Source organism: Gordionus sp. m RMFG-2023, chromosome 1, assembly GCF_954871325.1.
Source record: "Gordionus sp. m RMFG-2023 chromosome 1, tfGorSpeb1-WG-v2, whole genome shotgun sequence".
Taxonomy (NCBI): domain Eukaryota; kingdom Metazoa; phylum Nematomorpha; class Gordioida; order Chordodea; family Parachordodidae; genus Gordionus; species Gordionus sp. m RMFG-2023.
Genome location: NC_088775.1, coordinates 61679462 through 61816734, shown reverse-complemented (window position 1 = coordinate 61816734; position 137273 = coordinate 61679462). Strand labels below are relative to the sequence as shown.

Below are 137273 nucleotides of genomic sequence, written 5' to 3'. Positions count from 1 at the left end.
GTTTTGAATCTGTGGTGATGTATACTGGGCATTTTGGGGTATAAATTTCATAATTTTATTTAATTCAGGGTCTTTTTGGATGGTGTAGGAAAACATTGCTATAAATAGCCCAGAAGAATAAATTATTTTTCTTTTGCAGTAATATTTGTTGAACCAGTCCCACGGAAAGGTAGCTCTTGTATGCTAAGAAATAGCATCAAATCAAATATTGATTTAATATAATATTGATTACGATTAATTTGATCACCTCCCAACATTTTAGTTATTTCTGTACCTTTGTTTATATTTTGATTTTTATCATGCCATATTGTAATTGAATTTAAATGAGCTTTTGAGCTCTCGTGTTTTAGCAGTCCCTTCTTGGCAGCTAACGCATTTTTCCAATTTCTGAATCCCGTTTGTCCAAATTCATCACTTGGATTACACAAGTATTTCCTACATGGAAAACAAAAGGCAGCGTCAGCTTCTACACTATACTCCAACCAGTCTCGGCCTCTATACCATGATTTTTGAAATGATCTTTGCCTTCCATGGATATCTTTTTTCGCGTAATTGTTTGATTTGATTTGATTTGGTTTATTCTGGCTAAGGTCACCTGGGATTTGAATTGAACCATTAGAGGACTTTTTTGACACTAAAAATATTATAATTAATAAATTGTAATGAGGGAAAGGGTCATAAATAATAATGGTCATCAGGATAGGCGAAGGAAGGGCATGCTGAAAATGAACAAACACAAAATTTATCTTGTATTTAAGATACAAGTATTTGCTATATTGTAGTGCCCAACCCTGATGAAGATTATCAGTAAAGTTGATCAGTAAAATTATAGATATTCAGTATTAAAAACTAGAAAAAGGTCATAAACATTATATCTTTAAAGATTAATAAAAAAAATATAATATTTTTATATTTATAAATCATTTACTAGTTGCCTCCTGATAATGAGAGACAGAGCTGCTAGATGAAGATGATTGAGTCTCTTCTTCGTCTTTATTTGTTTTAAAATCAAAATGTAATAATGAAACACCATAATCTCCTACTCCTATTGATATTGTCAAAAATATATAAATAGAAAAATTTGGGTTAAATTTTAAACTATTTACCATCTTCCTCCTCCTGAGTGTAGTGAGGATCATTTTCTAGATTATTAGTTCCATTCATATCGTGAAATATGAGTGAATATATTTATTTTAATAATTAAAATTATTATACAAAAATGATAATATTAATAATAAATGTCTGTCTCTTATCTTATATAAAATAAATATATATGAAATAATAATATATAGGTATTGCCCTATATCAATATCATATAAGTCATGAAATAATAATATAAATTTATACTAACTATGAGAAGAATCAGTTTCTGAAATTTCTGATATAGTATTAATAGTAGTTTGTATAGGTGATGTTGCTTGACATTTGTTTAACTTTAACTTAAAATAAGAGTTAATAACTGATTGTTTCTTCATGATTTTAAAATAAACGCTGTAAAATAAAATAACTGGTTATATATTATAATAAAAATGTGATATCTATAGAGAATGTTATACACAACAAAAACAAATAAAAAAAATGAATGAATGATAATTTAATATTGAGTAAAAATAAAAATATAACAGGATAGAAAAAAATTTACAAACTAGACATGTTTGTAGAATAAATATTCAAAATTTATATTAAAAATATAAAAATAATCAATTCTAAATGTAAATAGACATGTTTTTTGAATATTTTTGAATAAATATTCAAAATTTTTATTCAAAATTTATATTAAAAATATAAAAATAATCAATTCTAAAAAAAAATTTCAAATTTGGAGGGGGGGGGCAGAAAAATTTTTGAGGGCCACTTTAGGGGGCGAAAGATTTTTCCTGGGGGCCAGGTTTGGGGGCCAACAATTTTTGGGGGGGTCGGGCTATTTTTTAAAATTTTTACATATATGCATAAAATATAATTTATAAAATAAATAGATACCATTATATTAAATTTAAAAATAATTCTTGCGAAAGTATATAAAGTAAATTATATATTTTATTTTCATTGTTATTATTTATAAAATTTTAAAGAGTAATAATTAGAATTATTTATAAACAAGACAATAGTTTTTTTCATAAATATTTTAATATAAATACATTCTATCTAATTAGAATTTTTACAGAAAAAATAGGGCTATGCAAAATATGACCATTTGATCGCAAATTTACTAAATAAATCTCTAATATAAAATATATTATTTTTTGTTTCACTGATAGAGACATCATCTGGAATCATATAAAAATTATATGAACAATTATAAAATATTACATTAACAGAAAGAACAAAAAGAAATTGTGAAAATTGCAATATCATTAACTCAAAAACGCTAGAATTTTCAAATGATGAAAAGAAAAAATCTCAAGAAAAATTTAATAAATTATTAACTTCATTTGTTGTTAAAGGAATGCATACATTATCTATATTGAGCAAATAGAATTTGTTAATGACGGAAGGTAAATTTAATTTTTTTTTCTCTTATCCTTATCTTTTCTACTTGCCAATTTATTAGAAATATTATCTTGTATTGGATTACCATTACCAATTAAAAAATTTTCTCGAAGATCTTAAAATTGATGTGAAAGTTTCAAATATGAAACTGATAATTTAAAACAGTTAATGAAAATCAGATATATATCTGCACTACTGCAAATATTTGGTCTACTAAGATTAGAAGCTTTCTTGGAATGATTTGTCACTGGAATTCATATGCTATATATTGAAATGCTATATTTAGAAGAATATTGCCATATTATGTCCCCATTGGCTGTATCAATTAACAAAATACAAAGTGAAATCAACTGCTATTATGGAGATCAGCTCCAATATTAAATGTCGTTAAAAAAAACCACAAATTTAATTCAAATTGTTCTACATTTTTGCAAACCATTAGCTATTGCAGTAAAAAATTCTTTAAATAAAAGATTTTAAAATATATATTAATTTGATATTAACTTTAAAAGCGCATTTTTGGCCACTATTTCTCCCCTTCTTAAAAAATTTTGGATTGATGGTGAAAAAGAAAAAGAAAAAAACCTTTAGGATTTATTAATACATGAAGCTTTAATTATTTTTAAAAATAATATTGAAATTAATATGTTAACAATATCTTCAATATTTGAAGATGATGATTAATTTTGTTTTAAAAGTACCACATCCAATTCTAATAATTCACTAAATGATTTTGAATTAGAGGTCCTAAATTATATGAAAGATGAGGCGCAATATAAATATTTTAAATAGTTATAAATAAATAAAAGAAATATTTATTAAAAAAAAATAATGCTGATTTATGATGTTGATTTATTGATATTTACTAATTTTTTTGTTCTGATTGTTTTCATCATTATAAGATACAATTTTTAAAAAAATTATCTTTATATCGCTTAATTTATATAGCAAATTTGATATTTTCTACAATCAATTTTCTTATTTTTTATAAATTTATATTATAGTTTAAAAAAATAAAGCTTGATAAATTTTGATTTTGACTATTTAAATTTTTTTTTAACTTAGATACTTTTTTTAAAAATGGATACAAGTATCTTGTATCCTATTGAAGTTTTTCCAAAGTATCTAGTATCTTGTATCTTAAATAAAGATTTTTATAAAGTATCTGTATCTGAATACAATTTTTCTGAAAATTTGCCCAACCCTGCCAGCCTTTTATTTCTTAATATAAAAAAATTATATTTTTTTTTGAAAAAGAAGACTATTTCACATTGATTTATTCTTTAATTAATCATATTCGTTTAAATAGCCATATATAATTTATCCATATTTTAATATCGTATAAAAATGTAAGGGTTCACCATAATAAATTTTAAAAAATAAATTTTTTTAAACGTAACCTATAAATGATAAGTAAATTTTATGTGAAGAGTAACATTTAAATAACCAGAATTTGCAATTTCATTACAATATTTTATTTTTTTTCAATTTTAAAATTATATATTTTTAATCCTATCCTCTTCCATTTTATTTATAGGTTTTTTTTATAAAAAAAGTATAACAATTTTAACATAATTATGTGACAAATTGCAAAGTTTCTTAACCTTTTTATTTTTAAAAGTGGTTTATTATTTAACGATCATGTAAGAAATCCTCAATTTTTCCGTTAATTCACACCTAAATAAAAAAAAAAGAATTAAAATGAAATAACATTCAATAATCTATCTAATGTAAAATATTAAAATATCAGGATATTTTGATTTTGTGTTTAACATAAATTTTCCAATATTTATTTTTAAAAATTAAGTTATATTTACCTGTATATATTAAATATCATAGTTACATATAAAAAGTTATACATATGTAAAAATTTCTCTTAAATAATAAATTATCTAGATAAAAGTGAACTTATAAATAATTATATTGTATATTATAATAAAATTTATTATATTATATCTATCTTACATTATTATCTTCAACTGTTATCGACCTTTGGTTACCTCTTTTCAAAAAAAAGTATGTTAAAAGTAATGACATTTACGGTTTCTTACATTTTCTAAACATTCATATAAAAATAAAGTTGGGAAATTCAGTCAAGGGTTCAGTAAAATTATAATTATAAAATATTACTGCTATTTCTTTTGCATCAAAGTTTTTCATATAAAATAATATATGTTTAATTTATAAAAAATTTTCAAAAAAAACATTAATTTTCATTTTTGATTTGAAGATTAAATTTTTTGATAATATAAAATTATGTATTCATGTTAGCATCATAATTATTCTTTAAAAAGAAATGTGGAACTGCTTTGTATTGGTATAATCAATAATTATTTTTAAAAACATTATATTTGGGGGTTTTAATATATCTTTGGGTTTATTCCTCTTTTTTTTTTTTTGGGGGGGGGGGGGGGGGTAATATTTTGATATGCTTATCATTAATTATTTTTTAGATATATTCTTTTATAATGCCCATTCTAACTTCCAAATCAAATAACAACAAACGTGTTTTCAGCGTAGAGTTAAAAAATCAACGAAGACTTGCTCAATATTTGTCGCAAAAAACCAACAATTACTACCATGATAATTTATACGATGATTTATATTTAAAACAATTTGAAAATCCAAATTTTGCGACTAAATCAAAATCAAAACAGGATAATAGCCATAACGTATATAACGGGTATCTGTATTCGAGTGGACCTTACATTGGCCTAAATTTTATGAGTAAAAGTACCGAAATATCTAATAGTCAGTTGGGACCAAATAATTTAATCGAATCTAATTTGCAAGGCGATATTGATGTGTTGAATTCGCACATTAATGAATCTATTACAAACGTGATACCTACTTTGGAAATAGGGGCTCAGAATTCGGATAGCGCCGTAAAGGATCATGATTATAAAGAAGAAATTATCAACAAGGATGCATTCGTTCCGCAATATTTTGATGATACCAATGCTAATATATCGAATAATGAGGATTCCCCTGTTTCTAGTCTCAATTTACAGAATCATAGCTCATCATCTGAATCACAAAAACAAATATCAAATGAGTCAGAGATTAGGAATAAACCCACTACAGAAAGTGTAATATTTTCTTCCATCATTTTAACTATAACTAATCAATTAAACGATACTATTGTGGCAATAAATAAGATTCAAGAAAACGATAAAAATATATTCTCAGGTGATGATCCTCATTTAAATATTACCAATAGGACTATTATATTGTTATCAAATAAATACGATCTTTCATTATTGCCGAATGTTAGGCTAAATGAGATCCCAGAATTTTATCGTGCTAATTTCGAAATTAAAAATATATCAACTTTAAGCATATTGGATCCTCCTTTAAAATACAATAAAAAAAGGCATTTTTCTAATAATCCTTCTGATAAAACTCTGGGTATTACAAAAGAAATTGAAAACAGTCAATATGAAAACCTATCACAAACGATTTTACAAAACACTGATATTTCATTGTTATCAGAATCTAATGAATTGCTAAAGAATATTGATGAATCTTTGAATCTTACCTCTATTAGCGTCTCAAAAAATATAAATAAAAATGCGAGTAGAGAAATATTGACTGCTAGAGGTGAAAAGGTAGATTTGGCTGATTTTTATGGAGAATCTCGAATGACTACATATAGTCCTCCAGGATTAAGAGTCGGCAAAAGAACTAAAATTTTAAGTGAGTGTATATATAACTCTTTAAAATCATAAAATTATTATATGATTAGGTATTTAAATAATCGTTCTTTTTTGCTATCATCGTACTGTTTTATTAGTTATCAAATAACAGAATTTAAAATTTTAGAAATGAGAACATTTTAGCTTTCTTGTTCAGGTCAAGTTCTGGCCCAAAAAATGGTTCGTTCCTATTTCGTTTTATTTTTCATAAGGTTTTGGAAAACTAATAAAATCATTTTATACCCAAGGCATTATTATATTCCTTAAAAGATTATCATCTTTTTTATACGTTGTTGTACTGTTAGTAAAAATTTAAGTTTTGAAAAACACATTCATAATTAAAGTACCAATAAGATTTCCATTGAATTTAATTTTTATTATAGTTTGTTTAAAAAACAGTTAAAATTTTTCGAAATTCGATTTTTTTTTGTATAATCATTCATATAAATAATATATTAATAATAGGATTATTTTTAAAGCATTGTTTGTTATGTGAAACTAGAGTTGCTAAATCACTTAATTTTGGCCAACTTGAATAGGACTTAACCAATCCTAAAATTCATCATAATTTTTAAGTTGAAAGTTGAGACTCAACTTATAGTTCAAGTTATTTTTTTAGGCTAAAAGTTTAACTAAGCCTTATAGTTAGAGAATTTAACTACGCTATGTGTAACAAACTGTAATTTAAAAAAATAAAAATAAAATAGACCCGAATATTTACAACGATAAATACAGTAGTGCAACATATTTATTCAATTAACTCGAAGGGAACAGGAAATTAATTTAATCACTAAAGCGTTGCCACTAAATCCGATATATAATGTTAATACAAATAATATGACAACATTTAAAGTTATTGAAGAAAGCATACTCGTTATTAAAAATCAACCCCCATCCATGAGAATTTTTAAAGAGGTTAGACCTACCAAAAATTATTTGGCCTGACATGTAAAATAATTTTTACAAGTTGCCTTACGGGGCAAAACTTATTCGATACTTGTAGTGAGATATTTTTATTAAAAAATATTATAAATATTTTAAAAAAACATAATTGTTCTAAAAGGAACATTAGGAAATAGGCTAATTTTTTTTTTAATCCTATATTTTTAACAATATGGGAATAATATCTTTGGCCTTAGAATAGTTCACAAAACATTGAGGTTGCGTAATTTCCCGATTTTTTACTTTAGTTTACGCCAAAACTCGTCGTCTATTGATTTAAGCTTTCTCCCGATTTTTCTAAAGAAAATTCTGTTGTTTTTTTTATAAATCTATCTCCAAAACTTATCAATTTAAAATCAGATAATAATATTTAAGATCTTTTAATTTTAAAATAAATTGTTATGATAAATCATATAATGATTACTTATTCTAATTCTGATGATGAAAATGATTCTTATGTAAATGTGAAGTAAGTATTTTATATAATTTTTAAAAATCTAACTGTATAAAATGATATTTAGAAGTAATTTATTATTTAAAATTTCAACAGGGCTTAATAATTTTTAATTAATTAAATAAAGTTTTCTCCTGATATTTCATTTCTTCCAATTTTATTCCATTAATTTAAATTATATAAAAATTAACTTTGAGGCAATTTTTAACCCGCATCTAAAACCTGAAATTCCATTTATTCAAATATGCAATACAATATTTAATAATAAGCAATGGAAGAGTTTATGATGTAAATAAAACAATCAACAAGACAAAATATATATAATTTTAAAATAAGGATCATAAAATAATATCCAACCATACTTCAAAATCAATCAATTATGTAATGATAATTGCAATAGCCAAAACAGCATTCATCTATCACACGATAAAACCATTCACTTAGTTATTTATCTACAGATACTACAAATTTATTAACTATCCTCTTTCCTATTCAAATATAACCAGAAGTATAAAACGTAAATGAAAAAAAGTCTCAAAAATAATGTTAAATATCTTAGGTCCTGAAACTAAGAAACACATCTTAGAGGATTTGAAGGAAAATCATTTAGTTGATGCATTAAATAATGAAAAATAATGCTGGGCTTTTTTAATAAAGAAAGGGGAAGTAAACTTCTAGAAAAATTTTATCGGACCTGGAAAAATCAAAGGATTACGTTCTATACTTGTGTAGAGCCTTGAAAATTGCAAACCTTTCAATATCAAATATAACTGCCTTTTTAAGCCGATAACGCAAGTGAGAATTTCGGAAAAAGGCAAAGTGTTATGAGATGAAATTATTAGCTTTGTGGTTGCCTTGCCATAAAATTCACAATGCAGGAAGAAAAGGGCATGCTTCATTATCAGATATAGAAATAATTGCTATGAAATTTTATGCCAAATTCAGTAGATCCACAAACAGAGTATATGTTTTAAGAAAAATTATGGATTCTCATTATTGAATGGTCCGAACTTCTACGAATTGTTCCAACAAGATAGCTATCATTAATACCAGCTCTCGAAAGACTTAATTAATAATTATTTAGCTATTAAATCTTATTTTTTATCTCAAAAAAATCCCAATTCAATATTAAAATTATTTTTTGAAAATGTATTGGCCGAGGCTTATTTAGGTCCAGTCACTAATAACGTGGTAAAAAAATTGCAATCCAATTGCAGTGACGTTTTCAGTAGTGAATAAATTAGTTATAACTTTAAAAGTCCAAGTTATCAATTACTTGGTTGTAAGACAAAATTTTATAAAATGAGATGATCAATCGCATCATTTCAAAATGAAGGTAATAAATTCATTAAAACGATCATTTCGTACTTAGAAAAAAAATATGAAATTTACAAATAATAAATGGAAATGCTTGATAATAAATTTAAAATCCCCCCCCCCCCCCAAAGCCAAAAAATGCAGATGCCGGATATATTTTTCAAAAATATTATTGTTTATATTAATTTATATTTGTTAATATTTATTCGTATTTCATATTAAATATATATTTAATTACATTTACTATCACATTCATAAGTTATTTTATCAATTAATTTCGATTTCAAGTTTTCCGGCGTAATATTTACTTATTATTTCAAATTTTTAGCGACGTAATATTTATCTACCATTTTCAAATTTCTAGTAAAATAATAATTATTTCTGAAACTTCTGGTCCAACAGGGAAAAAGAAATTGCAACCTTGTTCAACGAGATAGAGTCTCTGCCATCAAGCAGTAATAGCTTTTAAGGAGTTAAGCCAATTATTTGCTATTACTGAAATATCACAATGGCCTGAAAGAAATATTTCCTCAGAAGCAAGAAAATTATTGGATTCAATGCTTATTCCAAATTATTTCTCATTAGAATGTATTATTTAATTATACAACTATTTTAAGTATTAAACATGACATTGACGATTAGGAAGATGAGAATAGCGGAGAGCATTTTATCAGAACTCCAGGAAATTAGGGCTAATGTTGATGAAGAATTTCATATTATATTGTTGAGTCAAAAGCAGAGCTATACGTGTTTAATATTTGTCTCCCTCGACTTGTAGCAAGGCAAGCTCATCGTTATAACATTAATATAGGATCAGTAGAAGAGTATATCTTAGATACAGATACATTTATTATCCAAATAAATGAATTTTTAATTCATCATGCAGCACTTACTAATCTGCAAATATTACTTCCACAAAAGCCTTCCCAACCTTTTTCTGATGGTGATAGAAAAAAAAATATTTGTTAGATTTTTATTATTAAGATATTAAAGTATTGATGCCTTACTAGCTGAATAACTATGTTTATAAGATTAACTATGGTTGATATAGTCCCAAAAAATGCTATGGATGCTCTGCATTATTTCAAACACATTTTAGATTAAATTCCCAATGTATTATAAGGGTTTATAAACTCTTCCCATTAGTAAACTAATGAAAGAACAATTTCGTTTTTAAGAAGAATAACAGAGGCCTGCAGAAGTACCATTTGCAGGGCACGGCCCGGATTTTTTTCAAAGATTTTTTACGGCCCGGCCTTGGTTTTTTTTTAAATTTTCAGCCCGGCCCGGCTTTTTTTTAAATAAAATTTTCAGGCCCGGCTCAGATTTTTTAAAAATAAATTATATTTATTTTTTATTTTTATAGCTAATAATAACGATTTCAAATATAGCTGTTTTAAAAAATTCAGGCCCGGCCGGGGTATTTTTTAAAAAATATTTCGGCCCCGGCCCTGGTATATTTAAAAAAAATAAAATAATATCCGGCCCAGGGGCCGGGCCTGCAGGTCTCTGAAAAACATACCAAGAAGTACAACATCTGAAAGTAGATTGAAAGGTTTGGATCTTTTGAATATTCATAGGCATTTGACGACAAGCTAGGATGAGATAATTGAAAAATTAGCTCAATCCCAACGAAGATTGGATTTTACATTGTAAATATATAACATACAAAATACAATTATTCCTAAGAAACTGTAAAGGCTCAAAAAATTCAAATTTCTATTTTGGGTCATTTAAGTGATTCTTTACATATAATTTTTTTATAATTCACATTAATTTAAAATTGTGTATTAGGAATAGTTATTAGTCCTAATAAATTTATGCTTGATATTTTTAAAAAACAATAATATTTATTAAAAAAATTTATTATCCCCCCCCCCAGACCAAATTCCTGCGTACGCGCCTGTCGAAATAATATTCAATTTTTATATAAAATATCGAATTCGATAAATTATTCCAGGAATTGTTGCATTATATATTATAGAACACAATAATAATATGTTGAATAGGGTTCATGAAAACAAATGGGTACTTTTTTTAAAGAACATTGCGCCAAATTTTGTAAAAATATGCAATATAATATTCCCATAACCATATTCAAAGGCTAGGGCCTATTAAGTTTAAAAAAATCTGGCAGAAAGATGGTAATCGGTTATCTTTATCAGCTTTATAAGTGGAATTAATGATCAAACATAATTTTAATAATATTTGTAAACAGAATTGTTAAGAAAAGACAAGCGGGAGCTAGCTCCTTTTAGGACTGGAGTGGAGAAGAGCCGCACCGCTCTTTTAAATTTAATGTATAAATTAAATAATTTTTTAAATATTAATAAATCTATTTATTTGTTAATTAAAATTCAATAAAAATGAAATTTTATTTTATTTAAATTTATGCAATATTAAATGTTGAGCCGAGTTTTATATTGGTTTTTCATCTAATCAGTTAAAATATTAAACATCTAGTTTTTCTTTCTTTTTATTTGAATATTTGTTATAAAATCTTGTAAGTCATATTAATATTCATTTTATAGATATATGATAAAAATAGTTTTTGATATTGTCGATCCAGATATCATAGAAGAAGAAATCGAAATAAAAAATACATTATCTATTTAAATAACTTTTTTGCAGATTTTCAAATGTTTATAATGATGAAAACATCATTGCGGCTATTATCCATCCTGCATTCAAGGTATATTTGGAATGTATAAAAAATACACAAAATATGGAACTAAAATACAAATTAATTAATTTTTAAAGAAAACAAATTCCTGATACAAAAATATAGTTAACGAGAACCCTGCAATGATTTGGAAGATTTTTTTGGATTCCATGAAAATGATAATCAGGAAGATAATATATTGGACAAATATTTTTTAAATTATAATATCAAAATTACTATTTTTGATAAATTTCCGTAATTAAAAAATATTTTTATAAAATACAATACCCTACTTTCCTCTAGTACTCCTGTTGAGCGCCTGTTTAGTATTGCTAAACAGGTTTTAGGGGAAGGTGTGGATGTTTGTTAGATTCAAATACTTTGGATTTGATATATCATTTAATATAAATAAAAAAAATTTGTTAAAAAAATATGATTTTGTTTCGTGTACTTTCTAAAAAAATGAAATTCAAAGGAGCGGCTATGGAGTGGCACACTCTATTACTTGGAGCGGGAGATAGCTCCTTTTAAAATTTAGTAGCGGGAGCTAACTCCTTTTAAAAAGGAGCGTTAACAACTCTGTTTGTAAAGATTTTAAGATTTATTTAACAATAAATTTAATTAATAACATAAAATGAAAATCTTCTGAAAAATATGATTAAAAATATTTACTGATTTTTCAAATATAAATATCTATCAATTTAATATTCAAAAAAATAATATATTTTCTTTCTTTATTTTACTGTTGCGTATTAGATGTTCATTTAAATAAAGAAATAATCACAGGTAAAAAATTTAATATTATTTGTTATAAAAATTCTTTTTTTAAAATTCTCCCGCTTTTTATTTGAATGAATCTCGCAACCCTGATTATAATGTATAAATGAACATTCGAATTTGTTTTCCAGAATGTTACTAATAAAAGTTTTGGAATAATTTTATTGTTCTCTTTTCATGATTTGATACCATTTCCAGATCCCTGCTATGATGAATTACAGACCGACACAAGATTTTTTTAAAATAAAATATATTTCTCTTATAGAACAAAGTATAATGTGAATTTGCATAACAATATTTGAAATCGATTGTTAAAATATTAAATTTTGTAATAAACCAAACACATTGCACGATTTTTAAATCTTTTTAATTTTCTGAACCCTAAGCTAGAAACAATCTGTTATATAAAACTAAACTCCATATTTGAGACTTACTCACAAGCACATTAATAGATAAATGAACTTTATCGGCCTATTTAATATAGTCAAGAGGTTTGCATTAAGTGAGATTTCCAAATATTATTTACTATAATATATCACAATATACGATGTCATATATTTTTAATTTATTGATAATGGCTAGTCAAAGTCGTTTATAATAAATTTAATTATTTTTGAAAAATATTTTAAAAAAATTGATGGATCATTGACGCTGAGGAAATGAAATTGATTATTTGTATATTCCGTTTTTTATTTATATTTTTAAACTTTTGTGTTTTCATATAGTGATTCATATTTTCTCCTAAAATCAATTATTAATTGGAATATAAAAACAATGTGATTTGCTTTTTTATTCTTAAATATCGCAATTGCACAATTGGTAAATAAAGATTTAAGTATAAAGAATTGAGTCTTTGTTATTGTTGCATCCTTCTTCACTATAGGTACTTGAACAGCACGAAACAGGAAGGATATTGTCATAGTTACATTATTTTGGCAATCGGTTATTTTTATTATATGACTATGAGCCAGAAATCGGGAGAGATCGCCGACAAGCGAATATGGCATGGACATGTCGACAATGGAATTGTGAGCCCTAGTTATAGTGGCCACTTTTAATATGATCTGAAGAAATTTAGGTGTCAGAATTACGATTAGAATCTACAATGATGAAATGGGCTCAGTAATATTCTGAGGTTAGTTTAGAGTCTGAGGTTTAGTTTAGATATCGCCCAGAGATTAAGTAAGACGTCAATAAGGTATATGGATTCATTATGTTAGGCTCCATATAGTAGTTAAGTATTAGGCACATGCCACTAAGGTATGCGGATTTATTTTATCTTTATTTAATAATATATATGAGTAAAATTCATTTATACGGTAATCAATATTTACGAACATAAAAGTCTTTGGTATAAAATAAAATAGTGTAATCAAAGTAATATAAAATTTCAGTTTTGGAAATTATAATAAAAGAAAATTGTTTCTCGAACTAGAAAAATCACAGTCTTTATATACCATTTAGAAATTAACTATGTGTGTGTTTAAAACAATTTCACATAACTTAATTATAATACACTCAGAATTAGTGTTGTTAATTGTTTGGTTGTGTAAAACCCAGACCTGGGGTTTGGGTCTAAAAAATCGACCAAACCAGCTCTGAGCACAAACCCCGAGCACAGACCAGGGGTTAAGATCAGGAATTCAGATGAATAATGTTATTCCAAATAGTTTAAATAAAAAATATTTACCAAAAATATAAACAACAAAATGCAATTGCATTTTCTATGGTTAGATAGTAAAATCCTGCAAGCAACTCAGCTTAGGGTTAACAAATTTTTCATCGGGACCACTTAGGGCTTAAAAATACCAAAAAAATATGATTAAAATGAATTATTATGTTTGTTAGCCGAGAATTTCAGCTATACCCATCCTAGTTCAGAATGAGATGCAAACTTTCTGGCCGGATTTGTTTAATAATTTTTCCCGGGCGTGATCGGGCGTGATCGGGCGTGAACATGAATTTCCCGTGAATCACGGAAATTGTAATTTTTTTTTATAAATATAAATTTGCAATTTTATAATTATAATACATATTTTCTAATTTAATTTAGTTCTTTTTTAAAAAAGAAAAAATTTTGATAACAAAATATATTCAGGCATTTTATAAACAACATCTGGTGTCACGCTCCTAGTTCTATTTTCTTTTTATGTTTGGTGTTTTGTGGCGAGATTATTTACTTAAACCATAAATTTATTCTCAAGCACTTAAGATAGGCTTTATTCCAGATCCTAATTTCAAAAGCCTAGTTTTAAATAGACGAAGAAAAGGAAGATATTTACAAAACAATCTTAAAAATGTGAAATGATATAAAATTAGATGATGTGCATAGTCAATGCCAGCTGTCATTTATAACTTTCCTAATTAATCTTACATTCATAAAAAACCATATATTCTAAATGAAACATATTTTTAGATGTTTCTGATGAAACATCAACATTTACCGATGAAAGCTGTGTAATTTAAAAGATTCATCCCATAAAACAAATAACAATGGCAATATTTTGAAAGCAGGAAAATTTATTTCCTTTTTTGAGAAAATTAGAGAGTAAAATTTTGTCAGCCCTGGGGCTTCTAGTGAAAGGTTATTTACTTTAGCCAATCGCCTATTAGAGGAAAGGCGTACACAATTGAAATAAAAAAAAATAGACATTCTTCTTTTTCTAAGTAAAAATTTGGATTTTATGTTATTATGGATTATGGAATTAAAGAAATAAATAGAATAAATTCAAAGTGTAAAAAATTATAGTATTAAAGTTAAAAACACCGTGAATTTTCGGGCGTGACGGGCGTGAACAAAATATTGCCTTTCGTGAGCGGGTAGGTCGGGTCGAAATTTTTTTAATGGTAAGCGTGAATGGGCGTGAATATTTTTTATTGCCACCGTGAGAGGGGGCCATGAATAAATAATTAGTCCCGCGCCCATCTCTAATGATGATATTATAAATTTTTCTCTTTCTCTAATTTGTCTAAATTATTAATCTAAAAATAATATTTATTTGTTTAGATTTAATTTATATTTAAACCATTTTTTCGAGTATTTAATGATTTAAAGCATAAAAGTAATATTAAATATCTCTAAAAAATAAAATTTTCTGGTGCCAGCCAGGCGGCAAAAAAATATAATTTAATTGTTTTTAAAAAAAAAGATTTCGAATCCCCTTAAATATTTTTTTTTAAATATTATATTTTTATAATAACCACATATACTCCTCAAATAAATTCATGTACATGAAATATATTAATTTTCCATTTAAAGTGCTAAAAGCATGAATAAAAGTTGCGAGTGTTTCAAGAACAACCTTAAATGTTCAACGAAATGCCATATTGCATTGAATAATTGTTGCAATAATTGGGATTTTTTATAAATATATATTTTAATATTTTTTAAAACAAAAATGTCTTAACCTCATCCCTTTTCATTCATTATATGCCTTAATTTTATACTAGTTACTATTTATTAAATTCTCTTTTTAAATCCCTTATTTTGGCCTTTTAATTATGTGGTGCCAACCGCAAAAAAAGAGAAGAAAAGTAATTATATTATTTTATTTTTTTTCATTGGGATTCGGAATTTTTTTCATGGTGATTCGGAATATTTTTTATATATTTTTAAATTAAAAAAAAAGATTCCGAATAAAACATGGGGATTTAAGATCTTGAATCCCACATGATTCCATATCCCAATACGACATATATATTATTAAAAAAAGAAAGAAAAGTTACTGTAGAATTTATATTTTGATTTAATAATTTCAAATAAAGAAAATGACAACTTATTAAGCTTGGTATAAGATTTAAAGGCTGGGCCTATTTTTTTAAAAAAATTTTGGCCAGGTCAAGTCGAGCCTTGAAAATTTTTTAAATTTTTTTATTTAAAATAAAAATATTTGATTTATTTATAGAAACTAGAGACTCCACGCTATATAACATATCTTTTATTTTGAGTAATTATAAAAATTAATTACTATATTTAGATAGATTCTGGCCGTGCCGGTAAATTTTCTTTAAAAAAAATTGGGTTCAGGCCGAAAAACATTTTAATCAAAAGCACTCCAAATTTAAACAAATATTTAAATAAGAAAATGAGATTATTAATGTATAATAAAATAATAAACAAAGCTTTAATTATTATTTAGAATGTATAAGATTTAATTTAAGATTAGTAAATGAGTTTTTTTCTTTCTTACTATTTCATTTATCCGAACCGGGTCTGGATCTCGGGTCTGGACCCCGGGTCAGCTTGAGCATAATTAGGCCGTAAATTTTACGACCAAGCAAATTAACAACACTACTCAGGATACATTTGTGTTTATATTTTATACAGACGTTTTAAAAACAAACGGGACATAAATAACTATAATTTTTTCACCATGTGCTATTATGTTTTACCTATTCCTAAACACTTCAACTATGTTAATTTTAATAACAACTTGGTATAAACATTTATAAGTGTTCATTTACACATATGTGCTTTTATTATCAAAAATAAAAATATGCTAAATACTAAAAGAGTTATGTCCAACTCAAATTCTTATATTTCCCCAAAATTTAGCCATTTATGTAGAATTGTAATCGCCACTGTCATAATTATACCCTTTCCTTCTCACGTTTTATAGTTTTTTTAAAAATTTACCATAAAATGGCTCACCAGAGAGAACTACAACAATTCCTCAATAAGTTAACCCTCATTTCCTCTTAGGTCATTCTAGCGGGGAGAGTTGTTGACACATAGTTTTGCTTTTGATAATAAATAAGCAAATATATGTAAACATTATATTAATGAGTTTGCCAAGTTGTTTTTAAAATTAATATAGTTGAAGTGTTTACTAACAGATAAGACATAATAACAGGGCTGAGAACACGAACCCTCTAGATTTTATTAAACCCAGAACCATTTTTTAACTTTTATTAAGAATTGTTTTCCTATTCATTCTCCCAAAAATTATATTTTGGTAGATATCAGGATACTTCTATATAACATTTTTAAAATACAAATAATGTTATTTTTTATATTGAATTGTATTAAATTAATTATAATATGAAAATAAATTTTTTTTATGGTAAATACTAAATATAATAAAATAAATTTTAAAAAAGTTATTCTAACTAAATTTTATAAGCCCTTTTTTCTGGACTCCTAACCCGAACCTGGTTAAGGGATTTTTCACTGAACCTCTTCTTTCAATTCATATCCCTGCATAACAGCACATTGTGAATATAATTACGGTTTATGCCCCGCCTGTTTTTAATTAAAAGGATTGGCTTTATAAAATATGCACATAAATGTATCCCGCATGTTTTTATTATAATTATGTTATATGATTGATTGTTCAAATCATACAAATAAATAATTGTTAAATGGTATGCTGTGATTTTTATATTTCTAGTCACTATTTTTTTTATATAATTTCCAAAACTACAATTTATTTTACTTTTTTACACTTTTTATTTTATACCAACTACTTTTACTTTTTTATTACTGTGCATATGTATTTTTGTGTACTCAAATCTATTAAATAGCGATAAAATATAGTCTTAGGATGCAGGCGCGTACGCAGGAATTTGGTCTGGGGGGGGGATAATAAATTTTTTTAAGAAATAATATTTTTAATTAAAAATACTAAGCATAAATTTATTAGGATTAATAACTTTTCTAATACACAATTTTAAACTAATGTGAATTAAAAAAATTATATATATAAACCGGCATTTAAATGTGAATCATAAAATATAAAGTGAATATAACCCACGATATGAATCACTTAAATGACCCAAAATTGAAATTTGAATTTTTTTAAAATATATAAAGTATAAAAAATTTAAATGTTGTAAATATAAATTAATACACAAAACGTTTCTTAGGAATAATTGTATTTTGTATGTTTTGAGCTAATTTTTCAATTATCAATCCTTGCTTGGAGTTAAATGTCTATGAATATTCAAAAGATCCAAATCATTCAATCTACTTTCAGATGTTGTATTTCATAGGTATGTTTTTCACAGACTTGCAGGCCCGGCCCCTGAGCCGGACCGTATTTTAATTTTTTTAAATATACCCGGGCCGGGCTCGTAATTTTTTTTTTAAAAACACCCGGGCTGGGCCTGAAAATTTTTTAAGAAAAAATATCCGAGCCGAGTTGTATATTTTAAAACCAAATATTTGAAATCGCCATTATTAGCTATAAATATCAAAAATAAATATAATTTATTTTAAAAAATTCGGGCAAAGCCAGCCGGGCCGGGCCTGAAAATTTTTTTAGAAAAAACCCGGGCCGGAAAAAATTTTAAAATAAAATCTAGGCCTGGTCCTGCAAATGGTACCTCTGCAAGGCTCTGTTATTCTTCTTAAAAAAGTGAATGTTCTCTCATTAGTTTACTAAAGAGCTGCTAATATATATATAACCATTTTAATAATTGGGAGTATAATCTAAAATGTGTTTGAAATAAAAAGCATCCATAGCATTTTTTGGGACTTTATCAACCATAGTTAATCTTTTAATCATAGTTATTCAGTTAATAAGGCATCATAAGATATTTTAACATCTTCATGATAAAAATATAACAAATATTTATATTTTTTTTCTATCACCATATGAAAAAGGTTGGGACATTTGTTTTATAACACTCTTCTACTGATCCTATATTAATGTTTTGATGATGAGCTTGCTTGCTGCAAGTCGAGGGGGACAAATATTTAACACGTATAGCTCTGCTTTTGACTCAACAATAACATATAAAATATGAAATTCTTCAACAACAATAGCTCTATTTCCTTGAGTTCTAATAAAATGCTCTCCGCTATTCTCATCTTCTTAATCAAGTCAATGTTATGTTTTTGAAAAGTATTACATAAAATAGTTGTATAATTAAATAATACATTCTAATGAGAAAAAAAATTTGGAATAAGTATTGAATCCAATAATTTTCTTGCTTCTGAGGAAATATTTCTTTCAAGCCATTGTGATATTTCAGTAATAGCATTAATAATCAGCTCTTCTAACTCCAAAATAGCTGTTACTGTGGCGAAGACTCGATCTCGTTGGACAAGCTTGCAATTTTTTTCTCCCTGTTGGACAAGGAGTTTCAGAGATAATTATTATTTTATTAGAAATTTAGATAAATATTACGCCACTAAAATTTGAAAATAATAGGTAAATTACGCCAAGGAAAACTTGAAATCGAAATTGATTGATAAAATAACTTAGTAGATGAATGTGATAAATAAAATATACATCTGCATTTTTTGGCTTTGGGGGGGGGGGGGGTTTGTCCCCCTGTCCCCCCCCCGCTGCGTACGAGCCTGTTAGGATGTATCCTGGTCTAATATAAAATAGCCGACTATTTAGCCGACTTTTAAGTATTGGCTAAATAGCCAAGAAGGTAAGAAGAAATTAAGATTTTAAGCATGCTACTCATTTATATTCTAAATAACGATTGTACATATATATTATATTTATATGAGCAAACGTGCAAATTTACCGTAGAGTAATAGCCAATCTTTCTTGATTGAATATTGTATATCTTATAGATATATATTGCAAAATGATGAAATCATATAGAATATAATTAATCACCGGGGTGGCATAATGGGTAAGATGTACGCTTGGAAACACGAGTATGAACAAGGACGCAGGTTCAATCCTGGTAAGAACCATAAAAACTTTCAACTTTCTTCGATGACTGATATGTAAAGACATATGGTATGATGAATTTCGGAGCTTAGAGATGACACCCCGGTCACCGACAGACCTGGACAGCCGGGTGCTAAGGATGTCCAATAAACAAAATGAAGGACACAAATGAAAATATGAATATGAAAGCTAGGGCGTTCCCTCCATGCGACGCGCAGGGTGTAGACCTCCATCCTGTGAAAAGTAAAGTAAAGGTCAAAGCAAAGAAAACAAGATTTAAAGTAAGACGAGAGAATTGGCATCAATGTTGAACAAGAGAAAAGTTGAGCGTGCATACAAGAGACGAAATGGAAAGGACAGAAGACTTTGATGATTAGAGATGGGTATAAATTGTACTATAATGGACTTGTTAGCAATAGGAACGGTGTCGGCATCATCCTCAGTCAAGATCTAACCTCCTCAGTTGTAGAAGTCAACAGGATCTCTGATAGGCTAATGAAGATAAAACTCTGCATTGGTCAATCAATACTACACATCCTTTCAGTATATACTCCTCAAACGGGTTGCAAGGAAGAAGAGAAAGATGATTTTAGAGCTATCCTCGATGAAGCTGTAATGGAAATCCCTAAGGATGACCTAGTCATAATTGGTGGTGACTTAAATGCGCATGTGGGGAAAGCAAGAGATAGCTACAAAAGGCATCATGGTGGTTTTGGATATGGAGAAAGAAATGATGAAGGAGAGCATATACTGAAATTTGCGCAAGCCTTCGACCTTGCCTTAACCAACACCTACAGGAAAAAAGATAGTCATTTAATAACATACGAAAGTGGTACAAGGAAAACACAGATAGATTACATATTAATCTCTCGCAGAAGATTAAAAGATGTAATAGACTGCAAAGTCATCCCAGGATAAGATATCGCCGCACAACACAAGCTACTCATGGATTTACACATCTCAAATAAATCCACTCAAAACAATATAAAACTGAAACCATGCATCAAATGGGACAAATTAAGTGAAAAAATGTGGACAGACCTTTCATCCAGATTAATAGACACTGCCAAATCGACACTAGGCTTGACAAGAGGAGGCAACAAGAGGTACAAACCCAGGAGAAAAAAGCCCTTTTATGGTACAAATCCAAAAACGAAAAATCCAAGAGATTAGCTACACAGGCGGTGGCTAGGGCCAAATCTATGGCATACGATGACATGTAAGAAAATCTACATCAAAGAAGGGCAAAATAAAATATACAGATTAGCCAAACAGCGATAAAAGAACTCTAGGGATATAAACGGAGCTCCGAAAGTAATCAAAAATAAAGATGGGAAATTGATAATAAAGGAAAAAGAGATAATGAGTAGATGGAGAGAATATTTTCAGGAGCTTCTCAACTTTAATCCGCACATACTGCATCTAGACGAACACTCCCCTTGTCAAAACCTTGTACAACCTATAACACAACAAAAAATAATCACATGCCTCAAGCATATGAAAAACAAAAAATCTAGGGGTCCAGACGATATTCCAATAGAAAGCCTTAAAGCACTAGGAGATGATGGAATACATCTCCTCACAAATCTATACAATAAGATACTTGGAAATGAAGAGGTTCCCCAAAAATGGAGGCAGAGCTATCTAGTTCCTATCTTCAAAAATAAAGGGAATCCACATAATTGTCAAAATTACAGGGGCATAAAACTAATGTCACACTGTCTAAAACTATACAAAAAAATAATAGAAAAAAGATTAAGAGATATAATCGAAATAGGAGAGACTCAGTTTGGCTTTATACCTGGAAGATCAACAACCGATGCTATCCACGCAATTAGGCAAATGAGTGAAAAATACAGGGAAAAGAACAAAAAACTACACATGGTCTTTCTCGATCTAGAAAAGGCCTTTGATAGAATCCCAAGAAAACTTATCTGGTGGGCGCTACGCCACAAAAATGTTCCCGAAAAATATATAAGAATAATACAGGATATGTATATGGGCCATACAACAATGGTCCGTAGCACAACAGGTACTTCAGCAGGCTTCACAATAGCCGAAGGAGTTCATCAAGGGTCGGCTCTCAGCCCACTTCTCTTCATTACAGTAATAGATGTATTAGCACAGTCTATACCTCAAACAGTCCCGTGGAATATGATATTTGCAGATGATATTGTGATACTTGCCGAATCTAAGGATGAAATGAAAGAAAGACTAGTGAGTTGGATAAATATCTAAGAAACACACGGATTAAAAGTAAATAGAGAAAAGACGGAGTATATGGTGATAGGAGAAGATGAAACAGAGAGTATTGATATAAATGAATGGCAGATATCGGCAATTGAAAGCTGCAAATATTTGGGCTCCACTATACAAACAAACGGTACAATAGAAAAAGAGATAAAGAGTAAGATTAATCAAGGGTGGCTAAAGTGGAGATCTTTATCTGGAGTGCTATTTGATAAAAGAATCCCACATAAATTAAAGGGAAAAATTTACAGTTCCATAATACAACCAACTATTCTATATAGTTCGGAAACATGGCCAACCAAAGAATCAGACGAGAGAAGTCTACAAACCATGGAGATGAGAATGCTGAGGATGATTTCTGGGGTAACAAGAAAGGATAAAGTGCGCAGTACAAGAATACTAAGTAGTTTAAAGGTAGTGCCCATTAAGACTAAGTTAATGGTAAACAGACTTAGGTGGTATGGGCACACAATGAGAAGGCCTGTGAACTACATAGGAAATAAAGTTAAGAGTTTGGAAGTGATGGGCAAACGTAAAAGAGGAAGGCCAAAACTTCAATGGGGCCATAAAGTTAGAGCCAATATAAAGAAGTATAAATTAGATAAAAGAGATTGTATTAATAACATAAAGTGGAGAGAGATGTTGAAGGAGCTTACCACCAGAAAAGGTGAAAGCTAAAGAGAAAAAAAAATATAGAATATAATTAAAGATTGAAATATTCACCCTATATTTATAGAATTGTGTCATCATATAATAATTCCTCAAATTAATTTTGTAACCATTCTTTATCATACCGATTCCAATATATTTCATTTATTTGAGATTTTTCTTATGAATCAGCATAGGCAGCTTGAGCATAGATTAGCGGTAATAGTTCCATTAATATTATTTCCTCTACTTTAAGTCATAAAAAAAGGCTTCCCTGAGAGAGAAATTAACAGTATTTGTTATTAAAAACAAAAAAAAGCAGACTATAAAATTACAAATAAATTTTTAATTGGGGATATCTTATAAATATAATGAATAAAATATATTTAATAATTAACTTAAAAAATAACTAGTTAATTCGGTATTTGTTTTTTTAAAAAAATCCCACTCGTTATATGTCATTGCGCATTTAATCAAATTCAAAATCGAAAGTAACTTGTGATTTATTTACAAAATTATATCTCCAATAAATTATAGCATTAACAACATTAATTAATAAAAAATTATACGATTCCCGTATTATTATAAAATTTTGTGTATTTTATAAAAAAAACGTGAAAAAATTGCACCATGCAAGATATGAACCCCAATAGAACTTCTAGACAGACATTAACAGTCTGGACTGGGTGAGCTATTAGGATAAAATGTTTTTAAATTGTAAATATTATATTTTAATTAAATATGATTGGTTACTACTCTACTTATTATACAATTATTATATCAGGATGTGGTAATGTATACACTTTTATATTAAAATGAACAAAATTAGGTTTATTTGAAAATTTATTACAAATATATATTTCATATGACTAATCAGAATCATCTTTATTCTATCATTATATTATTCACTAATCAATTTTCTCTGTATTTAGATTTAAAACATAAATTTTGAACAATTAAGACATATTAAAAATTGACTTTTTATGGCTTTTAAGTATACTCATTTAAAAAATGACGAACTTATTCGTACTTTAAAAAAGTCAAATTAGGGTGTCCTCGTTCAAATATTTTTTATCCTGTATTAAAAAATTAAGTATCCAAATTAAGCCAACCTAGGACACAACTTTATACCTTATTGACATGTGCCTTACCTCATTCCTGTATGAAACTTAACCTAATCCCACTCTAAAAGAACCTCAGGGTACTATAGAATCCTTTTCTTTCTTGTAGATTCTAATTGTAATTCCGATGCCTAAATTGACTTATGATGGCAAAAGCGACTACTACTACTAGGGCTCACTGGCATATTCGTCGGTGATTCCCTATCTCTAGCCCATTTTCATATAGCATCGGAGCAAGCCGGTACCCAAAATAATGTAACTAAGATAGTCCTACTCCATCTCGTACTATTCAAGCATCTATAATGACGAGGGATGTAACAGTTATGCTTGTAAAATGTCTAAGAATTAAGGAAGTTCAAACTATATCATTGATTTTGTGTGGTTGGAGCTAATCGAATTCAAATATATTTTTGAAATAATATTAAATTCTCATTAGTATTACAATCAAAAACTTATTTCTTGTTTGTGAAAAAAAATAAACTCGGTATATATTTTTAACACAAAATTATTAAATAATTTAAAATGAGAAACAAAAAATGAAACGGTATCGAATCGAAACTACAACAATATAACTATATATAAGAAAAATAGTTATTCTGTCTGCCAAAAATATTTCTAGATATTTTATAAACTCGTAATACATGTTCAAAATAGTATAGACAATTGCTATATATAAATAAATAGTAGATAACTTCCTATTTTTTATCTCTTACGGTATAAGTCTAGATAAATTTTTATCCAAAAATAAGACATGTTATTCAAAATGGATAATGGTAATACTAAGTCTATGTAGTTGATTTATTTGATCAAATTGCAATTTTTTTTTATATAAGTCAAATTTTATAATAAAATATATGCCCTGGAAAATAGTCTTGAGACAAAATTATTAATGAAACATGAATCATCTGTTTTCCTGTGAAATTTATAAATAAAATATGTTATTAGCAATATTGAATTTGCCCATTTATGTTAATTTAATAGATAATATAAATTATAATATATAATTTAACTTTAATGTAAACAATGTTAAATTATTTTAATTAAATCAATATTTTTATATAAACTAGAATTCATATTTATAAACTGCATCTGAATTAGTATAAACAACATAAAATAAATATTTATTAAATGGGGTAGAATATCCTATAGAGATTTTTTATATTATATCGAAAATTTATCGCTGATATTAATTGAATCAGAATACTTTTTAGAGTATATCCGTATTTATATGCTAGGCAAATGTATCAATGAAAATCTATATATTTAAGAAAGTATCCCTAAAACTTTGGACATAAGCTATAAATTATCATCTGGTAAATTATATTTTTTTCATAAGCATAGCAATATTTTATTCTCAGATCAGTTTGAGCTTTGATTCTATTTTAAATCAAATATCCTTTCCAATTTTCTTTTAAACGGCTTCATAATTTATTATTTATATTTGAAAAATATTTTTTTTATCATAATTTTTTATTAAATGGATAATTTGTAAATTGTACTTTAAGCTAATTAATCTTCTTTTTTTTAAAGTAGACCTTTTTTAGTTTGATTATGTCATTTATAACGATTTAGGTTAAAAAGAGTAAGTATATTAAAAATAACATTAGTTTAATGTAGAAAAACACTAATTGGAATATATTATGATTTATATAATAGATGTAAACGTTTTGTGCGACGAGAGAAGCAACGAAATGAATATGAGTATGCTATTTGATGAAGGGTTTAAGGGACTGATATACGCGGAAGGACATTTTGAGGAAGATGCCTGTAAAATAAGGGGCACTGGAGAGTTTCAGGAGATCTATTTTATACTGCCTTTGAATGGTTGTGGAACCTTGTCTAAAACGAATGTAACACCAATAATTTATATAACATATATCATTATGTCATATTTTACAGCTTATAGGCATTGATATGTGTAATATAACAAATTAGATTTGATAAATTATAGTCATAAGATCATTATTTAAAAAAAAATTGCTTCTTTTTTTTAAAGTTGATAAAATTAATAATTTACAGAATCAATTACTTAATTATCCGATATATAATTCATTTAAATATAAAACTCAAAATAAATACTGGAAACTCTATTGACAATATCATAAAACCATATTTTTATTATAAATTGTATTAGACTAGGGCTCTTTATAAAACATTTAATGTATAAAAAGGTTACCTCCGTGCGGCGATTTTATATGCGTACTTTTTTTTATTCGGTCGTTATTATTGGAATTCAAATATTTCCATTTTATTCACGGATAATATTTGCATAGTAAAAAATATTTGAAATAAAAAGAATAATATTTTCATAATTTTGTGTTAATAAATTATTTATTATTTTTAATAAAACCCCCTTTCTCCTTATACTATCTTGCTTTTATTTTTTTGTGAATATATAGATTAGCTTAATAAACTAAAAAATTTAGCATATAATTAAATTGTTATAATTAATTATTATTAATGTTTATTTGTTTTTATTTTAGTGATAGCTTTAATTATATATAATATACAATATATATGTCGTATAGGGATATGGAATCGTTGCGATTCGATTCGAGATCTTGAATCCCCACGTTTTTTTCAGAATCTTTTTTTAAAATTTTTTTTTAAATATATTTTTTTTTAAATATTTAAAACCTATGGGGATTCGGAATATATTTATTTAAAACAATTAAATAATATTTCTTTTCTTCCTTTTTGGCCGCCTAGCTGGCACCAGAAAATTTTATTTTTTAGAGATAATTTGTTATAATAAATAAATTATATAAATTATCAAAAAGGATAAGAGAATGTTTAAAAAAACAAATAGTATAAAATTAAGGAATAAGGTTAAAACTAAAAGACATATTTTGTAAATTTATATAAAATCATAAATATTTTCACATGAATATATATTTTTAAAAAAATCCGAACTAAAAAAAAATTATTTACTTCAACAATTATTCAATGCAATATGACATTTCGTTGAATATTTGATGTTGATCTTGAAACCGCACCTTTTATTCATGCAACCCATTTTGCAGCATAACGATGTTTTCCCATATATTATGACATTTGGGGAAGCTCCTAAATATTTTTAGCAGTTTAGATATAAATTTATATATTTTATGTACATGAATTTATTTGAGGAGTATATGTGGGTACTATAAAAATAGCTTAAATTACCTATGATTGATATATCTTTGTTGGTAACTTCAACATCATTTAATTTTATAGTTTATATAACTAGAGGCAATAAATGGTGCTGAAATATTTTGTTCAATTTTTAATACTTTCCCTTCTAAATTTTTAGGAGAGATATTTGTTCTATCTGTCCTATGGATAGGTTATAACAAGTCATGACCTAAAATAAAGTTATTTTGTCCAATTATTTGAGAATAAATTATGTTTTGACACCAACGATCATTTAAATATGAAATAAAAGAAGGGGTCCTTTTTAAAATATTAGAAATACTATTCCCAATATTAATGGTAGATCAACTATTTTTCTATGTAATTTTATGGCCAACATTTTTTTTAACAAGGACTATTAATATTATGGACAATTTAAAAGCGCGAATCTTTGATTGAAATCTTTGATATTTTAGAAGTAATGTAAATAGCTTTCACATAATTTTACTCATTGGTAAACAATAAAAAAAAGTGACGGAATCGTTAAGAATATTATCTACATTTCCTTCCGTATATTTTGAATAGATGTGTATTTGGTTGTTTTTAATGTGGTTTTATATAAATTATATTTTGTAACTTTTTTGGGTAAAAAATTTTAAGGCATTAAAAAGAATTTTAAACTAATATTAAAAATAAAATAATTGTATTAATATAAATTTTCAAAATGTAATAATTTAGATATTCCATGAAAAAAAATCTCGCCCAATAAGATTCTTAATTCATATTAAATAAATTTTTACTTCAAAATGTAATAATTTAGAAATTCTATGAAAAAAAATATCGCCCAATACAATTACTAATTTATATTAAAATTTATTGATAATTCTTATCAGTTATTTCAGAGACCTGCAGGTCCGGCCCTAAGCCCGGTCCGGGAATACACGGGTCATGTCATATTATAATTTTTTTAATATAAATACCCATGCTGGCCGTATATTTTAAAACCAAATATTTTAAATCGCATTAAAAATAAATATAATAATTTTTTTTTAAATTCGGGCCGGGCCGTGCAAATGGTACCTCTGCAGATCTCTGAGTTATTTTATTCCTAAAAATTTAAAAAGTATTAAAAATTGAACAAAATATGGGTAGGAACGTGTGCTGGAAGAATTTCAGCACCATTTATTGCCTCTAGTCTATATAAAACTATAAAATTAAATGATTTTGAAGTTCCCAACAAAGATATATCAATCATTGGTAATTTAAGCTATTTTTATAGTAACCGCATATACTCCTCAAATTAATTCATGTACATAAAATATATTAATTTATATCTAAACTGCTAAAAATATTTAGGAGCTTCCCCGAATGTCACAAAATATTGGAAAACATCGTTATGCAATTGCAAAATGGGTTGCATGAATAAAAGGTACGAGTGTTTCAAGAACAACCTTAAATTTTAACGAAATGTCATATAGTATTGAAGAATTGTTGCAATAAATAGAATTTTTTTAATTCTGATTTTTTTAAAATATATATTCATGTGAAAATATTTAATATTTCATATAAATTTTCAAAAACAAAAATGTTTAACCTTATTTTTCATTCATTATATGCCTTAATTTTGGTATCGCGTCATTACAGAGAAACCATTACAGAGAAAACAATTATAGTGAAACTTTTACATAGAAAACAATTATAGAGAATGTTGATTATAGAGAATAATTTTATAGAGAATTATTTTATAGAGAATGTATTTTACAGAGAATTTTTTATAGAGAAAACAATTATAGAGAATGTCGTATATAGAGAATGATTTTACAAAGAATTATTTTATAGAGAATGATTTTATAGAGAATGATTTTATAGAGAATGATTTTATAGAGAATGATTTTATAGAGAATAATTTTATAGAGAATGATTTTACAGAGAATGATTTAATAGAGAATGATTTTATAGAGAATAATTTTATAGAGAATGATTTTACAGAGAATGATTTTATAGAGAATTATTTTATAAAGAATGTATTTTATAAAGAATTATTTTATAAAGAATGTATTTTATAGAGAATTAATTTAAAGAATGTATTTTATAGAGAATTATTTTATAAAGAATTTTACTTCATTGCCAAAGTAACTTTTAACAACACTATATATTTTATTTTGTATTCTTATCTTTAAAAATAAATTTCGTAAAATTCCTTACAAATCATGTCAAAATTTGTTTATCTCTTTTAAGAATGAATTATCGGTGTGTCCCATCTATAATTGAAAATTTTTCGGAAGAATAATAATATAAGTAAGAACTAAATAAATTTTGCTGAAAATAAAAAAAGCTTATAAATGAAAATCTCTACATTAGTTTTGTCAAATTAAGTGGTTACCATTAACTAGCTACACTTTAGCTAAAAAATATTTATAACTATTTACAAAATCGTAACTGTAGCTGGCTACATTTTTTAGAAAGTAACTAGTTACTTAATTTAAATAAATATAATTAATTATAAATTTAAATTTGTAAAAATTTTTATATGCTTTTACTATATGATTTTCTTACAAATCATGTCAAAATTTTATTCAACCATTAATTCATCAAATAATCGAAAAACCTTGTGCAAAGATAAACAAATAATTTTCTGTACCGATTAATAATTAAAAAACTACCCAATTATTCTCTTATATAAGGTAATTCTAATATATAATATTATGTCAAATATTGTAATTTTTTTTCCTATGACTATAAATAACATTTTTTATAAAATAATCATATTCTTAAATAAAATAATTCTCTATAAAATAATATTCTTTATAAAATAATTCTATAAAATACTATAAAATAATTCTCTATAAAATAATTCTCTATAAAATACATTCTCTATAAAATCATTCTCTGTAAAATCATTCTCTGTAAAATCATTCTCTATAAAATCATTCTCTGTAAAATCATTCTCAATAAAATCATTCTCTGTAAAATCATTCTCTGTAAAATTATTCTCTATAAACGACATTCTCTATAATTGTCTTCTCTATAAGTGCATTCTCTATAAACGTCATTCTCTATATAAAACTTTCTCTATAAAATTTCCTCTATAAACGACAGTGCATTCTCTATTTTTGTTTTCTACATAAAAGTTTCTCCGTGGAACCCTTAATTTTATACTATTTACATTTTTTTAAATTTTCTTTCTAAATCCCTTATTTTGGCCTTATAATTTATATGATGTCAGCCAGACGGCAAAAGAGGGAAGAAAAAGTAATTAAATTATTTATTTTTTTTCATGGGGATTATTTTATTCGTAATAAAACGTAGGGATTCAAGATGTCGGATCCCCACATTCCATATCCCAATACGACATATATATTACAGTTTGGGTGCAATTAATTTTTATATCAAACTTTATGTTTTTATTTTTTTTTTTCATTTATAACTTTTGAGAGAAAAAAAATGACTCAATAGTAGGGAGACTGGGGCTAGTCGAACGATTTTTGCAGAATCAGCTATAACTCTTATGTTTTTCTAGATATTATGAAAACAATATATGAATCGATACCTAGATTTGCCTAACTTTGTTCATAAAGTCATTTGATTGTAAATTGGTCCATTTTTCTGATTGGCTTATTTAATAGCTGTAAATTAATATTATATCTTAAATATTGTTAAAAAATTACTTATAATTATCTGATATATTAAATAAATACATAAATTGAATAATTACTTGCATATAAATTCATATTAATAAAAAAATGATATCGTATTCTGACTTAAAATGGATCAAATGACTATACTCTATAATTCCTTATAAATATTTTTAAGAATGTAATCATATTTTTGAAATTAAGTTGAAATTTTGCCCAAATAAGCTCCAATAGCGAGGTTAGGCAACCCACATAAGGGGCTTCCTAAACGACTAGTTTTTAGGTTATATGAATTGAAATTCATTTTTATTTAAAATATAATTTCATTTTTTATTGTTCAAAATATCATAATACTTTTGAATTTAAGCTATTACATGTAAAACTTGAAACTTAATTTTGGTAAATAATAAACATTTCGGACCTATAATAATAAGGATCTTAAAGTGGGATTATGATTTCTTATCATAATCCCTAAATACCAATCATACAGGCCATGAAATTTTCTTTCCAAGATTTTGAAATATTTTTCCTTAATTGACATGTATGGTTTAAGAATCCTCGCTGCTCTAAATTGACTAATTATGATTGAAATATACAAAATAAATACTCATAAAACTTTCTCAAATTATAAAAGAGGGTTAAAACTCTGTTATAAAATTTAATTTATATATAAAATGACTTTTGAATTAGACATCAAAATTTTATTTCTTAAATTATTTCAATTTTGCCTATAGATGCTTAAAAGCTATAGGATATAATTCAAACCTTCTAGTCAATTTAATTTTAAAATGAGATTAAGAGGTTTGCCAAGCCCCGGGTTTACCTACACTAGTCACTCCTATATGTGGAGTGAGTATGGACTCAATTTTAAACTATTATATTTCAATCATCAATTTTTTTTTCATTGTAATATGTGTAGAATTTATTTTAAAACATTCATCTATCTAATATAATAATTATATTAAAACTTCGCAATTTTATAAGAGTTATATTATGTCAAAGTAATTGAAAAAAATATTTTCTATATTAAGAAATTATTTTAACATAAGTTTTATTTTTATCATTAATAAGAATAACTAATTAAAATGCCAGCCCAAAATACCCATGTATATTGAAATTATAGAACTAAATTTTGAGCTGAATAAAATCGATTAAAAACCCTTGATATCTCAAAAGGCACTTATAAAAGTTAACTCAATTTTACCTTCATGTTGTTTAGCCAAAATTATCGAATTATTAAAGAATCCATAGCTTCATACTTACATGATTTTTAATAATAACGTTTCTTAAGATGTTAGATTCTGTATGAACCCCGCGAATTCTCTTTATTAAAAAATGTTTATGAATTTAAAGTTGCCAAAAAATTTATTGGCACTTATTACAAAACAAAAAAAAATCATTAACATTTTTATGAACATTCATAATTAGAAAGAGCTTTTAAGCACCTATATAAAATTTCTAATGCTGTTATTATTTTTAAAATAGACAATATAATAGTTTTCAGCATATTATGTTCATTATAGTAGTAATCCTAAATTCTTAGCATTATGGAAATCCAATTTTTATAATATATATATAGGATTAAAAGTTTTTCAAATTATTCTAATAATATTCGAATATGAATAATTTATTGCAATAATCCGAATTGATTGATATTCAAAAAAATATTCGATTTGTAAAATTAATTGCATAAAAAAATAAATTTTGTCAGAAATTAATGTAGAATATTTTTCAATTTATTTAATTTGATAAAAATAAGAGTTAATTAACTCTTAATATTTTTTATTTCTGCATAGAACGAGATAGCTTGGTACGAAAATAGAATAATACTTTTATTTGGACAGGATCAAGATCTTTTAACTGATCTAGATCGAATCTATAACCTTCGATGCCTTTTCAGAGAAATACCTGCTTACAATGTTTCGAGTTTCATCATGGTGAAGTAAATCATAGATAATATATTTATTAATTGAAAATTATTGATTACAATATTAACCGTGTTTTACCTCTAATATATCTATTATTCAAGAAAACCAATGGCAAACATTGTTTCTGGAATCACAGAGAGAAGATCCAAAGCTCAGATGAAAATTATACTTGGAGAAGATCCACAAGATAATGCAATCGATACGCTAAGAATCGGCGCTAGAGCTACGATGGTCATTTATCTTGATAATGAGAGCGCTAGTTAATAAACTTATTTATAACAGTTTAAACCTATTGAATGTTATCACCAGTTGCTTTTAAAACTATAAAAAAGCAAAGAAGTGGATGTAATAATAGGGTTACAGATTTTTATAGTAGATGTATTGAAGACACGAATTAAGTTGTCCTAAATAAAGTGGATACTATATGATATATTATTTATTAAAAATTTTAGATTTATAAATAAAAAATTAATTGTTAATTATAGGAGGGTATAACTTCTTCATAACCGACTGTTATGCTCACGATGGGCGAAAGATAAAAACAATACCGCTTTTCGACATCTATGGGTAAAATATTAAAACAATATTTTCATTTCTTTTTTGAAGTCAAAGCTTGATTTAATTATCTTTTGCATACTTTGACATAATGTCGATCATTCGTTACAAAAAGTTAAAATTTAATTTTGCTTGTGATCGAAAGGGTGGATCTCAACGGAGTAAGAAAAACACATGTAAAATTTTACTCCTAAGAGTTATATACATCTACAAATTGTCAAAATATGTTATCATATCGGTCATCTATAATTAATATTTGAAAAGTGGGGATGAGTTTTTACTAGTGGGAGTTTCACATTCAAAGGATATTAATTAAAAGGGTTTTTTAGCCTTTTTTTAACCAGGTTTTTTTTTATTTGGTAATATTTGTTTTGAAGCAAAAGTACTCATGTATTTTATTTAATATATAGGATATATTTCTCCATCTCCAATATGCCCATTTGCCTGAGGGTTTTTGTTTATTTATATTAATTGCTAGAGCAATTTAAGATAACTTGCTGCCCCTGCAGTTAGCAAAATGGCAAATTTGTTAAGCAAGAATTTCCCAAGGCAACGATAAAATATTATTTTAAATGGGTTTTCTGCCTGCGAAATCTACCCTCTAAACATTAATATTTTTATAGATTATATTTGTAATGATCGTTCTAAAGATAAACACATTTTAGATGACGTTAATCCTGGTGATGCTTAAAACCAGGGGCGGACTGCCCATAAGTCCCGGTGGGCATTTTGCCTATGAGACCGTGAGAAAAAGGTCGGTTTTTGAGGCCGATCAGAGGAAAATATTAAAATAGAGGCCGATTAGAAAAAAGTTATTATTATGTTCACATTATTTTCTCTTATCATTTATTTTTTAATGATATCTCTATGATTGAATATCACATTCCTGTCATGTCGTTTACTATATTTTAATGCATAATATATCAATAACGTCGCTTGACGCTACACATCATTACCACGTTCTTTTCTTTGTTTTTTTCAAAAGAAGTGAAAACGCTTCCGTTTGAGTAGAGTGAAAGCTAAGTTTTGGTTAATTTATTATATTAAATTTTTATACATTGATTTATTATAGAAATAATATAGCCTAATTTCTTGTTCTTAATTCATTGAAATCAAATAAAATCCAGGTCGGTAAATCTGATAAAAGGATGGATATTTGGGTGAAACAGAATAATTCATCTGGCCAAAATAAGTTGAGAAGGCTGCAAAAAATAGGTGAGATAAGGTAATGGACACGTGAAAAAGCCCTTAGATGGATATATGGTAAAGAGAGTTTGCTCCCAATAACGGTAAAGGCACTTCAATTTATAATAGATAATAAATAATTTGAGACAAAAACTTGATAATTTATGTAAATTTAAGACTCTAAGTACAGCTATTATATATTTGGAAATTTTAAAATAATGGGGTTACTGTCATATCTTCAAACTAAAAAATTAGGTACTTTGTCAACATGGAAAATGAAAGAAGATGTTAAATCTTCTGTATCATCGATTATTACATCGATTCAAAATAAAGCAATAAAATGGCTGCTAATTTAAATGAAACATTTCCATATATTTATAGCTCCCGGAGAGTATCTGAGTACAAAATTCTCTGTAAAAAGATCAAATAGGACAAGCGAAGAGAATATATAGTGGCAAATGCCAAGATGAACGTCCTCAAGAATCGATTGACCTTTATAGGTTCGAACTATTTCGTCCTATAATTGATCAAATTATAAACAGCTTGTCAGAATTACTTTCTGCGAATTGAGAGCTTAGAATGTGCAATATTTACATCCAAGACATTTTGATGAAATAAATAGTAAAGGTATTTCTGAAAAGGCCTTGGAAACACTGTCACAATTGGCATATATATTGAGTGTTAAATTTCATAACGAATTATGTTCATTTTGCCAGTATATTCTATGATTTGGTAGCAGAATTAAATGAAACGGACAATGATATCGCATGTATAAGTGAGGAATCAAATGAAGAAAATGGAATATTACAATATGATAATAAATCAGAGTGTGATAATAAATGTAACAAGTGTTTAATATGCGTGTATGGAATTCTTAAAAGATACATATGCATACAAGTGACACTAATATTTTTTTGGCATATGAATACATTTTATTTATCATTTACGCAGGTTAATTGCGAGAAAGCATTTAGTAAATTAAAAATTATAAAAATAAGCTGAGAGCTAATATTTACCAAGAAAAAATTAGAAGCGTTTTTAATGATGTCAGTTGAACGAGAACTATTAGCGTAGATTGAACTAGAAGATATTCCTGTATATTTGCGCAGAGGTTCAAAGTTAATGAGAGATTTATTAAAGTAAAAATTATATATTTTCTTAATTCTTTTAGTAGAATCTTATTAACATTATTTAATATGATCGGTGCCTGATTTTATATAAGCGCAGCAATTTTATTCTCTGTAATATTATATAACTGCAATAATTTTATATTTATAATTAATTGATTTAATATATTGAGTATGCATTTTTTTTTATATTTAACATGTGATGTATGATTTGATTTTATAGTGCAATATCGTTGTAAATCTAAAATAAAATTAATATTTTCATTTAAGAATATTATTTTATATAGGTAATGAATGTGATTTTAGATGTGCATTTTTTTAAAATAAAATATATGATTATCGTATAATATTATTCCTTTTTTCACTAAAAATATAAAATATTTGAACTTATTTTCAAAAAATAAGAAGTAATAAAAATCATGTAAATCAAAGAAGCCATTTAAGGAAACCCGGTCGAAGACCGGGCAAAAGCAAGCCGAAGGCCCGCAAAATGGGAGTATGGGGGCGAAGCCCCCTTATAAATGAGGCCGCTATAAAAAAGGCCCACGAGGCCGTAGCGTCGCTAGTCCGCCCCTGCCCAAAACGCTGATGTAAACCTCAGAACAGCTCATGAGTCTATAGCCGACTCAATATCTAATCATGATAGTAGCTACTTTTACTAAAGGGAAGGTGGGTGACGCAATATCGTCCCTTTAATTATAATAAGAATGGAAGGGAAAAAAAGAGGAGAGGAAAAAATAGGGGTGGAAGGAGGATAGGAGGTATAGCATTTCAAAGCTAATTAAATTTTGATCCTATTTATTCAAAAAATGTAGTTATTTTTTTTTTTTTGGGGGGGGGAGGTAAATTGTTAGGGAGGTAAGTAAAAGGTGAATTATTTTTTAAATTTTTTCGCAAAAGTACAAAACACTTGCCATATCCCGATCTCCCCACTTACATTATTTTATTCAAAAGTGCACTTTAATCTTATAAATATTTTTCGCAGTTTTTGTATAATAATTTTTTTAAACAATTATTGATCTATTATTTAATAATTTTTATCACTGATACAGTTTGCCTGATTATTTTAGTCGTGAGTAAAAAGTGAATAGATCAATTGTTTAGGAACAGGCATCTTACACCTTTACTAGAATACATTTTAAGCAAAATCATGTTTTAAAATTTAACATGTGTTCAAGAAATAAAAATCATGCATTTTTAACGTTTGCGCATATAGGATTTGAGGGATATTATAAAAAAGATTAAAGTGGAAAAAGGCTTTATGATAGGTGTAGGGAAAACTAATCCACCATCTCAGAGTCTAAGAGTGGTATAGGAAGGAAGAAATTGCAGTAATACCACAAACAGGGGAGCATATATGGCGAGTCCCTCTTGGGTAAGTTAAAGTTGTGTATATTTGTATAGAGAAGTGAATGAATTTTCCTGGTAGATAATAAATCCAATAAAATATTCTACCCCCTAGGAATCTACTGCTTCCCCCTAAAAGTTATATGGAAGCAAATGGTATATGCATCCCCTAGATCATGTAGACACTGCAATCCGTAAAAAACTGTAGAATACTTTAAGGGGGGGGGGGATAAAAATTTGATAATAAGGTTCTAGACCCGAATTTGGGTTCAGGAATTTTAAACTCTATTTACGCAAATTTTGATAACATGAACTTAATCGAAAACCGATTTTCTAAATGAGGTCCTATCCTTTCCCGGATCATATTACTCCGGTTATAATGGGTTGTTCATAAATCGGTCTCTGTTTGGTCTGTGGTCTCAAAATGCCAAACCAAACAATCTTAAATTTCTTAACATTCCTTGTTATATCTTGCACGATTATATCTTTTGATGACAATAGGAAAAACTTCTAACAAAAAAAATAAACACACAAGAGTTAATTTATAAAAACCAATTTATTATTTTCTTAATATAATGCAAATATTGACTGAGCTTTTTCCAAAACCTGGTAAATTATTAATGGGTTCTGACTACCGTTTGAAGGGTTCCGGCTCTTATATTTGGCTAGGAACTTAAATTAGAAGTTACTAACATTTCGCTATATGCCTATTTTTTTTTAAAAATATACTTTAATAATAGTTTGTTAGCTTTTTTAAAAAATGAAAAAGATTAAAGCCATTTCAAAATTAATTGCTTGATTTAATCTTTTAGAATGATTACATTTGAATAATATTATAACCTATATTGGTTCATAAAATTTTAATAAAATTAAAATATAATTATTTCTTTTCTGTAGATTTAAAAATAAATTTAATTTTAAGTGATATGAAACTCAGGGCTGATAATCACCTCTAAAATAGATATGTTTCTTTGTATTAAAATAGTTAGTATTCATTCTTTTTGGCAGTATTTAATTTAATAGGGCAGTAAAAAAATAATCTAGTAAATTCTATATTGATTTAGTAAATTTTCAGCCAGTTTTAAATTCTTATAGTAGGTATTAAATATTTCAGTATTCAATGGAATAATTTTTTTATCAAGTAAAGGAGACCGGCCTGGAATGCACATTTAGCTATTTCGCCACAGAATTTATATATATCATTAAAAAGTGTGTTATATTATTTGTTATAAAGGTTATCTTATATTTGTAATAAGATATTATTTGAATATTATAGTTTCAAAATTATATAAACATAAAGGCCAATTGTAATTAAATAATTATATTGTAGCTTACAAAGTGTATATAGAAAATATTTTGTTATAAAAATTACCTTTTTTATCATATACATTTTAAAATATAGAACTTAAAATTGGCGACGGTTAAAGTATAGCCTTATATATATATTATTTTTAAAAATATATATAAATTTAAAAATAATGGGTGACATCGCAAAGATTTCCAAACGAATTTCGAAAATAAGAAATATCTATCTTAAACCTTAAATCTTAGATTATGAAAATATATTGCTTAGTATCAATGAAACTAGGTATCCAACAGGTAATAAGGTTTGGTACATGATATAATTTTGCAGTTTATTTTATAAAAATTTTTTTACTTAATTTGCACTAAAGCTGAGTTCGGGATAAGGACATAACATTACACATTATATATTAGTGTTGTTAAACAACACAGCCAGTCGGTTTAACCTCTACTCAAGCTCGATTTGATTCGATTAGACGACTTGTTTTTACAACTCAAGTCATGAACTGAAGTCGCGACTCGAGCTTTTAATTTTAATCATGAACTCAAGTCACTACTCGGGTTTTGAGTTTGAGTCTTGAACTCAATAGGTTATCCCAAATTTTATGTAACTCGATTAAGTGTTATTTTTGGTTGGTTGTGTAAAACCCAAACGCGGAGCTTGGGTCTAAGAATCGACTAAACCAGCTATGAGCACAAACCCCGAGCCCAGACCCAGTGTTCAGATCAATATATTTAAGATGTTTTTTATTGACCTTATTTAAAGTATATAAATATATGGTTATTAGAGGCATCAATCGATAACTAATTAGATCTATTAAATAGGTAGCAAGCCAAGCGCCACTTCTCAATAGGTAAAGCTATTACTATATGAGGATGGGTATCAAATAAGCCTAGTTTTACCTTAATATGGCATATATGAGTATTGCTTAAGGGGAGGGGAGGGGGGGGGGGGGGTAAAAATAAATATTTGATATGGTTACTCATATTGATCGTGAAAAATATTTTTGAGCATCGCATGGATCTACATGGGAGGGTCTAGATCTTTATATTTTATTTTAAACTTTTGTACAATATTAAGAGAAGAATATCTGCAAGATTGCCAAATTAGATCTGGACCCGAATTTGGGTTCAAGAATTTTAAAATTTTTCAAACGGAAATTCTGATAATATAAACTTAATCAAAAACCGATTTTCTGAAAGTGGTCGGAACCCCCCCTCCCGATCCATATTACTCCCGATTTTATGGATTGTTCATAAATCGGTCTTTGTTTGGTATGTGGTCTCAAAATGCCCAACCAAACAGTTTTAAATTTCTGACCCGAATTTGGGTCCAGAACCCTAAAGGACTATTTAACCTACCTTGTAATATCTTGCACAATTATATCTTTTGATGACAATATGATCTAACTCAAAAAAAAATGAACTCACAAAAGTATATTACAAAACCAATTTATTTTATTTTCATAATGTAATGCAAATATCAACTGAGCTTTTAACAAAACCTTGTAAATTATACAGATTCGGATGATCTTAATATATATATTCTTATTTATCAAATTATATTATTTAAAATATAATAATTAGCTGATTTAGAAAACAGTAGGAATTTACTTCTAGTCTAGTTCATTACAGAATCCTAATACATATTTATGTTTATTAAGGTGCATTGTTAAAATAAAAGATCTATTTTATAGCTGATTTGGATAACACTAATTTATCAAAAAGTTTGATTTTTATACGATTTGATATTTACTTACATAAAATTGTGGAAAAAAATATTTTTGGGATACTTTTTGTCCATGACATTTCTTGGAATTCCATCAGTTTTATCCCTTCTGTACCAAATATTTAAAATATTTTATTCAATATCTAAATTCGAATTTTAATATTTAAAGATTAAATTTAAAAAAGCAACGCGATTTGTTCTATGGCATTTTTGATTATTTAAAAAAAATATATTTAGGAAATTTTTTTCTGGTTTTTTCTTCCTTGGATTTATTTTGTGCTGTATAGAATTTTTTTTTTCCCGATAATTATTTAAGGGGAATTATTATCAGGGCTTTTTTTCTGGAATAATTTACCGCGTACCGCAAATAAAACATGTTGAACCATAAAAGTAAGAAGTCTTGATAAATTGATCAACTGTCTAAGTTGGGCAAAAATCTTAGTCTCAACAAGGCCCAATATTTACACTTTAAACACCATTTTTTAAACTTATTATTTAAGAATAAAATGGATATGGATCTAATTTGGATTGAAAAAAGTTAAAGTCTAGTTTTGACTTTACAAATCAAGTTTTGTCTTTGAAAAGTCATATTAATACGCAAAAATTTATAATGGAATTATTCCTAATTTAAAAATATAAGCGAATAAAAACATATTTGTTATATAAAAATATTTAATCTTTAAACTTAATATTTATATTTTAACATTTTATTATTTATGTATTTTAAGCTGTCCCGCCAGCAATATAATGAGCACTCAAAGTAGAGTCGTTTTAGGACCTTTGGGAGAAAAGGCAGTGTATTCTCATTTCTCTGTTTTTAAATTTCCGGACGAAAATAATGTTTATTTTGATTGTAAAGTTGCGATATGTGGATACGATTGCGCATTGGTAATACAAAATTTTTTAAATTTATTCTAAAATAATACATTATTATAAAAATGTCATTATGATTTTATATAAACTAATACTTAAATCCAGGTGAGTAGCCAAATTGGAAATTTTTCTGATCGTAAATATCATTTTAAGCTTATAAAAAATTTTCCTCTACACACTCCACACTCCCTTTCACTCAAAGAATAAAAAATATATCACTATAAACAATAATTTGAAAGAAAAATAAGTAAAAGTTAATATTTTTTTAGAATAACGGTTAAAATTTAAAATTAAAAAATTAAATAAGAATATAACATAACCAAAAGTCTGCAATAAGTGGACCTAAAGACCTTTAATAAAATTTATCAGGTATGCGACCTTCCACAAAAAAAAAGGACCGGGTTTGGGTCTGGGTCCAGGTTTGAAATAAAATTTTAAAAAGTTTGGGTCCAGGGTCGTTGATGGTTTTGTCCCTCCCTAAATTATATCCGGCTGGGTAGGGCAAATCGTGCATTAAAAATTTTGGATAAAGTTATATGTCCTCTGATTTTTGCGTAAAATTTTAATAGCCCATCTCGGGCATTAAATTTGGATATATATTTTCGAATCTCAAGCTAATTTTTTGATTAAAACTATCTTATAATAAATTACAATATTTCTTCGTATTTTAAGAGCTGTCTAACTAAAATACTGAATCTAAAAATAAATAGTATTCATCTATTCCTAAAAATTTTACGTCGGGCCGGGCAAATTTTAAAAAAAAACCATACTAGTCGAGTCTAAACAGAAATATTTTTGGGTAGGTCAACTTGTGCAAAAATTTTTAACCGGTCGAAGAGGGCCTGGTTTTGCAGACCACCAATAGCAAGCATGGGTATTAACACGAAAACCTGTATCTAATTATTTCTTTATTATTTAATTTGATTAGTTTTTTCTATCATTAAAATCTAAAAAAATATTATTATCAAATATAATACATGTAATCAGTCAATACGTGTATTGAGTGATTTAAATCATATTCAATTCACGTATTGCCAATATACAGGAGAGTCTAAAAACAAGTGACGAGGTAACAATGTTAGCGCATAACCTTTTAACCCTTGGCATGAAGATTTTTTTTATTTGTTGTGAAAATTCATTTTTATATATAATTTCTTTCATGTTCATCTTTTGGAAAATCTTTCTGATTTGACATTTTTTGCAAAACACAATTTTTTGCCCAAAAAATATAGAAATCACCTTCTAGTATATTTTGTTAAATTTATAATTTCAAAATATTTATACAATGTTCCTTAAAGTCATATTTATAAAATAAAATTTATCTGCAATTATGATTTGCAATTTTATATCACTGGGGTAAAACTGTTTTAGGTATAAATAACGGTTAAAGTATTCCGTCTGATAAAATCTGTGAAACAAGAATTTGAAATGATCGTCCACACCATAAAAAAAGACACTTTTGAGCAAAAAAGGAACATTAATATATAGTTTGTGTTTTATATGGAAAATTATTAGTCGCAAAGGTGAAGAATAATGGATTAATACGATATGCCTAAAATGAGCATACTCAAGTGTGCTATTTTCGCTAATTAATTTACATTCCCTTATTTTATTGATTAGTTTATACCTAATAGTTAATAGTAATAAATAGAAGTCAAAATTGCTAATATTTTCTTCAAAAAAGCAATAAAGTGGTTTTAAATTTATTTTAATTATTTTGGTGTTTAGCCATTTTAAGGAGGTAAAATTTCGAAAATGGTACGCTTCACTAAATAATCTAGCTTTTAAAGTATCATAGATAGAGAATTACATTTTTTCTATTATGTAGGTGGGGAGATTGGGCTATTTTTTGTTCTGTTTTGCTTTTGTTTTAGATTTTTATGGTAAACATGTAATACTAGTCGTTTTACCCCGGTTTCCCTTAAATTAAAATTTAAAAGTTAATGATAAATTAGCTGAAATGGATAGGTATTCTATACATACTCATTTTTGGTAAAATCAGATTACTAAAATGTAATAAATTAAACAATTGATAATGTTATTTACAAACTTTAAATCAAGTACATTTTTTAAATTTTATCCTTTCAATTTCAGACAATTTTTTTAAGATATTACGCAACTTGACTAATTTATTATACAGACAGTGGCAAACTGAGAGCCAAGAACCTCATGTATCGTATTTATGGGAGCTAACAAACAGGGGGGGGGGGGGGCTATTCCCAAACTTCCCTTTGCAAGTAATATTTATTTGTTCGAAAGATTGTTCAGTTTGCAGTTATGTATATCTTACAAATAAGCATTAATTAACATAGGGATATAGCTATAGGTATATTATTTCTTAATATTTTGTTCACTGAATTCAGAAATTTTTACCAATAAAATTAACTTGGGTAATATAATATGATAATAATTCATATACAGTGTAAAGAGTACATGTTATGGCGCTATCGAACGCACTTGAGTATCATCCTAGTTTTCACTAGATGTGATATCATTATTCATAAATATATATTTTTACTTTTTTAAACTAAATATCAAATCATTATAAATTCTGAAAAGGAATGATTTATTCATCTTACTTATAACAGTCGCGAGTCAGGAATTTGCTGTGTAGGGTAAGTAATGTTGGGAGGGTGGTAATCAAAATTTATTTTCGAATTATTCTTGGAGTTATATATTTAATATCTTATGGAAATTTATTAGGATTAATGAAAATATTGACAATTTCTAAAACAGAATTATTAATATATTAATAACGCCTAAGTTCTTTATGCGGGATTCTTATCAAATAAGACTTCGAGGAAAAGCATAGGAGACAGCATAGCAAAAAAATTATATTCGAATAAAAAGTTTTATAAACCAAATCTAAGTAAATTTATCATTATATAAATATATTAAAGTTAAATGAAAATTTAAAATCTATCATTGAATCAATCTTGTACCTATTATTTTTCAAAATAAATGTTTCAAAATAAAATAGTCACTATTAGAAATTATCGCTTCGCTATAAAATCCATTCGCGAAAAATGTTTCACGATAAGAGTTTTGCTGAATTGATATGAAACCGGCCCGTCAGCCCCGGGCGGCGGTTATATCATCAATAAAATATAAACCCGACTCTTGGTCCTGGAAAATATTAATGTTAAATTTCCTTAAAATTCTATGTTTTTAGCCTGAATATCAGTATTATAAAATTGAATTTAAGAAATAAGAAGAGGGTTAAAAAATGGAAAAAATTTTATATTTATTTACATATCATATTTTGTAACAAATAAATCATCAAAAAAAGTGAAATTAATCTTCTAGGTTCACCTTTAAGCAGTTTTTCCAACTGTGAGGTGTTCGTGGAAAAATTTTTCGAAGGCTTATCAGGACTTGAAACTATTTTAAACGAAATTCCTACACACCAGAGCTTTTTTCTTTTAAAAAAATATTTATTTTTACCAAAGATTGTACATATTTTTAGATCTTCTTCCTTTTTTTTAAATAATGAAATTATTAATCGTGTTCATGAATTTTTTAGAAGTTTATTAGAAAATATTCTAAATATTAAATTGGAAGATTTTAATTGGGGTTTCTCACAATTACCCTCGAAAATGGGTGGTTTAGATTTATATCCTTTAAACCTTCTATCTCTTTCCTCATTTTTGGCATCGCGTTTGATGAATAACGCCATGATATTTTCTTTTATCTCTCCTAAAGATAACCTTTTAAACTCAACCTTGACAGCCTGGGTATCTTTAGCTCCACCTGAAGCTGTCTTACCCACGATCTTAACACACCAATCTATTTTCGAACCTTTAATTAAAAAATTTTTAAAATAATCTCATCAAACCCCCTTTGGAGTATATTCAACTATTACAGAATGCTGACTGTACTAGTGGTTATGAATGGTTGGAAGCATTACCAAGTCGTAACCTAGGTAACCTCTTATCAGATGAACAATTAAGAGTTGCCATAGGCCATCGACTTGGATGTAACATTGTTCAACCACATACATGCATCAAATGTAAAACATTAGTTGACTCCAAAGGGAGACATGGTCTAAATTGTATATATAGTCAAGGCAGGCATGCAAGGCATCAGCAATTAATTTAGCTATTAGCCGTTCTCTTACCAGGGCCCGAATACCAAACATCCTGGAGCCTACAAATTTATCGTTAGATGATGGCTTAAGACCAGATGGCTTAACTTCCGTGCCTTGGTCTTTAGGGAAATCCTTAATTTGGGACTTCACATGCGTATCTTCTTTCCCAAAAAATTTAAATTCTAATCCGATTGATATAGCCGAGAAAAAAAAACAATGAAATATTCCAAATTCACAAATTATATTTTTACACTGATTGTTATCTCTTCCCTTGGACATATGCCAAGTGGAACTTTAAAGTTTTTAAAAAATATAGTAAGATAAGAGCCCTTACATCAGAACCTAAAGAATTTTATTTTTTAAAACAAAACCTTCAAATCACAATTTTAAAATATAATTACGCATGTTTTTTGGGTACTTGTAGTCCCACCTCGGTTTTTATATAATATTGTTTTATTTTATTTTATATTTGATGTGAGAAAACTATATATTTTTAATAAATTGAAGTCATTTAAAAAATAACGTTGATTAATATCATTAAATTTTATTGAATATTTAATTTATGAATAGTAGTAAAATTTTAATATGACAGTTTAAGTACAATTTATTAAGTACGTAAACAGTTAGAGCCACCAATTTTTTAGTCAATAGTAAGTAATTTAGAATTTTTAAAAAGTTACTCGGGAAAATAAATTTTTCTGAGTTTTTTCTTGGAAGGGCAAATTCATAAATTAACTAAGAAACAATTGTTTCGACTATGAGCACGCTACACAACCCCGAAAAAAAATTTCCAACATATTTTTTAATGCAAGAAGAATAACCCTTGACTGAGACACAAACTTTATCTAAATATTGTAAAGATTTAATTATTTTGACGAACAAAGATATATCTGACATTACAAGAAATTACCGTTAACATGACAATAAGTTTGAGAATTATACTAACAATATTAGTGAACGTATAAGCGCTGAAATGAACTTTTTGAGGTTAACATTAATAAAAACCAATATAGGTCAACTCAACCATAACCGATAAATTGAGCGGTTTCGGTGTTATGTATTGAATCCGAAATAACATATATATCTTAAGATAAAATTAAATCACCAAGATTTTGCAACAAAAAAAACAAAAACCATATTTTTTTATTAAATGATTTTTATATATATTTTGGGAGTTTGTAAAAGGCGGCAAAAATACTTGTAAAAGGACGACAGGGTATTAATAATGATGGCAAATCTTTTTGTTTTTATATTTTAATTTAAAAAAAAAACTATATCGATAACTATGATGCAAATATTTTTTAATAAATTGCAATCTAATTAAGAAACATATTTTAAGTAAATATTTATTATTTTATATTAGTTAATTATGTCATTATATTTACTCACAAATAACATTTTGGAATAATTTATCGTATCTGACAGTGAAATATTCCTTCGAATTGTTGAAAACATAATTTCCATATACAGTGTTGTGATGATTTAATGAAACATATTGACGATTAAATTAAAAATCATCCATTAAAATTTTAAACTTTGCAAAAATAATTAAAATATAGACAAAGCATTATTGAAATTTCTTTTATTATTCCTTTTGTTATTTTAATTATTTTTGCAAAGATTATAATTTTATATGGATGGGTTTTAATTTAATCGTCAATACGTTTCATCAAATCATCACAATACTGTATCTTTTAAATCTTATTTCAACATTTATTTTATCTTTGATATATTAATTTTTTCATATTCATTATATGATCCATTTAGCCACAATGTCAACTTAATGGAACTCTTGGAAATGATAATTTGATAAGAAGAAAACGCTATGCTCAAGATGAACGTCCCATGGAAATTAATAAATATGCTTATAGGGGAATCGAAGTTACCGTGGATAAAAATGAAAAAATTAATCACATTTCAAGTGGGTTCCATTTGTTACTAATTATATATGTAATATAATTCAAATCCTTGAGACCTGGATTCGGCTCAAAGCCAGCTCAGCTCGTCAAAAAAAATTTTGAAATCCGGGCTGGGCCAGTCTTAAAAAAGGGCATTATTTATTTACTGCTCAAAATGCAAAATATAGTCAAAATTATTCAATAACGATTTTAAGAATTTCAGACCGTACATCAAAATAAAAATCCGAGCTGAGCCAAAAAAAATTTGAAAATCCCTATCCGGAATCAAAATATTTTTAAAAAAAACCCTGACTAGGTTTGAAAATTCAAAAAAAAATCTAAATCCGGGTCGGTTCTACATTTTGACTTCTGCAGGTCTTTGCTATATATCTTATAATTTATATCAGGTTCTAATCTTAATAACGTTTACGACAAAAAGAAGAGGAGCGAAATACAAAAAAATGAACAAACAACTATTTTAAAAGATAAAAAAATGGAATCAGTATCTTCCAATGGTCGAACCCCATTTTTAGAAGCCATCGGTGATGAATTTTGTCTAAATAAAACTAACTTTATTCGCACTATCACCATGTTAGTAGTTATGTTAGCTTTATTAATCGGTTTGTTTACGTGGTTTTACTTTAAAAACTATTACTTATGCAAGTCAAACGATGATAAATTGATGATCTTGGGATTGAACAACGACATTACAAAGACGGAAAAATACAAGCACTATTTTATATCAATGCAAGAGGCTGTCACACCCTCAAAAAATGAACGAGGCATGACTGTATGTAACAATATCAACAATCCGAATGCTTCTAACAAAAATAATACTCATAAAAATGAACCATTTTCGTTACATACTAACCATTCTAAGTTTGTGAAACAAATAATACAAAACAATAGTCTACAACACGATAATAAACGTGAAATAGATTACACTGATTTAAACGATGCGATTCCTTTAGGAGTAGGAAAGAGTTTAAAAATTGTGGCTAACAGATTTATTACTTAAAAAGTCGTTTTAGAATTATTCTAAGGGCAGTAACGTTTATTTTTTATATATTTTGAATTAATTATTGAATCTGTTGGTGTATTTAATCAAAAAAATTATATTAGGGTGTATATTATTATAAAACAGAATATATAAATTAAAAAAATTAAATGGCTTCTATAGTTTTTATAAAACCTTTTTATTAGCCCCGTAATTTGTTGTGTTTATATTTCAGATCAATTTATTTGTTTTATTTAAATATAAATTATAAAATTAATTGTTTATACTATTATTTTATTTTTTACAGTTTAGATAAAATTTAAATGTTATTAAATTATTCTTTTATAAAAGATATATATATTTGGTAATTGTGATATACTTTTACTTTGATTTTTTACGAAAATAAATAAATATTCACTATTAATTCTAATCAACCAGTATTCAGTAAAATTTAATTTTTAAAATTCCTTTAGAAAACTGTTATGTCTATGTCATTAATTTCCTCATTTACACTTATAAACTTAATGCATGAATACCAGAAAAATGATATAAAAAACTATAAACTTGGTTATATAAAAAAGGCTTAGAAGATGGTTGAAGAACCTAATCGTATATTAACTATTTTTCATGCATACATTCAGAAGCTGTAGTAATATTATTAGAATTTAATGAAAAATTGTGTGGAATTCTATCAGATAACATTTGCATAGGAAGTGAAATATCTCACCAAAGGATAGGTCGCTAGAAGTATTTTGATGAATGTTCAGATGAGCATCCAATTTGTAGATATAAATTATAATATAAAATGTATACAAGCAAAATACATAATGGAGTCTTATCAAATAGCACGTATATATTTTATAGTCATATCTATCACATTAACAGCCAACTCTCGTATTAATAAAAAAAATTAGGAAGTACACGTATTTACTTATTCACAGTCAACTCGCGTGTCGACTGAAAAAATTAGGCAATAAGCATATTGTATAAATACTTAGAAATATCCGTGAATTAAGTGAGATAGTTTTTAGAAGGAACTCTGAATGAACATTAATTTTTTTTCGCTCTTTCTTAGAATATGAAAATATATACAATCAAACCATAATTTATTGATATTACTGATTTAATCAAAAATATTTCCAACCCTCATCCCGACCCACCTGAAAAAATTTTTTTCGACCCAATCAAAAAAATTGACAATAACTTGATCCAACCAACGGGCCAGGTCTGTGGGTTTTTGGGCTGGGTCTGGTTTTGCTGACCTTTACTCGTTATTGCTTAATATTTAAGCTAAAATGTGAATCAACTGAAATTTTATTTTTAGAATATATTTTTAACAAAAATTACTTTTCCTTCTTTCATTCAATACGTATAAACGTATAGCCCATATCTATTACCTGATTTTTTTCAAAATTAAATGAATGACTCTCATTACATAATGGAAATGATGTCTATAGAGTTGTAGTTCGGCAAAGTTTGCCAACAGACAAATATTTATAAAATAAATAGCCTTTTGTTAAATTCCACTTTAATGTACTCGTATTACTATCAGATTTATTCAGCATATTGAGAGTAGAAAATATTGCCTTAAAAAATGAGAATTTAAATTTTAATTCATTTTCATATATCTAAAAATTAATCTTAATAAACTATTATAGATTTTATTGATGATCTCTGAATTATGTTATTAAAAATATTATAATCAATATCAAGGGTGTACTGCAAGGGGGGGGGGGGGGGGGGGGTTAAGCCCCCGCTATTTTCATTTTTAGTCCCCTTTTCAAATTTTGAGGAGGGGTTCAGCCCCTCGTCAGTTAAAAAATCTAATATAAATAGCGCCATTTTTAGAAGGTTTTGAGAACTTTAAAAGGCTAACCCAATTTTTAAGCGACAATCGAGGTTTAAACTTAAAGGGTTTATTAATCTTTAAGAAAATATACTCTTGCCTGAAGGCTTAGCCAATTGCCGACTTAATAACACTACAGGCAAGAAATACTAAAAATTTAACAAATTCTTTCAAATGTTTAAATATGAATTTGAAATTTCAAATAAGTAGTTTGTTAGGATTAATTTTATTAAAGAAATAATAAAATTTTAATTTTATAAGGTTCTTCGGTCTCTTTTATGAACCATTTTTTTTTATTGATTGACTGATATTTAAAAAAAATAAATTCATGTTGGCAATAATTAATATTATGTAGGCAGCGTCTACATGACAGAAAATTTATTTTGGCTGCGACATTTACCCACACATTATGTTATAACAACCTATAATATTAATAAAATAAATCTTATAATGAGCCACCATTTATAACCTACAGACAATTCTAATTAAACTCTTACAGTCTTTTTAATTATTTAGGCTAGCAATAACAAATATAGTTGGTGATTATCAACTAGTTGTTATTAAGCATATTTTAAACATTAGTACAAGAGTATATAACTGTTGTAGCAGTTAGAAAAAAGAAGAAATAAATTTAATATAATATAATATATTAAATGTCAGTCATTTTTATGAAATGAACAATTAATTTTCCTTGGGGAAAGAGAAGAGAATGAGGAGATCATGGGATGCCACCTGGGGAAGAACAAAGAGCATATTGGATGACTTGGAACTGATTTTGAAGATTTTGCAATGTAATGGGATATTGGTTATTTGTTTATATATTTTTATATGTTGTTATTTTATCATTGTGAATAAAGAATTTGAAAGGACTTTTGGGATATTTGTGACTCAATTTAAGTGTAGATTAAGTTAAAGGGAAGGGTTGAGAGCAAGTGGTGTTTTTTACAGTTGTTGACCGTAATTTAGGATTGACAACATAAGGGTTTCAGTACATAATGCAATTATTAACTACTATACAGGTTGTCAGGAAGAAGTGAGATTAAGGGATTTTAGAATTTTGTTTTAGATGTTTAGCAAATAAGGAAAAGAATAGAAAGTATGTAATGAGTATTAGGACTGAAAATGAAAATAAAATGAAATTATTGGTTAATGATATTTGATTCATTTTGGCCCATTTAAGACAATAATATTTGTGGTATTAGATTTCATTTTGGCCATTTAAGACAATAATATTTGTGGTATTATATGTCTAGATGTATATTTTACATCCAATGTTTGACAATAAGTATTGTCTTATTATTTGGTAGGCCTTAAGACTCATTGAATGGCGAATAGGTTTCCATCATTAGGAAAACAGACCTCACGTAATGCAAGACAGAAAAGATTGCTGTATTTAAATGTTGAAGATTATAATGAGTAAAGATATGTATGTATATATAGGGTTAGAAAAATATTAGACTGGTGATTTTAAGTGTGATTAAGATATAAATTTATATAATTGAGTGTTTATGGAAATATATATTGAAGTGGATTTAATATTTGTTATATAATTATGCATTTTGGGTTTATAAAGGGATGGACATGTGTGGGATGGTTTATTATTAATTAATGTTACTATATTGTGGTAATCCAGTTTCAATTAAGGTTTGGATATATTATGAAGGGATCTATTGGGAGTGTGTTAATGTTATTTATTTTGAAGTAATTAACCATTTTTATGAAATATGGTGTAATGTGAATTACACATATGATATATTTAATTATTTTTGATTTATGTATGAATTTGATATATATATAAATTTGGCATGGATTATATGATATATGAGTAAAATATGAATTTAATATATATATAAATTTGGTATGGGTTTATATGATAAATGGGCAAAATATGAATTTGATATATATATATATTTGGCATGGATTTATATGATATATGGGTTAAATATGAATTTAATATATATATATATAAATTTGGTATGGATTTATATGATATATTAGTATAAGTTTGATATATATATAAATTTGGCATGGATTTATATGATATATTGGTAGAAATTATGGTACTGAATATTTTTTTAAAAAATTATGAAATCTTTATATTTAATATATTTTTTTTTAAATTATAAAATTTTTATTTGCATGTATTATATTGTGTTTATTGTAATTTTTATTAAAGGAAAAATAATTTTATGGATAAGATCAGTCATGTCATGATGGGTATGCCTTAAGATGGAAATATTGTTTAGTTTAAATACTTGAGAAAGTTTTTTTTTTAATTTTTTTTTTGTAAATTTATTTTGTGTATTACATTTTTTTTTATCTTTGTAATAATTTTATAGCACATCACACTTTACTATGTATATTATGAAAATGTATTTTTCTTAAAAAAAAACTCAGATTATTTTATATTGTGAATGTTATATTAAAAATTCTCTACATATATACCAAATAGCCCATTATATTCTCAATTTTTATAATTTTGCATTCTACATTTCTGTGAATCCGTGCTAATTGTGATGGCAGGGTTAAGTAGAAATGGTATATTTTTCTTAGGATACTGAGTAATTCCTAGGAGAAAAATATTTAATTTTCTACGTATTATATATTTTTCCTCCATATAAAATATTAAGTTTATGTCTATACATATTCCTTGTAATTTTATTTAAAATCTTTGTTCGGCAAATTTTCGCAATTATTTCCAATACCTAAAAATGGATTTTTTTATCTATTTTAGGGGATATTTATAAAAATGTAGCTTTGTTTTTTTTACATGACAGAAGGAAAATTACATGTGTTGAAATTGCATTTCACACATAAACCATTTGTTCACATTACAGTATTGTATGTAAAATCATTATTTCCTAATTCTCATTAATCAGACCCTGAATAATGTATATTATAACTCATATTTTCCAAATGTATTAAAAGGAATTAATTAGTATGTTTTGCTTGTATATTATATTGTCAATATTATTGTTCTATAGATTACAAATATGGATACCACGATGTAAATGTCATTATTGTTAACATTTATTTTCAGCGATTATATATTGAAATGTATCGGAGATATTATACTATAAATCATCATAAAAGGAGGCGATTCGATAAATTCCCTGAACGTTTTCAAGGCGTACCGAAAGTTGATACAATTCAAATGGGCGATTGGATAAAATGCCAAAAGAGAGAGAGACGCTGGGCCTGTGAAGGGTGGGCGTGTTGTAGCAGTTAAAAAAAAGAAGAAATAAATTTAATATAATATACTAAATGTCAGTCATTTTTATAAACAATTAATTTTCCTTGGGGAAAGAGGAGAGAATGGGGAGATCATGAGATGCCAGCATGGGAAGAACAAAGAGCATATATTGGATGACTTGGAACTGATTTTGAAGATTTTGCAATGTAATGGGATAGTTTTTGGTTATTTATTTATATATTTTTATATTAGTTGTTATTTTATCATTGTGAATAAAAAATTTGAAAGGACTTTTGGGATATTTGTGACTCAATTTAAGTGTAGATTAAGCTAAAGGGAATGGTTGAGTAAGGGGTTTTTTTACAATAACTTCAACTGAACTAAAATCTTATCTAAGAATGAATGAGAAATAAATATCTGTTAATAGATTTAAATTTTTCTACCAGTTATTTTTATCTTTAATCTACTCAGTACTTTTAAAAATGGCTAGCTATCGTTACCTCTATTTTACAAAAAAAAATAGTGCACAATTTTTTTTAAAATATTTCTTTTACATATCTCTATTTCCACAAATAAAGAATTTTGATATAAAAATATGACTATAATTTCATATATATATTTTTTTATTGCATTTCAATAATAATAAAATTTCTATATTATCATCCTTAAATCTAAAACGAAATCAGATATAACCTTTGCCGTTCTAAATAATCGTTTAATACTAGCACTCGAGGGCGTGCAGTATTAAATTTAATATACATATTTAGTATATAAGAAAAATCATCAAAGATTTCTATTTGAGTATTTTTAGATTTATAAATGCATCTAGAGAATTTTAAGTAGTTATTTATTTAAAAAAAATCATATATATCGTTTTTTATCTGGCTAGGATATCCTAGTTTGTTATATTATTATTTAACGTTATCATTAGCCTCTCAAGTGGCCCTTAGGATTTATTCAAATTAGTCAACTTGAAACTAGAGTGAACAATAGCATTTGTTTAACATACAGAATTAAATAAATGAGTCTGATGATAAAATGGCATGTTGATATTAATTATTTATTGCAATCTTTAATTTATAATACAATTCTTAAATAATATCTTATGACCAGTCATCAGGGTTTTACAAAAATCTTCAAATAAAAATTTGAAGATTTTTTTCGCCCAAAATTTTGAGGAAAAAATCTTTGAAGATCAATTTTTTGCGAAGATTTTTTCGCTAAAAAAAATTTTGAGCTTGCTCAAAGAAGATTTTTGAGCAAAATAAAAAATATTTTTTGTAAAAAAATCTTCTATAATTTTGAGAAAATATTTTGAGAATTTTATAATAAAATAAAATCTTTTGTAAGGAAATCTTTATTAAAATATTTTTGAAATTTTGATCTTAAAATTTTTTGGTAAATTCTTTAAAAATAAAATTTTTGATATATATTTTTTTTTATTTTATTATGTTAATGAAAATATTTTTTTTGAATAGGTTGTAAATGTGAGAATTGGTCATAATACCGACTGCATTTTTTTTAATATTTGGAATAAGTAATAATGATTATTTTAAAAATGTAATGTCATAATTTTAATGTTTTATATTTAATGTAAACTATAAAAGTGACAATTGTCATAATACTCATCTCATAACCTTTAAAAATAATTATAATTAAAAAAGGCTAGTTGAGCCTGTTTTGAGATGGTTTCAGTGATTGTAAAGCATATAAAGGTGACAATTGTCATAATACTTATTTCACATATGTTTTAATTGGAAATAGAGAAAAATGATTATTTCAAACATGAATTAATATAATGTGTAAACTATAAAAGTGACAATTGTCATAATATTCATAACAGAACCTATAAAAATAATTTTATTTTTAGGTATTAAATAGGCGAGAAAAAATTTTTTGAGCATGTTTCGAGATGGTTTTAATGATTGTAAAAATTGTCACAATCGTTATTTTTGAACTTTTTTAAAGCAAGTAGATAAAAATTTATTAAATATAAATAAATGTGGATGTACCATAGAGCAGTGACAATTGTCATAATCGTTATTTTTGAACTTTTTTGAATTTTTTTGAAGCAACAGAGTAAAATAATAAATTGTAAACATGTTAAATTGAAATTTAAATGTGGATGTACCATAGAAAAGTGACAATTGTCATAATCTTTATTTTTAATCTTTTTTGAATTTTTTTGAAGCAAAAGGGTAAAATTATATATTGTAAACATGTTAAATAAAAATTTCAGTGAAGATGTACCATAGAAATGTGACAATTATCATAATTGTTATCTTTGAACTTTTTTGAATTTTTTTAAAGCAAATAGGTAAAAATATATATTGTAAACCTGTTAAATTAAAATTTCAGTGAATATGTACCATAGAAAAGTAACAATTGTCATAATCGTTATTTTTAATCTTTTTTGATTTTTTTTGAAGAAATTATATATTGTAAACTTATTAAATTAAAATTTCACTGAAGATCTACCATAGAAAAGTAAAATTGTCTTAATCGTCATTTTTAATCTTTTTTAAATTTTTTTGAACTTACAGGGTAAAATAATAAATTGTAAACTTGTTAAATTTAAATGTGGATGTACCATAGATAAGTGACAATTGTCATAATGGCCTTTTTTAATCTTTTTGGAATTTTTTTGAAGCAAAAGGGTAAAATAATAAATTATAAACATGTAAAATTAAAATTTAAATGTGGATGTACTATAGAAATGTGACAATTGTCATAAACGTTTATTTTAATCTTTTTTGAATTTTTTTTAAGCAAAAGGGTAAAATTATATATTGTAAACATGTTAAATTAAATTTTCAGTGGAGATCTACCATAGAAAAGTGACAATTGTCATAATCGTTATTTTTAATCTTTTTTAAATTATTTTGAAGCAAAAATATAAAATTATATATTGTAAACATGTTAAATTAAAATTTAAATGAGGATGTACCATAGAAAAATGACAATTGTCATAATCATTATGATCATTTTAGAATTTATTTGCTGAAACGAGCAGGTTTTTAGCTGAAGCCCGTCCATGGGCGGCCTAGCTTAATAATTTTAAAAAGTGCGAGCGAATCGGTTACAAAATTTTAACAATTAGCGGGCTAAAAAATTTTAACTTTAGTTTATTATTTAAAATCTATTAGGTAAACATTAAAAAGAATCTATGAATATAATTCCCAGGAAATAAAATTCCCACTTTTTAAGATATTAAAAATTACAAAATTAGTAAAATAGTCACTATCTCCAGGTCTCTTAAATCTTTCTACATCTACATGTTGGTACCAATTAACATTATATTGTTTATTATATATAATCTTTTAGATTTTTCCTCACAGGAAGAACCATCTTATTCTCAAAATATTTCAAATTCAGTTTTATTTGGTATAACAAATAATTCTTAACCCAATCAAATAAATTTTTCTACAATAAACTCTGATAACAAAAGAAATATAGCAATTGGAGTCAGGAAAAAATTGCAATAGCCATAAACAGAATAAGAGGCCATCCGTCAAACTCGCTCCTTCAAGGGGGAAAACGTATCGGTTTTGGGTACCATTACATTACAGCAATGAAAATTAAAAAAAAATTTGAATTCAATTTTATAAAAAAAAAATTATATAATACTTTTTTTCAATCTGGTGCCGCCTCGCTGGCACCAGCAAATTTCATTTTTTTTAGATTTTTATTTTCTTTAATTCATAAGGCAAAACATTAAATAAAAATAAATAAAGGAGGGAGAGAGAGACAATGGGAAAAACGAAAAGAAAAGAAAATGCATTTTTTATATTTTCATTTAACATTCGATTTTTTATAAATATAAATAAAAAAAACATTAAATAAATGTATCCCATCCAAATTTATAAATGGGGGTTTTATTTGGCCTCAATAAAACAATTATTTTATTCATTTTTTTTATTTTATATAACATTAATTCCTGATTTTTTATTTCAAAATATAATAAACAAGTGAAAATAAAAATAAAAGGAAAAAACAAGAAAGTTAAAATTAAAAATTACAAAATTTTTTTTTTATATATAATGCAAAATAAAAAAAATCTTAAAGATATTCTAAAGGAGCATTTTTTAATCGATTCTTCTGAAAATTTAGCGACGTGCAGCATGTGTGACAAAAAGATGAAGTCAATACCATGTAAAATAAATTATTTAATGTATTTTTCAATATATTTTTCTAGCAAATCTTAAAAGACACATAACCTCTCAACACCCAAACATAATGAAAGCAGATGAATCTAATAGTGATTCGTCCTTCAATGCTAGAAATACAGCAAAAGAAAAATTCCCAAAAATTAAGATCGATAAATCTAAAGTAATTAATATTTAAATAAAGAATAAATAATTATTTTTTAGGTTTTTGAATGTATAGTATGGTTGATTACAGTCCATAATTTACCCATAAATTTAGTAAATTATGAGGGTTTCCGTATTTTACTAGACCCTATATGTCATTCTCTTCAAATGAAAATAAATACTCGGTCAGTGGTCGACAAAATAAAATATACCGCATCCGAAATTAGACTTCAAATTATACATGAATTAAAAAACAAGCTCATTTCTTTAAAAATTGATACTGCTACTAGATATAATAAATCAATATTAGGTATTAATGTTCAGTATATAAAAGATGGCCAGATACAAGTACGAACACTAGGAATGATAGAACTAATAAAAATTCATACAGGTATAAACCTAAAAGAAGAAATCCAAACAATTTTAAAAAAATACCAGATAGATTTAAAACAAATATATAGCATTACTGTGGATAACGGCGCCAATATGCTTAAAATGGTTGACACTATGGCTAGAGATCAATTAAATAATGATAATGATCTATCTAATTCTAATGAAAACAATTTAAGCCAGATATTATTTAATACAAGTGTAAGTTATCAGGAAAATGTATGTATTGATGATGAAAATGTCTCCGTTTATTCTGATGAAGAAACACCAGAGGGTATTGACGAGGAAAATATATCAGATGATATAAGCAAAAGCTTTGGCTTAAGTTGCATTAGATGTTCTGCACATACTATACAACTTGCTGTAAACATGTTTATCAAAAAATATTTAAAACTAGACTTAGAGAAAATTCGTATTATAATTAAATTGATAAAATCTCACAAATATAAAAGATTATTTATAATGGACAAAGTTTCGAAACCCACGCTAGATATTATTACTAGGTGGAATAGTACTTATCTAATGATGAAAAATCTAATGGATAATAAAACCTTTTATACTAAAATGGGTGAATTATACCCAGAAACTTTTATTAGTTTCGATTTATGGGATATTATCCTATTAGGTACATCAGTCCTTTTCCCATTATACAAATTCACAATGAAATTACAAAAAAGTAATATTGTAATAGGTGATTTTTTTGCTTCATGGCTAGAATGCAAAATGGAGCTGGAGGAAATGGATAATAATTTATCTAAAAGTATGTTGGAATGTTTAAACATTAGAGAAAGCTATCTTTTTCAAAATGACGCATTTCGTAGTGCGATATATATGGATCCTAGATTCCATTATGAAAATGGAAAATATCCTTTGGAAGAAGATAAAATATTAGCCAGGGTAAATTAATAAATTTATAATATACATCTTTTTATTTTAGGAACATATATTTGCAACTTGGAAACAATTGCAAGCTATTGACCCTCATGAAGAAAATACAACTCTAGTTATGCCTTCCACTAGTGATTATAAAAAAACAAAACTTGACCTTTACATTGAGCGTGATTGCAAGAAGGGACCTATATTTTATGAATTATGTAATAGCGATATCAAGCTAAAAATAAAATCGTTATTATACAACAAAAGATTGCCATCCTCACAAGATATTTTGCAATATTGGGTTTCAAGAAAACACCAAGATGCAGAATTATTTAAATTATCTCAAATAATTCTTGCTGCTCCTTGCACCCAGGTCTCAGTTGAGAGAGCATTTAGTGCATTGGCACTAACTGTAACCTCTCTAAGGACAAGATTAGACAAAGATATACTTGATGATATTTTAATTATAAAGCTTAATAGTACATTGTTAAATAATGTGATATTTTAAATAATTAATTATATAACCTATTTCATTATAAAGTTATTGTTTACATTGAAATTTTAATAAATAAAAATTCATATATTTGACTGATTTAGATTTTTTGTATGAATAGTATAATCAGAGGGGGGCGTATTTTACTAGATATATCCAAATAGTAGTTTCTAAGATCTAAAATTGATTTAAAAGATTAAAGAAAAAATATTTTTAAATTTGTTGTTCCCAAAAATATCATGTTTATATTGATGCATCTTTCTAGTTCAACTCCGTTCCGGTTGGCTCTAAAAATTTAACATATATGATACTATTATCATCTGCCCAGAGGTTTAAGTGTTTCCCAACAAGATCATATTAACCTAATTTAAAAATAATGGATATGACTATGAGTAATGTGATAATTTCAAAATATATATATTAAAATAATTTCAAAAGGGAGTTGAGAATTAGATATGTCACTTATCTATGGTACATATTCACTGAAATTTTAATTTAACATGTGTACAATTTATTATTTTACCCTTTAAGTTCAAAAAAATTAAAAATGATAATTGTCACTTTTCTATGGTAGATCTCCACTGAAATTTTAATTTAACATGTTTACAATATATAATTTTACCCTTTTGCTTAAAAAAAATTCAAAAAAGATTAAAATAAACGTTTATGACAATTGTCACATTTCTATGGTACATCCTCATTTAAATTTTAATTTATCATGTTTATAATTTATTATTTTACCCTTTTGCTTCAAAAAAATTCCAAAAAGATTAAAAATGGCCATTATGACAATTGTCACTTATCTATGGTACATCCACATTTAAATTTAACAAGTTTACAATTTATTATTTTACCCTGTAAGTTCAAAAAAATTTAAAAAAGATTAAAAATGACGATTAAGACAATTTTACTTTTCTATGGTAGATCTTCAGTGAAATTTTAATTTAATAAGTTTACAATATATAATTTCTTCAAAAAAAATCAAAAAAGATTAAAAATAACGATTATGACAATCACTTTTCTATGGTACATATTCACTGAAATTTTAATTTAACATTACAATATATATTTTTACCTATTTGCTTTAAAAAAATTCAAAAAAGTTCAAAGATAACAATTATGATAATTGTCACATTTCTATGGTACATCTTCACTGAAATTTTTATTTAACATGTTTACAATATATAATTTTACCCTTTTGCTTCAAAAAAATTCAAAAAAGATTAAAAATAACGATTATGACAATTGTCACTTTTCTATGGTACATCCACATTTAAATTTCAATTTAACATGTTTACAATTTATTATTTTACTCTGTTGCTTCAAAAAAATTCAAAAAAAGTTCAAAAATAACGATTATGACAATTGTCACTGCTCTATGGTACATCCACATTTATTTATATTTAATAAATTTTTATCTACTTGCTTTAAAAAAGTTCAAAAATAACGATTGTGACAATTTTTACAATCATTAAAACCATCTCGAAACATGCTCAAAAAATTTTTTCTCGCCTATTTAATACCTAAAAATAAAATTATTTTTATAGGTTCTGTTATGAATATTATGACAATTGTCACTTTTATAGTTTACACATTATATTAATTCATGTTTGAAATAATCATTTTTCTCTATTTCCAATTAAAACATATGTGAAATAAGTATTATGACAATTGTCACCTTTATATGCTTTACAATCACTGAAACCATCTCAAAACATGCTCAACTAGCCTTTTTTAATTATAATTATTTTTAAAGGTTCTGAGATGAGTATTATGACAATTGTCACTTTTATAGTTTACATTAAATATAAAACATTAAAATTATGACATTACATTTTTAAAATAATCATTATTACTTATTCCAAATATTAAAAAAAATGCAGTCGGTATTATGACCAATTCTCACATTTACAACCTATTCAAAAAAAATATTTTCATTAACATAATAAAATAAAAAAAAATATATATCAAAAATTTTATTTTTAAAGAATTTACCAAAAAATTTTAAGATCAAAATTTCAAAAATATTTTAATAAAGATTTCCTTACAAAAGATTTTATTTTATTATAAAATTCTCAAAATATTTTCTCAAAATTATAGAAGATTTTTTTACAAAAAATATTTTTTATTTTGCTCAAAAATCTTCTTTGAGCAAGCTCAAAATTTTTTTTAGCGAAAAAATCTTCGCATTTTTTGATCTTCAAAAGAGCAACGATCTGTGAAGATTTTTGAATTTTGAGCAAATGTTAAACCCTGCCAGTCATATCATATTTGGACTGGGCCAGAAAATAAACTTTCACATAAACTCATCTAGCTCAAAAACTATTATTGATACCGCTTTGATTCAAATTAATATTAATTTAGTTTTATATATTATCTTTAAATGTTTTCTCTGATACTAGTCATGTTTTATGATAAAACCTTCTGGGACATCTTACAATGTATTTATATCCTGCGTTAATTTTTTTTATCGAGATTAAAATATTTTGCAAATTTAAAAGGAACTTCCAAATTATCATTATTTTCCAGGGAAATTACTCTTTCGATGTGATCTATACCAAAATATCTTCAATATTGATTCTATTATCGATATTTAAATTTTTGATTATTTTGAAAACTAGATTTATAATGCATATATTAAAATATAAATTTAAATTATATAAAAAGATTATGATTTTAGAATTAATTATAAAATTATAAATAAATTTTAATAATTTTTATGTATATTTATTATAAAAAATTAAAAGCTAAGTAGAATGCTATTTCGTTACTTTCTAAATTAGTAGCGAACTACCGCTATCGGTATTTCTCTTTAAATATAGCGCGATAAGATACCGCTAAAAAAATAACGCGCTACTTTAACAACACTGTAATCTACAAATAGTGATTGTTTTTACCTTACCCTACTCCCTACCTACACCCCTTCAAAAAAATTGGAGACAAATCGCTCATACCAACCTCTCATGTAGTTGCTCTATGTAAATAAATATTTACAGATGTTTTTCAATTCAGAAATAACCATTTAATTTTAATGCTTAAATATGGGATTTTGCGATTCACAAATCAAATATATCTAAGTTTATTTTCCCCCGATTCAAATTATTTTTGAGTGATTTTATGATTTTTATAGATATAATTTATTCTTTTTGGTTTATTTAATAGATAAAGAAATAAAATAGTTAAAATCTTATATTTTTAAGCGAGTTATATTTTCAAAAATTTGATATGAATCTGAATTTCATATCAAGACGCAATCTTATTGATACTGATTGTTGTTTAGCCTAGGCTAAACAACTTTTTGAACTATAACACCCTATTTTGATTTGTTTTATTTGGTGGCATTATTTTTTGTATTTTTTTTCTCTTTATTTATATAGCCAGCTAAATAGCAGGTGTTCCGTAATAAGTCGAATCAGGACACACCTGTCAAATAGGTTTAATGAAAAGAAAAGTTATATATAATTTTAAAAATAAACAGTTAGTTTGAATTTAAAATTTGTTAAGATAATTGGAGTGTTTAAATTGTAAAGGTAATTGGAAGTTTTAAATTGTAATCAAATTAAATGACACGGTGATATGTAAATTTTAGGAGTATAAATAGTGAAGTCGAAAATGTAATAATTCAAGAAAAAAGAAAAGAGAAAGATATATAATTTTTACTTTATATTTTGATTTCGTTTTAGTTTATTTATATTATTTAAAATAATTTTGATTAACTATATATTTTAATAAATTATTTTGTTATCTTCAATTTTGATCATAATAATTTCTAATGTTATAAACATTTGGTACCTTAATATGTACTATGGACCTAAAACTTTAGTATAATTATCTCAGAAAAGAAATTCTAAAAAAAGCGGAAGAGGAGTATGAAATAATGATAGACCTTAAAGAATAAGATTATTTTGATTAACTATATATTTTAATAATCATCTTCAATTTTGATCATAATAATCTCTAATGTTTTAAACATTTGGTGCCTTAATATGTACTATGGACCTAAAACTTCAGTATAATTATCTCAAAAAAGTAGTTCTAAAAAAATGGGGAGAAGAGATTTATGAAATGATCATATACCTTAAAGAATAAGATCAATCAAGATAAAGAAACAATTGTATCAATATCCAAACAGAAACGGAAGAACAAATTTTAGTCTAGTTAGTAGTAACATGTTAAGAATATAGAATTAGTCGTTTTAGTTAAGAGAGATCGTTATAGCTAAAAGAAATTCGTTAGAAGTGATCAATCAGTACAAGAGATTATAGCTAAAAAAAATTCGTTACAAGCAATCGTTATCAATACAAGAAATCGTTATCGTTACAAGAGATCGTTAAGATACAAGAAGTAGTTATCTAAGAGATCTTTATTACAAGAAATCGTTATCGTTACAAGAGGTAGTTAAGATACAAGAAGTAGTTATCGTATAAGAGATCTTTATAACAAGAAATCGTTATCTTAACAAGAAATTCGTTACAAGCAGTGGCGTAGCTACGGGGGTGGTTTTCGGGTTTGGACCCCTCCCAGAGCAAATTTTTTTTTGAGATTATACGTTCAAAAGACTTAAAAGTGATTTTATATGAATTATATTTTTCTGGTTTTGATGTTTGTGGAAGGATATTATATTACTATTGAAATTATTCTGGATAGTATTATTATAAAGTCATTGAGAATAATCTACTAAATTATAATAACAAATTATTGATGCATTTAAAAAATATATTTATTATATATTATCGAAGATATGGTTATGATTTGTAAGATAAACCCGGCCGAAGGCCGGGCAAAAGGGCCGAAGGCCCGTTTGCCGTACAACATAGGTCTAAGGAAAATTTCTAGCTACGCCATTGGTTACAAGTGATCAATCAGTATAAGAGATTATAGCTAAAAGAAATTCGTTACAAGAAATCGTTATTAATACAAGAAATCGTTATTAATACAAGAAATCGTTATTAATACAAGAAATCGTCATCGTTACAAAAGGTAGTTAAGATACAAGAAGTAGTTATCGTATAAGAGATCTATATAAAAGAAATCGTTATCTTAACAAGAAATTCGTTACAAGTGATCAATCAGTACAAGAGATTATAGCTAAAAGAAATTCGTTACAAAAATCATTATTAATACAAGAAATCGTCATCGTTACAAGAGGTAGTTAAGATGCAAGAAGTAGTTATCGTATAAGAGATCTTTATAACAAGAAATCGTTATCTTAACAAGAAATTATTATTGTTACAAGAGATTGGTACCGTTAGTATAGTGACAAGAGGTCAGTATCGTTGCAAGAGAGCGTTAGTTATAAGAGATCTTTATCGTAGACATTATGGGACAAAAGAAGTATTTAAAGCGAAATTGGGATAACTCAATGTCTTAGAATCAGTCATCACGTATAGCTAGTTATCCTGTATTGACAGTTCAGAAGGGATTTAGGCGATTTAAAGAAAGGGGTGTCAAATGCGTGTATTGAAAAAGAAAAGTTATTTTTAATTTTAAAAATTAACAGTTAATTTGAATATAAAATTTGTAAAGGTAATTGGAAAGTTTAAATTGTAATCAAATTAAATGACAATTATATGAAATTATAGATGATATGTAAATTTTAGTAGTATAAATAGTGAGATCGAGAATGTAATAATTTAAGAAAAAGAAAAGATAAAGATATATTATTTTTACCTTATTTTGATTTTATATTTTTATGTTTTAGTTTTATTTATGTTATTTAGAATTATTTTGATTGACTATATTTAGCAAATTAATTTGCCATCTTTAATTTTGATCATAATAATCTCTAATATATTAAACTTTGACTAAAATATAATGCCAACTAGTATGCTTTTAGTTTATTACTTCAATCCGTTTGTTAACAAAGTATATAAAAAATAAATAAATTATTAACATAATAAGAACATTTCAATTATAATAATAATAAAAATTAAACAAGCAAAATATATTTAAAAAATATTACAAATTATAAAAAATAACTGTTTATCGTATTTTAAAATGTAAGACTTGATGTCTCAATCAGTAACTTTGATGCGTAAAAAAGCATTTAAATAGACTTAGGCCGTGTCCTAGGTTTGGCTTAATCTTAGTACCCAAAAAAACAAAAAAATTACGGAAAAACGAGAATAAAATATGAAAAATAGAAATGACACCAAATACTTAAAATAAACCAAAATAAGATATCCACTAGTGATGTTAAAAAGCCCGATTTTAAAAAATGACCCGATTAAGATTTTAGCCAAAATTATATTATGTAAGCATTGAGATTTGGCAAATAGATGTCCAAGCTTTCTACCAGCTGTGCAAAATCTTTAGGCTGTTGATTTTATAGAAACCGATATTAAGGGGGGGGGTTATCATTTTAAAAGAAATGAAGGCAAATTTATTCTATATTAATATAAAAGTAATATGAAAAAGCACAATTTTACCAATCACATCTTCTATGGAAGAAAGGACGGTAGGTATCAACTCTAAAACTCCCCTAATCCTACGCCATTGCAAATACAATTTTATCATTAACAAAACAAAGGTATGATAAATTCTATTAAAAAAAATTATAATTTATAAAAATATTAATTCATTCATCTGTTGATTAAAAAAAATTATCAAATAAATAAGCTTAAAATGTTTAAACCTCATCCTTAATATGATTATCATTGGAATTCATGTTGATATGGTTGATCAAGTGCTTTCCCAAATGAGTGATAAGCTTGCCTTTTAATAGTGCCAGACTAAAATAGTATTATGTAAGCCTTAGGATTTTTCTAATGGATGGCATAAAGGTTTGGCTATTTGCCAAATTTCGAGTCTTATATAATACTATCGCTAAAATCTTAACCAGATGTTATTTAAAATCGACTCAAAATCGGGCCTTTTAACAAATGCCAGATTAATATAAGTCAGAATAGAATCCTATGTGTATTGTAATAATATTGCATTCCTTGTAAAGTGAAGGAAATCCATATTAATAAATTTAATTTTTTTTCATCCGTTGCGTTTTTAATAAGATAAAATAGGTATAGAGCTGTGGAGAGGATAAAGGGTCTAATTTGCATTATGATTTTATTCCTCACCACTTTAACAATTGTAATTTCTTCTAGATCTGCATCTTCAATTTTATTATTTATAGATATTGATAAACCTAAAAATTATTTATTTAATCATTTAATATTTTAAAAATCTTGTGAGTCTTGATTAAAATTTAAAAGGAAAATGAGCGGCAAGTTTATATAAATTATGGTGGATGCTAAAATATGATGGAGATAGATATTTAATTTTAATCGAAGCATCTGCATATATCCTTTATTAATCACATATTAGCAATTTTTATAGATATTAAAAATCAGCCTGCCTTGCCCCAAAGTAATTAAATATATGTGCAATTATAGGCTTTTGCTTCGCCCAACTCTTTTTATCTCAAAATATAGATATTAAAATAACAGTTTTCGGATTGTTATGCATATAAGTACATGTGGCTTTCCCAAAAACGTATAAAGGAATCCTCATGTTAATTTTTCCCTAAACCTAATATCCAGTTTGATGGAAATGAGGAAAACCTAGCATAGCTGTTGTATTCACTGATTTTATCACATAAATAATATTTTAAAAATTTCGATTTTATTTATATATTTTATGAAAAAGTAAATTTTTAAAGGGATCGAATGATTCCTTATTAACAAAATGATATCGATTACGATTTTAAATGAGAATAATGGATACAATGAAGATTGAATTCAGGATCGTCTGTCCTCTAACCAGTATGGATCTGCATAATAGCAAATTCCCAAGTCCAACAGTCATGATAGGATTTATCAGTACAATAGCTCTTAATATAATGTGATCTATTTATAATCACCAAGCTATTAGCTTTGTAAAAAATCGAGAGAGACGACTTTCTATCTACAGGACAAGTTGATCAATTGATAAATTATATAATATTTTTGATTGTCTACTAAAACTCAACTATATTTACATCTTTCAATCAATCATGCACTGAAATTAATTCAATAAAGGTTCTTTAGATTAAAAATTGAATTTATTTAAATAAAATGTTCTATATATACATTAATATATGTTGTATTCCATATTAAATCAACGAAAAAAAGTCGATTCTCAACCCGACCCCCTTCAATTTTTTTAAAAATTTGTATGTTGGTAGTATATACACTAACTAATAAAAATGTATCTACTTTTCAAATCGGCTTACTTCATGAGATATGGCCATCTTTAGAAACGCGAAAATATCAAAATACACTATATTTAATTTTAAATATCTCAAAAAACAATTAAGCTAGAAATACAATTTAAATTTTATTAAATAGCTCTAGAATAGCCCTTTAATATGATACAAAATTTATTTTATTGAAAAAAAGTCTATTAAAAACCGAAAATGGCCATAAAATAAAAATTGCTCTTTTTTCCTTCAATATTTTACAGATAGACATTATACCTCTTAATATTTTTACAAAATCCTAGATTGGGACGAGTACTGTACCAATAGTTATTACACTTTAAATATAAGTAGTATGGCTTAAATCCTATATTATACCAAATGTATAGTAATCTACGAAACAAATAAAAAGAAAATTCGTTTGGGATCGGGTCTGATATATTTTTTTTATAAATCTTTCAGGCCGTGTTAGAAAAATTAGGCCCTATGCAGATCACTAGTAGACATTGTGTCATATTTAACACATAAGTTTAGCTATTTTACTTTAGAGAGAAAATAATTGTAAAAATATTTATAACTTTATTTAGCTAATTATTTATATTACATTAATATCAATGGGAAATTAATATTGTGATAAACATATTAATTAAATAATATCATATATTAATTAATCTAATGAATTAGAATAAAATTTGACTTTCATGTTTCCTTTCATTGCATGAATATTTTTGCGTACCGGGAATTCGTTTGGCCGTTAAAAATCTATTTTCGAGATTTGATCCATTCATAAATCAATGTTGCTGATAAATATGTAATTAATCCCCGGGATATTAATTCTTGCAAAATTATATAAATCCATTAAAGACTTTGCAGGCTTGTTCTAGCCGCCAACCTCTTAATAATTCCCCCTAAATTATCACAAGGAGTTTTGCCAAGTGCAGTTGCAAAAAAATATCATTCTGCCTAGATCCCAAAATCATTATAATGGTTGTAGAGGTTTACAAAGTTTTTTTTGTTTTTTATACTGGGTAAATGCTTTATCATAAAAATAAAAAAATTTGAAATCTTATCAAATCTTTCTTTATTAATTTTATTTGAAATAAATAAAAGGAACAAGTATTGTGTTTTAGACAATCTGATATAACCACGTAACTTAGATGTTTGCTGATATCGCTTTCGTAGTAATAAATCATAAATGGATGAAGGCCGGAATATTAGTCCAATGGAAATCTTGAGACTGATCTTGAACTACAAAAGCGCAGTTCTCTACAAAATCCTTAGATATTCCCCATCCTTCAAATTCGATTTTAATGACTTAAAAAATGAAGATTGTTCCGAAGAAATAAATGCATGAGTAATTGAAATATTTAATTTTTCTAAATATAGGCCTACAAAAAAACGAATCGAATAATTGCGCTATTCGTATTCGTATAATAAAATCATTATTCGTTTCGATTCGTCGAATATTCGATTCGATTCGAAAATTTTTCTAAAGCTTATAAAATATTTTGCAAAAAAAATTTTACAGATGTTTAAAGATGACACTTTTAAGGATTCTCTAAACTAATTGTCATTTTTGCATATAAAATATAACAAAATTTTAGAAAGTATTTCATTATAGATTTTATTTATTAAAAATACTTTAGTAGCATAATTTTCTTTATTTAATTATTAATATAATTTTTAGAGGTGATTATGACAATGTAATAGAGGATGAAGATATTATAATGCACTATCTGAATTAGATTGTCTTTAAAATTTGCCCAAAATAAGGTTACTAAATGGGAAAAGGATTTTCCTAATCAAATAATAAGAACTAGTCAAAAAAATTTAGTTATTTATCTGCCAGGAGCTCGAGAATATGGGAAAGAGGAACACTCTATAAAAATGTTTTGACTTGTTCATAACATCAAAAATGATTAAAGAGAAACAATCAAAATAAAATAATTATATTTTACTTTGAAGCTTTTCCTTTTCTTCCATTAAACTTTGTCAGCAAATATAACTTGTTATGATTTGATATTTGATAATAGAAAATAAAATAAAACGAAATGATATCCACTAGGAAAATTTAATTACTTCTTTTTATTTTACTTGCAATAAAATATTTGCGAATAATTACGAATATTTATATATAAATAATTTCGAATAATTTTCCTCATTATTCATATTCGATTCGAAATTTCGAATCGAATAATTGTGTTATTCGTATTCGTAAAATACGAATCGAATTGAATATCAAATAACAAATAATTCGTTTTAGGCCTAATCAAATACTCCACAAATTCGCTGGCGGACTTAGTTAACTTTTCGAGGGTGGTACGGTTTGCCGCCAACCATTGTTTAAATGATATATAATCTATGGCATTATTATCAAACAATAAATTGTTGAAGCTGTTGAAAAAAAGAAGAAACAAATTTAATATAATACATCAAATGTCAGTTACGTGATCATCACATGGTGGATGGGCAATAAAAAGTCCTTTGTTGGAAATTTAGGATGAAGAATTGAATTAATGGGAGAAGATGTCAGCGAGGAACAAAGAATGGACCTTGTGAGATGGAGAGTTGGATAATTATGATTTATTATATTATATTTTTCTTAATGGATAGATATTAGATTGTTTTATTTAATGAATAAATTTGGGTCGTTTTATTATGAAATGTGGATTTAAATAGTGGTACTCGCGATGCAGATCGGAAGGTTTGGGTTAATGTGGTTTTAAAGGTAAAACAAAATTTTTGTTGATATATATTTTATCTGATAAATTTTTGGCAGCGCAGTAGTACTAACCACGATACAGGAGGTCAGGAAGAGGTGAGATTAAGAGGTGAGTTTAAGGGTTTCTGTAATTTCATATTAAATATTTAACTTAAAAAGGTTAAGATAGAAAGTGTGTAATGAGTATTAGGATTGGAATTTGATTTCTTTTGGCCCATGTAAGACAATAGTATTGGTGGTATTAGATGTCTTCATTTTGGCCATTTAAAACAATAATATTTGTGGTATTATATGTCTAGATGTATATGGTACATCCAATTTTGATTATTATTTGATATGCCTTAAGACTTATTGAATGGTGTTATAGGTATTCCGTCATAGGAAGATAAAAGACCTCATGATCAGCAGGACAGAAAGGATTGCTAAATATTTAAATATTTGAAATTTAGGAAAATATATATGGAAATAGACTTTTGTAATAAAGTGTATATTACAATTATGCATTTTGGGTTTTTAAAGGGATGGACATGTGTGGGGTCATTTATTATTAATTAATGTTAATATATTGTATTTGTAATTTAGTTTCAATTAAGGTTGATATGTTATTAAAGGATCTATTGAGGGTGAGTTAATGTTGTTTATTTTGAAGTAATTAACCATTTTGAAATAGGGTGTAATGTGAATTACACATATGATATATTTAATTATGAATGATAATAGTTATTTTGATTTAGTGTCTGCATTTAGTATATATATAAAATTGGATAGGAATTTATATGATATATCAGATGATGTATAATATTTTTTTTTCCAAATTATGAAATCTTTATATTTAATTTATATTTTGTTTTTTAAATTATAAAATTTTTATAAATGGTTTTATTTGCAATTATTATATGATTTTTCGTATCACGTCAATACCGCGAAACTTTTACCGCGAAATGTATTATCGCGAATGCATTATCGCGAATGTCGATTACCGCGAAAAGATATTATAGCGAATGCATTACCGCGAATGCATTATAGCGAATGTATCATAGCGAATATATTAGCGCGAATGCATTATAGAGAATGCATTACCGCGAAAATATTATAGCGAATGCATTACAGCGAATGTAATACCGCGAATGCATTATCGCGAATGCATCATAGCGAATGTATTATAGCAAATATATTAGCGCGAATGCATTATAGCGAATGCATTACCGCGAAAACATTATAGCGAATGCATTACAGCGAATGTAATACCGCGAATGCATTATCGCGAATGCATCATAGCGAATGTATTATAGAGAATATATTAGCGCGAATGCATTATAGCGAATGCATTACCGCGAAATTATAGCGAATGCATTACAGCGAATGTATTATCGCGAATGTATCATAGCGAATGTATTAGAGCGAATACATTACAGCGAATGCATTATCGCGAATGCATTAGCGAATGCAATATCGCGAATGCATTATAACATTATCACAATGCAATCAAAATTATATTTAACCCATTTATTAAGTTCCAAAAAACCAATTTATTTAAAGTAGCGTTTTAAAATTATTTACCTCTAAAACACGTCACTTGTTATTTATGAAATTCGTATTTTATTAAAAAATATGTGGAATTTGGTATACTCAATTTTTTTAACGATTAGATTAAGTCGTTTTTTACAAAAGACCCTATTAATAAATATTTTATATTTTAAGATTGATTCTAGTAAAAGTTAATTTTTGCCCCAACAAGCCCCAAACCCCAGGCTTGTAGATTATATTGGTTTATTAAGTCTCCTATAGGATAATTGTTATTATCAATAATAATCCATTTGTATATAAATAATTCATAAAAAATTTCAAAATGTGATATTTTATTTTTAAAAATGTTTAAGTTTTAATGAATTTTTTAATTTTTTTTCTAATTCTTTTGATTATCAACCACCAGAAAAGGTGAAAGTTAAAGAGAAAAAAATAGAATTTAAAGCTATAATAGCCAATGAATACTTATTATATCATATTTTTAAGCATAATATAATTAATTCGACCTAATTCTACTAGCCCCTAGTTACTGATATGATTAACCCTTTCCAGCGCTAAAAAAATATGTTGATAATTTTTAAAATTTTTTAAATAAGATTAGATGAAGGGGAACATTGGATTGAGAACTCTATCTTATTAAATCTTTTGTAATCGTCAAAATTATTAATTTTATAGCTTTAAAACATAATATCTTTTCTTTTCTAAATTTAAACATTGTTAAATTTAAAAATAATAAATGCCAACTCCTGTTTCAAATATAAATCTTAAAATGATAAAAAATATATTTAATTATATATTTTGGTGGTTTCAATAGAGATGATATGAGAATTTAGTTCAAATATTTTATAAGTTATTTTCAAATCATATTATTCTGCCTGAAAGGGAATGCCTACAATAAATATTTTTAAACATAATGATTATGAGACTTTCTGAAATGGGAAAAGAAGATTTTTTAATTTCATATTCTGTCTATTTAATTATTTTTAAATCTCACTGTGCAAATTGGTTTATTATTCATGATACGGTTTAAAAAATTCAATTATAAATTGTCAAGCTTATGATGATATTGACAAAAACAACTACTAGCCCTATTCCTACTATTGGAAGAAAGTTGATAATGAGATCAAAAATTTTGATTATTTACCGGGCGGCTAAAAAACATCGCGTTTTGAAATCTTATTAACTCCGAAACGTGTCATTCGTTTTTTATGAAATCTCCTGTCTTAATATTCTCAAAATTTAAAGTGGTTTTTAGAAAATTAATATAAAAAAAATGTAGTCGTACATATATATTTTTAAAGATTTCCTTTAATTCATAAACTATAACATAAAAACAAAATACTTTAAATTTTATAAAGTGGCTTTTAGAAAATTAAGATAAAAAAATGTAGTCGGACATATATATTTTTAAAGATTTCTTCAAATTCATTAACTATAACATAAAATATTTTGGCATTATTAAACAAATCTCATTATTAAATACCACTAACAATATAAACATATGATAATTTTCTAAATTATGTATTTTTTCAAAGATCTGATAATGATAAAATTTTGACATGATAATAAAAATTTGAATCAAGTTTAATTCCTGAATTCTCTAGGAAAAAGTGGAATATTAATTCAGTTCACCAAGCTAACCCCTTGCTTATCATATAACTCATCAATCTCCTTTTGTTTTTCAACTAAGATTTTATCAAGCAAAACCATAGATTCGTAATACGAATTCCACTAGAATTGACATTTTTTGTTTATTCCACAAAGTAAGACACTTTTGGAAAGAACTTTGTGATATTATTTTATGTTATCAGCTAAAGCTAAAAAATTTCTGATGCCCATAATTAGGGGAGACCGGTGTTATAATGAACCCAGGGTTATAGTGAGAGTGGCTTTATTTTCTAGAGTATTAAACTCTAGGAGATAATTTTTTACCAAAACTATTTACTTATATATTGCATATGCGGCTATAATTTTTATTTCTATCGAACCGCTTGAAGAATTTTTATAATGCTTTATATCATTCGTACCTTCAAAAGTAACTTTTTACACTTTTACTATTTTTCAAAAATAAAGATTAATATACAATTTTACCACACAAAAATCATCTTATATAAAAGAAAAAATCCTATTTTATAGAATAACAATTTACCCGAACAAAATTGATAATATAATTACTTCAAAATATAATCTTAATCAAAGTGGTGCTACTGGGGCAATTTTTATGGGGCTAGGTAGAACCTTTTTTTTTGCTATTTTATAAAAATTTGACACCCAAAAAAAGTCAAGGAGAGACCAACTAAAAGAAAAAAAATCGAAAAATGTTATTATATGAATTGTTTGGTATACAAATAAATTATATCAAGCATAACAATCAAGACTGCTTTCAATGTCAGTTATTAGTTACATGGCTTTGCAATTTTATTGTTTTTTTATTTGCAAAGATTGTGAATGTTTTAAATGATTTTATATAACACTTTTATGTTTTGAATCATTAAATATCCTAATAAAAAAATATATAACTTTTATATATGGGAAATTAAGCAGAGTTTATAATAACCTCGACCAAGGGCTTGTTCGTCCCCGGGTAGGCACTCGGTTACCAAAAAAAATTCCAGGAAAAATGATATTTTGAAAAAATTATTAGAGATGTATTTTTGAAATTTAAACATATCATAAAACTAATAGAGCTGAACAAAATGAAATATTTTTTATTAAAAATGATAAAGTACTTATAATTTTCTTAAGGTTTGCCTTTAGGGTTCGCCATAACCCCGTTCTCCCCTACAAGTTTTCAATAAATTAAAAAGAAAAAACTTGATGTTTAATATTTAAAATGATTAGATGAAAAAGAGAAATCTATTTTATTATACTTAGAATCTTTTTTATATATTTTGAGTCAAAAAAAAGAAAAGCCTTAGGCTTAATTTCAATAAAAAAATGTTTTTAGAGCCAATCCCCATTTTAACTTAATTTTCAGATTCAACTAAGTCAGTCGAAAAGTCGATAAATATAAAATTGTAACTTTCATGAAACTCCATTCGCGATATGATAATGCATTCGCTATAATGCATTCGCTATAATGCATCGCTATAATGCATTCGCTATAATGGATTCGCTATTGCATTCGCTATAATGTATTCGCGATAATTCATTCGCTATAATACATTCGCTATGATGCATTCGCGGTAATATATTCGCGAAAATGCATTCGCGATAATTCATTCGCTGTAATGTATTCGCTATAATACTTTCGCGATAACATTTTCGCGGTATTACATTCGCGCTAATATATTCGCTATAATAATTTCGCTGTATTATATTCGCTATAATGCATTCTTAGTAATGCAATCGCTATATTATATTCGCGATAATGCATTCGCTGTAATGCATTCGCTATAATATCTTTTCGCGGTAATCGACATTCGCGATAATGCATTCGCGATAATACATTTCGCGCTAAAATTTTTGCGGTATTGACATGTAACCATGATTTTTATGGTATGCAATGATGTGAAAGGAAATTGTTTTTACAGATAAGGTCAACCCATGTTGAGGGGTATGCCTTGAGGTGAAAATATTGTTTAGTTTGCATACTGAGGAAAGTTTTTTTTTTGGTGTAAATTTTTTTTTGTAAATTTATGCTGCATAATACATTTTTTTTTATCTTTTCAATAATTTTATAACACATCACATTTTACTATTTATTTATCAACATTTTTTTTAAGAAAAGACTCAAATTATTTTATATTGTGAAGGTATATTAAAAATTCTTTACAGATATACCATATAGCCCATTATAGTCTCCATTTTGGTTACTTTGCATTCTACATTTTTGTGAATTTGTGCTAATTGTGATGGCAGAGTTAGGTGGAAATGGTATATTTTTCTTAGGATACTGAGTAATTCCTAGATGGAAAATATTGTATTTTCTACATATTATATATTTTTCCTCCCTATGAAATATTAAATTTATTTCTATACTTATGTATTGTAATTTTATTTAAAATCTTTGTTCGGCAAATTTTCACAATTATTTTTAATACCTAAAAATGGATTTTTATATCTATTTTAGGAGATAATTATAAGAATGTAGCTTAGATTTTGTTTACATTACAGAAGGACAATTACATGTGTTGAAATTGCATTTCACACATAGACCATGTGTTCACATTACAGTATTATATGTAAAATCATTATTTCCTAATTACCATTAATCCTACCCAAATAATGTATATTATAGCTTATATTTCCCAAATGTCTTGCAATGAATGAATTATTATGTTTTGCTGATATTACATTGTCCATATTAATGTTCCGTAGATTATAAATGCAGATACCCCAATTTACATATCATTATTGATAATGTCTGTTTTCGCGATTATATATTGAAATGTACCGGAGATATTATATTATAAATCATCATACGGCGAGACGATTCGATAATTCCCTGAACGTCTTCAAGGCATCCCGATACAATTTAAAGAGGTGATTCGATACAATTCAAAGAGGTGATTCGATACAACACCACCACAGAGAGAGGGACGCTGGGCTTGTGAAGGGTGGGCGTGTTGTAGCTGTTGAAAAAAAAGAAGAAACAAATTTAATATAATACATCAAATGTCAGTTATTTTTTGACAGGGGAATTGAGTTTTCCTGGGGGATGAAAAAAGGACGTGATCATCACATGGTGGATGGTCAATAAAAAGTCCTTTGTTGGAAATTTAGGATGAAGAATTGGATTAATGGGAGAAGATGTCAGCGAGGAAAAAAGAATGGACCTTGTGAGATGGAGAGTTGGATAATTATGATTTATTATATTATATTTTTCTTAATGGATAGATATTAGATTGTTTTATTTAATGAATAAATTTGGGTCGTCTTATTATGAAATATGGTATGTTTTATTAACTGTCAAAAAATATGACGAAAAACGAAATTCTGAAAATAAAAGAAAAGCAGAGAAAAAGAAAATGCCCAACTACAAATAAAAGGACCTAGGAAACGTCCTAAATAAATTTATTCAAATAACTAATTCAACCAAATTTCTTTATTAATAAAAATATTGATAAGTCTAAAAATAATCATCATAAGTAATTTTCATAACAAAATTGATAATCTTGAAAGAATCGGTTTTTTTGCAAGTTTCATAAAAAAAATTAATGATCTTTTATCAAAAAAAATCTACAATATATAAAAAAATCTCTAATATTAAAATGACTGACATTTTAACTATATACAAAAAAAATAGATAAAAAAAAATATACATATAAAATGATTGACGTTATACTACAAAAATGTATCATTTATGAAATGCCACCCCTTTATGGGCTGTGGCACGCATATAAACAAACAAATAAACAAAATTGTATATATATTTAAAAAATTGTCGACCTAGGTACATACAGTATGCATCCATAAATGGGTATATAGCGGACTTTGTGGGAGTCCTCACGAGAGCAGTATTGATTCTCCCACAAATCCATAGCGTCAATACGTTGGGATACCTCAGAAGAAGTTGATGTCGTCGGAGCGGGCTCATGAATACTGCTTATAGCCCTTTTTAGAATATCGTCTGTCGGGAAGGGGGGGGGGGGGTTGATGCGCTGCTAGAACGACCACTGGAGGTGCCAATTAATTTACCCCTGTTGGCCGACGGAGCCGGACGCATGGGAGAAAATGTTGATGGCCCTTGCGTTGAGTCACCCAGTATTTTTCGATAATGTTTGGCTGATCGACCTATAGAGTTGTCATGGACCGGGGCTAGAGGTTGGCGAACATCCTTACCCAAGCTTGGACATTGGCTACGGATATGATCATCGTTGTGGCAATGGAAGCATCTTCGCTTCCTGAGCCCCCCAGACGCCATAGAATTCTCCTGGGATATCGGTGATTGTATAGTCATTCCGGTATTCTTGGGTATTAATGTTACCTGCAAATAACAAGATCCCAAATCGATCAAACGGCTAGTAGTTTCCATGTGGATGATATTTGGGCGGTGGACAAGTATTATCCAAAGGATTATATGTCGACTAATAAATAGATTATTACGTAGGGACTATTTAAATATAAAATTTTTATTTCTACGAATGAAAAGGGAAACAAAACTTTTTTTTAAAAAAAAATTTTATGATTATAAATATTGAAAATTTTTACTATATATAATGTTTATCGGCATAAAATGTATTATAATATATTTTACAAAAAAAAAACTTATGGTTTAATGTATTAATGTATACTAGTTGCGGCGCATACATTATAACAAAAACAAAACTTATTTCTCCCATGTGCTTCAACTATCTCTATATTATTATCAACAATATCCCTTGGGGTGAGCGTCAAGTGAAACCACTAACATAACAGTATTTGTAAAACTAATCTAACTCACTCACGCGAATCCCCCAAGTTAGTATTATTCATTTCTACTTTTAATTACAAAATTGAAGGCAACTTCTAATAAAATAAGTAAGGAAAAAAAATTGCAACCATAGGACTGGGAGAAACAAATATTTAATACAACAACAATCTTCTTACCAAATGTTTAAGATTTTCTTTTCAATATACATTATGCAGTACCATGATAAAATAAAAACTTTTCGACTAACATTAATAACACAAGCTATTTTAATACCCCTCAAAAAAAAACTTTCTATTCATTCAATAAAAGATAAAAACAAAAGTCCATTCATTCAAGAAAAGATAAAAACAAAACATTTCTATTCTTTCACGAAAAGATAACAACATCTATTCATTAAAAAAAAAACTTTTCCACTCATTTAAGAAAAGATAAAAACATCTATTCATTACTTTAAAAAAAACTTTTCTATTCATTTAACTAAAATGGCTTATTGTCCCTATCATCTGGCATACACAGAACATTCCTTAACGAACCAAAAAAAAAAACTTTTCAATATCATTAAAATGGTGAAAAACTTTTTAATGAACCCGTCTGAATTGAACTATACATTGAATCGGCAATGACCATAAACCTGCATATATTGACATATTACAATATGATTCAATATACGTAACCCGGACCGTTATGAACCGTAAAAAAACGAGTATGTCTTCTCATATTATTTACTCTTCTTATTTATCCCAATTTTACATGATCGTGATGACGGATCACCGTAACCCCGGTTATTAACAAAATTTCTCTCAATTTCGAACCCCGATTTAATATGACCCGACCTCTTTCCCATTTTGTTTTTCGATTGTCAAACAAACTGGCCCAAACTTTTTGTCCTACTGAAAACTTTACCCTGAGGTAATAATATTCATTTTTGGTTTTAAGAAATCTAATGGACCCCGTGTTCGCCTACCTAAAAATAACTCTACAGGCGTAACCCCCTCTCGATTGCGAGAATTGAGGTAATATAATTGAGACATGTAAGTCTCATCTTTATGGGTTCCAGCCTTTTTAAGCCAATTTTTAACAATGGCTACCATCCTCTCAGCTTGTCCATTCGAGCTGGGATGATATGGTTGAGCTAGAATGTGTTTTGTCTGTGACTCAACACAAAACTGTTTAAAATCCTCACTGACAAAGGCGGGACCCCCATCAGACACTATTGTGTCGGGAAAACCGAACCGAGCATATAATTCTCTTAATTTTTTAACAACAATTTTCGTGGTATACACATGTACTTCTGTTTATTCTATCCATTTAGAATACGAATCTACCACTAAAAAATATGTCTTTTTATTAAGATCAAAGAAATCAATGTGGATACGTTCCCAAGGTTCTTTGATTTAGGCCAAAATTGCCCTACCTCTTTACGGGGCATAGGGGCACAGGCATTACAAGGAACGCATTTCCTGGTAATTCGTTCAATATCATTGCCCATACCAGGCCACCATACATATTCTCGAGCCCAAGATTTCATCTTGTCTCGACCTTGATGACCAGCGTGCAATAATTTCATAATTTTACTCCGTAATTTATAAGGAATTAAGGCCCTGTTTCCCCTCATAATACAATCATCAACAATTGATAATTCTTTCTGTATTTTTTTATATGCATCATATTTGTTTTTCCAAGGTTTCTCTCCTGTAAGACTTAATTTTACCTGACCTAGAACTTTGTCATTCACAGTATTGGTTTTCAAATCCTCCCAATTGGTAGGACCCCCTTTTAAAATATAAGACAGAAAACGCACTAGGGCTTTCTCTCTATCAATACTTATACTATCGCTTATTTCTGAATCCGCACAGCTAGAACCTAACCTGGACAAAATATCAGGCAAATGATTCTCTTTGCCCCGACGATATCTAACTTCCACGTTAAAACTGCCCACTAATAATAACCAACGTTGTAACAGGGGAGATAGCATTAACTCCCTATTATCCTTTCAGAATAGGTGGATTAACGGTTTGTGGTCAGTAAAAATTTCAAATTTTTTACCAATCAAATATTCACGGCATTTCGTCAAACCGAAAATCACGGCCAATGCCTCCTATTCAATCACCGAATATCTCGTTTCGACATCCCGAAAAACTCGGGGGAAAAAAGGATGGTTCTTTCCACACCATCAATTACATGTAATAAGGCTCCTCCAACACCTTTGTTGGAGGCATCAACAGCTAAAATGATTTCTAAATCATTGTTGAAACATACTAAAATTGGCTCTTCCCCAATCTTTCCCTTTCATATAACGGGGCAGCTACCTTCGCAAAATCCTCTATAAAACGATGGTAGTAATTTACCATACCCAAAAAGGACTGTACCTCAGTTTTACTATTGGGCTGCTTCAAATTTACTATATTCTTCAAATTTTTTTGTAATGGTTTCACCTCAATCCCATTTATGTGATGACCTAAATATTCTACCTCCGTTACGCCCAAAATGCTTTTCTCCTTGCTGGCTCTCAAGCCTTTACCATGAATTCTTTTAAAAACTTCCTCTAAACGTTGGTTATGCTGCTCAGGCGTCATCCCTGTAATTAGCACATCATCCATGTAATAAAATACCCCCTCTAGTCCTTGGAAAACGGACGCCATGGTACGCTGAAAAATAGGTGCTGACACACTCAACCCAAATGGTAATCTACAAAAAGCGAACAACCCTTTAGGAGTCGTGATCGTCAATAATTTACGAATCTCCTCCCTCAAAGGTAATTGTAAATAGGCTGACGAAAAATCAACCTTTGAAAAATATTTCGCTCCCTTCAACTGAGCCAAAATTTCCTCAATTCGAGGCAAAGGGTATTTAACTTCTGCTACCCATCGATTAACGGTTACTCTGAAATTAGCACAGAGCCTCAATTTACCATTTGATTTCTTAACCGGTACCAACGGGGTTGCCCATACACTATATTCCACTGGAACAAAAATGGCATCTTTAACCCACTGATCCAATTCTTCGTCAATTTCTTTTTTCCATTCAAAAGGAACTCGTCGACACGCTAGAAAAATCCCTCCCTTAATTTTATATCTACTTGATAATCATTAAGACAACCTAATTTGTCTTCGAAAATTATTTCATATTTCTTCATTAAACGAGATATATTTTCACGCATTTTATGTAATTCATGAATACCAATAGCAACCATTGGGGTTTCATCAATGCTACTATTGTTTTCAACCATTGATTCCGTGGAATTTACATAACTATCAGAATTACGGGTTGAATTATCTTTTTTACAGTTAAACCTGTCCCTTCTATTTCATGAATATTTTTTCGAGCATTATTAGCAATATTTTTGTTTTTAGTCTCATTTAGGGCCGAACCATTATGTATGGCAAAAATATTCCAATAATTATTGAAAGGACCTAACTGAACAATCCAATCCCACCCCATGATGGTTTCCACATCTTTCTTTACTACCCATAAATCTAGGAAAAATGTGGTATCATGGAGAATTACTCCCAACTTAGTTTTTCCCAAAACTATTATCTCAGACCCATCAAATTGTCTGACACACATAGATTCTTTCTCAAGTTTACCCCCAGGCCAATACTTATAATAATTTCTTCTAGACATTATGGAAAAGCTAGCCCCTGTGTCGAACAATATGTCAATATCCCTCGAGTCAACTCTTACAGTAAATTTTGGACAAGGACAAGGTTCGACTAATCTCTCAGTCATTAAAATATCATGTTTTATTTGACTGATCAATATTAATTTCGTTTGAAACATCAGCTTCATGAGAATTCCCATTTGAACATAAATTCAACTCGGAATTTAGTGGTTCATTAACAATATTCATATTTTTTTTTGCAATATAACTGGGATATTATTCCCATCTGAAAGTATTAATATTCCTTTCATCGGAATATTTAATAATACCCCTAGGATATTTCTCCCATTTAAAATCATTAGAATCTTTATTATTTTTATTTTTAGCATCAGGATAAAAAAAAATTTCGGTTAAAACCACTGCTTTTACGAGAATCATATCTCATTTCAGCATGGTTATTTACTTTATTAATATTTCTCCCTCCCGATCTCCTACTTACTATATGATTACACTTGCAATCATATAGTCAATTTTTGCTACAGTTTATGGCTACATGTCCCGGTTTGTTACATTTAAAACATAAACGGGATTTGCCATAATTCGATCGTAGAACCTCCAATTTATTCGTGTTGGCACCAGAAATTTTTCTAACATTAGAATTTTCGAATGTCAGTTTCTTTAACGAAAAACCTTCACGAAAATTTTGTTCTTTGACCACACAGGTCTCTACCTTGTGGCCCCAATACCCACAGCGGGTACATTTCAAATCTTCTAAATTTTTCTTATGATCAGAAAAACCATTTTTTCAACGGAGATATTTTTCCCATTTGACCCTGTCGGACCACATATTTGTCCTTTATTACTATTACTATTAGCTATAACCAACTTATTTATATCTTGATACATAATCTTAATCACTTCTTTTAGTTCTTTCAATTCCTGGAGGATAATTACAGATCTCTCCACACTATCCAAACGATCATCGTTATTACATTCCAAAGTTTCTACCATTACTGGTCTGCCGTTCTTGATTTCATTTAAAACCAAATTTAAATTACTTTCCAAGACCGAAATTTTTTTCCAACAATCAGCCGACACCGGAGTGTCTATTTTCCAATTACCATATACTCTGGTCGCAACCAGAGTACATTTAAACAAAAATTTTATTATAATAGATAACCCATATAGTGTGATCAATAATAAAATCGTCACTAATGAATTATTTACAACAAATTTATCAACCATTTGATACAAATTTTGATAAGTAAGACTCGGATATTCCGAAATTTTATTAAATAAGCTAGGCTCAATATCAAAATTAACATAAAGCCCATCTCATTATATGGAAAATTTATATTACTTTAAATCGGCCTTGTTAAATTTCTAAAAAATTTAAACAAAAATGTGATTGCGTTGTGTTCTGAGGAGAGATACAAAATATAAAATAAAATATTTTTTACCTTAAAATACCGAATAACCCTGGAATCGAAACTATCCTGGTAGTCGCGGTCAACAACTGTCAAAAAATATGACGAAAAATAAATTCTGAAAATAAGAGAAAAAGAAAATGCCCAACTACAAATAAAAGGACCTAGAAAACGTTCTAAATAAATTTATTCAAATAACTAATTCAACCAAATTTCTTTATTAATAAAAATATTGATAAGTCTAAAAATAATCATTATAAGTAATTTTCATAACAAAATTGATAATCTTGAAGGAATCGGTTTTTTTGCAAGTTTCATAAAAAAAATTAATGATCTTTTATCAAAAAAAATCTACAATATATAAAAAAATATCTAATATTAAAATGACTGACATTTTAACTATATACAAAAAAAATAGATAAACAAATTTATACATATAAAATGATTGACGCTATACTACAAAAATGTATCATTTATGACATAAATGTAGTCTTTCTCTAAGTTCCAAAGTGCCGGGACACATTTGACATTTCCTTAAGTAACAGCAAGACTGGGCTGAATTGCTTAGACTTTGTGCAATGTAGTGCTTCTAATCTTTTAAGGGATGAAATGGATAGTTATGCTGGTTTGCAACTTATATTATTTACCACCATTTATAATTAATTTAAAATTTTGATGAAATGTGCAGATGCATATTGTATGCGTTTCAGGCCCACCTTCTTTCTTTCTTTGGTCTCATGATAGCAAACTGTTATTTCAAATTGGTAACTAATTCTTTTATTTTGCATAAAACTAATCTCTTATGCACTTGTTTCTTTTTTCCATTAACTTCATTGATATAAAATTATTCATGCCTGGCATATAAGTGCTGTTTTCGTCAGAATTATAAAATTGCTATTTTGCTTTTTTAAATATTAAAAAACGCAAAATAATCAGATTTTTTAGGATTTTAGTTTTAATGTTATTATTTACATATATTACCCACTTATTTTAAAAAAATGATTACTCTATATTTGGTATAATATAGGATTTAAGCCATACTAATTATATATAAAGTGTAATAACTTTTGGCCCAGTACTCGTCCCAATCTAGGAAATAGTACAAACATTAAGAAATATAATATCTATCTTTTAAAAAAAATTTGAAAGAAAAAAAAGAGCAATTTTGATTTTATAGCCATTTCCGGTTTTTGGTAATAGATCTATTTTTAATATAATAACTTTTATATCATATTAATTGGCAATTCTATATTTAATAAAATTTAAATTATGTCTTTAGCTTAATTACTTTTGGAGATATTTAAAATTTAATATAGTTCTATTTTGGAATTTCCGCGTTTCTAAAGATGATCTCATGAAGTAAGCCGAGTTGAGAATTAAAATTTTAAATTTCTATCATACAATTTTAAAAAAAATCGAAGAGGGCCGGGTTGAATCTTCAGTTGATTTGATATGGAATACAACACATATAATTGATAACCTTTAAAAGTGTTATCTGATTTTGTTTATAAGAAAGTTTATGCGTCTGATACATTTATGAATTTTTAAGTTCAATAAAATAATTTTATAAATTTCCAACATTATAGTGACGATATATCAGTCAAAAAATAAGCAATAAAACTTAATAAAAATTTGTTGCAGAAAAGGTGTGGCCTATTTGCCCCAAGGTTAAACAAATTGAATATCTTATAAACTACTCAATTAAAAATAATTAAATTGTAAACACATAATTATTAAAAAATAAAAAACCAAACGTCTATATAACATCAGGTATATATTTTATAAAGGTTTAATAATTGTGGGGTAAGATTTACCCCACCATTACTCCAAAGGATTCAGATCAAGTTAAAATGTAAATAGATTGTTCACTATTTTTCTACTTACTAATCCAAATTTAGTAGCAATAGAAGTGTTTTTAGGGCGTGAAAATTCTGGGGTGACCATCTCTAGAAAATATGTAATTGTGGGTGGGCATAAAAATTTGATTTCTCTTTTTAAATCTAATAATGGTAACTAGTGAAAGAAAATTGCTCCATTTTAGCAAATTTTTAAAAAGGGCTAACTTAATATTTTTGCCAGAAATATATTGCCTAAGCTTCAAGATTTTGCAAATAGATGTCCAAACCTTCTTGAATAATATTTTTCTGGATAAAATACTGAGTAGGCCTTTTTAAAAATGGTTCAAATGTTCATCACTAATAATAACTATCAATTATAATTTGAATCCTCTTTAGATAATTTTATAAATTAATACTTGATAAAAATTTAATATTTTATAGTATAATATAATTTAGAGACATATTTTTTTCATTAAAACTTTATTAAGTGAAAATTTGAAAGAAAGAAATTTATGAATAGTTATAAATATTCCATCAAGTTCCACTTTTCAGAAATGGTAATTTTTGACATGTATAAATTTTTTCAATCATTAAATTACTTATATAAGTAGGAATTGGTAAAACAATGTGTCAATATGATATAATTTCAAAAATACAAAAGGAATTATTTGTTGTTAACATACATCATCAAATTTCAGAGAAAATACTTATTAAACCTATCCAAATCTCTCTCCACTCAATTCATTAATTAAATTGTATACATAATTTTTTTTATTTTCTTACTTCTTAAAAAAATGAAGTTTAAATAACAAGCTTAGCTTTTTAAACATGCCTGCCCAAAAAAAGGCCCCTCTCATAATCATTTACCTTAAATTTTTCCCCAAGTCACTATATTGTCTCCACAAAGTATAAAGGATAGCTTAGATATCATATAAAAGATAATCTAATTAAAATTAATATCACTATGAGTGAAAAGAATTAATTTTATCAAAAATGTCTTGTGTATTTATAATTCATAATTCTATAACTAAAGACAATTAACTAATATATAAGTAATTCTTTAAAAGTTTTATTATATTATATACAATGTTATTTAGAACCTAGGGCAATTAATATGAATCTTGAGATAATTACATATAAATTATAAAATATTCGGGCATATATAACTGAAAAAATTAAGAACTACACAAATTAGTAAATATCTGAGATTATATCTGGTCGTAAAAAGGTTCAACCTGACAACCTCTAACCATATACATATATCCATCCTACTAAATAAATTAATATATTAATTTAATATTCATAATAACTCTTATTAAAAATGGTAAATCCACCCAAAAATCATGGTTTGGAAGAATTTCATAACCAGAGTGTCGCCTATAACATTTTCGATATAAAACTCCAACTAGAAAATATAAAGACAAAATAGCAAAAAGCCTAAATAAATTTTATTAATCGCATATCACATTATTTTACAAGAATAATAATATAGATCCAACTGATAACCTAGAAAAATTTACGATAAATGGAATCATCTGGTATTCATCTAAATTTCATAAATTCAGGTAAAGAAGTCATGTGATCAAATACCTTATGATTAAAGGTTTTTGTTACATTATATATTAATAAATCTTCTGCTACGATTATTTGAAGCTGGGACGGGTCCAGGATAATGTGTCCCACAATGATTACACTTTTCAATAATATTTATTTTACATAATAAAGAAAAAATATATGAATTCAGCCTAATTTAAAATAAGAATTTAATTGGATTGTCAGGTTAAATATAATGAGTAAAAAAAAATCTAATATATAATTGATAATAAATTCATTGAAGTTCAATAAAATTATTTTAAAAAAAACTCAAATAACCACTAATTAAATTCATTGAAGTTCAGAAAATAAATATCCATTATTAGCCAATCAGGAATTTATAAGAAGTGGCGATTGACGAGATATTCCTTAATAATATAATGGAAAATAATAGAACTTTTAGTATTATTAAATCTCCTAATGAGGTAATTATATATTTTTTATAAATAATAATTTACCAAAAAAAAGAAAATTGAATCTGTTATCAAACAAAATCATGTACAAGCAGAGTATGCAAATACCATTCTCATGCTAAATTCAAGTGCTAAAAATGATGAAATTTTAAACCCACTACTAAATCAAAATAATTTCAAGAGTAAAAACTTAGTAACCTCACTGCAAACATTTAGTTCTTATAATACTGATCCAAAGGCCACCATTTTATCATTTCATAAATCAGAAGAAGAATTTATTAATCCTTCTATTACTGCAAATACTAATAATTATGGTCTATTTACTAATAAAAATAATATGTATACACCAGGAAAATTTTTAAATTTTGCTAATCCTAATAGCAATCCTGGTAGCAATATGCTAGGCTCTAATTTCTTTCCAGGTACCCCTATAACTCCTGCAACCCCTTCAATCGAAAGTTCAGGAATTGTGCCCCAAATCCAGTATGTTTTATACAAATTTTGATAATATGGAAATTAAATGCTAGAATTAAAGATTATATTTTTCATTTCATAAAATAACATTATATAAATTTTATTTATTTGCTAAAACTTTACATTTTTAGCCAACATCTTGATGTAGAATTAAAATTTTTATTTTAATTCATCACGTTTGAAAATAAGTTTTTTTAGATTCATGTTAAATTTTTTGAGCTTGACAATAAATTTTAGTTCTTTTATTATTTTTTTTGGTAATTTTAAATTAAATACTTTTGAAAAAAATTTGATATATGATATGTTACTTTAACTATAATCTGAGATAAATCCAACTTTTTTTTACTATGGCTTAATATGATGATATATTTAAATTTTATCAATTATTTCAAAATACACCTTATGGAACATTTAATAATTTATTTACTACCACAGACATCCTGAGGAATCACATTTTAGATACCCAGGTAGAGCTAAAAATTAATAAACTTGGGACAGGTTAAGAATGAACCCGGATCAGGTTGTTTGTTATTGTGCCTTTTCAGGTCTCTGATATTTAATATATAAGGCTGGGCCATTTTCTCAGAGTCTATCTGGATTAGACTATAAAGACCTTTACATTTCGTATAACACCTAGATGATTCTAGGTGAAATCATCCATTTTTAAATAAAAATGTAGTATGGTACAGTTGGAATGATTAAATAAATTTTATTTAAACCAATTGTCCTTTATTTTAAATAATTATTAGATTTTTTAATTTTGATTCTTGTTTATGTAAAAATGTATAAAATAATCAAATATTATCAACATTAAAATTTAAAATAGTTAAACATATTTATAAGATTAAAATTTTATTTTATATTGTAATTTTTTGAGTCTTAAATGCTAATTTAACAATGGTTTAGGTATAACAGTGAAATAGATATTTAATATTATAAAATAAATGCATGTTGCCTCAGGAATTATTTTCCTCTAGGGTATATTTTTAAAAAATATTTTATTAATCGCTTAATCAAAAAAAATTGATTATTTTTATTTTCATAAAAAATTTGTGAATTTTGCCAACCCTATATCATATTTATAAATGGTGTTTAAATAGTTTAAACAGAACCAGATATTGGCCTTTGAGTCCAAAATTGTGACATCTATATATATCAAATATCAAAAAAATTGAAGATCAGTTAGATGGTAACAAATCAAAAATAATTTTAATATTTATACACTTTTATTCTAATGTTGATCAACATCATTGTTGTATTGATATAGGGTCATTGCGGGTCATTCCATGTCAAATCAATCACTTTTCGGCTGACCCCTTTCGATTTCGATGAAAAATCGTAGGCTGGTTATATATGTTCCCATTAGATTATAAACAACATTTTAGCCGATTAGCAACTATATTAGCGGAGATATTCGGGGTTAAAGGTCTAAAAAACGTCTTTTTTTGCTTTTTACTGATGTTAAATAACTAGTTTTTAATTTTAAACTAAATATGATCAAATATTGAATATAATATCAATAGCTAAGTTAATAATTGATGATTATGGCGAAAACATCAAAATTAATTTTTGATAAAATATGGGTCATCTTATGGTCAGTTGAAACTTGAAATGAATATTTCGAAATGTATATGATCTCCGATTTTTACTTTTTTTAAGAAATATTATCCGTTTACTATTTTTTTAATAATTTCTTCAACAATTCGCATGGCTGGATATTTATTTAAAAAAATATTGCAATTATTATACTTTTTAAAAAAATAGATGGCGCTATATATAATAGTTTTAATATGTTAAAATTTATTTTTTTTATTGATTAAAAATATTTTAATGTATATATATCATACTAAATCGATTACAATGTGCATTATATATATTATTTGTTATTCAGATTATAACTTTTTAAAATCTTCACAAATTTTGCCTAATTAAGATAGTTTATAAATTAATTAAATCTTACTTCATCTAAAGGAATACAAAGCCTGGCTAGCTTGTGAGATTCTTCAGCAGATAATATATATGTTCGACTGGTGGGAGTAGAAGGATTGACCAGCGAGAGAATATGAGATTTAGGCAACACTAAAATATTATCTTTCAGAGGAAATTTAAATGAGGCTGAAGGTCCACAAGGGTGTAAAAATCGGATTTACATTTGTATAACTTTTATCGATTATATATCCTAACCACCATATATCATCATATACACATGTTATATATCCATTAATATTTTAAAATATAATTTTCTCATTTAAAAACGGAACTTGTTTTATATTATATTTTTTGGAATTAGAATATATTTTGGTTTTTAGTTTATTTTGATCAATGAGAATAATCCCGTGAATTTTTTGGGTCCCATGTATGAGCAGTGCAGAATTAAATCTTTTATGAAGGGCTAATTCCTCTTCGATATATTCTTGATTGGATACATATTCAAATGGAATCCATTAATATTTTCTTTAGCATAATTATATAATTCTAATGAGGTTAGGATTTGATTTTTATTTGGCCATTGAAGACTAGCTCTGGCAACTAATCTTTTGACAGTTCCTCCGATACCGTCACTTGCATTTTTGCCGTGAGCAGTGGCAAAGAAATGCCATTCAGCAGGAATATTAAAATCGTATTTATGAAGGCATATGTTCAGAAAAATTTTGCGATTCTTATATTGAGATGCGGCTTCATCTGAAAAATATATTATTTTTTCTGGTTTAGAATTAAATTTGGATAAAATAACAAAATTTATATTTTTTAATTCTCCAAATTTATAATATGCTACAAATGGATGTATAGTGGCCTGCACGTTGTTCCAATGAAATCCCTGAACTTCATCTTGTAAAATGAAGGAATAATTCTCAGAATAATCTAGAATTGTTAAAAATTCCCCATCTTTTAAATTTTTCTACATTTGTCATTAATTTCACATTCTGATGAATGGCGCAGACACAAACAGTGTGTGTGCCACTAGCTCCAACTAAAATACAGTTTTTTGGTCTAAGTTCGGCAAATTTATAGAATCCAATTGATATATTTGGGTATTCTTCCTTAAACATCTTGAATATTTATTTACGCTTATTTAATATAAGTCTTTGGACTGATTCTTTCTCGCCTTTAACAGATATACAATCTTTTATTCCAGGCATGAGTCGGCTTATTTCATCAGAACTATAATTTTGTTTATTTTTATTGCTTAAAAAATTTTTCAAAATCTTCGAAATTTTCTTTATATCTGGTTATTTTAATAATTTAAGATAATTACAATTTCATAATATTCTTGATCTTGATGGGTATGACTTAGTCTGGGGGGGGGGGGGGGTAGGCCTGGTAATTAATGTGATTTTCGATTTTTCCCTTAATAATTTTTTTGCACTCCTTTAATCCTGCTTTTTTGTTCGTGTGCTAGTCGGATTTTTTAATTTACATTGAAATATTAAAAAAATTATTAAAATTTTTTATCCTGCGAAAATCTCAGGGGAATAAGGTTTACAAAATTATATAATCCAATTTTATGATATATTATACATTAAAATATTTTTAATCAATAAAAAAATGAATTTTAACATATTAAAACTATTATATATAGCGCCATCTATTTTTTCAAAGTATAAAAATCGCAATATTTTTTTAAATAAATATCCAGCCATCCTAATTGTTGAAGAAATTATTATAAAAATATTAAACGGATAATATTTCTTAAAAAAATTAAAAATCGGAGATCATATACATTTCGAAATATTAATTTCAAGTTTTCAACTGACCATAAGATGACCCATATTTTATCAATTATTAACTTAGCTATTGATATTAGATTCAATATTTGATCATATTTAGTTTAAAATTAAAAACTAGTTATTTAACATCAATAAAAAGCAAAAAAGTCTTTTTTGGACCTTTAGCCCCGATTATCTCCGCTAATATAGTTGCTAATGCGCTAAAATTTAGTTTATAATCTAATGGGAACATATATAACCAGTCTACAACTTTTTATCGAATATGAAAGGGGTCGGCCGAAAATCTTGATTTTCGTCAAATGAGCAAAAAAATCAAGATTTTCGGATAAACAAAATTTTAGCGCATTAGCAACTATATTAGCGGAGATAATCGGGGTTAAAGGTCCAAAAAACGCATTTTTTACCTTTTTACTGATGTTAAATAATTAGTTTTTAATTTAAAACTAATTATGATCAAATATTGAATCTAATATCAATAGCTAAGTTAATAATTGATAATTATGGCGAAAACATCAAAAAATTCCAGTTCTAAAAAGGATCTTGACTAATATAAAGAAAAATTAGATTTCATTTCTATAAATAACAACACACATACCAGATTAAATTCTGATAAACATTTTAAAATTTTTTTAACGAGAATCTGAATGAAGATTCTTGTGAAGGCGATCTAAAAAGTTATTTTTGAAAATAAAGACTATTCTTTATATATATATATAAATAAATTCCTCCAATTAAAATTTTTATTTATAAAAACCCTTCCATTCTTTGCACTAGTTGAACATGTGTTTAGCACATCTAAAGATGCACAAAGCGCTCTTGTTTATCTGATTAAAATTTTACAAATCAATTCTTATTAAAAAAATCATAAAACGATCTTATCTTATAATATATTATAATTTTATTATCTAGGGCAACGCTTTTTGAAAGGTAACGAGTTTCTTTTTTGAAGTAACGTTTACAGCACTAGTATTTGTATAATCAATACGAGATTAATAATAAAGCATTCTGCAAATTTTTTCTATTTTAGCAAATGGATCTGATGTTGCTTGAAACTTTACAAAGATAGATAAAATGTCAGTGTTTGGATACAGAATTCCCCCGTATTCCATTTCATTGGTTTTTAAATTTAAACGATATTTCGGGTTTAAAGGGTAGGATAAGAAGAGTGCAAGAGTTAAAGTTCAATTGTATAGTTTAGCAAAGGATTAAGCCTAAAACGAATAATTTGTTATTTGATATTCGATTCGATTCGTATTTTACGAATATGAATAACACAAGAATATGAATAATGAGGAAAATTATTCGTATTATTCGAAATTATTTATATATAAATATTCGTAATTATTCACAAATATTTTATTGCAAGTAAAATAAAAAGAAGTAATTAAATTTTCCTAGTGGATATCATTTCGTTTTATTTTATTTCCTATTATCAAATATCAAATCATAACAAGTTATATTTGCTGAAAAAGTTTAATGGAAGAAAAGGAAAAGCTTCAAAGTAAAATATAATTATTTTATTTTGATTGTTTCTCTTTAATCATTTTTGATGTTATGAACAAGTCAAAACATTTTTATAGAGTGTTCCTCTTTCCCATATTCTCGAGCTCCTGGCAGATAAATAACTAAATTTTTTTGACTAGTTCTTATTATTTGATTAGGAAAATCCTTTTCCCATTTAGTAACCTTATTTTTGGCAAATTTTAAAGACAATCTAATTCAGATAGTGCATTATAATATATTCATCCTCAATTACATTGTCATAATCACCTATAAAAATTATATAAATAATTAAATAAAGAAAATTTATGCTACTAAAGTATTTTTATATATTAAATAAAATCTATAATGAAATACTTTCTAAAATTTTGTTATATTTTATATGCAAATATTTAAAATGTAGATATTTTAAATAGATTATAATTTTAAAAATTTTATTTTGTCATAATCACCTTCACCTCTAACTAATAAAATGATATTAATAATAAAAATAAATACATGATTAAATAAAGGAAATTTATGCTACTAAATTATTTTTAATAAATAAAATCTATAATGAAATACTTTCTAAAATTTTGTTATATTTTATATGCAAATATTTAAAATGTAGATATTTTAAATAGATTATAATTTTAAAAATTTTATTTTGTCATAATCACCTTCATCTCTAATAAAATGATATTAATAATAAAAATAAATACATGATTAAATAAAGGAAATTTATGCTACTAAAGTATTTTTATATAATAAATAAAATCTATAATGAAATACTCTCTAAAATTTGTTATATATTATGCAAATATTTAAAATGTAGATATTTTATATAGATTATTTTAAAATTTTTATTGTATAAAAACTATTTAAAAAAATGTAATTTAACAATTACATAAAATATAAATTTAAAAAAATATAAAAATAATACACTGTACTTTGATTAAAATAGTATTTCCATAAATTTTAAGAATTAATACAAAAATTTTATAAATGTTATAACTAAGAATTTATTTTACAAAAATAAATATTATTTAAAACTAATATTATCATATTGCTATTTTTGATTTGAATTTATAAAGAAAGGTCTAATTATCTCTAAGGTTTTGCTAATTCATAATAGGAATAAAAATAGTAAATTAAAATAATTTTTTTTTTTAAAAAAAGACCCCCCCCCCATGCCTATGCCACTGTTTAATTAATTTACTGTTTTTATCTTTCAGCTTCTAATGTGTCATTAATCTGAAATTTCAGGAAGGATGGTAAACTTGGATTTTATATGATATAATGTTAAAATATATTCAAAGATCAATTAGAAAATCTTGATGGAAGAAGATGTGGTGAAGGACATAGTCAATCCTCAAATAGTTCAAGATCTACAATAATCTCTGATCAAACTGAACATTTTAATGCTAGGCGGAAAAATTCTTTAATATGGAATCATTATCTCCATGATGCTAAAAAAGAAACAGCTAAATGTAAAATATACAATGTGGAGATAATGTGCAAGAAAAAAACTACGTCAGCACTAATTAATCATAACAAGAGATTTCATCAAAAACAAAATAAAACTATTAGAAACTATTTAAATGATATACCCAAAACAAATGCTGATGATGTTAAGCATTATTTATTAAAATTTTTGCTAAAGTCAAATATACCTTTTAAATTCTCGCCACTCAGGAATTCAAGTCCTTCGTTAGAGCTTTAAATCCTGATATAAAAATATGCTCAATACCGTCAATTAAACTATATATGAATGAATATTTTAATAAAGAATTCAATAAAGTTAAAATAATTATAAATAATTTAAAATGCCATATTAACTTTACAACTGATATAATGGTCAAGCCCTACTAATGTACCATTTTTAGGGTTGACCTGCCATTTTATTGATGAAAAATGGGAGATGAAATCATTGTTATTGGATATAGTTCCATTTACTGATTCGCATTCTGGTGAAAATATTTATAGAAAGTTTTCTCAAATTATAAAAAATTATAATATCGACATAAGTAAGATAGCAATTACTTGCGATAATGCTCACTCTAATTCTACTTTCATAAAAATTCTTCGTATAAAACACCCAAATTGTGAAATTTTACATGTGCGATGTTTTGCACATGTACTCAATTTAGTAGTACAGGAAATACTTAAGAAAGTAGACAGGCAAGTATCAAAATTAAGAACAATCATAAAAATTATTCGCAATTCTTTTACAAAGACAAATATTATGCAAAATGTGTGCTCCTCCCTACTTCCCCCTATGAAATAACGTTATATGAAATCATTAGGTTTTATTTCGTTTATTTTCTATAAATTTTTATATTGTAATGGACAATTAGTTTAGAGAATCCTTAAAAGTATCATCTTTAAACATCTGTAAAAATTTTTTTGCAAAATATTTTATAAGCTTTAGAAAAATTTTCGGATAGACGAATAATAGTATTATTCGATTCGATTCGTTTTTTGTAGGCCTAAGGCACATGTATTATCTGCACTCTTGTATTTTTAAGTTTACACATTAATTTAGACTTATATTATTTTGCTCACAATAAAAGCTGAAACGCCCAGATTTTTTTTCCTTAATTTTTAAGAATTAAAAAAATACTATAACTTGGAATGGTATTTTTTTCCATTTCGCAATTGTTGGCTCAAGAATTAATTTGTGTCAAGCATCCTTGTAACGATTAATTATTCTAACTGTATTTTTACCACCTTACATGCTAATAAGAAAAATAAATAATAATCAAAACGAATAAGCGCTATTCGTATTCGTAAGAATAATAAAATCATTATTCGTTAGGATTCGAAAATTTTCTAAAGCTTATAAAATACTTTGCAAAAAATTTTTTACAGATGTTTAAAGATGACACTTTTAAGGATTCTCTAAACTAATTGTCCATTACAATATAAAAATTTATAGAAAATAAACGAAATAAAACCCAATGATTTCATATAACGTTAACCAAACAAATTGACCAAAATATCCGATTTTTAGAATTAGAATTGCTTATAAAAAAATATTTAAACTATTTCTTCAATCTAATATTAAAATTTTATTAAAATTTTCTAAAAATGTACAATAATCTCATTTTATAAAAATAGAAAATAATACACAAAAATATAAAATTATAGTAAATCCGAATTGGATAATATCCAATTTTTTAACCATAAAGTCTTTCTAATAGTTTCCTCCTTCAAGGACATTCTATTTTTCATTATCATATTTGTTCCTATTGAGAACAACCGCTCACATGAAGCCGAAGATCCCTGAATTGACAATATATCAGTTGCCATTTTCGACAACACAGGAAAACGATCCCCATGCAATCTCCACCATTCTAAAGGACTCTTATTTGAACTGATTCTTATTTCGTTAAGATATGTCTCCATCTCACATACTGATGCGATGTTATTTTGTTTAAAAATTCTATCCATGTTCGACTGTACTATTGGGTTAACTGATGTTGATGTTGATTTGATATTATATTTTATTTTGTAATCATTATATACATTTTTAAATTTATCTAATAGATTTGTCGTGTCTATGTTATATGTAGTTGGTAGTTGCTCAAAAAATTCCATTTTTAGTCTAGGATCCAGTATTGTTGATATTATAGTGTGAATATTTGTTAAGTTATAATAAGTTTCTATTTTCTCAATCGCACTGATAGAGTTTATAAAATCGAGATCAAATGAATTTAAATGTTCGATTAAAGAAACATAGAAAGGGATGACAAGATTTAGGGAAGGATATGTGTCACCACATATATCTTCGGTAAAATCAAAAAAAGTTTTTAATTTGTTTTGTATGTTTATTAAAGTAGTCCAATCATCCTGATAAAAAATAATAATTAGTAAATAAAATTAAATTACTTAGCTCAGTTTTCTTTCTTCGATATCAGATATATCATCATATATCTGAGTCACAACTTCATCAATAGCCCTTCTCATTTTAATAGCTCTTTCGACCATTAAATAAGAGCTATTCCATCTGATGGATGTGTCTAATTTTAATTTTAAATATTTCATAGGGGGAAGTAGGGAGGAGCACACATTTTGCATAATATTTGTCTTTGTAAAAGAATTGCGAATAATCTTTATGATTGTTCTTAATTTTGATACTTGCCTGTCTACTTTCTTAAGTATTTCCTGTACTACTAAATTGAGTACATGTGCAAAACATTGCACATGTAAAATTTCACAATTTGGGTGTTTTATACGAAGAATTTTTATGAAAGTAGAATTAGAGTGAGCATTATCGCAAGTAATTGCTATCTTACTTATGTCGATATTATAAATTTTTATAATTTGAGAAAACTATATAAATATTTTCACCAGAATGCGAATTAGTAAATGGAACTATATCCAATAACAATGATTTTATCTCCCATTTTTCATCAATAAAGTGGCAGGTCAACACTAAAAATGGTACATTAGTATGGCTTGACCACATATCAGTTGTAAAGTTAATTTGGCATTTTAAATTATTTTAACTTTATTGAATTCTTTATTAAAAATTTCATTCATATAGTTTAATTGACGGTATTGAGCATATTTCTATTTCAGGATTTAAAGATCTAACGAAGGACTTGAATTCCTGAGTGGCGAGAATTTTAAAAGGTATATTTGACTTTAGCAAAAATTTTAATAAATAATGCTTAACATCATCAGCATTTGTTTTGGGTATATCATTTAAATAGTTTCTAATAGTATTATTTTGTTTTTGATGAAATCTTTTGTTATGATTAATTAGTGCTAACGTAGTTTTTTTCTTGCACATTATCTCCATATTGCATATTTTACATTTAGCTGTTTCTTTTTTAGCATCATGGAGATAATGATTCCATATAAAAAAAAATTTCCGCCTAGCAATAAAAGGTTCATATTGATCAGAGATTGATGTAGATCTTGAACTATTTGAGGATTGATTATGTCCTTCACCGCATCTTCTTCCATCAAGATTTTCTAATTGATCTTTGAATATATTTCAACATATCATATAAAATCCAAGTTTACCATCCTTCCTGAAATTCCAGATTAATGACACATTAGAAGCTGAAAGAAAATAACAGTAAATTAATTAAACAGTGGCATAGGCATGGGGTGGAGGGTCTTTTTTTAAAATAAAATTATTTTAGTTTACTATTTTTATTCCTATTATGAATTAGCAAAACCTTAGAGAAAATTAGACCTTTCTTTATAAATTCAAATCAAAAATAGCAATATGATAATATTAGTTTTAAATAATATTTATTTTTGTAAAATAAATTCTTAGTTATAACATTTATATAATATTTGTATTAATTCTTAAAATTTATGGAAATACTATTTTAATCAAAGTACAGTGTATTATTTATATATTTTTTTAAATTTATATTTTATGTAATTGTTAAATTACATATTTTTAAATAGTTTTTATAGAATAAAAATTTTAAAATAATCTATATAAAATATCTACATTTTAAATATTTGCATAATATATAACAAATTTTAGAGAGTATTTCATTATAGATTTTATTTATTATATAAAAATACTTTAGTAGCATAAATTTCCTTTGTTTAATCATGTATTTATTTTTATTATTAATATCATTTTATTAAAGGTGAAGGCATTATCAAAATAAAATTTTTAAAATTATACTCTATATAAAATATCTACATTTTAAATATTTGCATATAAAATATAACAAAATTTTAGAAAATATTTCATTATAGATTTTATTTAATAAAAATAATTTAGTAGCATAAATTTCCTTTATTTAATAATGTATTGATTTTTATTATTAATATCATTTTATTAGAGGTGAAGGCATTATCAAAATAAAATTTTTAAAATTATAATCTATATAAAATATCTACATTTTAAATATTTGCATATAAAATATAACAAAATTTTAGAAAGTATTTCATTATAGATTTTATTAATTAAAAATACTTTAGTAGCATAAATTTCCTTTATTTAATCATGTATTTATTTTCATTATATTAATATCATTTTATTAGAGGTGAAGGTGGTTATGACAAAATAAAATTTTTAAAATTATAATCTATTTAAAATATTTACATTTTAAATATTTGCATATAAAATATAACAAAATTTTAGAAAGTATTTCATTATAGATTTTATTTAATATATAAAAATACTTTAGTAGCCTAAATTTCCTTTATTTAATTATTAATATAATTTTTAGAGGTGATTATGAGAATGTAATAGAGGATGAAGATATTATAATGCACTTGAATTAGATTGTCTTTAAAATTTGCCAAAAATAAGGTTACTAAATGGGAAAAGGATTTTCCAAATCAAATAATAAGAACTAGTCAAAAAAATTTAGTTATTATCTGCCAGGAGCTCGAGAATATGGCAAAGAGGCACACTCTATTAGTGTTCGAGTTCACCCGACTCTGACTCAGAGTCGTTAGTCGACTAACTGAAGTAGTGAACTCAAGTCGACTTAAGTCGTGAACTCAAGTCGACCCGAATCGTGAACTCAAGTCGACTTGAGTCGAGAATATGAGTTTTCCACTTGAGTCGTGAATTTAAGTCGACTAGAGGACGAATATTTCGAATAGGTATTGTACAATATTATTTTTATTACAATTAATTTGTGGTTTTCATGCAAAATTTTAAGCAAATTGAATTGATAAGAATTTAAAATCTTCTTTTTTAATTAATTTTTTTGTGAATTATTAATCTTTTAGTTGAAATCTTTTATGGGTTTATTTTTATCATTTTTGTAAAATTATCTATTTTTTTTAGTATATTAAAAGAACCAGTTTAAATAATTTATAAATATTTATATTAAATTTTTATGCTATTTTACATTATCGTCTTATAATATTTTAATGTGACAATTGTCATGATATTTTTTAACATTTTTGAAATTTTTGATACAAAAGGGTAAAAATATAATTATATTATAAATATGTTAAATTATAAATTCAATGATGATGTTTCTTTGTAAAAATGACAAATATCATAATCTGTATTTTAAAACATATTTTTTTATTTTTAACGCTAAAAGGTAAAAATATAGATTGTAAATATGTTAAATTAAAATTTCAGTGAAGATTTCCCCTAAATTAGTGACAATTGTTATAATCGTTATTTCTAAAGTTTTCAAATTTCTTGATGCAAATAAGTAAAAATATAGGCTGTAAATACGTTTAATTAAATTCAGTGAAGATGTACCATTGTGACAATGGTCATAATCGTTATTTTTAAAGTTTTTTGAATTTTTTTAAAGCAAATGGGTAAAAATATATATTGTAAACATGTTAAATTAAAATTTCAATGAAGATGTACCATAGAAAGTGACAATTGTCATAATCGTTATTTTTGAACTTTTTTTAAAAGTAAATAGGTAAAAATATATATTGTAAATATGTTAAATTAAAACTTCAGTGAAGATGTACCATAGAAAGTGACAATTGTCATAATCGTTATTTTTGAATTTTTTTAAAGTAAATCGGTAAAAAAATATATTGTAAAAATGTTAAATTAAAATTTCAGTGAAGATATACCATAGAAAAGTGACAATTGTCATAATAGTTATTTTTGAACTTTTTTAAAAGAAAACTGGTAAATATATATATTGTAAACATGTTAAATTAAAATTTTAGTGATGATACCACAGAAAAGTGACAGTTGTCATAATCGTTATTTTTGAACTTTTTTGTTAAAACGAGGTGACTTTTAGCCTACGCCCGTTTTTCTTATTAGGCGAGGAGGAGGGCATACTTTTTAATGACATAACCATTTAAATTTGAAAGTAAGGATGATTTGTAAATCTACACGTATAAATAAATATCTTGATTTGAAAACTATTTAAATAAAAAAAAGATTAAGTTTTGTTAATTGGTTAGTTGTGTAACCCCCAGACCCGTGGTTTGGGTCTAAAAATTGACTAAACCAGCTCTGATCACGAGCCTCTGGAAAAGACCGGGGTTCACACACTTAATCGCCACGCCTAAAAAATGCGAACATGTATTTTCTTTAAAAAATATTACAAAACGATACTGAATTTGTAATTTTTTATATAAAGTATTTAAGAATAAATGTGGGGGGGGGGGGGGGGGTTTAACTAAACCTTTTTTCGCAAAATCGATTTTCATAATTCTTTCTCAAAAAAATTGTTTCTCGCAATTGATCAGACGTATCATGTTTTCTTTAAAAGTCAAAACAAATCTTTTACACCTTTAATAATTTTTTTCAAAAAGGCAAAAACATAGTCATGGCACATTTCCCCTATAATGTCAAGTCAATATTATTTTTAATTTCATATAATATAATAAAATATCGAATCCAGGAAAAAAAACCCGAAAAAACTCGGAATAAAAACCTCCTGTTAGGACCTAATAATATCGGTATATTTTTATTTGGATTTAATAAAGTATACGCAAATTAGTATTTTAGAAAAAAATATTATAGAAATATAATTTAAAAATAAATTTTTTTAGGCCCCAATTCATTACTTAAAGATTACTCATATACCCTCCATAAAAAATGCTGATGTTCAAATTGGTACTGGGACAAAAAAAAATACCCCAGTAAAATAACCCATGTATTACTAATTTTCGTAAAAATTATTTGCTATAGTAATAAATACAATATCCATCCTTAATTACTATATTAAGTAGACTAAATTTGCAATAAGATCTGTTTATTTAATTGAAAAATCATTATGTATATACAAATTTAATAATTTAGAATAATAATTATATCGGTTGACATCAAATAAAGGTGAAAATCGCCCTCATAAAATCTTATCTGGAAGGCTTTGCACCCTATCACGGTATTCCTCGCAAAGTTTCTTTAATCGAATCTGGGTATTATAACTCTGCGATTTTGTTTTGGTGTTCAACTACCTACACGCCATCGTTCAAGTTTGGTTTCATCGGCAGCAACCTCGCATTTCATTTTATTAATCAATACCCAAATTGATGGGCGTTTATTCCCAACCAGATATGAAAAATGATGATCCCAACCTTCGCATCGATTATTTGTAGGTTTTTTATCAGATAGGGTGCTCTTATTCACGTTCCAAGTTTCTGGAGGAAATCGAGGCCCAATTTGACGTGTCTGGGATTGAGAATTGCTTCTTGTGGCCTCCCTTTCCACTGATGTAATTTTTATCGAAATATTCAAGAATATCTTTACCATTGGTCGGAGTAACTGATCTCAGGAATGCCATTGCATTGCCCATATCACATAAAGGAACAAATGCTAAGCCGTCCCTCATGCCACAAAAGAAGCTTAGGGTTTCATCGGTTCTGTATTGGCTTTCCAGACCTAGCTTTTGTAGTTTTCTATGGGTAATTTGACACAAATGGTAAATCGTTATCTGATTATAATAAACAAATATAAACAATTTAATATTAAAATTTTTTATTAGGCATACAAATATAAAAGTAAATAATACAGAATACTTATCTAATATATACAAATAGTTTACATCTACAACTTAAAAATATATTTAATCAAGTATATTAAAATATTTAATTTCGCGTAAATATACATTTTAAAAAAAAATACTGTATTTTTAAAAATAATAAATATATATATAATTATAATAAAATATAAGTAATTTTTGTTGTACATAACGGAATTTAAGAAAAATATATAATTTAACAATTCTAGAAATTTTAATTTAACATAATATTATTTCGAATATTTTTTCGTAAGATTTTGTTTTGGGGGGGGGGTACTGATATATAATTGCAGAAAATTTTTTGGGACATAAAATTTCCACCCATATTAATATAATATGCCATGATCACTCACTTATAAATTTATTTATCAAAATTAATTATTGCTAGGTTATACTAAAAAAATTAAATGAAAATTGAAAAGAAAAAAATTGAGAAAAGATCCGAAAAATAAAGATTAAAATAGAAAATAAATGACCAATCCCTCCCCCGTCTCTCTCTCCCATTGTTATTTAAAATTTGTAACAATAGCAAGATTTTTTGGTTCTTAAATTATTTCAATTTAAAATGTATTATTTATATATTTATTCAAATTTCAATGATTATAGCGCCTCGATGGCACCAGTAAGTTTTTTTTAAATTTTTTTTTAAAAAAAAATTCTTATTTTAATAAATGGTTCAGTCTCAACGCTACACCCTTACTAAAAATTTCATAATTTAGTAAGCATAAAAAAATATTCGATTTAAATTATGATCAAAATATTTATGATAATATAAAAATTTTTTTTTATTATTTACTCATATTATTTGTTATTAAAAATGAATCCAAATTTTTTGTGTTCAAAAGCCTCTCTAATTTTTTTAAAATACCATTTAAAAAAAATTTAAAATTACAATATTTATTTATTTTTTAAATGTTTTTTTTTATATGTATTACATGATTTTTAAATAAAAGAATTAAGATAATATATAATTTTTACGTTGATAAATCTCATTTTGAACCTTTGCGCAAATAAACAAGAATATTTTTTAGTTTAATCTCCACTAAAAGTTCTCATACACAGTGGCGTAGCCAGGATTTTATCATGGGGGGGGGGGGGGGGTTAAGAATAATTTTGGTTGCTTATATTTTTGGATTTGTATAAATTGTTTTATATTTTCATATAACAAAATTTTAGGGTATTTTATTATATATTTTACATTCCTTTATTTAATCATGTATATATTTTTATTAATTAAAATACTTTCAAAATGTTGATATTTTATATAATATAGATTTTAATATTAAAATAAATAATGTATAAAAACTCTATTTTAAAAAAAGTAATTTTTTACAATTATATAAAATATGTAATTATTATGCAGATAATGGTATTTAAAAAAATATGGTATATTATCTTATAAATAATAATTTTTTTACAAAAAAAATTTGATTATATATTAAAACTAATAAAATTTTATTGCTATTTTTTGATTTGAATTTAAAAAGAGCGATCTACTTTTCTCTGAGATTTTGCTAATTCATCTAGAATCAAATTTTTATCTAAAATAATCTCCTTATAAATATTCAATAGGGCTAATCCATTTAAACGTTTTTCACCAGTTGTGTTTCTTAAATAGGTTTTTAACCTTTTTAAAGTTGAAAAAGACCTTTCATTAGTGCAATTGGGAAGGTAGCTAAAATAATTAATAATGTTTTGATATTAGGCAGGGAATCTAAAATGCAATTACACATGGAAAGGGCCTGCAGAGCATTTTTTGGTCTCAAAGAATACCATATTCTGTCAAGATTTTTATACCAAAATTCGACATCACAAAGTAACTTATCATATGAACCTACTAAATCATCAGCATAAAACTGAGATTTTTTTAATATCCTCTCTTGTTTCAAGTGTAATCAACAGTTTAGACTCAACCGGCAAAAGAAAATAAATGCTTTTTAAAATATAATTATGACTAATAAATCTTTCTTTTAATTGAAATAAAAATGTATCAATAAGGGAAATAAAAATGTATCAATAAGGGGAATAAAAATGTTTATTTTATAAAAATCCTCAATCGTATATGCATCAATATTTGATCGATTGGATTGTCTAGAGACTACTCTAGGTTTAAAAATTTCAATTCCAAACATTAGCAATCTTTATTTTTCATATATTTCATGAAATTTTTCCTCCACATTCTCTCTGATATTTGTTAATATTTCAACAATATCCTTTGCTCTATTCATAATCTCCCTTAAATCCAAATCAATTTTTTGTAGCATTTTGCTAAAATCATATGTATAATTAATTAAAAAATAAACACATTGAATTGAAATTAAAAATTGTGGCTTAATAATAGCCTGCAAAAGATTTTCGGAATCTGCTGAATCTTTTTCCATGCTTGATATATAAAATTCTAGTGCTGCAAAGACAACATCATATATTTCAATAAAGAGTTTCATCGACTCTTGTCTTTCGATGAATCTGGTCGGACAAAATCTTTTTAATTTTTTTTTTTTGATTTTTTGCGTCAATATCATTATACGTTTGAATAAATAACTCCCTTTTTTGGGTGGTGTGAAATAGCTGCAAAACAAAAATAATCAAATGTGTATATCTATTATTATTTATAATAAATTTAAAACATAAAAATCAAGCGTTTATTAAAAATTTATTAAATTAAAAGAGTAAAATTTTTTTTTTAAAAAAAATGTTTTTTTCATTTTTCATGGGGGGGGGGGGGGGGGGTTGAACCCTTAAACCCCGCCCCCATGCCTACGCCACTGATCACAACTAACATTAAAAACGATCCTAATTTTTCTTCGTTTATATTATTTCTCAGCCTATTTTTTATAATTTACTTAATGTTCTCTCGCAATTAACTTGAGTAAATGATAAAGAAATGTATGCACTTGTGTGCATATTGTATCTTAAGAATTTCATACAGGCATATTAATCAAATATTACATTTAATATCACAATTCACATTCTGAGTTATTATCTTATTCTACTTTTTCATTAGACTCCTCACCTGCTCATACGATATCATCGTCCGTTTCATTTAATTCTGCTATTAAATCTTTGAATTCACAGGCAAATGAACACAATTCGTTACGTTATTTAACATTCAATATATTTGTTGTGTAACTTTTTCCAAGGCCTTTTCAGAAATACCTTTACTATTATTTTTATCAAAATGCCTAGGATAATATTGCACATTCAAAATAAACTCTCTTTTTGCAGAAAACCGTTCTGATGTTTACAATTTGATCAATTATAGGACGAAATACTTCGACAGTATAATTTCAAATCAAATCCAACAAGTTTTTTTTGTCTCTTTAATTTTTCCGACGATAACATCCTCAACAGTTATCGATACTCTGGTATTTAAAAAAAAGTTATGAAGAATATATTTTTTAATGTTTACCTAATAAATTTTAAATAACAAATAAAAGTTGTTTAGCCTGAATTGCTGATTTTTTTCAAAGGTCCGTTAGCACTTTTTAAATTATTTAGCTAGCTAGCCAGCCCAATTTGATAGAAGGGCGTGGGCTAAAAACCAGATCATTTGGGCAAAAAAATTTTAAATAACGATTAACTGAAATTATAATTTAACATGTTTACCATATATATATTTACAAGTTGCTTTAAAAATTTTCAAAAAGGTTCACAAATAATGATTATGACAATTGACACTTTTTTATGGTCATCTTCACTGAAATTTTAATATAACATGTTTATAATATATATTTTTACTTATTTTCTATGAAAAAATTCAAAAAAGTTCCAAATAACGATTATAACAATTCTCACTTTTCTATGGTACATCTTCACTGAAATTTTAATTTAACATTTTTACAATATATATTTTTACCGATTTACTTCAAAAAAATTCAAAAACGTTCAAAAATAACGATTATGACAATTGTCACTTTTCTATGGTACATCTTCACTAAATTTTAATTTAACATGTTTACAATATATATTTTTACACATTTGCTTCAAAAAAATTCAAAAAAGTTAAAAATAACGTTTATGACAATTGTCACTAGAGATCTGCAAAGTTAGGCCCGGCCTGAGTCATACCCTATTTAAAATAATCGGGTTGGGGCCGGGCCTAATATTTTAAAAAAAATTCGGGCCGAGTCAGGCCTAATATTTAAAAAAAAATTCGGGATATTTTTTTTAAATATATCTAAATTTATCAATTTTATATTGAATTTTTTATGTCAAATAAAAATATTTGATTTTATTTATTGAAACTAAACTACATATAACATATGTCTTTTATTTTGATTAATTTCTATATTTATATAAATTCGGGCCGGGCTAAGTCGGTAAATTTTTTTAAAAAAAATATCGGGTTCGGGCCGGCAAAACTTTTTAAAAAAATTTTGGGTTAGGGCCGGGCTTGAAAAATTAGGCCCGATGCAGATCACTTATTGTCACTCTTCTATGGTACATCTTCACTGAATTTATTTTAACATCTTTACAATATATATTTTTACCTATTTACTTTAAAAAAATTCAAAAAAGTTAAAAAATAACGATTATGACAATTGTCACATATCTATTACGTCAAAAAATTTCAAAAAACTTTAGAAATAAAAATTATGACAATTGTCACTTATCTATGATACATCTTCATCGAATTTTAAATTAAACGTATTTACAATCTAAATTTTTACCTATATGTGTCAAAAAATATCAAAAACTTTAGAAATAACGATTATGACAATTGTCACTTATCTATGATACATCTTCATCGAATTTTTAATTAAACGTATTTACTTTTACCTATGTGCGTCAAAAAATTTCAAAAAACTGTAGAAATGACGATTTTGACAATTGTCACTTATCTATCACTGAAATTTTAATTTAACATATTTACAATCTATATTTTTACCTATTTGCTTCAAAAAAATTCAAAAAACTTTAGTAATAACGATTATGACAATTGTCACTTATCTAGGGTACATCTTCACTAAAATTTTAATTTAACATATTTACACTATATATTTTTACCTATTTCCGTCAAAAAAATTCAAAAGACTTTAAAAATAACGATTATGACAATTGTCACATATCTATGGTACAACTTCACTGAATTTTTACTTAAACGTATTTACAATCTATATTTTTACCTATATGCGTCAAAAAATTTCAAAAAACTTTAGAAATAACGATTCTGACAATTGTCACTTATCTAGGGTACATCTTCACTGAAATTTTAATTTAACATATTTACAATTTATGTTTTTACCCATTAGCGTCAAAAATAAACTATGTTTAAAAATACAGATTATGATAATTGTCATTTTAGAAAGGATCATCATTGAATTTATAATTTAACATCTTTATAATATAAATTATATTTTTATCCTTTTCTGTCAAAGATTTCATAAATGTTAAAAAATAACATGACAATTATCACAAAGACGATCATGTAAAATAACTTATAAAAGTTTAATGTAAATATTTAAAAATAAATTATTTAAACTAGTTCTTATATACTAAAAAAATAGATAATTTTACAAAAATGATAAAAATAAACCTATATAAATAAAAGATTTCGACTAAAAAATTGTTTATTTAAATAAAATTTACAAAAGAATTAATAAAAAAGTTTATTAACAAAAAAGAAAAAATCATTTAAAATTCAATTCAAATCAAATTTTGCTTAAAATTTGGGCGTGAAAATCACTAATTAATTGTAACAAAAATGATATTACTTAACTTTCATTGCAGCTTATCATTTTTTTATTAAAAGATATCAAAATATTCATTTTCAATTATAAAATAAAAAATATTAAATTATATCATTTTTTTAAATTATAATAAATATTTAAATATAAATAAAATAAATAATTTTACTAAAAATAAATAATTTTACTAAAAATAAATAATTTTACTAAAAATAAATAATTTTACTAAAAATAAATAAATAATAATTAATGCTTGTAATTTCTATCCACGACTTACTCAAGTTGGAAGTCTAAATTAAAAAAAAATAATTGTATTGTTAATTAATAATAAAAACTAATTGAGTCGATTTCAGTTCACGACTCGAGTTCATAACTCAAGTCAGTTTGGGTCGATGAGTCGACTCGACTCAGTCGTTTAACAACACTACACTCTATAAAAATGTTTTGACTTGTTCATAACATCAAAAATGATTAAAGAAAAACAATCAAAATAAAATAATAATATTTTACTTTGAAGCTTTTCCTTTTCTTCCATTAAACTTTTTCAGCATCTAAATTTATTATCGTGTTGGACCATAAGTTTATGTTTGACAAAGTTTCCTTTTCTTCCATTAAACTTTTTCAGCAAATATAACTTGTTATGATTTGATATTTGATAATAGGAGATAAAATAAAACGAAATGATATCCACTAGAAAAATTTAATTACTTCTTTTTATTTTACTTGCAATAAAATATTTGTGAATAATTACTATAAATAATTTCGAATAATTTTCCTCATTATTCATATTCTTGTGTTATTCATATTCGTAAAATACGAATCGAATATCAAATAACAAATTATTCGTTTTAGGCCTAATCCTTTGCTAAACTATACAATTGAACTTTAACTCTTGCACTCTTCTTTTCCTACCCTTTAAACCCGAAATATCGTTTAAATTTAAAAACCAATGAAATGGAATACGGGAGAATTCTGTATCCAAACACTGACATTTTATCTATCTTGGTAAAGTTTCAAGCAAGATCAGATCCATTTACTAAAATTATGTTTTGGATAATATAGTAAATAAAGTAAACCCAATTGAATGATAGGAAATTTAATGAAAGATGTAAATATTCTAAAAATAATAAAACAACTATTTACTGCATTTTCATCGTCTGCTTCAGTCGAGAGAATATTCTCATCGTTTGGAGTTGTTCACTCAAAGCTTAGGAATCGGTAAGGAACAGAAAAGGCAGGAAAATTAGTTTATCAACCCTACTTTCTAATCGTTTGAGATTAAATTCTCAGCGATTAAATAGGAGGTTTATATCACAATGTAGCAAAAATTTGCAGAATGCTTTATTATTAATCTCGTATTGATTATACAAATACTAGTGCTGTAAACGTTACTTCAAAAAAGAAACTCGTTACCTTTCAAAAAGCGTTGCCCTAGATAATAAAATTATAATATTGTGCCTACGAAACTATTGTCGGCCTGCGTGAGTTTTAAAAATCTAATCGGCGATTAGCGGCACGCTACTTTTTAGCTGTCATCAACATAGGAAGCGTAATTCGATGGACAGACATAAATTTTTTATAATATATATATTTTTTACTTAAATTTTTTTTAAGAAAAGCTAAATTTAATAGAAAATAAAATTACACTGAAAATATATCAGCATATTTTTAGACCTTAATTGAATAGAAAACCATTTATAAATTCAAAATAAATTAAATAATTTTATTTAAATTTGCTGAAGATAAGGATGGTTTTCTTAAATTCCATGTCGACCCAGCAATTGAGAATATTCTTTCATTAGGTGTGTTAGTCGCATGAAAATAATATTTTTTTGAATAGCGTGGAAAGATTAGGAAATTCAATCCGCTTTTCTTTCCAAAAATTTTAATAAAGTTTTCCAAGAAGAATATCCCATTCTTGTTTTAAGTCACTTAAAGTGGAATCATAATTTGGGTTCATTGAAAATGTTTATTAATTAACTTTGTCAAATTGAATTTGATATTAATTCTTGGTTTTCAAATATATGATCATACTCTATAAGTTTAAAATGATTAATAATGAATTCCGACAAAGTTAAATTTTGCTCTATTATATATTTTACACATTTTTTAATTTTTGAAATCTTGGGTAAAAGATGAGAATTCAATATTATAAATAAATAAAAATACTTAAATATTGCTTGGTAACACAATTTTTTAAACATTTTTTGAAGTAAAATATTCCTGAGCTATCATTATCATTTACTATTAAATACGATTCTATTTCACTTCTTAAAAGTAATGCCAACTTTAATGTAAGCCCTATTTGTGAAGAGAAAAATTCAACTGTTTAAATTTTGAGAGAAAAATTAATAATTCCTTTATGAGATCCAATTCATAGTTTGAAAGTTTGTGATAATGCTTTCAAATACATTATTAATTAAATTTTTGTTAGCTCCAGATATGCTTTCTTTCGAACGTAATTAATATACTATGCCATTTGGTTGGGTCATTTAACTTTAATGTTCTAATCTGAGTGGATTAATGTTATTAATATTTGGAATTGCCAATTTGACAGTGAGTACTAGGATATGGACTAGTGTTATCAAGTAGCTTATCCAATGTTAAATCTATTGTTTTTAGGAATGTTGACATTATAGGGTCATTCCATGTCAAATCAATCACTTTTAGGCCGACCTCTTTCGATTTCGATAAAAATTCGTAGGCTGGTTATATATGTTCCCATTAGATTATAAACAAAATTTTAGCGCATTAGAAACTATATTAGCGGAGATATTCGGGGTTAAAGGTCCAAAAAACGTCTTTTTTTGCTTTTTACTGATGTTAAATAATTAGTTTTTAATTTAAAACTGATCAAATATTGAATCTAATATCAATAGCCAAGTTAATAATTGATGATTATGGCGAAAACGTCAAAATTAATTTTTGATAAAATATGGGTCATCTTATGGTCAGTTGAAAACTTGAAATTAATATTTCGAAATGTATATGATCTCCGATTTTTAATTTTTTTAAGAATTATTATCCGTTTACTATTTTTTTAATAATTTATTCCACAATTAGTATGGCTGGGTATTTATTTAAAAAAATATTGCGATTATTATACTTTTTAAAAAAATAGATGGCGCTATATATAATAGTTTTAATATGTTAAAATTTATTTTTTTTATTGATTAAAAATATTTTAATGTATATATATCATACTAAATCGATTACAATGTGCATTATATATATTATTTGTTATTCAGATTATAACTTTTTAAAATCTTCACAAATTTTGCCTAATTAAGATAGTTTATAAATTAATTAAATCTTACTTCATCTAAAGGAATACAAAGCCTGGCTAGCTTGTGAGATTCTTCAGCAGATAATATATATGTTCGACTGGTGGGAGTAGAAGGATTGACCAGCGAGAGAATATGAGATTTAGGCAACACTAAAATATTATCTTTCAGAGGAAATTTAAATGAGGCTGAAGGTCCACAAGGGTGTAAAAATCGGATTTACATTTGTATAACTTTTATCGATTATATATCCTAACCACCATATATCATCATATACACATGTTATATATCCATTAATATTTTAAAATATAATTTTCTCATTTAAAAACGGAACTTGTTTTATATTATATTTTTTGGAATTAGAATATATTTTGGTTTTTAGTTTATTTTGATCAATGAGAATAATCCCGTGAATTTTTTGGGTCCCATGTATGAGCAGTGCAGAATTAAATCTTTTATGAAGGGCTAATTCCTCTTCGATATATTCTTGATTGGATACATATTCAAATTGAATATTAATATTTTCTTTAGCATAATTATATAATTCTAATGGGGTTAGGATTTGATTTTTATTTGGCCTTTGAAGACTAGCTCTGGCAACTAATCTTTTGACAGTTCCTCCGATACCGTCACATGCATTTTTGCCGTGAGCAGTGACAAAGAAATGCCATTCGGCAGGAATATTAAAATCGTATTTATGAAGGCATATGTTCAGAAAATTTTTGCGATTCTTGTATCGAGACGCGGCTTCATCCGAAAAATATATTATTTTTTCTGGTTTAGAATTAAATTTGGCTGTTAAGAATTTAATGAATTTTTTTTTGATAAAGGTGGACTGCACTAGTATTATGGCTTAATGATTAGGACAAAATAACAAAATTTATATTTTTTAATTCTTCTCCAGATTTATAATATGCTACAAATGGATGTATAGTGGCCTGCACATTGTTCCAATGAAATCCCTGAACTTCATCTTGTAAAATGAAGGTATAATTCTCAGAATAATCTAGAATTGTTAAAAATTCCTCACCTTTTAAATTTTCTTTGGAATTCTTCAAAAATAAACTTTGTGTTTAGTTATAAACGAGTGACGCAGTAAAATTTGACTTTATATAATAGATATTAGATGAAACCATCAATGGACTTTATAATAGTTCCAAGATTTGCTCTATCCACCGTGATCCATTGTTTAAACGTGACATATTCTATATGATTTCTCTGAAACAATTCGTATAATTGGCCGATAAGAGATTCTATACCAGGGCATTGATCACAATTTGTTAAATAACATTTTGGCTGAGATGGATTACAAATAATTTGCAGATTGTTATAAGAATTTATACAGTAATCTTCTCCTGCTGTAATTTCAGCTATTACTTTTGTCATTAATTTCACATTCTGATGAATGGCGCAGACACAAACAGTGTGTGTGCCATCCAACTAAAATTCAGTTTTTTGGTCTAAGTTCGGCAAATTTAGGGAATCCAATTGATATACTTGGGTATTCTTCCTTAAACATCTTGAATATTTCTTTAAGATTATTTAATATAAATCTTTGCTGATTCTTTCTCGCCTTTAACAGATACACAATATTTTATTCCAGGCATGAGTCGGCTTATTTCATCAGAACTATAATTTTGTTATTTTTATTGCTTAAAAAATTTTTCAAAATTTTCTTTATCTCTGGTTATTTTAATAATGTAAGATAATGACAATTTCATAACATTCTTGGTCTTAATGAGTATGACTTAGTCTGGGGAGGGGGTGGATAGGGGGTTGGGGGTAGGCCTGGTAATTAATGTGATTTCCGATTTTTCCCTTAATAATTTTCCTGCACCCCTTTAATCCTGCTTTTTTTGTTCGTGTGCTAGTCCGATTTTTTAATTATTTTATTTACATTGTATTAAAAAAATTATTAAAATTTTTTATCCTGCGAATATCTCAGGAGAATAAGGTTTACAAAGTTATATAATCCAATTTTATATTTTCCTCCGTTGACTCTAATTTTTCCAGTCCAAAATTTTTGTCTTCGTCCTCTAAAATCTAAAGAGCCGTAACAAATGTTCCATAAACTAAAGAAATTATATATATATGCTCATATCCTATTTTTTTTTAATTAACACTAAGCATATAATATTCCTTTCTCATTATTTGAAAATTTATGAATTCCTATTTATCATAAGCTTCTTCAAATTCGTGGTCGTTAATTTTACTGAGTTGTAAAATGAGTTTCATCTCGCTATAACTAGTTTAGTAAGATATTTTTCCTTAAAATTAGCTGCATAGCTAAAGACTTATGCCTATTTTCATACCATTTCAAAAAAAAAATTCTGAATGTAAGCAATTATTGAATATTCTATCAACATTTGCATAATATACACTTATAAAATGTTGACTTGGTGCCCTTATTAATGTAAAAAATGTTATATACTGGAGATAAGGCAGAGTTAAATCATTTTTATCTGAAGAAATAAGAGTACCATGGACATATATTCTTTTTTTAAATAAATTAAAATATTAGAGTATATAAATTAGCATACCTTGATTGATTCAATATTAATTAGATTAATAATCTCGATCTCGACTATAAAATTCAACAACTAAACTTTAACAAATAAAATAAAAATGATCAACTTTGTGGTTGATCTGAATTAAAAACTCGTAAAATTAAAAAATATAGAATAAAATTGAATACATTTTTTCTTCTTTCTTTAAGAAAAAATTCAAAGTAACGTTTTGCGTTACCGTTACTCGAGGAAAAATAAACGCGTTACTCGTTACCTCTTTAAAAGGGTATTGAATGGCGTTCTTTTTATTCAAAAAAGTTAGTGCTAGTAACGACGTTACTTTACAGCACTAACAAATACAGATCAATTTTGTTTTCAAGGCATTGTCAAAATATAGATAGAGCATTTTAACTTGAATAGGGAAGTTCATGTATCAGACCGTTGCATTTGACAGAACCACTATCTTTAAAGACCGGCTTTTTTATTTTATCATTTTAAGAATGTTTTTGTTTTTGCCTAATTAAATTCTTCTTTATTGGTACTATATGTGTAAAATGCTTCTTTGACAAACTTATAGTTTTCATATTGCAAAATAAAAATGAACTAAAAGGTCACAAAAACTAAGATAACTAGAAAAATAAAAAGGCTAAAAATTTTTAATTGAATAGTAAAGCAAATTTAAATATTAATAAAAGACCGTTGGATTCATATTTTATTCTAGATTATGTTTATGTAAATTTTACGCATTTTTATAAAATCTTATAGTATAAGATATAAACATTTTGAGGCAAAAATACACATTTTAATTTTTATTATTTTTTTAAAAAATATGCTATTACATGAAAACAAGTATATGCTAATATTTAAATATTGAATAAATAAAGTTTTAATTATTGCATGTTTTCAATAGATTTTTATAAAAATAGGAAATATATGACATTTCAAAAGATCTAATAAAATTTTTACTTAATATTGTATTTTGAAAATTTTTATAATTTATTAAAGTTTAATATATAAACCTGAGTGAGATATAACAATTTTAAAATGGGGGGGGGGGGGGGGGGGTTAGCTTTATTCCAACCACTCGCGTTATTTTTTTCATTAATTTATTGTGCTAATAATTTCTATATATGTTAAATAAAACAAAACAAGAAAATTAAATATATATTTAAAATAGATCAAAATTATTAAAAATATACTATTATAGTGAATTTTAGAAATTTGAACCACAAATTTATATGTCAATATTTTGGCCAATATTTATTCTTTAGGACCTCCTGTAAGGGTAATTTTTCTTCCTATCTTCTTCGGGGTGGAAAGTGTCTCTTGGCCGAAGTTTCGAGGATTGATGTGACAACACGAACGAATTTAATATTTTTTAGCTCTGAATATTTGTTTTTTACTTCCGCCACCGAAAGAGAGTCATCGTGGGTGTTAGATTTCATAAATATGTCTTCACAAATATAATCCTAAGCGGGAAGGTTACCCCTTTCCCATGGAATTGCGGTTAAACCTCTTACCGTCTTAAGTATTAAAAATGGGTCTTTTAACATCACTACTAACGAAAGCTTTTCGACAAAGAGTCGCAATTAATATAATCCGAGCTAACTGTATTATTTTAATATTATCCCTTGATCGATAACAAATTCATTAATGGAGAGTTACCTATAACCTATATCATTCCATCATTCTACCCGAAAAATTGTGCTCATAAAATAATAACTCATATTTTCTCGCACAAATTGTAATAACTTCATATTTAAAAATTCGTAGTTTCGAAATTTTCATAAGTTCTAACTTTTTATTAGAATTATATTTTGGATATGTTTTTATTTTTATAAAAAGGCTTATTTCTTCTTTTTCGATAAAGTTTCCATATTTTATTTTTTGATAGTTTCAATATCATCTAAAAATAGCTAAAATTTATATCTATAGAAACTAATATGATGAGCCTTTATTAATGGAAAAAAAAAAGGCCAGATTTTAATTTTCTAAAATTTATATATTTTTACATGTTTTCCCTAGAAATATAGTATCTACGGTTAATTTGTGCTGCAAATTAGATTTGAAAAAAATAGCGTTGAATGCAAGAAATGCCGAATATAATCCTAAACGTTTTGCTGCAGTCATAATGAGAATAAGAGAACCTCGAACGACTGCTCTTATATTCAGTTCCGGTAAAATGGTTTGCACCGGGGCCAAAAGGTAAATTGCATTTTTTTTAAATGAGGTCTCTTAATAAATAGTAAAAAGTGGTAAAAAGTTTTAGATCCATAAAATACTGATTATATAATACCAATATGTCCTTCGGACTGTATCTTGGGATTGAAAGGGATTAAAGCCTAACCACTAAATAATCTCACACCTTTTTTCTCCATTACTACCCTTATTTAAAAATACACATATTTATATTTGTTTATAGTGAGGAACAATCCAAATTAGCAGCCAGAAAATATGCCAGGATTATTCAAAAACTTGGTTTTGAGGTAAATCAATAAAATGTTTCCTGCAAATTATACACTAAATTTTTTTAGGCCAAATTTATAGATTTTAAAATTCAGAATATGGTCGGCAGTTGTGACGTCAAGTTTCCAATTCGGCTTGAGGGATTAGTATTGACCCACAGTCAATTTTCTAGGTTTTTTAAAATATTTTCTAATTTATTAGATTTTTAATCTATTAATTCCATGAAATTCTACGTTATAACTAGGGCTGTGCCTATCCAAAAATTTTTACCGATCCGATATTTATTGATCCTATAACAAATATTTTTATCGATTTTTATTTATCATCTATCTTTGAACCAATTTTATAAAAAAATCAATATTTTCTCTGCAAAAAAAATTAACTGTAAATTGAAAATTTTTGAAATTTTTTATTTCTCATGGCTAGGAGAATATTTGTTGCATTATCACGAATTATTTCTATATTATTTTTTATTCATAAAAATAAAATATGAATAATGTTAAAGCTGAATGTGACTCGTAAATTGTTACATTTGTCTTATAAAATTTATATTTTTATCTATATATGAAGTCCATTTGAAAGCTTAATTTTATTTAAAGTATTATTTAATTATATATAAATCACCTAGAATCTGTTTTGACAACAATAACACATATTGTTTTAATGGCAAAATGTTCTTCATACCATCATAATATAGTCCTCGTATAATTGATTATGTTCATAAAATTCCGATAAAGTCAAAATTAGCTGATCATATAATGTCCATATCACATATGTTTAAAATAACAACAACAGTAACTGACTATCTACAATTTTTTTCTTACACCTCCAGTAAACAATCAATAACTGACTATCTACTTTGAAGTAAAAATCTAAACCAATCATAAGAAAACAAATTATACAATTTGATTCCATCTAGAGACTTATTTAAACTTTTTATATCCAAATCAAATTTATTTATATTTAAATAAGATAACAAACTTTTTAACCAATAAATTGAATTTTTTTTATTAATCATGTTTATGTATCACTTATTCCAAATTAATCTAAGATCAATTATATACAAACATGGTTATAAAGGTATGCAATTTCTCTCATAAACCACAAACTAATGAGACAATATCTAAACTCTAAAACTATGAGCCACATCTATCTTCCAGTAACATTGACTGCCTGGACAGATAAATTTAATTTCCAATATTGTTGAAAAATTTATGTGTAAAGTCAACGAAAACATAAATTGCTTAAAATTTTGGAAGGACCTACTAACCTTATTCCACAAATGTTGCAACAAATTTTTTTACATGAACATATCAAATTACAAATTGATAATTATAACTGTCCAAATGATAAATTATATTTTTAATAACAATAAGTTGGTAAGATGATCTACACCAAATGTAAAATTGTATCAAATGAAATAAATCTTTGATTCGAAATTCGGAAGGATTCTGCAGTGATCATATTTGCAGCGGCTTGATTAATCTAGAACCCTTCATTCATTTGAGTTATAAAAGTTATTCACATTGGAACTATGGGGTTACCTTGCTTCGAGTTGAGGTACTCAAATATTAAATTTGAGCTCTGCTTTTTACTCAATAATGAGATATGATTTATGAAATTCGTCATCTATATTTGCCATAATTTTCTTAAGCTCCAATATAATGCTTTCAGCTATTCTCATAGTCTCAGTCCAAATCGATGTAAATTTTTTATTTAATTTTACAGTGAAAAGGTTATAAATGATCTTGTGAGAAATTTAAGAATGGAAGATAAATTAACGAAAATTTGAAATCGATATTAATTCATAGAATAAAGTAGCGCATTTATTTATGCTGTGAATGTGATAAATAAATGTAAATTGGAATATATATGCTATAAAAGGTAGGAATCAATAATGTTTTCGAAAAATATATCTGGCCTCTATATTTTTTGCCCTCCCCCCGCGTACGCGCCTGGTATCTCCCAAAAATCTACAGTTATGCAAATGTAAGAGCCATCAGATAGATCTAATAGACTGTCATTTCTTGAAAATATCCAAAATTCTTGAAATTCAATTTAATGAGCAAGATATCTTAGTACCAAATGAATGTAATCAGATTGATAAATAAAGGATTATCGACAAGGAAATTGGCCAAACTGTATCAATTATTTATTATGACTTTTTCCGCTAATTTTTGAACACCTGGTTCTGATGTTGTAGGATTAATCAATTTAGTTTGGATTTAATTTGATTTATTGGATGGAGCCTCTAGTACACCAATATTATCGGTATATCTATTTGTGGTCGGGTAGTGCTTGGACACAAATTTTTTCTATTCGGGCTCGGGCTGCGACCAATTTGCGCAGGGCTTTAGGTGGGAGTAGAATTTGGAGGGAGATTTAATATAAAAATAACATTTATTATCGTTCCCTACCCTATAGTTTATATCAGCACAGCTCTAGTTGTAACCTTAGTATCCAAAATCGGCTTTTAAAATTCCCTCTATACATCATTTTGTAATGGAGGAAGGGAACATATTAAGTTGTTTAAATAATATTTAATTGTGATTTATATATTTAATCTAATTTAAAAATATTAAGTTACGAGCCGGAATTGTTTCCAGGTTTAATTTATAGAATGGTTAAGCCTCGGATTGTTTTGCTTATATTTGTCTCAGGGAAGATTGTTTTAACCGGAGCGAAAGTTAGGGCCGAAATATATCAGGCTTTCGAAAATATATATCCGATTCTTAAAGGGTTTAGAAAATGTTGAAAGATGAAATTTCGATTTTATAAATTATATATATTTTTTTGTTATATTAGTTATTTATCAAAAATGTTAACCAAACTACTATAATAAAATATTTTAATTATTTGTATTGTATTATAAACTCAAAATTTGTTATATTTTTTGAATATTTAAAAATAAATCTTTAAATTTTTTAGTCACGCCGAGAACGCCGCCATTTATTAATATCAATTTATTATAAAAAATTTATACATTTTTATTCTAATAATTGGTCAACATCATAATTATTTTGACATCATTAGAATTCAATTAATCAGAAATTTCAATAATTTTGCCCATTTTTAAAATGGATAATGTTGCATCTGCTTAAATCTAAATATTTTACCCAGAGACCTGCAGGCCCGGCCTGGCCCTGAAAATTTTTTTTTTTAAATATCCTGGTCGGGCCTTAAAATTTTTTTAAAAAATTAATACAACATGAATTATTATATTCGTCAATTAGATATGGTTATAATGATTATATATAGTTATGATTAATATAATATTGGGTGAAAGTTAACACTAGCTAACACTCTTAGTATCTATTACATAATATAAATCATTTTCCTGCCATGGAATAAATACGCAAAGGATAATAGGTAATAAATACATTATAATATAATATATGTTATATTTTTTATTAATTAAAATATCAGTTTTATTTTTTTATAAATACAATTAATATAGTATATTCTCAAAATATTATTTACACAAATTTTTTATAGTATCAATTTATAATATACTAAATATCTGTTTAGAATAATAATAATAAAAATATGTAAGAATGTAGTGTTGTTAAACGGCTCGTTTTGAGCCGATTTTTAAAAACGGCTAACACAGTATCTTATCCATAAAAATATTACGTAAGCCTGAAAATTTTGTTCTTGGAAGGAGCAAAGGTCTAGACATATAGTATCGAAATTTCGAGGCTTAGTCAATATTTTTGCTTAAAACGAGCCGTTTAACAACATTAGCTAATATGATTGCTTGTTAAATTATAATACTCGCCGAAAAATATGATAAAATACCGAATAGGTGAATTTTTTGTATATACCAGGTCGAATATAATTTTAAAGCCGGGCCTAGCCTAAAATTTTTAAACCCGGGACGGGCCGGGCCGTGCAAATGTTATTTCTGCAGGTCTCTGATTTTACCATTATAAGGTAAAAAATAATAAAATAATTTCCGTAAATTCTGACAAATTTTACTGTAATTGTTGCTAAAAAAAGGTTATTGCAGATGATAATGATCCAAATGAGACCTTTTCATACCTATTAAATCTAAATCTAAATTTTAATATATTATGTTTTGTAAATTATGATATAGCTATAAAGATTCAAAACTTTACAACCAACATTAACATGGGAAATTTTTAAAAAGATTTGACTTCTTTTTAAAAAGTTCTTTATACCCAAACCAAATTCCCAGGCAGTCTTATATCTAAAATGGCTTGTAAGAAACTTGATTATTATGTTGTGCTGTCCATGGGCCTAACCATGAGGAGAGCCAAGGGAAAATTCCCCTTCGGAAATTTGACTGTTCTCGTAAATATTATTGTAATAATAAAAATCTCCCCTATTATACATCCCTCATAGACCTGCCATACTTCCAGCTGAGTTAATCTAATTCTGGCGGAAAGACGAGACTAAATTTCTCTCTAAATGTTTAAAATCCGCAAAAATCATAAAATTTTATAAGATGTCAATTTTAAAAAATTTAAATTTATTTTTATATAATATATAATATTAGTTAAAAATCTTTTTCATATTTTATCAAATTTCGGAAATTTGATGGCTAATGTGATAATGCCAATGTTAATTTTTGTAGAATTTAACGCATAATGATGGAATCTAAATAAATTAACAAATTATTTTTACCAGCAGGCTGTAACTGAAGCTAAAAAGTCCAAATAATCAATAACTATGAATTGCTACAAATATATTTAACATATTAACAAACAAAGTAAAGATCAAAAAAGATTATTACAGAGTAGGCCTATTTAAAAACGTATTCGAATCGAATAGTGCATTATTCGTATTCGATTCGTTTAAACGAATCGAATAATTTACTATTTGAATTCGTACGAATAATAAAATCTACTATTTGTATTCGATTCGAATAATTGAAATGAATTTTCTTAATAAAATAAATCAAACTCAAATATATTGACAAATTTTTTTATTGCAAATTTGATTTCAAACAGAAAAAATTATAATAATCCGATGACAAATAAATATAATCAAGTTATAAACAAAATTAAAATATTATATTATTCATTTAATTTATAATTTTAAGGCAAAGGGTTTTTCTTATATTTTCTTCTTTATGACATGCGGTTTTTTGACAACAAATTTGTGCCAACTGAGAAAAGTCTTTCACACGCAGTTGATGTTACTTGTATAGATAAATAATCTCTTGCCATTTTTGAGAGTATGGGGATCCTATGTGCATTTATCTTCCACCACATTAATGGATCAGTATCACTCTTTGATCTTGGTTCACTCAGGTAAAAATCGATTTCACATAGTTGAACATAATTTTGTGTAAAAACAATGTCAAGCCTGTTTTGTTGACTTTCATCCTTATTTTGGTAGTTGTAATTATCAGCAGCTTATAAAATAAAATGATATGTATTTAAATGGAGGTAAATTAAATACCTGTATATCTGCTGTAAATCTTTTTAAACTTATCTGTTAACCTGGATATATCAATATCATAATCAAGAGATATTGATTTAAAATATTCTATTTTGAGCCTGGGATCCAATATTGTAGCTATTATTGCATCATCTGCAGTTAAATTGTAATAGCATTTATCACATGCCACTTTGAAATCATTGTTAGAGGTTTTATGGAAACAAGGTTTCTCATTTTTTAAGTGTTCAAGAATTAGAATATAATAGGGTACCAAATTATAAGTAGGATAATTTTCCCCACAAACCATATTTGTAGACTCATACAAAGGCAATAGGATATATTTAATTTTTACAAGATCGTCCCATTCCTGTATGTTATGTTAATAAAGTATTAATTACCTATTTATAAATTTTAGTTTACCTCTGATAATTGTTTTTCTTGAAGAATTATAATATTAGTTATAACTTAATCAACTAATTTTTTTTATAACAGGCTTTAACAATAAGGCCCTTTCAATCATTTGGTAGGTGCTATTCCACCTTATTTCACAATCCAATTTGGGTTTTAAAAAATTTTTAGGAGGATGTAGTGAACTACATATAATTTTTAATAAATTTAATTTTTTAGGAGAATTACGTATCATCCTAATAATGTTTCGTAGTTATAAAATTGATGGATTTAAAATTTTTAAAATTTCTTTGGATATTAAATTAATAACATGAGCAAAGCATCGAATGTGCCCTATTTTTATTGATGGATATTTTAAAGAAAATATATCAATAAATGTTTTATTAATAGTAGCATTATCTAGAGTTATATAAAAATTTTTATTCTCCAAATTATAATTTTTAATTATTTTAATAAAGGCTTTAAATATGTTTTCACCTGAATGTTGTTCATTTATTGGAGCAACATCCAAAATTATGTTATTTATTTTAAAATTATCATCAATAAAATGGGCTGTTAACCCTAAAAAAGGAACCTGAGTTGGGCTAGTTCAAATATCAGATGAAAAATTAATCTGACTTTTATTTTTGGATATTATATCCTTTACCAACTGTTCTTTTTCTGCAAATGTATTATACATATGCAATTTAAGAGTATTGGAGCATATTGATTTTATAGAAGAATCAAGATCATTTATAAAATTTTTAAAATCAGGTGAATTAACAATTTTAAAAGATAAATTATTATTAATAAATAATTTTAGTAAGTTATCTTTATAATTAATTTTTTTAGATAAAGAAAAAGGTGATTGTCAATTTTATTACTGTTTTTACAGAGATGTGAATGAAACCTATTATAATGATTAATAAGAGGCGATGTTGTTTTGCCTTTGCATTTAATAATGCTCTTGCAATGATTGCAAGCAGCCTTTTCACCATTGAGTTGATATTGATCCCATATAATCGCTCTTTTTTGTGAAGAAATTTTGTCAACATCAACCATAACTATTTCATCCGAATCATTCTTTTCTAACATAATTAGGCTAGCTAACAATATTTTATTATAAAGATATAATATATTTTTATATAGCTTTGGTTTTTGTATATATTTTTATATACTTTTGGTTTGTGTAATTTTTAATATAATTAATTTTGAAAAAATACGGGAAATTAAAATTTTTGCTAGTCTTTTTATAAACACATCACCTGTCAGATTGGCAGGTTATCAAATAGAAATGACAAATGTTAGATTTATTTTTAAAAAAAGCAATTTATTAAATATTACGAATAATTCGTTTTATTCGAATAATTCGTATTCGGATAAAACAAATAATTTATTATTCGTATTCGTAATTATTCGAATCGAATATTCGAATTTTTTTTGAATAGGCCTATTACAGAGATATATATTAGAATAAACAAATCTTGTTAAGAAGGTACATACGAAATGGTTATCATTTGTTCCTATAAATTTTCTAGTTATTGAAAACTTTTTTCATTATATTATACGCAGTTTTTAAAAATATATTATATGATAAATTAGCCGAAGCATATCTAGCGTGCCATGATCTACTGCTTGTGGCCCTTTGTATAAAATGATTAAATAAACTTGAATTAAGTAATGATAATCAACTATTAGCAGTAATGAAGGATATGATCAGCAAAATCTTTGTCAAGTGTTCTCATCTGATAGACAAACGAAGCATAATAATCCCAATATTTCAGAAATAATGATGTATTCCTACAAAATAATTGATCATTCCAGTGTTGTTAAAAGGCCGAGTTCACCTACCTCAGAGTCTGTAGTCGACTAACTCAAGTCGTGAATCCTATTTTTTTGGTATTTTTAAGCCCTAGCTCGACGCGATTAAAATTATTTTTTTTATCTAACCCCAGAAAACGCCATTGCGTTTTGCTGCTTCTTTACACTTGGTAAATAATTTTTATTTGAACTAAATATAATAAAAACTTTGAAAATATTTGTCAAGATTATCATTTTAACTTGAAGCATTAGTTTAATTGTATCAATATTAACAAAAAAATTTCTCTCGTTCAAAATCTATAACAAAAGTTAATAAACATTGTTAAGCATTTTCGCCAAATAATTCATCTAATGTCTCGGCATAGTTTCTACGAATTGGAACATATCTTATATATCCTTCTGTTTAGTTTTTCTATCTAAATTTATTATAAATAAACAAAAAAATGATATATTATCTCATTACACGATATTTTTTCACTTTGAATAGATTTCAATCAAAATATAATAAAATTACCTTTTATCTAAGATTTACTGTCAAGATATAATTAAAACACATTTTATTTGATACCCATATTATTATTTTATGTTGATTAAAATATTCCCGAGCCCAGATTAGCCCATCTTGTACTCATGATGAATAGATCTTTTGATTAGCTCCTAGATTGATATCTGCAATGGGCTGGTTTTTAGCTCACAAGTCCGCCCGTCCTATATTTTTTAAAAAATTTAACCCGCCCGCCCATGAGTCTAAAATTCTTTACCCGTCCGCCCATTATATAAAAATTATTTTAATCCATTGATGTACACCAGCGAGTTGGAAGGTGGCGAATTAATTCTGACCATTCTAAATTGCCATTCTATCAATTCTTTTAAAATTGTAACTCTTTTTGTCAAGTTGCTAAATTCATTATAGCATTTAATTATTATACTCTCAATATCATATTTGAGAAAAATTATGGCTTTTTTAAACGAATTGTGAAGAATGTCATATATCAATTCCGTCAAAATACTTTGGTTTTCCCTAAAGTTTACAGATGCGTCATCTGCACAATAGGTCTTTACATTAGCAATATCGAGTCCAGCTATTTTTAAATTTTCTAGCAAACAGTCAGATGAAAAAAATTTAAGTAATTTAACACTTATTTCATTCTTTTTTGTTGAAGTATCTAAGTATAGGGAAATGTTTTATATTACCTTTATTCGATGCATCCGTTAGTATTGAAAACGGCTGATTGTTTTTTAGATCTTTTATAATATTTGCCTTTGTTTTTTCTGCCAAAATATTTTATATTATTTTAGAGCCTTTTGTTCTGCCACATGAAAATATTGATGCAATTTTAGAGACAGGAAAAAGTGTGTAAAATAGCTTGCTTGAAAAATCAGCCGACATATAGATATGAGAATGTTTTATGGAATGATATATAAATGTTGTTTCAGCGATAACAGACAAGGTTTCATTCTTAGAATATTTGGTTAAGTATGATATGGAAGTATTGTTCATTTGCCAGATTATGTTTGTTAGATTTCATAAGTTTGATTATATCATACTCTTCACTATGGCTTATTGAAAAGCGTGATACACATAAGCTACATTTTACAGTAGACCCTGAATGCTGCTTTAACCATTCATATTTTTATTTCCAACTTTTATTATAACTTACCTAATATATTTTCCTCTTTATTGTTTATTTATATTTCAATTTTTCATCTTGAGAATTATAACTTGAGGATGAACTTCCTGATATATTTTGAATTTGCAAATCCATTCTGTACAAGCAATTAATGTTTCTATGTATTAATATAAATATAAATTGTATTTGGTTTTAAGCTACAATATAAAGATCTGCAAAGGTAAACCCGGTATGAACGGGCTTCGTGCCGGGCTCGGGCCTAATTCTATTTTAAATAATCGGGTACGGGTCGGGCCTAATATTTTTTAAAAAAAATTCGGGCCGGGTCTGACCTTGGAAATTTTTTTAAATATATCTAAATTTACCAATTTTATATTGAATTTTTTATGTAAAATAAAAATATTTGATTTTATTTATAGAAACTAAACGACATATAACATCAGGTCTTTTATTTTGAGTAATTATAAAAATTAATTTCTATATTTAAATAAATTCGGACCGGGTCAGTAAATTTTTTTTAAAAAAAATTCGGGTTTAAGACCGGGCCGGCAAAACTTTTTAAAACAAATTTCGGGTCGGGCCGGAAAAACTTTTTAAACAAATTTCGGGCCGGGCCGAGTTTGAAAAATTAGACCCGATGCAGATCACTATACAATAAATTGTAATAGATAAACGATTTTGTAAAAGTATATATGGTTTCTTATTGTAAACATACAATATACTAGTGTTGTTAAAAAGTCGAGTTCTTACGACTTCCGACTCGAGTCGTAGTCGTAAGAAACGGCTCCGACTCAAGCCGATCAAGGAGCCGAATGAGCCGACTCAATTAGTCGGCGCGTGTATTCGACTCGTTGGGTCTGCTCAATTTTTTTGTTTTTTTTATAAAATCTGGTAAATTGCTAAATTTTGGGAAAATGATTAATGTGAACAAAATTATAATAAGAATATGTTTTAGTTTTTCGTATTTTTTTGGCATAAATGGGCTAAAATATGTATTGCTGACATGTTTAAATAAAATTTTAGTGAAGATGTACCCTAGATAAGTGACAATTGTCATAATCGTTGTTTTTAAAGTTTTTCGAATTTTTTTGACGTAAATGGGCTAAAATAAGCATTGCTAGCATGTTTAAATAAAATTTAGTGAAGATGTACAGTAGAAAAGTGACAATTGTCATAATCGTTGTTTTTAAAGTTTTTCGAAATTTTTTGGCATCAATGGGCTAAAATAAGTATTGCTAAAATGTTTAAATAAAATTTAGTGAAAGATGTACAGTAGAAAAGTGACAATTGTCATAATCGTTGTTTTTAAAGTTTTTCGAATATTTTTGACGTAAATGGGCTAAAATAAGCATTGCTAACATGTATAAATAAAATTTTAGTGAAGATGTACCCTAGATACAGGGTTTCCCATTCAAAATAAGAAAATCATAATATTTTTTTAATTTTTTGTCAATTTTTCTTAAATTTTTATTTATTTTAATTCTTTTTTTAATTTATTTCTAAATTTTTCCGATTTCTTTACGTTTTTTTTCTTACTGTATCTTTTCTCAATTTATTTCTAACCTTGTGCGATTTTCTTTACTTTTATTTTTCTTACTATATCTTCTCTCAATTTATAAATTTAGGTCCATTTTTTTTAACAATTTACGTTTTTTTTCATCATACATACAGATATAATTATCTTTTTATGATTTATACATTTTAATCTTTTGCATACATTTTTAACCTTTTCAATCTGGTCATTTTTTTGAGAATTTATCTATTTTTTCTTCTCATTTTTCATAATTATTTTTAAAATTATATTTAAAGTTTTTGGCAGACAATATAATTACAATTGCTAAATTATATATTAATCGTTTGGTTTACCTTACCAAACAATATTTAAATTAATAAAAAATAATCATTTTTAAATTCTTATTTTAAAAACGCATCAGAAAATTTTTATTATTTAAAACAATAGGGAAGACAGACTAAATAAAATTAATTTTTTTTAAGTATATTTCCATGGATTTTAATTCGAGTTATTTATATTCAGTTGTACAATCATCACAGTCCCAACAAGAAATTGTATAAATCATAAAAAGAATATTATATCTGTATGTATGATGAAAAAAAACGTAAATTGTTAAAAAAATGGACCTAAATTTGTAAATTGAAGAAAAATAAATTGAGAGAAGATATAGTAAGAAAAATAAAAGTAAAGAAAATCGCAAAAGGTTTGAAAAGATACAGTAAGAAAAAAAATGTAAAGAAATCGCAAAATTTTAGAAATAAATTAAAAAGGAATAACTAAAATAAATAAAAGTTTAAGAAAAATTGGCATAAAATTAAAAAAAAAAATTTTCTTATTTTGAATGGGAGACCATGTATCTAGGCTACATCTTCACTAAAATTTTATTTAAACATGTTAGCAATGCTTATTTTAGCCCATTTACGTCAAAAAAATTCGAGAAACTTTAAAAACAACGATTATGACAATTGTCACTTATCTAGGCTACATCTTCACTAAAATTTTATTTAAACATGTTAGCAATGCATATTTTAGCCCATTTACGTCAAAAAAATTCGAAAAACTTTAAAAACAACGATTATGACAATTGTCACTTATCTAAGGTACATCTTCACTAAATTTTTATTTAAACATGTTAGCAATGCTTATTTGAAAAACTTTAAAAACAACGATTATGTCAATTGTCAAATATCTAGGGTACATCTTCATTAAATTTTTATTTAAACATATTAGCAATGCTTATTTTAGCCCATTTACTTCAAAAAAATTCGAATAACTTTAAAAACAACGATTATGACAATTGTCACTTGTCTAGGGTACATCTTCACTAAAATTTTATTTAAACATGTTAGCAATGCTTATTTTAGCCCATTTACGTCAAAAAAATTCGAAAAACTTTAAAAACAACGATTATGACAATTGTCACTTATCTAGGGTACATCTTCACTAAATTTTTATTTAAACATGTTAGCAATGCTTATTTTAGCCCATTTACGTCAAAAAAATTCGAAAAACTTTAAAAACAAAGCTTATGACAATTGTCACTTATCTAGGGTACATCTTCACTAAAATTTTATTTAAACATGTTAGCAATACTTATTTTAGCCCATTTATGCCAAAAAAATTCGAAAAACTTTAAAAACAACATATATTCTTATTATAGTTTTGTTCACATTAATCAGTTTCCCAAAATTTAGCAATTTACCAGATTTTATAAAAAAATAAAAAAAATTGAGCAGACCCAACAAGTCAAATACACGAGCCGACTAAGCGAGCCGACCAATGCTGCTCATTTAGTCGACTCGAGTCAAATTCGTTTTTTCGACTAGAAACTAGGCTCGAGTCGCAGCTAAGTCGACTCGGCTTAGCCGTTTAACAACACTACTTATACATTATTACCTTATATAAATCATTTCATTGGCGACGATTATTTATATATTTTTTTAAAGAGACGTATTAAATATAAAGGTTAAAATTATACTATGTTTAACGAAGACTCAAAGAAGATATTTCTAAAGAAAAACGAAGAAACATCAACACCTACTCAATTTCATATTCCAGAATTCGTCAAAGAAAAAGTTAATATTCAGGATTACCTATATAATATAGAACTCATTTTAAGTAAAAAAAATTTTGATCAAAATAAAAAAAATAGATTTATTATTAGCATACATAGGCACTGATAATTTAATTAAAATTTTTCACCATCCAAATAACAGAGCATTTTAATTTTACTCGACAATTTAGAAAAAATATTTAAAGATTTTTCTACATGGCAATAATTTTAAGAGTGAAACTATTACCGATTTATAATCAAATTGAAAATTATTTATTCTTTTTGTAATTTTAAATCGCCAGTTGATGAACTCCTAAGAGATATTTTTATCTTAGGAGTAGGGTTGCCTGAGCTGGACAAAGAACTTCGGTCAAAATATACCGAAGGAAATATCACTTTTGAAGATACCCTATTTTTAGCAATCGCGCGGTCTTCATTGGAGAAGGAAACCAAGGCAGTAGTTAATAAAATAATTAAACCTAAACATTTACCCAATACTTCGATCTCGATATGGTTATATCCCACTAGTTTATAAACAGGTGATAATGATGGTTTCCTATGCGACTCCAGGTACCTCATCTATCACACTACACGCCGCACGATATCAAATTCCATAGTAATCTGCAGCCCATTTATCTTCGCATCGATTGTAGCTTTATTAGCAAAAGAGAGGCGAGGTGTCCTTGGTAAAATCATTTGTATCCTATACGACCTTGGGAACGAATACACGTTGATTTGATAGGCCCCGTATCTGGAAAGTATTGGTTAATTTGCGTAGACGGTTTCACCAAATGGGTTGAAGTTGCAATTTTAACACATATTAATTCGGCTAAAATCTACGTAATTATTTCGCTAGATTTAGGTTACCTCGCTACATTGTCTCAGATAACGGTAGTCAGTTTACTGGATCTGAACTCAAAACGTTTCTTTTTAAAAACAGCATAAAACATTTTAGATCGACCCCCTATATCTATACGTACGATAAAGATGCGTTTTTATGCTGGAAGGAGAGGTGGGACTCCGGACCAGTTAAATTTAGCGAATATTTTAATTACTCACCAAATGCAACTACCGGTAAATCCACTGCTGAAATGATGTTTGGAAGGCCGCTCAGAACGACGTTAGATCAATGGAAATTACTAAGAGGGAAAGGAGTGAAAACGCATTAGAGAAGCAAAATGTTTGGGTAGAAAACGAAAGGACTGCGGGATGGCATGAAGGGACAGTAGTTCAACGAAAAAGTGCAATATTGTATGATGTTGAGTCTGAGGGTATTGTAAAACACAGCATGCCGACCAATTGAGGGATGCTCATGTACAAGCTAAATAAATACCCATAACAATGACTGAGGATTTGGACAATGCAGAACACAATGGAAATACAGCTCTTAAAAAAAGTTTCGAAACCCCCATTACGTTATCATCATGAATTCAATTTGTAGTGGGGAGAACTGTAATGTATTAATATAAATTGTATTTGGTTTTTAGCTACAATTTATTTTAATAGATTAAATAGATAAACGATTTTGTCAAGATATTTCTTAATTTGATTGTTTATATTAGTCTAATTATAATTTGAGGGTGTATGTACAATTAATTTATTTCATACACGTTTTAATCCTAAGATATATAAAATCCATAAAAGAAATATAGTTATTTAAATTCATTTTACTTGATAAACTTTCTTGAAATTGAATTTGTGTTGTGGGTAATCACCTCAATATTTGTTTATACATTTATGTTCATGGGAAATTAAAATCAATGAATATGATTGGTTAGCTGGACTCACTATTTAGATCACTGATTTACCAAATACTACATTTTTTTAAAAAAATTTATAACGTTAAGTGTAATTATTTCAATTTACTCAAAAAACGTGAGAAAAGCGTGAAGTGTGAGAAAAGCGTGAAGTGTGAGAAAACGTGATTAATTAGGTATGAAATCATGAGAATCAGGCTAAATAGTGACATCTGACAACTTTGGCTACACCTCTACAAAAAAGTTTTATAATTTGGGAAATTGCATTAAGCAAAAAAAATATTCCATATATATTACGGATAAAGAATTTATTTGATTTAATAAAATATTTATGTAAAAAATGTAAAATTAATATTTATTGATATTATAACGCAAAAATAATAATGAATCCCATTTTCTGGATTTACGCACGTTCCTTTTTGTTTTATAAACCTTCCAGTAATGTTAATTCCTCATTCAGAAGAAGCACTGGTTAATCTTGATAGTTTCGATAAATCTTTTTCTTGTCGTTTCCACCAAAGTAGGATATCCGTTTGAAGGATATATTCTACATAAGTAAGATATTTAAATAAAAAGTTTAACCATTAATAATAAATAAAAAAATAATAATTTAAATTAATTGTTTATAAATGGTAAACTCTAAACTTAGTAGCCTAAAATCTTGCTAAATTATACAAAAACTCGTTACTTTAAGATATAAAGTTGGATATGTCATTAGTTAAGGTGTTCTCTTCTGTAAAAGCCACATCTTCCCATCTGTTTAATTTTGACGTGGATACTATCTATTTAACATTGCACTTAATACCTTTATTTAAATTCTCTTTGCTTTAGGGGAAACGGGTAAAATCAGATTTTCATCCATGTTGATGTTATTCCATGAAAATGCATGTTTGCGATATCAACACATCCTCAGATATCGATTAGTATTAAAAATGTTGAAATTTAATGGAGCATTTTTTTTAATGTTTATATAAATGATTTTAAATACAAATAGTGAATTTTTTAACCCACCCACCCATAGTTAAAATATTTTCTTAAACCGCACTACCGCCCGCTCTATAAAAAAATTTTAAGAAGAGAATAATTTGTAAAAATAATTATTCAAAATTTACTGATATAAGAAAATTATTTCGATGTTAATATTAAACTATTTTCTCAAGTTTACAATAAAGGTTCACAATTACAACTTAATTTCGCGGCTCGAGATGGTAGAGTAAAAAATATATTAAAAGTAAATATTCTAATTTATTAATGTTAATAAGTCATAAAAATATGAATGACGATTGAGCAAAAAATACACAGTAAGATATTATATAAAGTTAGTTTTCTATGGTCTATAGATTTGGTAAACCAGATCAAGATTGGGTTGGATCTAGCTCATCCGACGCAAAATTATGCCAATTAAACCCAACCAAGCAATTTAACAACCCATAAAGATATTTAAAAAATTATAATTTCTGAACTTAAATTTGACTTTTGCCTCATTGCCCGGAAAGGCTTATCATTTTATGTCGTTGTAAATAGTAAAAACATGATTTAATCTTAAATAACGCTTTTAGAAAGCATCGTTTGTAGTCTAATAATAACATCAAAAATTTAAGAAACATGCTGTGTCCATATTTAAAAAAAAAAAATTAGATTGAGGACGCTAATTTTTTAAAACAAACCTGGTTTACACAATATATGTTTAACGATTTTAAATAATTTTGTACCAATAGTGATAATTTCCATGTTATATTCTTGTTTAAATTTTATAAAATTTAAAAATAATGTTTATGACAATTGTCAATTTTCTATGTTGAATCTAAAATATTTTAAAATAAGGATTACGATAAATGTAACTTTGGTATATCTTTATTAATATTTTAATTTAGCATGTTTACAATATATATTTTTACCCGTTTGAGTCAAAAAAAGTTAATAAATAACGATTTAGGCAATTGTCACTATTTCCATCTTTATTGAAATTTTAATTTAACATGTTAACAATATATATATTTTTACTCACTTGTGTCAAAAAAATTAAAAAATAATGATTATAACAATTGTCACTTTTCTGTGGGACATTTTCATTGAGATTTTAATAACATGTTAATATATATTTTTACCCATTAGAGTAAAAAAAACGCTTATGACAATTGTCACTTTTCTGTGGTACATCTTTATATTCAAATTTCAATTTAACATGCTATCAATATTTATTTTTACCCATTTGAGTCAAAAAAATATCGATTATGACATTTGTCACTTTTCTATATAGTGCATCTTCATTGAAATTTAATTTAACATGTTAACAATATATATTTTTACCCATTTGAGTCAAAAAAATTATAAAAGTTAAAAAACAACGATTATGATTGTTATAGTTTATAAAGTTATATTCAACGCTATTTGAATAATATTTGTCATACAATAATATAACTAGTGTTGTTAAACGCTACTTACCGCTATCGTTTTCAAATGAGTGCACGCTATTAGCTACTTTGATTTTTTTTTAATATTTTTTTTTACGTAACTTTATTTCCACAAATAAAATATTGATATAAAAACATTATAATTTGTTACATATATATATATAATTTATTTATTATTGCACTTATAAAATAACATTTCGGTTCTGTCATCCCTAAGTCTAGAGCGACGATCAGAAAGTATAAGCTTTGACATACTAAATAATCGTTCAGCACTAGCACTTGAGGGCAAAGCAGTATTAAATTTAATAAACAAACTTTTTATATGAAAAAAATCATCAAAAATATTTAAATTAGTATTTTTAGATTTAAAAAAAGCATCTAGAGGTTCAATAATATTATTATTATTATATTTATTTCAAAAAAATCGTCTATGGAAGGCTGCGGTTTCTATCTTGCTATAGTATCGTGGTTAGGCATGCCATTTTTTAACGTTACCATCAGCCTATCAAGTTGCCCTTTAGATTCAGTCAAATTAATGTATGGCCAATTTAACTTGAAACTAGGATGAACAATAGCAGCTATTACATTATCATCATCATACAGATCTGGAAATCTAATTTATATAAAGCGATTGTATTTATTATAAAAAAAAGAAGAATACCATTTTAATTTTTAAAATTTAAATTTATCTGAGATTTAAATTCATTTATAAAAAAAATATTAAAATAGCAATAAATTATGGTAAATAAAAATTTTAAAAATATAATTATTATACACACACAAGGTAATTAATAATATATTAATTTTGAATTTTATATTAATTAATAATTACTATATATTAATATTATAGATTGTGTTGTAAATTAAGCCAATTTAAATTATGGCTAATCAAGCAATAAATCATTCATTTTATATAATTGTATAATAGTAAATAAAAATAAAGTTTTGACCTTTTCTCAATGCCTTTTAGCATAGACTCTACCAGTGGTTGGCAAAATTTTAGATTATTGATTCTTTTGATCTTGGTAATTAATATACTCAGTGTGGGCACATAATATCCCATGCTCATATTATCTTGCCCTTCTAGGATTTTAAGTGAGGCAGCAACATATTGCATAACCTAAAAATTAAAATGGTTAAATATAATATTATTTATTAATTAAAAATACTTCAGTATATTCTTTAATAAAAGTATGCTCCTCCACATTCAAATACTGTATTCCCATTTGATCCAATATATAATTCATTTCCATTTTTTTCTCATCTAGAAACAATGCTAAAAGTTTCATAGCATTGTAAACACTATTCCATCTTGTAGTGTTTGGTGTCGATAAATAACGTCCTAATTTTTTTTTGAAAATATCAGACGTCTTTGATGAAATATTTTGTTTATTCCAAAGAGGTTGGCATTTAGAAAATGTAGATCTTGATACTCTTTTAAAATCCTCATTTAATAATGCTTCTTCAGCATCCACTGTCGCAACTAAATTTAGGTTGTGGCAGGAACAACAATGATGGCTAGGTAACATAGAAAACTTTAATGAAGATCCTAAATATTATATATTTTATTTTATATTGGTGAAAAATTAAATATAAAATAATTTAAAACCAAGGATGTCATGAACATCAATTATCTCAAACTCCATTTCATCATCCTCTTCTTGTTCTCCATCTTCAATATTTTTGTCAGGAATATTACTAGTATTGTTATTATTATTATCTTCCCCAAATATTCTATATTATTTATATCATATTATAAAAAAATTATAATAAATTTAAAACCTGAAGGCCTTCAGGAAATTAGACCCATTATCCGTAATCATCTTACAAACCTTGTTTTGAATTTTGTAAGACCTATGGATTTCTGCAATAATATTGGCTAGAATGTCATAAGTCTGACAGCCAATTATTCTCTTTAGAGCTAACGCTACAGATTTTCGTTTAAGATTTTTAGCATCAATCCATTGTGCAGTTACTCCTAAATAAGCTCTAAAAATATGATATATTATAAATCAGAAAATAAACATTTTTACCTTCTATTGTGAGTCCAGCAATCTGCCGTTGTACAGACGTAGGAGACATAAGATAGATTTAATATCAAAGAATCTTTCATTTCCTTAAAGCTCTCCAAAATTCTTGACATCAATGTCTGCCGGAAAAATATCTTGGTCCGTGGAGAAAAAGTGTTTATCATCTTTATAAAAGAATCATTATCCACCAAGGATAATGGTTGAACTGTATCTATTATAAAGTTAATAATGATTTTGTCAGCCAATTTTTGGGATACACCAGGTTTTGATGAATCCAAATTGGTTAATTTTGTTTGTATTAAATTTGATTTGGAAGTGGGTTTATTTTCTTCCATTACCCCAAAACCTTTGAGATATTTTTCAATCTCTTTATAATATGAAGTGTGCACAGTCTAAAATTATAAAATACTTAGAATAAAAATTATGTAGGAGATAAGTACATAAAAATGATTGAAATAACTATTTTAAAATGTTTTAAATAATTTAGATAAAATTTATGAATATATAAAAAAAATGATTGGTTTTTGATTTTAATTTATTTTAAAAATTAAAGATTAGCCTACACATTGATATTAAATTTGTTTAATATATTACCTTTAAATGTTTTTCCAAATTAAAGCTGCTCGTATGATTTGAAGAGATAATTTGCGGCACATCTTGCACCGAAACCGATATCCAGTATTAATTTTTTCTTCAAGGTTAAAGTATTTCTTGAATTTGATCATCTATATTTTGCTCATTTTCCAAAGAAATTTCAATATCTTCAACAATCTCACACATAACAAGATTTATAATGCTTAATATAAAATGTAAAATGAAATATAAAATGATAAAAGCAAGGACATACCAATAACGGAATTTCAAAAATATATAATTTAATGAATGCGCGAAATATAAATTAAATACAGATTGCTATTTAACAACTGTTTATATCTAATATATAACAATAATGTATATTTTTAAATATAAATTTCAAAATTAAATTAAATTAAATAAAAGGATTATAATTTTAGATTTTATAAAAAATATATTTTAATAATTTTTAGATGTATTTATTATGTAAATTCGCTACTTTCTAAATTAGTAGCGAGCTACCGCTATCGCTATTTTTTTAAAAAAGTAGCGCGCTATAGCTACCGCTACTGAAAAAAGTAGCGCGCTATTTTAACAACACTGAATATAACTATCCTAAATTTAATATTATATTAGAAGAAATTAAATAATTATAAATTACTAAATATAGATAAGAATTTAAAATAAAGATACCAATTGTTTTGACTATAATATTTGGCGACGAAATAAAAAAAAATGCGATCTTCGGTCAAGATAAATATTAAATAGAATTGTATATTTTTGTTTAAAAAAATTAATAATATATAGAAATTATGGGTGATATTTCAAAGATTATATTAAACAAATTTCGTAAAGAGGAAACTTCTCTAGATGATCATGTAAATTATATTTTGCATGTAAAGAATATTCCTCAAACTGACGCCACCTTGAAAACATTATTCATAGTATATGGTGGAATAAATATAATAACTTATATAAAAAAATTACTATTTCCAAGAAAAATTGATAATATGGTAATTGCAAAACAACTTTATATAGCTGAATGGACTGTTTTGGCATCGAGAATTGATTTCATTAGATTAAGTCGCTGACCAATAGAATTAGTATTGAGTTATTTAAAAAATATAAAAGAACTAGTCCCAAGGCGAATTTGAAGATAATGTAGAACTAAGAATTCGCGATCAATTAATAGCTGGACTAAAGATTTCGCAACTAGATAAAGAACTACGTTTAAGATATTTAGATACTAAAGACGAAGACCAACCGTTAAGCTTAAATAAGGTTATAGAAATGACTTTGGCGATGATAAATAATACTACTAAAATGGTTTATAAAATCAAAGAGACAACTAAATATAATGATAATAATAAACAATTAAATCAAAATAATAATCGAAAGTATAATGATAATCGACACTATCAAAATGATAATAAAACATACGTAAAAAGAGAACCAGTGCAAGTTTATAATAACTACCACACAAATAATAATAATACAAGAAACCGTGCTATTTTTGTAATCGTTTTCATGCTATTTGGAATTGTCCAGCATATGGAAAAACGTGCAAAAACACTTTGCCGTGTGTGTAAAATTAGAGGAAAAGTTTACGGAATTACAAAAGTAACGATGATTCCGATTTTTCAATAAGAAAAGTCTACAAATATGGACAGCACACAGTATTAATAAACAACCACGAAATTAAAATGGAATATGATACAGGTTCGCAGTAACCATCATTAATGCAACAATAAGGAATAAAATAGGGAGGCCAAAAATTAGAATGCTTAGAGCTCCAACTACATATGGAAACAATACAATAAAAATTATGGGCGAATATTATGTAAAAGTTCAATTATAATATAAAATAAAATGGCTTCCGTTATTAATTACAAAAATATATGATGCAGCACCATTTGTATTTTCCATGGACTATAGAATTTGATTTATCGTTACCAACAAAGGTAAAAGTCAATATGATCAGCAATAAATATAATAATGATAACGTGAATATTGTAAAACTATATAAAGAATTTATTACGGTGTTCGATAAGGAGTAATAAAAAACGTCGAATCAGTAAATCTACAATTGGAAGAAA

At 26.4% G+C, this 137273-nt stretch overlaps 3 protein-coding genes and 1 long non-coding RNA gene across 5 annotated transcripts; 2 read left to right on the top strand and 2 right to left on the bottom strand.

Annotated features, from left to right (window-relative positions):
- Positions 1-122: 122 nt before the first annotated feature.
- LOC135928230 (zinc finger MYM-type protein 5-like) lies at positions 123-1164 on the bottom strand. The gene is made up of 3 exons (XM_065464631.1): positions 1107-1164; positions 929-1045; positions 123-634 (listed from the first exon to the last, which is right to left on the bottom strand). Exons 1-3 carry the CDS (start codon positions 1162-1164, stop codon positions 123-125), a joined length of 687 nt encoding a protein of 228 aa, XP_065320703.1.
- A 49170-nt stretch (positions 1165-50334) lies between these two features.
- On the top strand, positions 50335-58887 carry LOC135928222 (uncharacterized). Its single transcript, XM_065464617.1, has 5 exons — positions 50335-50401; positions 56869-56955; positions 56999-57132; positions 57174-58400; positions 58441-58887. Exons 2-5 carry the CDS (start codon positions 56925-56927, stop codon positions 58885-58887), a joined length of 1839 nt encoding a protein of 612 aa, XP_065320689.1. The 5' UTR covers positions 50335-50401; positions 56869-56924.
- Positions 58888-85237: 26350 nt separating this feature from the next.
- LOC135922688 (uncharacterized) lies at positions 85238-86200 on the bottom strand. 2 transcript variants are annotated; one of them, XR_010571001.1, is made up of 4 exons: positions 86103-86200; positions 85989-86058; positions 85823-85949; positions 85238-85780 (listed from the first exon to the last, which is right to left on the bottom strand). It is a non-coding gene; the product is annotated as an uncharacterized LOC135922688 (long non-coding RNA). The 2 variants fall into 2 exon arrangements; XR_010571000.1 differs by lacking the exon at positions 86103-86200 and having other exon boundaries at positions 85989-86088.
- LOC135922687 (uncharacterized) lies at positions 86122-118437 on the top strand. The gene is made up of 6 exons (XM_065457119.1): positions 86122-86530; positions 86574-87001; positions 115152-115331; positions 115549-115612; positions 115661-115764; positions 118176-118437. The coding sequence occupies exons 1-6, from the start codon at positions 86486-86488 to the stop codon at positions 118345-118347; spliced, it is 993 nt and encodes a 330-aa protein (XP_065313191.1). The 5' UTR covers positions 86122-86485; the 3' UTR covers positions 118348-118437.
- The last annotated feature ends 18836 nt before the right edge of the window (positions 118438-137273 follow it).

What these genes read in the sequence shown, in the direction of transcription:
- LOC135928230 (XM_065464631.1), bottom strand. Translation starts at nt 1,164, where the DNA reads ATGAATGGAACTAATAATCTAGAAAATGATCCTCACTACACTCAGGAG. An exon ending in CACTCAGGAGGAGGAAGATG is followed by an intron (nt 1,046 to 1,106) that starts GTAAATAGTTTA and finishes CAATATCAATAG; the next exon opens with GAGTAGGAGATTATGGTGTT. An exon ending in TCATTATCAGGAGGCAACTA is followed by an intron (nt 635 to 928) that starts GTAAATGATTTA and finishes TAATATTTTTAG; the next exon opens with TGTCAAAAAAGTCCTCTAAT.
- LOC135928222 (XM_065464617.1), top strand. Translation starts at nt 56,925, where the DNA reads ATGTGTGACAAAAAGATGAAGTCAATACCAT. An exon ending in AAAGATGAAGTCAATACCAT is followed by an intron (nt 56,956 to 56,998) that starts GTAAAATAAATT and finishes ATATTTTTCTAG; the next exon opens with CAAATCTTAAAAGACACATA. An exon ending in TTAAGATCGATAAATCTAAA is followed by an intron (nt 57,133 to 57,173) that starts GTAATTAATATT and finishes ATTATTTTTTAG; the next exon opens with GTTTTTGAATGTATAGTATG.
- LOC135922687 (XM_065457119.1), top strand. Translation starts at nt 86,486, where the DNA reads ATGGAAAATAATAGAACTTTTAGTATTATTAAATCTCCTAATGAG. An exon ending in TTATTAAATCTCCTAATGAG is followed by an intron (nt 86,531 to 86,573) that starts GTAATTATATAT and finishes ACCAAAAAAAAG; the next exon opens with AAAATTGAATCTGTTATCAA. An exon ending in TTCAAAAACTTGGTTTTGAG is followed by an intron (nt 115,613 to 115,660) that starts GTAAATCAATAA and finishes AAATTTTTTTAG; the next exon opens with GCCAAATTTATAGATTTTAA.